General features: G+C 44.4%; 2 protein-coding genes across 3 annotated transcripts; both read right to left on the bottom strand.

Annotated features, from left to right (window-relative positions):
• Positions 1-2,770: 2,770 nt before the first annotated feature.
• Positions 2,771-4,728, bottom strand: RfC4 (replication factor C subunit RfC4). Its single transcript, XM_075694750.1, has one exon. It carries the CDS (start codon positions 4,619-4,621, stop codon positions 3,608-3,610), a length of 1,014 nt encoding a protein of 337 aa, XP_075550865.1. The 5' UTR covers positions 4,622-4,728; the 3' UTR covers positions 2,771-3,607.
• A 9,453-nt stretch (positions 4,729-14,181) lies between these two features.
• On the bottom strand, positions 14,182-95,921 carry LOC142584615 (uncharacterized). Of its 2 annotated transcripts, none has more exons than XM_075694755.1 (18): positions 95,661-95,921; positions 94,902-95,087; positions 90,430-90,557; positions 82,801-82,930; positions 63,963-64,031; positions 56,182-56,285; positions 52,472-52,556; positions 51,838-52,005; positions 45,683-45,769; positions 34,943-35,037; positions 32,911-33,027; positions 25,672-25,732; positions 24,767-24,877; positions 22,331-22,395; positions 22,167-22,238; positions 21,065-21,167; positions 17,119-17,185; positions 14,182-15,875 (listed from the first exon to the last, which is right to left on the bottom strand). In XM_075694755.1, the coding sequence occupies exons 1-18, from the start codon at positions 95,775-95,777 to the stop codon at positions 15,763-15,765; spliced, it is 1,878 nt and encodes a 625-aa protein (XP_075550870.1). In that variant the 5' UTR covers positions 95,778-95,921; the 3' UTR covers positions 14,182-15,762. The 2 variants fall into 2 exon arrangements, with proteins under 2 accessions (XP_075550870.1, XP_075550874.1); XM_075694759.1 differs by lacking the exon at positions 95,661-95,921 and adding an exon at positions 95,447-95,654.
• Between the last annotated feature and the right edge of the window lie 17,225 nt (positions 95,922-113,146).

Raw genomic sequence — 113,146 nt, forward strand, 5'->3', positions numbered from 1 at the left:
GGACGAAGGCCTCTCCCTGCCATCTCCAATTACCCCTGTCCTGCACCAACTGATTCCAACTGGTGCCCGTGAATTTCCTAATTTCATCGCCCCACCTAGTCTTCTGCTGTCCTTGCCTGCGCTTCCTTTCTCTTGGCACCTATTCTATAACCCTACTCATCCACCGATCATCTAACCTGCGCATTACATGACCCGGCCCAGCTCTGTTTTTTTCTCTTAATGTCAATTAGAATATCGGCTATACCCGTTTGCTCTCTGATCCAAACCGTATACGGCAGACATTGTCAGCTCTTGACTGGAAGCTTGCCATTATCATTGAAAAGGAAGGTGTAAAATCGGTGCATTTTAGCGGTGCTGACGTGGGGCAGAAACTTGGAGATTGACTCTTGTGAACAATTCAAGGACCATGCAAAGAGTGATGGAACAAAGAATGCTAGACACAACGTTGAGAGATGTTCTTGATTACAAGACATAAAAATAGGCAAAACAAGGGCTGGTATAACATAGAACTATTCCAATCTGTTTTTATTCCAAATCTTCCATTAGCCCTCCATGATAAGTCAGAATGGTTCATGTCCAGCCCGTATGGGCAGGTGCCACGCCAATATAGGCAGAGACCGAGCCATTTTGACCAAAGTCTAGCAATGAACATGGTTCCAAAACGGTCCATACCCAGACAACACAAAGGCATCCCCAGTAAATCTCTGGGATGTCGGCATCAGTACATTCGTACATCCTAAGGATGTCCTGCGGTAATCCCAAAAGGCTTCTGATCAGGTAGATACTGAGAACACAGTAGGCACATAATTGGAGGACCATTTTAAGGTGATGTCAGGACGTGTTCCAAGGCACTAGTATTTCACACTGTAATTAAATGGCAATTAATTATTTACAAATTGGGTTAATATATGCATGACGCAGCTTGGCGTATGAGAACCCATATTGTAAGGCTCTGTTTTGATATTTGTGCGCTTTCACTTGCTCAGAAATTTCTGAAATTTTGCGTCTGTTTCTTGCCACGATTGAAAAAGCAGTTCAGTATCAAACGAACAACCTCAGGTGCAGCACCCGCTATGCACTTACGGTGGCATAGCCTTTGAGATCTGCTTTTCTTACTTCAAGAGAGCCGTTGGTGGAAGGTGTGCTTCGGACACAAGTCCAATAATAATAATGATATTAGTACTACTACTACTACTACTGCTGCTAATAATAATAATGTCTAAAACAACATCTAAAAATCAATGTTTTTTTTTTTTCCTTTTGTTTCTTTTTTTTTCAGTGAGCCATTTGTATTTTGTTTTTGGTTATACTCACTTTCATTCGGACAAGCATGAAGTTCTCGGATAAACACACCTAGAAGCAATATGTCCTGAGAATATCCTGCTAGGGCTGTTGCTGACATATATGTCCAGTTAAGTTCGCAATAAGTCCAGCAGGAGATGTTGGGTTTAAAGTTCATTGTGGGCATGGTGCTGTGGACATCCTCAGTACGTCCCATAAAGAGGCAAGATGTTTGGATCTTTCTGGGACATCCATGGGATGCTTTGTGTTGTCTGGGTAGCAATGCAAATGTTAACTACACATTAAAGTTTCTTTAGCAGCAGATTATGGTGCAAAGTTGGTATCACAAGAAATAAAACAATAAAATTTTGTTAAGATTATGTTTCCAATTTAGATTCTACTCTTCACTAATGATTAAGCATGTACCGAGGATTGGATCAGCTTACCCGACAGCTGAATTTTACGCAGCATTCTTGTGAAACTCCACTTTTTTCAAAAAGCAAGCATATATGTTTTCATTTATTTGTTTCTTAACCACTGAAATCAAGGTTTATCTTGTTGAAAGGAAGACTTAGCATGGTGCCAATTCCGACTGCCCTATTCAAATTCATATGAAACACAGAAATACTCTGACAAATGCTGAACCAATTTGAAATTCTTTTGCATCTAAGAGAGCTAAACTCTACTCACTGTTGAAAACATAATTTTTTTTTTATGTCCTTTCAAAAACTTTGAAAAAATTAGTAAATAAAAAAAATTTTAGGCAACCTTAATCTTTGATTTGGGTATCTCTTAGTGGCGCTTGCACCTCGGTGTTGGTGTTCGTTAGGTTAAGTGAGCAAATGTCCTTCCCCTCACACGATATGCAGGCGTGGAGCGAGGGCGGGCGAGGAGGAAGCACAGCGCACGCTACCTGGGGGCGCAGCCCCCTAGCGAGCGACGCATGAAGCACACCTTACGTGCTCTCTCTTGTGCTGACGTTAGAGCATGTAACGAGTGCGCGCTTGCAGCTGTTGTGAGCAAACGAACAGGTGAGTGCCGGGAGAGGAGAAGTGAGTTGGAGGGAGTGACGTCGCATCCACTCTGCTAGGCAGATGTTCAGTCTATGCCAGGCAACTGCTTTCCATTAATTAGCCGGTTAAATATCATGCCACCTTCTTGTGTGTGACGTCATTACTGCTGCTTTTTACTTCCGGGTTTCCAGGAATTTCATCAAAGTCGTGCTCACGTGGCGGGTCTCTAAAGTCTACGATACTGTGCTTTGGTGTACGGTAATCAGTGATTTCTAATTTATTCTAATTGTTCCAGACACTTCAGTAACTCAACTCGCAACTAAACTTATGCTCTGATATATCTATAATGAAACCCATTAACTTTGTACTGTACTATTTTTTTTCTGACATATTTTGACTTTCATCCCCAGTCGTCTCAGGAGGTGAAACGAAAGTGCTGCACAAGAAACAAGAGTGTCACTTGATGCATTAAAAATTGAAACACGTATGTAACTTTATTTATGCACCAAGAATGGATATCATGATTCTGCAAACTGCATCACTTAAGCAGACAAACATGAGTTTACATATATGCCTTGCAGGGTTTACTGTCGTGACCCTGCTCTAAACGAGGATGGTAGGGAAAAATGTCACCCTTGTACTAGGCATGTACTAACGTTAGAGTGCTGAATGGCTGTTGTTACGCTCAGTTCAGGTATGATGCCTATGTTTTGAACGTGTAAGTGAACTGCACTACACAGCTTAAGGGCATTAAGCTTCTATTGATCATTAACATGGTAATGAAATTAGAGCTTCAAAACTGAACTTATCCTGGGACTAAATATTCTTTTTTAGCCTTCGAGACTACTGTGCTCAAATCGCCTGTAGAACATTTAGATGCAACACTGGCTCTTTATTGTTTCACATGAGCACTTTCTTTAGAACTGTTCTTGATTTAGTTCATTTACAATGTCAATGAAGACTTGCTCGGTTTAGTGTGTTGAGCATAAAGTGCATGAAATATATTTAGCTCATGCATACATTTAGTAGATTTAGAAACAAAGTACTGCAATTCTGGCTGCCATAGTTTCTAAAAAAGTTTTCATTGTGCATTCTATTTATTCATATATGAATTGGCTAGTAAGTTTCTGTGAATGGTAGTTTATTCAACGGTTTCACAATTTTAGTGCAAGTAGCATGATTGTAAGCATTTTCGTCAGCCGATTGCATGCCACGGCAAGAAAACGTCAACTAGGAGTTTTTGTTTTATATAATCATGTACTGCTGTATAAGACAGTACTGAGTACGGAAGGGAAATTACTAGCGCCAAAGTTTCAGTCGGATTTACACAGACGACTCTTCAAGCACAGCCGGGAAAGCAGGCCAGCCATCTGAAGCAAGGAGTGCACACCTTGCAATGTTCTCATTTGCGTGTAGCCTATTTCTTTGATGAACTCCAGCTTAATGTCTTCTCGAATGTCGTGGCTCTTGCAAACACGGAATATGTTCACAATGATGTCCTCGGCGGCATAGCCAAGCTTCCACATGTGCAACATGATCTTGTAGGCATTGTCTAGCTGACCGTCAACGCAGTACTGCAGCATGTCCTTGATCTGCTCTGGATGTGGTTCGTCACATACCTTGAAAACGTTCTGGCTGTTCACGTGTCCGAAACCCACAACCGTCGACTGGAGGTTGTTGATTGCCTGGCGCATGTCGCCCTGTGCAGTGAACACAAGGGCTTCCAAACCATCTTCTGAGTAGCTGGCATTTTCACGCTGGCATATGTCCAGAAGCTTAGCAAGCACCTGCGCATCCGTCAAGCGGCTGAAGCGTACAACGGCGCATCTGGACTGAATTGGCTCAATGATTTTGTCCGAAGTGTTGCAAGCAAGAGCAAATCGCGTGGTCTTTGAGTAGATCTCCATCGTGCGACGCAAGGCTTGCTGCGCTCCCTCAGTCATGCTGTCTGCTTCGTCGAGAATAATTACCTTGTGCTTCCCTGGTGGCAGCGTCACCTTCTTCTGAGCAAACATCTTGATCTTATTTCGGACAACATCGATGCCTCTATCGTTAGAGGCGTTTAGCTCCAGCACGGCCTCACGAAATGCGGGCCCGAGGAGGATACGCGCCAAGCAGAGGATTGTTGTTGTTTTGCCCACACCGGGAGGGCCGGACAAGATTACATTGGGTACGTTGCCTTCTCGTGAGAAAACTTCCAACCTTGCGATAGTCTCATCGTTGCCTACGATTTCGGTGAATTTCGCAGGCCGGTACTTTTCCACCCAGGGAATGCAGTCTTTCTTTTTCTGGCTGTCTCCCACGTCGATTTCCATGGTCTCTGCCATAACAACAAGGTTTTTCACGTAACAGGACTTTACAAGAACGCTGGAAGCGCGCACTGAAGCCTTTGAAACTGCTGCCACTCTTGACCGCGCAAAAAAAATAACGCGCTAAAACCAGGGTTGCCAGATCGCTCCAACCACAGGTAGGCAAATTGGCCTCCGCAGTAGCCCAAATCACGTGGCCCAAATGTAGCCAAAATCGAAACTTTTGGGTAGCCAAAAAGCTTTTTTTTTTGTGAAGTCATTTCTTAAGCATATTGAATTCATTTTCGGCAAGAATACCTACATATTAGTTTTTCCACGCATGAGCACGCACGACTTCCGCGCGCATCGTAACAGAGGCCATGCGGCACGGAAAACAGATGCTGCACAAGCGCAAGAAGTGCAGAAACGCAGACATGCAGGCAAATTCATGATAAGGCAAATGCGGTCTTCATTTCAAATGCACTGTTTTATTTTTCCCAGAGCACAAAGAAATCATGAAAACAACAACACAAAAATAGCACCGCGCAATAAACACGCTAAGGAATGGCATGCATTCAGGCGTTCAGTATTATTACTTACAGCTCATGATAATTTCGCTTAACACCACACAATGCACTAAACGGAAAACTACAAAAAATTTCAAGACAAAGTCGAACACAATACTGGAGGGCATTGTGCACAGTCGACGTGGTATGGTGACAAACGAGTTTCATGCGTCTCTCTTCTTCTCTGCCACGTTCCTTCCATGCATATACAAGCTCTGAACCACCCCCCGACTCAGTGTGCCAGACAACAGCAGCAGCAGCAGTGGGAAAGTCAAAGGAAGAGGCAAAGAAAGCTTCGCTTTGAAATATTCGTCACCTGGCTTAATTACTTTTTACAGCGAAGCTACAGTGTTTACCTCTGCCCCCGCATATTATTACATTCCCAGGGAGGGCACCTTGGCTAGCTTACGTCCGTATGGGCAATAGGAATGTGTGTGCTGATCCCGGAGATAGTGCAGTACCGGGCATGCGTTGCTGGGGGGGGGGGGGGGGGGGAGGAGGGGGTACCCCGGCCGGCTTACGTCCCTATCACGGCGCGTGAACAGGAATGTGTGGGCCGATCCCTGAGATAGTGCAATACCGGGCTGACTCGCAGTGGAGGTGAAGCAGGCTTTAAGCCCACTCCCCCAAATTCCAAAAATAAGTTTAATATCTTGGGTCCAAATAGAACCACATAAATTCGGCATTGTAATATATATTACAACGCCATATTACAATTCATACATATCATGAGAAGCCAACAAACACTGACACCAAGGACAACATTGGGGAAATTACTTGTGCTTAATAAATGAAATAAAGAAACGATAAATTAATGGAAATTAAAGTGGAGGAAAAACAACTTGCCGCAGGTGGGAACCGAACCCACAACCTTCGCATTTCGCGTGCGATGCTCTGGGTATTTATGTGTACTAGTAGAACCCTGGGATATGACTAATCTCACGATATGACTAATAAAAATCGGGCCCCTCGGTTAACCCCCTTTCTTCTCATTTATATATATATATATTAGAAAGAGCATTTATAGTGTAGGAAATAAGTTCGCCTTCATGCACTTTACTTGTTTTAAATCCTGTTTGACGAATAATGAGAGGGGGAAAGTGTGTGGCGACGGCATCTGTGCATGTTGCCTGGGCTTCCGTGCTCATATATAATGCCACGCGTTTCGGAGGTGCCGGCGCGGCAGCAACAGCGGTTGCGGCATATATGTATGGGAAGCGCGGTGACTGCGGTGGCGCTTGTGTCGGCGTAGAGTGGCGCTGCATAAAAAAAATGAATGATTTCATAATGTATATGCAGCCCATGTATGCAGCCTAACAGCTTTGCCGGTAATCCGTCGCCATATGAATGTTGCGGCCCCACAAATTTTTTGAAAACTCTGCGCTCACTAGTTTCCTGTCAAGAATGCTGGCTATGTCACGCTGATAACACGGATGCCGTTCGTGACCTAGAAAACATAAAAGTAATGACTGGGTGCACAGCATTAAAGAAAGGAAGTGCACACAAGGTGGATGAGAATTATCATTTTGTGGGACAAAGATATGCTCCAATGGGTGTAAACTGTATTTAGAGTGCAGTTTGGCTTCCATAATGAAAGGATGTAAAAGTCCTACTTGCGCCCTATGAAGGCAACTATAATAGAGAGTTTCAGGTCAGGGGAGGCAAGCCCCACCCAAACTTAGGGGGACGCAAATCGCCGGGTGTACAAAAGGACCCAAAGGGAGCACAATACCCTAATCTAAAGCTCTCTTACTGCAAAACCAGTTTACTGCAATCACGTGAGAGCGAACGTCATGTTGGATGTCCACAGTGCCACCATGCACACTTCCTCCACACCAGTGAGTTTCCTACAATAATTATTGTATGAAACTGCATGCTCAACACGTTGTTTGCACTTGTGCTATTTTGTGATTGGTGCTCAGGTCAGCTTGCTGCAGTGGTCGGCACACTGTACTGTATATATATGGCGATCATCGACAAGCTCTACGGGTAAAAACGTATTGTTAGGGTAATTCCTTCAGAGAGAGGGGCAGGATACTGGGTACCCTCCCCTCACCATCAGGGGTCAGCGCCACATCACCCGACATCACCCTCCCTTGGACATTAGACATTGATGGGGCACCTACTTTTCAGTATAACTGCAGAAGCATAAAGAACAATTAATAAGATGCCTGACGTTCAAGCGCTTGCTTCCTCTCGTCTGCTCCGCTTCACCATCATACTATCTGGGGCGTGGCTCGATGCGTCTGTGGCCAACAGCGAGGTATTGTCACTCGAGGCGTACTTCGTGTCCCGTAAGGACAGATGTGGCAGAGGCGGTGGTGTCCTGATTGCAATTCCTTCTGCTTGCATGTATGGCAACAGGCACCTTGATCTGGAGCACACTGATCTTCGTCGAGTTCTTCTTTCCACATGGAACAATCCTCGTAGGATGTGCCTACTGCTTGCCCACCTCACGCGAAAAAGCATATCGTCTACTCTATCAGACCTTGAATCTAGCTAGAGCGAAAACTTACATATACTACTATTTGAAGAATTTAGCGCCCTCATCAACTGGGACTCCCATGATGACCCTGTTGCTCGCGACAGTGCCGGCGACATTCTACAATTTTCTCATTGACACTTTCCATCTACTTATAATATTTGAGAAGTTCATCAATTGATTAAGACTAATTATGTAATCAGCAGAATGCAAACAATAATCAGAGTATCTCCAAGTGACGGCAAACAACATTATCTTGGTTGTCTGCAGCTACGTGGCATTTGCATATATTTAAAGTATGGCTAAAGTTACATGGGACAACCTGTACATTTACCTTTAGACAAAGCCCACAAGCAGCAGCAAACTTGGAACAGCAGAGACTGACAAACAACAAATTATTTTCAGATGCACTTCAGCGAATTTGCTGCATTGATTTTGCCTGCTTTAGAAGCTTGTAAGCAAGGCATGGAGAAAGGAAAAAAATATTTTTCCTTCCTTTTTTTTTCATTCCGTCTGGCATCCTTTCACTACCAGAAGACTTCCAACAGAAAGTTTGAAGACTGACAAGCAAAACACATCAATCGTAATAGCATAAAACGACTCCAAATTCGTAAACTTCTATGAAAAATTTGGCAGGGTTGGCAGGTATGCGCATGTGATTAGACCATTTAAAAAACAATGAAAACAACATCACTGAGTATGTTTGAAACAAGAACCCCATGGCTGCTATATGAGTGGGCACTCTAATACGAGTGTTACATGGAACACTCTGGATCATGATGTGGCCCTATCGGGACCTAACTTTTTAGTTGTGATTGGCTCCTTCACTTGAACTATTGGAGGGAGCCAATCGTGGTTGAGAATTTCGATTAGGCTCGATTGCAATCGAAAGTGGCCGCGTGACACAACTACACAAAATGTGCCAACCTTACTCTCATAGTTCACAAGATGGTTTTAATGTGCGAAATTAAAGGTAGCATCAAAAAATATAAAATCCCTTCTTTAGTAATTGAAGGTTTAAACGTACAGTGAAAATGGAATGAGCATCATTATGCAGAGCGCGCAGAAGAGTACTAGCCAATTCGATGACTTCCGAGATTCATGCCACCATGCTCTATAGTGTGCCTCGATGTGCATGCCCCCAACCTCCTACATACCTTATGCACAGAAACACAGTATGCCTTCAGTCAAGCTGAAGTCCCCATATGAAGTGGTTTTCGTGGTTGTCACCATCCCTGGCTGCGTATGTTGCATTGTCAAGGTGTATATCTTGGAGGGTTTGTTACTGACTTATGCATCTGGTACCCTCGAGAACTCATTTTACTATGCTATTGATAATTCGAACTGCCACTTCGTGGATTAATTTGCCCACTTGCAGAGCCAAAAAGTGTTCAAGCGAAGGATAATCTTGAGCAATGCATTTGTAAACATTTGATCGGTTATATGATTGGGGTTGGTAGGTCATGCGAAGAGGATTCATGGCATTGTGGCTGCTTAGTGCAGTCATTGAGTTGGGGCTGTGGAGTCTCAGGTTTTTGTTGTTGCTTATTGCGACCAGAGGTGGGCAAATGCCCTCATTTTTTGTTTTCTCCCCAAACCCCAAAACATGGGTCTCGTTCTCACCCTCACTTTTACATGTTACACGTATTACCTCACCCTCAGTGTATAGTATTCGTCGCCCCTCTCTCGCCCTCAGCATGTAATTTTTCTTCCATCCTCGCTTACAATCACTCTCAGCTCGCAAGGATGTGTTGTCCGCCCTCACATGCAACATTCAATTTCCAACTTTTAAATAATAGTTTACATGACCCATTACTGAAAACTGACCATATACATTGGCACTGCTGTGATAAAGTTGTACTGTATTTTGCCACTAATACTTGTATAAATGGGGCAAGGAAGCGTGCATACGAACAATCACAGAGTCCATGTCCATAGCAAGATATCTTACGTTCCACACACATAAAAACTGACAGAAATATGCTTACTTGTATGCTTTAACTACAATAAGTGCCACTGAACAAACATCCACAATACTAAACGAACAATACAAAATGATCAATCTGCATTTCCCATACAATTTGAGAGCCGTGCTCGCTTCGAAACAAATTTGCTCTTGGCTTATTAATGGTCATAGTGCCAACAGGAGACTTTTGCAGATGTGCCTTTATGCAAGTTGTTATTGAAGGTCATGTGCACGGATTATTGTGCTTTATTTACATGGCACTGCTCACTTGTACTCATTATTTAGATTTTAACAGTACATCACATATAGCTCACGCACTGCACATTGATACAGCATTCAAATATGGACAAACAGATGACATAAACTTTATTGACTTTACCTGTCAAAGCCACAACAAGAAGAGATTGAAACAATTCAAATGGCATTATTTTAGGCTGGCGGAGCTATTGGAATAGCAACTTGAAAAGCACTGCCTTACTAATCTTTCCATGCAGCACTTTGGGAGTTCTTTCTCCAAGGGCATGCAGTTTGAAACTTTCCTGCTTGCCAACATTGAAGAACTTGGCATCTAATAAAGTGAAAACTTAGTGTCTGCCACACAGAAGGGCAGGGGCAGAAAAAGCGCACAAGACGAAAAAGCTGCCTTGCCTGCCTCATTATCCCGATCTCAGTTTTTATGATGCACGAATAACATAACACATAGGCAGACGTTATGCGCTTCCTGGTCTTCCAGCCAGCATATTGAGATGAAAGAGAACTAGATAATTACACTCGCCTTTTTGACGGTGCAAGTGTAATGCAGATTATTTGCAAAAAAAACAACAACACACATAACAGGCAAACACACATCTTCTATTCTCCACAATTTATTGACACAAAATTTAAGTGCAGCTTCCAGTTAGCTAACAGCTACAATACTCCCAACTTTCATGTTATTCAGCTTCTCTACATGGCGCGATGCATGTAGAAAAGAAAGTTACAAAAAAGCAGAATCAAGTTTATTTACATACCTGCCAACCTGTGAACTTCAAAATTTATAAACATACTCATGGACATGACAAACAGAAAGCAGTGAGGGCGGTAAGAAAGGGAGCAGCACGCATTTTTGTTTACGTTTGCCTTAAGTGCACACATCTTGTGGGACACATATGCACTTACGATACTTACGTTTAGACACAGCACACAAGGAGCAGCAAGCTAGGCACAGCTGAGACATACAAGCAATACAGTTGCTTTTAAATATCAGTGACCTGTTCAGTGACTTTTCTTTTGCCAATTTAGCCTTCTTCAGGAAGTTGTCTGAATAAAACTTGCTCGAAACCAGTAGCCCTCTGTTTAGCACCTTTAATTGCCACAAAAGGGTAGTGCAGGTACCATCGTAAATTCTTTCTTGTAGGTCTTTTTTTCCTTCAATCTTGCTTGTCCCATCCTTCAACACCTTTAAAACATTTTCATGAACAGAATCAATCTTTGTAAAACTTGATGCAACATTTATAAAATTGTAAAGGAACCCAAATTCACAAGCTTTACGGCAAATACAGGAACTTTGGCCGATATATATATATATATGCATTTGATGAACGCATGACAGTGGGATGCATAAATTCAATAACTACAATTTACATACTGAGTGACATCATGATTTACTTGGGTGATGACATAAAAAAAACAAGCAGCAAGTGTATAAATCAGCGGCAACAGGCCGATTTATCACACAACACCAGTGTTGGTGTGGAGATACGGTTGTCGTGTTGTTGCAGTGTTACAACAAATGCTGGCTGTCTTCCGACAATTAGAATCTGCTGACACTGCTGTCAATGGACAGTCTGCATGAAGGCTGTTGCCATCAGTGCATTGTCACAGGAGCATGAACACAACAGAGACTGATGTTGCTAGAAGTCGGTGGGTTGCCATCCTAATGTTAACATGCCTTCACTATCAAATGCAAGGTTAAAATTTAAATTAAATTCTGGGGTTTTACATGCCAAAACTAAGTTATGATTATGAGGCATGCCATAGTAGGGGAGGGCCTAGGGTTCTTTAAGCACCCAATGCATGGTACGCAGCCATTTTAGCATTTTGGCCCCATTGAAATGCAGCCGCTGCGGTCAGGATTAAATCTTGTGCCTTTGGGCTTAGCAGCGCAATGTAAAAGGCATTATTCCACCACAGCGGGTTCGATAAAATGCAAGGTGAACTTGTAGCGCTGATGGACATGACCACGAGTGAGCCCCTTCCTGTGTCCGTGTCTGTCAGGACTAAAACAAGTTCACTATGAATAACCCCCAACTCACCCAAGTAACCACTTTGATCAAATGCAGGGAGCTTGCCGTTCCATGTAGCGGCTTGAATCACGACCTGCTTTAACCTCACTTCAATGGAATTGCCCTTCCTTGCCCTTATCTCATGACGTCCACGTTCCCTCACGCTCGGCCACAAAATTACCAACTAAGATCCTCACCCTTGCCTCACTCTGCCAGGGTGAGGATGTTCGTGTGAGGGTGCATCGGCATGAGGGTGTCCATGTCTGATTGTGACATGGCAAAAACATGATGCCTACTGGGTGTACTTCTTCAGTTATCACAAATAAGCAATGCTTCTGGCAGAATCAAAAACAGAAACCTTACGAGACTAACATGGTGGCAGAGGACAATACCACTGCACCCATACTATAGCCTCTGCGATCAGGTAGCGTGATGGACTGATTTTGTACGCCATGCCTATACCAAAGCTCAGTGCGATGATGGGAGGAATAACATGGGCACTGCTCCGCGTTGGCCCTGAAATAGAACTATGAGCACAGCAGGTATGATAAAAAGGAGAGTAAGGCCATGCAGCTGTGGCAGGGGCAGTGCTTGATTGCTAATGACTCGACTCCTTGAGGTGCATTAAAAAAACTTTTGTTTGATAAGATTCATAAGGTGACATCCTTTAATATGAGACATTCTACAAATTTCTTAACGTGTTGCAGGGTCCCTATAGCTGTTCTGTGGGACCCTTCATTATTGGTTATCTAGGCTGAAGTGGTAAGCAAAACACATCTACCAGCCCAGTGCCACCACTCCAGAGTGATAACAGCTTTGAAACAAAACAGTTCCTGCTACCCGAGGATATTTAATCTGTTTGTGATCAAAGCTGGCACTGTGATACAGTGTGTGTGCTGAAAGGAAGAAACATTTACTCATCCTTTGGTTTCACAAGGTCCTCCATGGCATAAGCCAACAATCATGAAATTAACATGCATCTATTTGCTGTAGCCTTGTTCCTGTAGCCATAGTTCCTGAAAGTAAATGACTCTCACAGCAGTGAAAAGGTTTCGGCGTCTTTCACCGATGCCTCATGTAAGTACAATGCCTAAAATGTCTAACAGGTTGTACCACATCATGACGATTATTACACCAAGAGGATATTAATAAAAAATAAACTATACACTAAAAGTTCAGTGATGAAGCATTTTAAAAGTTGCAGTATGGCAATAAATACCTTTACATAGCCTGCATATAAGCTGAAAAGTGGGCCCCGCTATGGGCAGCATGTGTAAGCAATGGAAAAACCTTGCTTCTTGTAGCTCTTCTTTGCCATATTTACTAATGAACAAACTATTCATGATGAAAGCCAGGACTCGTGAGCACAAGGCAAGTGACACGATCCGTAAGACACCACCATGTACATAGCAGTACCAGTAAGCATGGCAGTATGTGTACAATATTGACAAGAATTCAGTTTTATAGCTTGAGAGGAAGCTTTAGCTTGGCGGCTCCTATCTAAATACATGTAAAAGGAGAATTCTTTTTTTTTCTCGGCAACCACTGCACCAAATCTGATGAGGTTTTTTGCATTTGAAAGGAGAACTTAAAATCTAGTGACTGTTGGTTTCGAATTTTTGATTTAGGTCGTCAATTTTTTATTAAAAATTAGCAAAAATTGAAAATTTTTAGGAAACAGAAGTATCAAGTTTACAACTCTGTAACTCAGCAATGAAAAATGGTACCACAATTCTGTGAATTGTATATGATAGTACATCTAAAGAGGACAAAATTCATATGTTACACATGAATCTAAATATATTTTGTAAAATGGAAATATAGCTTTTGCAGAACCCTTCTACACAATGTAAAAAATTCACTTAACATAAAAATTGACATATCGAATTTGTCTGCTTTGAATGATCTAATGGATGCCGTTTACAGAACAGCGATATCTGTTCTTGATGCAGAGTTATTAATTTATAAACTTCGTGCTTCTATTTTTTTTCAAACTTTTTTAATTTTTGGAAATCATTGTAACAAAATTCAGGCCCTACATCGAAATTCTCCTTCTAACAGTCACTAGAATTTAACTTTCTCTCTCAAATACAACAAATTTCATTAAAATCGGTCCAGGGGTTGTTTTAGAAAAATGTTATTGCATTTTACATGCATTTGAATAGGCTGCATCGGAGTTAGGCCCGAGCTAACGCTTCCTCTTAATGACAGCGTCAAGGGCACAAACACATGCACAAGCGAACTATGGCGTATGCAAAAACGTGAAAGCCGATAAAGTGAAAGGCAGTACTTTATAGCTTCAAGGCACGTCACTGTGTATTCTGCAGCAACAGTTGTTTGAAGCTTTATTACTGAAGAAATTTGCAGTACAAAACAAATTAAAGGCATTCCCAGAGACACTCAACCTGACACCACAGCCTATGCTGCTTATTGCAACAGCAGTCGAGCAAGGGCAAACCAAACTCAATCTTACAGGCAATAAAGACAAAAATGAAAGCATAACATTGCAGACATAGCACATCCACTGTCTAGGAATTTGCTAACTAAAGTGTAGTTGCATTTCTGCATCAAGAAGAAATCGAGGAAGCACATGTACTCTAAGAAAAACACATGTATGGTTTTACATCAAGTACAATAAAAGCTCTTTAATTAGGATTTTATAGCAGTTAAAAAAAGTGTCAGAATGTCAAATTATTAAAAAATCATAATAACAAAAACCAATAAAATAAAAAGAAAACCAAAGCATCCTGTTATGCTTGAAATCTGTGGAAAAACAATTTTTGTCAACTTATCCAAACTATGTAGCGGGACTTTTTCAGAGAATTCACATAGAACACTGCCGAACACCGTGTGACAGCAGTAATGATAGTGTGCCATGGTCACCTTCATCTGAACTTTGCTTCACACAACCCCTCACCGCATCTCCCAATTACTTCATCATGAATGTGCTCGCCGCAAGGTCACATAACATGAAGTTAACACGGTGGCATTAATGGCAATGTAATCATCACATTGAATGATAGCGTGCAGCCCTTACTTGAAGCATCCATAACGCTTTTTATCGGAAGTTTCTGCCATGTCTGTCTGATTGTATGTGTTTTTCACATTACAGGAATGAAAGAATTGTTTGTCAAACCTGTCTTTGTGCGCAAGACCTGCGAGCAGGCGAGGCAAAATGCAAATGGAGGAGCTGGGTATAGCATCCGTGGTTCTTTTCAGAGTAACGATCTCGTCAATGCATACTCTGCTGCTTCAGGCTTCAATTTGGCAGCATCTGGTTCAGACTGTATGCTAGCGCCATTTTAATTTGGTCTGTTCACCATCACTGCCACTTCATCTGAATGCTTTGTGCAGGCTGCATTTCCATTTTTCATTAATTGACTGGCCTGCAAATGAACATGTCCGAAACTCTGACCTAACAAGTTTTCTGTGCCACAGAATAAGGCCAGGACTAAAAAGTGTGCCCTAACGATCCAATTTTCCAAATTGATGGTGGTATAATTACAAAATACATGATACTCAATATTACTGATGGTGAAAAAGTAAAAAGTCAGCTGCTTACAATATTTGTCTGTCACTATCTAAATTGTCTCTAACCCTGTAATTCGCAGTATATCGTGCAGGCTGCACCATATTCTAAGTTTAGATGTATACATTTTCAACAGTGGTGAAAGTCAGAGTAGGAAAGCGTGCCAACCCATTCCACCCACATTTCTGCTATTGTTTCCTAGTACAACTTACTAGATTTCAAAATTATTTAAGACAGGAATGAGGTAAGCCATGGATGGAGTAGTGTGCATTCCATGGCTCAAGAGCAAAATGAAACAAAATATGTAGTTTTATGGAGTCTTGTGCTTATGAGGTCTTGGAAATATCGCACCAGCCTGTTGCAGCTCCTGTCTTTAATGACCCTTTGTTTCCACAATGTACTTGTTGACTTGCTTTTCTAGGAAGGTCAGTGGGCCAGGATTGTCAAGGATGACCTTGTGGAATGCTCGGACATCAAATTTTGCACCTAGGAACAGAGTGATAAATAAATATAGGCAGTTAGTACTTGAAATTCAATAGATAATGCACAACCTTAACAACCTAAAGTCTCAAGGATTAAAAATAAGTCAAAGATTAACAAAATAAAATTACAAACGTAATATACTGCTCAAACTTTGCTCCACTGCAATGTTCAGGAACAGCCAAAGCGAAAACCAGAGTCACTGCTAATAACTTTATGCTGGGAGCGATTATTCGAGCGATTATTCTGACAAAGCCAGACATTTTGGAATTTAAACCACATAGTTACACACACATTTTATAGCTCTGAGCAGTGAACCAACAAATCCTTCCATCACAACACAGGCAGCAAAATGCTTCTGGCAATGCTGTCATTATCACGGGCCATGTACCCATCTCTTTTCAAGGCTCCATACAGGTATTTTTTACAAGGACTTCCAAAGCCCTCACAAAGCTCTGGACAACAGCCAAACAAGGACTGAAACAATCAAGGTCTCACTGTCACTTGTTCACAGCAATAATTTTCATGGAAGGGGGAAGCATACAGCAGGGCATAATTAAAGGGCTTGAAACACCTTTTCTTGAAACTGAGCAACATGCCGGAATAAGTGCAACACTTTTCAAGGAATAGATGATTTAAGGAATGCTTGAAAAGCATCTATAACGAACAGAGATATAATGAATGTAGCATTTATTTTTTACATTCACCCAAAACTCATTGGCTTCTCTTAGCTGGGGTGGCACCTATAGCAATGCCCTGCCTGTCGCTCTATATGTTCTCCTTTCCATGGTGAGCTTACGATAACACTTTGAGGCTGCCATCTTACAAAGGCACCTGAGGGCAAAAAAGGTAGCAGTGGTAGAACAGGTGGGAGCATTAGCCCCAATTGCTGCTTCCTTGTTTCCTATAAAACCTGGAAGGGTATGCATGCATGTGCCACATGACTGGCCACTATGGACATTCTCACTTTAGGTATATTTACCATTGCTGACATCGCTTAAAGTAGACAAAAAAGCAAGTTTTGGGAAAGCTGTAGGGGAGAGCAAGCAATCTATTATGCAAGATTGTAGGTTCTATGCTGTGGAATAATATCTGGCTCGCACGTACATGGCAGCAATGTCTACAGATTTTGAAGGTTTTCTTAACGTGTTGAAATAGTGCTTCAGTGCCTCTTTAAAAAAGCAGCTGTCCTTACATGAGAATCTCAGGTTGAAGGTGGCTGCTAGAAAAGCAATGGCAACATGCTCACCTAGTGAATCCTGTGCTTTCTGGCGCAACTGTTTGATCTTCAGCTCACCAACTTTGTAAGCACATGCCTGTAAAGAAAGTTATGACATCATTCATAAGTGAAAAAAACAAAACAAAACGGAAGCAAAAGCACAGACTAGAGAAGCTACTCTCAACTGAAGCTTAATAAAAAAAAATTGTATGTACACACACACACACACAAACACACAACATTCCACGTATGCTGCTTGGTAATTGCAAAAAAAAAAAAAAAAAAAAAACAAAGCACAACACTAAAAGCACATGGTACTGATGGCAAAAAAAGTCTGTATTGACATCATTGACACATTTCATTTTGGTTAGGGCCAAACCAAATGCGAAAGGTAATTTCTTTACATGTATGACTTAAGATACCATCACGATGCTGTTGAGAGAGATGACACATCTCACACAAAGAGTAATGCCTGGTGCTTGTGTAACGGTATTCTGATTATGTCAACAAATAATAATAATAATAATCTTTATTAATATTAATAAAATAAATAAATAAATAAATAAATAAACACAACTGAATTTGGTTTTCTTCTGGAATCATGAGGTCAGCCCTGCTCTGCAAGTTTTCTTCCCGTTTTTATAATTATTATTATCACTGAGGCTACCTTTAATTTCTGCTTGTTTATTGTCATGCCTTTTTCCTGCAGTGGACATAAAATAGGCTGATAATGATTGTCATGCATCTGGAAGTTTGCTGATATGTGCATATTTGCTCTTCCTCTGTATTAGCTTCAATAAAATATTGGAACAGCATTAACCCACAATGGACAGAGAAAGAAGTCACAACAAATGCTGAGTTGCCACTAAATTTTAGTTTGAAATTTTCGCTTGAGGTTTGGAGTTGCTCAGAAATTTCTGAAATAAGGTTTAGCTGTGAGTCAGTGTGTTGCATATTTTTCATTGTCAGTTGTGGTATGGTGCTATTCAAAGGAATAGAAAGTAGTACCCCTCTTGAGACATATGGTAGTGCGTACAGTAGAACCTCATTCATATGTTTTTGAAAAAGAAAAGTGCGAGAAAAACCATACTAATCGAAAAAACATGCAATCCGATGTGACTAAAAAATTTGACAGATTCAGCTGTAGTTGAACATCTACATAATACGAAGTGTTGCGCAAATCGTTGTGCACGAGGCACGAGACGCTGAAACGCGCCAAGCTGGTGGGGCTTGTGGCCCAAGGCATGTTTTGTTGTTTTCCTATTGCGCAGTGTTTTAAGATGGAGATGGGAAACCGAAATGAAATCGAGCTGGTGGGCGACACCGGATGCCACCGAGGCAAAATGTCACGCTCACATTGCGCTGCCTACAGCAGGGAACGGTGGCGCGTTTGGATTATCGCCTACTAAAAGCGTGCGGTATGCTACCAACAACACTACGTCCCATGCGCTGTAAAACAGATAGGTGAAGATGCTTATCGAAATAGGTTTGGTGGCGACAGGAGCGGATGCGGCGTGCGAAGAATCTGGAAGAGATTTGGTGGTACCGGAATAGGAAATAGAGTGCACGCTGGCGTTTTCACGTCAGACGGGCGGGCGGCTATATGATGTTCTCGATTGCCTGCGTCTCGCGCATTTTCTTGTTTACACGGGATCTAACAGGCGGAAAACGTGTCATAAGATTGCAGTTTGGCGATGTACCGAACGTTGGTACCGAAAAATCGTGTTTTCCGGGAATGTATGAACCGGTAAAAAATCATATATTGCATTCTCGATCGCGAACGTAGGCGCCAGGAAATCGTATGTAACGGTATCATATCAACAAGGTTCTGCTGTGCTTGTGGACTCTTTTCTGCATTCCTGTATTTATTTTTCTTAATTTCACCAGATGTACAGGAGGTGGGGTAGGGTTAACTCAGTTTCAACTTCTTTCACTTTGAAGATAAGACAGGAATTCTTTACACAGGGCTTACTTCAATATTTACGTAATACAGATCAAATGCAGTAGAGAGAACAGTTATCATGGAATAATAAGTTAATAAAGGGAAAATGAGGCATCCACCCAAACGCAGCTAATTGCTACAAAAGAAACCAATATGGGTTCCTCGAAAGAAAAAAAAAAAAGTAAGTGTATAATGTGAGAAATTTTCAATATCACAGAAGTGCCGCATCGATATTGCACTTAGTCACTCCAAGTGCAGGCTGCATGCCGCCACCAATAGCCAGGCTTAATTTTCCACTTGATGCAAGGCAGACAGATACAACTGCTGAGAAATCTTTGTACGTGAAGGGAACTACAAATTTATCTGAAAAATATGAACCCAAAAATAAATTTGAAAAGAAGAATTTAGCATAAAAATGATTTTATTGCATTTCTCGCTCCGCCAGAAGCTGGAAGGCTTAATGATGAACTTTCTGCTCGGTCTTGCATTTAAATGCAACAATATCTTCCTGAACCTTCGGTAACTCATGTATGTAGTGTTGCCAGATGTGCAGTTCGACATGCATCATCACGGTATGATGAAATGCAGAGGTCATGAGCAACCAAAGTGTGCAATGCTGGCAGTCTACAAATTCAGTCCGGAGCTTCTGATTATATGCGAGGTCTTTTGCCTATTCTAAAGGCATACTTACACGAAAGGCACTTTTGCGGGGGATATGGGTGGAGTTGAGTGACGTCAGCCGCTGCAAAAAATTCCCTGTAGATGTTCCCCCACTTACATGGGCGAGGCAACCGGGGAGGGAGATCAGTGTGAGCAGACTACTCTGGTGGCTTCTGCTCTTGGCAACATGCTTCATTTTTTTCATATTCACACTGTTGTGCGGTTCAGATGTAGTGTCTCAAAGGCATGAAAATTGTTGGACCAGCGGAAAAAATAAAGTAGCATTGTCCTTAATTTGGCCATCACAGTGGCATACATGCAACGCACCTCGCAAATGCGACAGGGCCACCAACTACAACAACAAAGTGATTGCGATACGATTGCCGCTCTCTAGAGCAGCAACTTGGTCAAGGGTCCAAGACACCAGCACAAAATTCCGCTGCTTCCTCTGCCAAGCGGAGATTGTATGTTCCATTTAGACAGAAGGTCTTCTCTACCTGGGAATGCACGGTGGCAGCGCACCATCTATGAAAACCACAGCGTTGTTGTCACGTTATGCGCACTCCCCGTGCCAACAGCTGGGATTTGACCCTCGTGTGAATACCCCTTAATAAGCAAACAAAACAAATTTGCTGCAAGCTGTTGGCTGCACACTGGCATGCCGTTTCTGATAAGCAGAGTGAAAAGTCGAGTGTGCGCGTGTAATCTCCAACTCTGTGATGCGACTGACAATGCAATATGCTAACAATTGGTAAGCTGTCACTGTCATATATGTTATACACTGTCATATATGTTATGACTAACAAATCTTGGACAAGCACTCTGAAAATTTTTTCGACATCTTGCTACTACAAATGGCATATTCAGTGATTCGAGACTTACTGTGCTTAGAATTGATTCAATCAATACTGGTCTGCTATTAGGCCTGGTGGCCATGCTGCACTAGGAATTGAAAAAAATTACTTTATCACAAGAAATGCAGCTAGTTCTATAGTTCACACCAGTGATGCTTGTAATGTGGTAAGCAAATTTTAAAAACGCGTTACATGGTGTCAGAATATTTAGCCACCATAATACATTTTGCCCAGTAGTAACACATGGTGGCTAGAGCAACAAATTTCTGATAATTGAGCGAGTCCGAAAACTAGAGTCAGTAAATCGGCCAGCTACTGTACAAGACGAGGTTTCAGTTCACACAAAGGTACATGGCCATCATTTAGCCACATAAAAGTGTATAGAACTTATTTTGGCACATGGAGCAACAATTCTGTTTTGTCCGAACTTCAATTATTTTCAGACAACACATGAGGGACGGTGGGGACAAAAATCTGCACTGAAGCTATTTAACTAGCTTTAGTAACACTTAGTACTTGCCTGTCCGGGCCAGGTGATGTAGCGGTCAATCTCGCTTTCCACTTCACCTTGGCTAGATGAAGTGTGCTCTAGTAAATACTGTACTGCTTTCTCCCTGGACCAACTGGAAATTGCAAAGCAAGTCAATGAGACCCATTTGTGTGAGTGTTCTTTGTCATGTGATAGAATGGAGTACATTCTCTTGAATATTGAAAAATGAAATCATAATTAAATGACACATTCCGCAACAGTTTTCTTGCTGGTAAGGATTATACTGTTTTCAATTATTTTTGTCAGCAAGAATTTCCGTGCAACACGACTGCTTCATGAGAGAGTAGTGCTAAATAAAGTGAAGTGTTGGTGGAAGAAAAAGTACTGCATTAATGTTTTTGTCATGAATGAACTGCTGCATAATGGTGATGAGGTTCCAAAATAAACTTTCTTTCAGTGTAGTACAGCCAATAAAGTGAAAGCTTGCCGTACAAGCTTGAAACATCCAGAAAAGCAACTAGACTTAAGGAAATATCGTAAAATAAAAACAATAATGTGGACAATACATTGAGTATTCCGAAGCAACCTTGAAGAACATGCACCAGCACGAGGGACAGGATTTTAGGAAAGTGAAGAACCTATTAAAATGCCCTTGTACTTGGTTCTTAGCTACTCTTTAAAATTCAGCTTATTATCCTTCGATCATATTGTTATCGTAGGTTATCTATTCTTCTCATACCTTTATTACTATTATTCTGAATGCATCAACTAGGTTCTACTTTACTGTCATTTTCACAATCCCACAAAGTGTGGTGACCTTTCCCATTTTGCTCATTTAGAAGCAGCCCAGATGAATGGACCTGCAAGGGGCAATGGATATATTTAAGGCCTATTTTCCTACTTAAAAAAAAAAAAAAAAGGAAGTGGCACTTGAATCTTGTACAATTTAAATGGAACATTTTACTAGTTGCGCAAAACCAATCACTTTGAAGGTCTTGTGTAAACACTGAGAAAGTGCAGCAAAATTAGCTTGCAAATTGTAGCAACATGCTCAAAAATTAGCAGCAGTGTCACTTTGCACCGTTTAAAAGTACAGGTGCCAAGAAAGGAAAGGCAGTTGGAAAGCGCTTACCCAAGTGCATGCATCCCTGTGTCAACCACAAGGCGACAGGCACGAAGCATTTCTTGGGACAGGTGTCCAAACCTGTAAATTTATGGAGTGAGCAGAGCAGCAGTTTTTAGTGATCCTGTGACAACGAAGGGCTAAAAAAATTTGCATTAAAAGATTCCACTCACTTGTCATAGAGGGTTTTGTAAACACCTAGCTCATAGCCAAGGTATTCACTGTACAAGCCCCAGCCCTGCAGGCCATAGAAAAGAGAGACTCTTATTTTTTTTTGTAGCACAGTGCTTTCTAATCTCGATTTCCGTGTTAGCCTGTCACCAAAATACTGGCCAGTAGCAATGGACTAGTTATGCATGCAGTGCTGGTTTTGTTGAAGCAAGAGCATATTCATTTGCAATTAAGTGATCAAGAATATGTAATATACTTTTGACAGCGAGTATAAGATTACGTTTTTAATAAAAAAGTTGTGAAGCACCTTGAGGTACCCTCAAGGTTCCTCAAGGATGCGAAGTTTGTGGGATCGTTTCCCACCTGTGGCAAGTTGTTTTTTTCATCTACTTTCACTTCCTATAATTTATTGTTTCTTTATTTCATTTTTTAAGCACAAGTAATTTCCCCTATGTTGTCCTCGGTGTCGGTGTTCGTTGGCTTCTTATGCTATGACTAATAAAAATCGGGCCCCTCGGTTAACCCCTTTTCTTGAGGAACCCTTGACATATAAATATAACATTATAGTCTTCTCCAAGCTTTGGATAAAACACGAAGGCGAGAAGCATGAAAGTTTAGCCGCTCACATATACAGTAAAAGAGCCCATACAGTGAGCATTACCAAGTATGGCTTTTATTTTAGCCATTAGTATATAAATTGGATGTTTACACCTATACTTTGCCCTCTAAATCTGTCTTTTAAATTTTAAACATCTTCATAGACCCCCTGTAATTAAGTTATTCATTATGTACCTTTTGTGGCATGCATAAATATCTGTTGAGCTACTTTAGCATTTTCTATAACCACGAAATGTGACAATCTACAAGTGAAGTTGTAGCCAACTGGTTGTCATTAATATTGCTCAAAATTAATTGATTTCCTTCTTAACAGGAAAGAAAGAAAAAAGAAAGAAAGAAATTCTGTCCAGAATTCCTGCTGAAATGAAACACATTTTTTTACTAGTGTCTACTGCACACAATCACATTACCATCCCTACTATGCATCCATACAGTTTCACTTTCTCCAATGAACACAAGTAGGTTACACTAATTCATCCGACCTCCTGCCCTGTAGAATCTGCCATTCCTAGATGCAGGTGTAGAAAACAGTTATTAGCTGGCAACTCACTTTTACATTGTTTGACATAATAGTTCTGTGGAATCCCACAAAGTGGAGAGAAGTAATTAATAAAGGGAAAATGCGACATCCACTCAATCATAGCAATTGCTACAAAGGAAACCTATATGGGTTCCTCAAAAGAAAAACCTTGCAGTTGAAGAAAAATCTGTCCTGGTCTGGGACTCAAACCCGGGACCGCCGCCTTTCCGGGGCAGCCACTCTACAATCTGAGCTAATCAGGTGGCTAGCACATGGCAGGGCAAAGCTGAACTCATCAAGAACTCGAAGCAAAGGCAAGAGTTTGACGTAATAGTTCTGCGGAAGCCCACAAAGTGGAGAGAAGCAATTAATGAAGGGAAAATGAGATATCCACCCAATCATAGCAATTGCTACAAAGGAAACCCATACGGGTTCCTCGAAAGAAAAGCCTTGAAGTTAAAGAAAAATTTGTCCTGGTCTGGGACTATAACCCAGAACCACTGCCTTTCCGGGGATGCCACTCTACCATCTGAGCTAATCAGGCGGCTAGCACATGGCAGGGAAAAGTTGAACTCATCAAGAACTCGAAGCAAAGGCAAGAGTTTGACGTAGTAGTTCTGCAGAAACCCGCAAGGTGGAGATAAGTAATTAATAAAGGTAATAAATGAAATAAATAAAGGTAATAAAGGTAGAAGTAATTGATAAATAAATTAACAAATAATAATTAATTAATACATAATGATAATAATGAATAAATTAGCAATAAATTATTAATAAGTAAATAAATTAATAATAAATTTATAATAATAATAAATAATAATGAATAACCCTATCACAGCAATTGCTACAAAGGAAATCCATACAGGTAAAGAAAAGCCTCGCAGTTAAAGAAAAATTCGTCCTGGTTCGGGACTCGAACCCGGGACCAATGATTTTCCGGGGCAGCAGCTCTACCATCTGAGCTAACCAGGTGGCTAGCAGATGGCAGGGCGAAGCCAAACTTATCAACAACTCGAACTAAAGGCAAGAGTTTTATGTAATAGTTCTGTGCAAACTTGCAAGGTGGAAAGAACTATTTCCGCAGAACTATTACTTCAACTCTTAATAGGTGCTAGTGAAGACGCAAGTATTTAGCATATGATACCAAATGGAAGTTTTGGAAGGGCAAATAACAGAGGTTTGTAAATTTAAATTGGGTATCTGGAATACAGCAACATGAATAGACTCATGGTAAATCTGAGAAAGCAGAATCTGTAGGAGAAGGTAACCAGGGCAGTACCACTATGATTCTGGAACTCACCTCAGCATAGGCAGTGTGGAGGGGGAAGTGCACAGGCCCATCATTGTAGCGCCGGTCTTCAATCTGGCTTCGAAAGTATGGCATGCCAGGCAGCTCCATGGCATAAGAGCCCTGTGAGCAGATTCACAACCCATAACAATATTGACTGCATAGTCAAGTGATACACACATTTGCAAGGTATGTCACTGTAGTTGCCACCCTCTCCACAGTGTCAACAACCTTTTTTGTATAAGCCATTATGTGTTAAGAGCACAAATGATTAATCATTCTGTATTATGTACTATCAAAGGCTGATGAATCAATACATGAGGCTACTAAACAAAGCTAACACTGTGACTGAAAAAAAAAAAAAAACAATATGGCTGAGGCGCACCACTTCGTGCTCGTCAGTCTTGATTGAATGCATATGCTCTGTACAGCCAAATGGCCGCATGTGATAGTGGCAGCTGCTGCACATCCAACAGTAAAACACTGATTTCTGTTGGTACTATTCATGATATAGGTTCGCAGGTAGGATCTATGCTGCCAATAAGAAATCACTTGATCCTTGCAGATTACTTGCTCAGTAACACAGCAGAGATTAGGAACATGCATGAATGAAAACTGCATAGGCACTGCTTGTAGAGCACTTTATTAATTGTAGATAAATTACATAAGGCCTGCCCTCGCTTCTCACCCATTCCACATCCTTCGAACATCATGTAACACATATTACAGCTGGAAATTTCTTTTAGATAGCCAGAAAAAGTAAAGACGACACTACAGCTTTAAAAATGCTTTGAATTGGTCATGGTGCTGAGTCAATCTGACGTATCTGCATATGAGATGCTTACGTGCACTTCATTATTGAATAAACAGCCTAAGCAAATGACAGTTACAAATTTAGTAGATACACTTTAACCTACCTGCAAATGGTGACCAGGGTTACCTTCATGCAATGCCAATGCAGCCATGAGGTACTTCGGCCTAAATGAGGACAAGTTGAAATTGAAGCCATGTACAGTGAGCACCTCTGGCCACACCAATATAAATGAGTGAAAATAATATTTGTCATTCTCTTGGTGGTACAGGTCATAAAAAATTGGTATTTGTTAATAAAATGTCATCACAGAAAGTCTTCAGAAAGTGCAGACACCAGATGAACTAAGATCAAATAGGATGCAGCTTAAAAACCATATGTAGTATTAACATGTGACCTTGTGGAATTGAAAATGCATGTGCTAGCACGTGGGTATGGCGGTGCTACAGTAGTGCATGAGCACATACTATCTACGAACTTCCACTAGGCCACTGCAGTTAGATCACATTTCTGTGCAACATCTATGTGGCAGAAGCCAGCCACAGAAGCACCTACAACCAGTGATGCTAAAATTTAGTTTACCTAGTAATTAATGTGTTGGGTATTGGTGAAAAATAAAAAAGTGGTTCTTTTCATGAGGTTACACAGAAGTTGCAGTCCTACAACACATACAATCTGCAATGTTAGAAATGATATTAAACATGGCAGTAGTTGAGCACTTACTAAAGACGAGGAAAAAAACAGGAGACACATGGACACACAGGCGCTAGTCACCACAATGAAGTTTAATTCCTTGACAGAGCCGAACAAAAGTGTGTTCGAATACACATCACCACGAGAACCTCACTGCCACTTGGGAGCAAGATGATGAGATAGAGTGTGCAAAAAAGAATTAAAATTTAGTTGCACATGCACAAAAATTTCAGTTCTTTATCGGACAATGCTAAGGAAGTATTGCTGATACAGGAACCACCATGATAGTCGATCTGCTCACTCTCAATCATTAAACAGGTGATTTCACACTTTCTGCTTCCTACTATCCCCGTTTTATCGAAGAGGGGGACACACACACAAGCATGTCAATGAATAGCTAGAAAAACATCTGAAGGCGTTTTATTGACTTTGTAGTTACGCTCCTTAAACCTTTCATTCACGCTTCGTCCGATTTTCCCAATGTAAAAACGGCTGCAGTGCAATGGTATGCAATAGATGGCTCCCTACTTGCATTCAACAAACTTATTTTTGTGCACCTTCTTACTACTTTACTTTCCCAGTTGCCCTACACAAACTACCCAGCTTGCTAGGTGCTCAGAACACAACCTGTACATTGTCTAGAGCAACTATTTTCTTTAGATTGTGCGAAACTTGATGAATATACAGAATGATGGCAACCCATTGCTTCTCAAAAGGAGGCCCAGTGTTCATGTTGGAAACGCCAAGACCAGTTTTTTTTCGTCATAGGACCCCTTCAGCGACTGATACTATAATGTCAGTTGAATAACTGGACTTTAAAGCAGTGAAACTTGCTAATTGAAGCTAGAGGGCACTAAATGGCAACACCACTTGTCAAGTGCGTTGTTAAAGCACATCTTAGTGATACTACATTTTACCAGTTTAGAATGGTTGTAATGAAATGCTAAAAGTGCTTTAGCGGTCCTGGGTGCACAACATCAACAGGTGCGGTGATGAGTGCACACTAATTTCCTGTCTAGGACACCCAATGGTTCCGTTAAGAGGCAGTTCGACGATCAGAACAAGGGAGGAAAGACAATTACGTATAACCAATACGATGTCATCACATTCTTTCTGGAAATGCTCAAAGGATCAATCTAAAAACACAATAAAATCGTCTACATATCTAAAGATTTGCATGCAATTACTAAAGGATCCAAGGCTAAGGGACAGGCCACTGTCAAACTTTGCTAGAAACAAATCGGTTAACATGGGAGCAAGACAGGAGCCAATACAGACTCCTTTCTTTTGTAACAGGGGAAGGTTATTCCATTGGATGAAGGTCGAACAAAGGTAAAGGTTAAGCATCTCTAGAAAACCACCGACGGAGACACTAGCCTCACAAGAAAATTTTACGGATCCATATTCATCAATGCATTTCTCGACACAACATAACATTTCATCATGTGGCAAGGAATAGTGCAGTTAAACCTCGATATAATGAAGTCGATAAAATTGGCAATTTGCTTTGTTATATCGAAATTTTGTTGCATGGAAATTTGACCTTTTATGCAAATAAGCAGTCGCCAATATTTTTCTTACATGGAAAAAGGTCGCAGAATTTTCCAAATTATTGGGCAATCAAAAAGAGCAAACTTGAATAAGAAAACAATTCATTTTGATAAATTTGGGAGTCGGCAACGAATAATACTGTTTTATGCCACGTATGTCGACCATCTCTTCACATCAGCAGTGCGATTAAGCAAAGCCAGCCACACTATCGCGTGCACTTCGCCCCCATGGCTGATAGCGTCGTCTGCACTACAACGACACTACCAGGAAAGGCGCAGGCAGTGGGGAGCGAATGCTTCATCTGCCTCTCACTCTAACGGGTCACCGAAACTTGAGATTAACGGGTCACCGAAACTTGAGATTACGCAACCTCCAATAATAAACGTGTGGGAAGACAGCTTACAAGGTGCCATGCCCTCTCAGCATGCGCACTCTTTGCACACGCAGCAGATTACCTCTAAAGCAGGGTGTGCGGCTGTGTATGCGCTCAGCCGCGCTTACAGCCATGTGCAGCCATGGCTGAGATGCGCGCCACCTTACCCCGTCACATGTGCTTGATTGAATTACCGCAAGCTCACTCCCCTCCCCCTCTTTGCCTTTGCTCGCGCGGGAAGGCAGCACTCATGAAGCCACCATCTTTCTTGTCTCACTCTCACGCACTTACACTCGCACCTAAAGCACACAGTGCACAGCGTGCGATAGGATATTATCGCACTTGGACTTTATAGAAACATGATGCGACTCCATTATGGCGATCACTGTTGTCATGCCGCACGCGATTTGAGAGGTGCGTTTGCAAGCAGCCGCTTGTAATTCGATCATTTGACCATCTGCATCCGCGGAAGTTTCTATTTATTGTCTCGGCATCCCTTTGTGGTGGCTGTGAAATTTCGTTATATTGAAATCACATACAAACACACTTCGTTATACTGAGGTTCTAAATGCATGGTGTTCTATAGACAAGATGTTATGAAAAGTTAAATACTTCATTATATTGAGAATTTCGTTATATTGAAGTTTGTTATGTGGAGGTTTAATTGTATTAGTCTATCACGTCAACTGAAAAGGCCTTTAGGCCAATGTCTGCATGGGCCTTTACAAGTTCAATCACTTGATCAGAATTATTTACAAGAAACGGGTCTTTGATTTCCCACCGTCTTAACATGTCATTAAGATACATCGCGACTTGCTTTTGCCAAGTGCCTTTCTCCAAAATGATGACCCTAAACGGGATCCCCTCCTTGTGCGTTTTGGCACTGTAAGATACATATAATGACATGCTTTCACAGTTTTCGATACTGTTGTGCAATTTATCAAGAGCCAGGTTGTTGCAAAGTTCCACCACGCGAGCTTTTACTTTAGGCTATGAAACCTTCCTACGCTCATTAAAGACAGCTGAAAGCCTCGTTAGACTTTCTAAAAATGTTTTAAAGTGAAGATAAAGCAAAACTGCCCTCTTTATCTATGGAAAGCACACAGAGAGAGTGATCATTAAGATGGGACGAAACACGCTTCACTGGAAGACCGTTGAAGCATGTGGGAAGCAGACTACGTGAGCCGCGTCCTTGAACTCAGACCAATGTTTGGGGTAGGCTCTAAGAGGCCAAATGCTGAGCTTCTTTCTCTTGTACGTCAAGTTTCAAAGCAAGTTCCTGAGAAGGAAACACACAAGCTAAATTCTGAGGGAGTGAATGTCCTGCATCGGTATAAGCCTCCGTCCTGCAGCCTTCCAGTGAAGCGTATTTCATCCTATCTTAATGATCACTCCCTCTTTGTCCTTTCTGCAAATAAAAAGGGCGGTTTTGCTCTATGTTCATGTAAAAGTTTTTTTAGAAAGGCTAACGAGGCTGTGTGAGCCATTTTCAATGAGCGTAGGTCAGTTTCGTTGCCTAAAGTAAAAGCTCACCCGGTGGAACTTTGGAATAACGCGGGTCTTGATAAATTGCACAAAAGTATTGAAAACTCTGAAAGCATGTCATTTGATGTATATTTCAGTGCCAAAATGCACAAAGAGGGGATCCCTTATAGGATCATGATTTCGGAGAAAGGCACATGGAAATAGCAAGTTGTGTCATATTTACCTATATGACATGTTAAGATGGTTGGAAATCAAAGACCCGTTTCTGGTAAAGAATTCTGATCAAGTGTTTGAATTTTTAAATACCCATGCAGACGTTGGCCTGAAGGCCTTTTCGGTTGCTGTGACCGACTTATACTATTCCTTGCCACATGATGAAATGTTGCATTGTGTTGAGGAATGCATTGGTGAATACAGATCCGTAAAATTTTCTTGTGAAGCTAATGTCTCCGTCGGTGGTTTTTTAGAGATGCTTAACTTTTACCTTTGTTCGACCTTCACCCAATAGAATAACATTCCTTTGTTACAAAAGAAAGGAGTCTGTATTGGCTCCTGTCTTGCTCCCGTTTTGACCAATTTGTTTCTAGCAAAGTTGGACTGCGGCCTGTCCCTTAGCCTTAGATCCTTTAGAATGCCCTTTGAGCATTTTCAGAAAGAATGTGATGACATTGTATTGGTTATACGTAATTGTCTTTCCTCCCTTGTTCTGACCGTCGAAGTGCCTCTTAACGGAACCACTGGGTTCCTAGACAGGAAATTAGTGTGCACTCATCACCTCACCTGTTGATGTTGTGTACCCAGGATCGCTAAAGCATTTTTAGCATTTCATTCCAACCATTCTAAACTGGTAAAATGTAGTATCACTAAGATGTGCTTTAACAACGCAATTGACAAGTCGTGTTGCCATTTAGTGCCATCTAGCTTCAACGAGCAAGTTGCACTGCTTTAAAGTCCGGTTATTCAACTGACATTATAGTATCAGTCGCAGAAGGGGTCCTCCGACGTAAAAAAAACCGGTCTCGGTGGTTCCAACACAAACGTTGGGCCGCCTTTTGAGAAGCGTAATGTAGCCATCATTCCGTATATTCACCAAGTTTCACAGAATCTAAAGAAAATAGTTGCTCTAGACAATGTACAGGTTGTGTTCTGAGCACCTAGCAAGCTGGGTAGTTTGTGTACGGCAACTGATCTGACTGAGAAAGCAAAGAAAAGTAGTAAAAAGATGCATAAAAATAAGTTTGTTGAATGAAAATAGGGAGCCGTCTATTGCATACCACTGCACTGCAACCATTGTTACATTGGGCAAATGGGATGGTGCGTGAATGAAAGGCTTAAGGAGCATAACTACAAAGTTAATAAAATGCCTTCAGATGTTTTTCTAGCTATTCATAGCCATGCTTGTGTGTGTAAGAATTGAGAGTGAGCAGATTGACTATCACGGTGGTTCCTGTATCAGCAATACTTCCTTAGCAATGTCAGATAAATAACTGAAATTTTCGCGCATGTGTAACTAAATTTTAATTCATGTTTGTACACTCTATCCTGTCATCTTGCTCTCCGGTGGCAACATGGTTCACGTGGTCGGTGACATGTATTCAAAGGCACTTTTGTTCGGCTCTGTCAAGGAATTAAACTTCATTGTTATGTGTAGCGCCCGCGTGTCCATGTGTCTCCATTTTTGTCCTCGTCTTTACTAAGAGCTCAACTACTGCCATTCAAGATAAACCAACAAGCCCATTTCGCATACGTGTCAGCTTTTAAACATACCTTTAAACAAAAAAACAAGGACAAAATTTAAGATGTCTCTTTCACATACTAGTTTAACAAAAAGCTTTTCACTCCACTGTGCACGACGAGGCATCTTTCTTATTTGTCTACTTTAGACCAAGAAATATTTTTATTCCTCTTTCTTCGTCATTTTGTGCATGCTGCACTGAGAAAATTAAGTGAAAGAATGAACCCAGTTGCATACAGCAGCATGACTGCCTATCAGTGCTACCAAAGCAACATTTAATATGTCTTGCCGCTTTCTGTCTGACAAATGTAATTTGATTTGATTATAGCGTACAAAGATGCACTTCAAATTCCAATAATCATTACTTTATCCTAAATTCTTGTTTAACACACTCGGTACAATTAAGCCACTGTTATGCTGCTGCACACCGTCTGCTTTTGGTCTCAATTACTATGGGTTTACTCAACACCCCCTCTAAACTTGTTAGGTGAGCACGGTGAGTGCAGCTTTTAAAAAGTGATGTTCCTCATTTCGTTTCAGTGTTTTTTTAACAGATCTTTAAGTATTGTTTAACCCTTTGTGGGTCGATTTTTTTTATTTTTGCCGATTCCAATTCTTCTGAGGGAGCTACTTCGAAAAAAATATTTGGTGTTGGTATATACGTATTGTTTATTCATGAATAACAATAAAAAAAGTAAAGAAACTTATAAGAATAAAAAATTTGACGCACTGTTATACACATAGTTCAAGGCTTAGAAAATGAGCACACAAGAATATTTCGCAACTCTCAAATGTTCCTGCTCTTACACTAATGTTTATGTACATAATGTAATCAAACTGCGTAGGTGAGCGCACTCAAGATAATTTTGTGGTAGTGTGCCCGTTAAAAAAGCAAAATGTGTGACAATCTTCTCCGAATCTTCATCTTATCAGCAACCAATGGCAATTAGTTTTCGGGCATCTCCAAAAAAGAAAGAAAGAAGAGAAAAGGAAACGCATGCAGGGCGGCATCCTTCCTATGCACACCCCTGTGAGCACTAAACGAGCGAGAAACAGGCGGTTGCCCTTTGAGCGATTAGTAACGAGATAGCCATCAGAATTGCGAGTGCAAGAAGCCGAAACTGCCCGTGGAACAAAACCCAAACCGCCGCCCACCTGCGCGCATGCCAACGCGCAAGTGGTAGTATATAGACATGCTGGAGCAAACTAGCTCTAAAACAAACCATGCAGCGAAAACCGAGAGAGGGAGGCACGAGGAAAAAATTCCCTGTATTCCCACATAGTGGCAGCACATGCTAGAAAAGAAAAAGTTAGGAAATAGGCATGATTTTTAAACGCACAGACGGCGCTGTAGATATACGGCATCGACCATTTTGGGCTTGTTCGCGGCGCCGTATATTTACGTCACTGACCCTCAAAGGGTTAACCATGTAAACCAACAGCTCACAAACATAACAGAATCAAAGTCCTCCTTAACATTATCTGCAAAGGATTAAAAAACTACTCACGATCGGGTCAGGTCGGCGGCATTGACGTAGAATATTCCAGGGCGAGAGAAATCGGGTGTGCCCTGAATGTACATGGCACATGGCCCACCAGACTTGGAGGCATCTTGAAGCTGAACTCTAGAAACAAGTAAATTAAACCAAAAGCAGAACTTCTTTTGATACTCTGTTTTTAGCTGATTGTCCTCTGTAAACATGCACATACCAGAGTACAGAAAAGTTCTCAGTCCAACCAAGAAACAAAGCCCATTGCGTCACGAAATTTTCAAACTTGTTTTAAATGTATGAAGCTGAGTGCACTTAATCACATCATTTGCAAAAATTTTAGGGCTATCTGAAGGGGTGGAAAAAAAAATATGTGGCCAATGGTAGCTGAAATATTCCTCTGCTGTATGAATCCTCACCCAAAATTATGTTAAAGATTATTGCCTCGTTTTGGCATGTAAGTTTGAGTCCTGGAAGTCTACCATCTGTCTTGATAGGAACTCTTGATTATGCATGAGGGTTTCTCTTTGAGCCAAGCAAGGAAGCTCTGTTGCCTACATTGGAGATATTCTTTTTGGAAATACTAAACTTTCGAAAGAAAAAAAAATCATAAGCTGCATGTTTGTTACTTTCAGCAGCACCATAAATTGCTGAATGGACATATATGTTGTTCCACTTGTACTCTTAATACAGCCCTGAAATGTAAGCTGCACACCTTCACTAAAGTTGTGCACCTTAAATTCGTTAAGTCTCTTATACATATTCATTGATGATTTAAAAATTATGCAGATCCCATGCACTGTGGCAATCGATGTAAGCGAAGCTTTCTGTGCTGGTTGCTTTGATTGGCGATAATTAGCGGTGATGTTGATGAGGAAAGCTTAATTTCGTCAACATTTAGTGTAACACGAAAGTGGTGAGTTGATGTTAAACGTTACCTTGCATGCACCACTGCTATTTGTCTGCGTAGTACACAGAGAACACACAGGGAGAGGTGTTTGCTTGAGGCGTTGTTGTGCACCATACTTCACAACCTTTGATGGGGTTGAGCATTGTCATTACCTCATATGGCACATTGCATCGTGGCAGAAGTATTAAACTTGAATTGGATTACGGGACTGTACATGCCAAAACCACAATCGGATTATGAGGCACGCTGCAGTGGCGATCTCTGGATTAATTTTGACACTGTGGTGTTCTTTAACGTGTCCCAAATTCTAAGTGCACGTGCATTTTCTGTTTCGGCCTCGTCAAAAGGCGGCTGTCGCGGTCAGGATCAAATCCACAACCTTGAGCAATGCCACTGCCGCAAAGCTACCGTGGCGGGCACAGAAGTGTTGATTTGATGGTCGACCGCTTCTGTAGTGTCGCCTGGACCCTGTGGTGCGCTTTATTATTAATGTGGCTTTGCTTTTGCACGCCCTGCATAATTTGTCCGCTTGACATATTTTCATGGTGTTTATTTTTCAGAAATATCAGGAATGTACCGTATCGTACCTTGAACTTAAGGTTATCCAGTTTCCCCGCAACCACTGTCGTATAGTATGTAGTAGGGTTCCCTTGCCTTCTCACGTCACTGCCCCTTGTATAGGAACTGCCTCTTCCCCTCCCGCCTCTCTACAGTTTTATATATGTCCCCTCTGGACTTGCACGTTAGTACAAAGGTAAAAGCTTGCGGGGGGTCACAGATAATTACACCTGTCAAGAGGCTAATGTGGCGACACCCAGGGAGCTCCAGAGGGCATTGTGCACATTTAACGTGGTGCGGTCCAAACGAATTTCTCGCATCTCTTTTCTTCTCTGCCATGCTCCTTCCATGTATATACACGCTCTGAACCACCCCCTGACGCAGTGTGCCAGACAGCAGCAGCCACAGCAGCAGCAGCAGCAGTGGGAAAGTCAAAGGAAGAGGCAAAGAAAGCTTCACTTTAAAAGGCTTCACAGACTACTAGAAATGCAGAGAGCTCTGTCTGCTAACCATCATATTGGGAAATGCTGCCTCAAAAAATGACACACTTACAGCTCATAAAGTTCAAATAAAGTAACAAACCTGAGAGGGGATTTTGGCACTGAAGGGAAAATAGTTAGCAGCTTTGGGTTGATTTCTTTTTCAAGCAACTGTTCATACGTCCTTACAACCTCCTCCTATAGAAAGAGAACAAATTCAGTAAGGTCAAAAAATGGCCAAACAAACCCTATGGCTAAAAGCAGTATCACATTTACATGTAAATGTCACACATTTGTACGCTATATGTAGTAAAAGGACAGGGAGAGAGGATAGCAGAGATGATAAAGGAGAATGATTTACATATTTACAACAGTGTGACTAGGTAAAAATATCCATAGTTTGCTTGTGGAGTGACATCCTCGAGACAGTTTGTCATCTGACCCCACATACCAGCACTGTTAGGTCACGTAGAGAATCCGGGTCGCAAAACCCTACTGCCCAAGGAAGTTGCACACTGTTTTATGAGCTGCCTTCTGCATGCACGGGGCACTGCGTGGCCATAATAGAGCCTTGGTGCAGCTGGCTGGCAGCCAGTGCGTGCGGTAGCAGCTCAGGAGTTCCTCCCACAGAGCCTTGAAAGCACTGCATCGCAGGAGCAAGTGTTGCTGCATAGGTTAAACAATACACTCCCATTCTAATATTTATAACATATAATATCCTAATCTGATGAAACATTTCATGCTTAAAGGGACACTAAACAGGAAGATTAGGTTAAGTTAAGCTTGATTAATAAATCACATTTCCAAATTACTGACAAAGACATGCTTACCAAGAGCAGAGGCTTATATGCATGCTCAATGTCAAAATACAGTCAATGAATGACTTTTCGGATGCCTGATTTTTCACAATTGGGACACCTTTGCTTCGACGCAATGTACCCCATACAGCCAATGTATTCGATTTTGTATTTGATGATTTTTCGGACTTGTTGACAAGACCGCAGGCATAGGCATCAACTACATTGGGGCACTGGGGCAAGCCCCCCCTGTAATGACTGACACCTGAACAATAACCAAGTTGGGGGTGCAGTAGCAAATATTAGCACAATTTACTAGGGACATTTGCAAGGTACATGATGAAAGCATGCCGCTAGCTGTAGGGATAGGTCATTGAGACCACACCCTTTTCTAGCAGCATCATAGTTGCATTGCAAGTTACGGCAATTTTCTTTGCTGAGCTGTGATCCCACTACTGTACCTCTCGCTCTTCAATCCATGTGAAGTGATCAAAAGTAGAGTCAAACAAGGGATGTCTCTAGAGCCAGCGTTTGAACAATGTGACTTGTATTTGTAAGGGCATTAACTATCAGGGCCTCTTGATGGAAACAAGTGGCCACGAAACTTCTTCCCCCTCCCCTTACACACACACACACGCAATAGGAAAATCAAATAAAGTTGACGCACGGAGGTGGTGGATGACAGAATCCAAATAATCAAATATAAGGGTGTTAGGTGTATTAGCAAGGGCAGAATGAGGGGGCGGGGGTCCTTTTGATCCTTTCAAGTGGGAGCAAAAATGGAAAATGAACTTCATGTGTGAGCACGTGTCGTTAATCCTGGAAGCCTCATTTTCCCAGTGTGCGACACTGGTGATATATAGGTGTGGCCTTTTCTTGAACCGAGTGGCTGGCAATGTAAGGAAGGAGTAGCGAATTTTCGGCTGTGCAGGCTGCCAAAGTTTGGCCAGTTGTTGGCGCAGATGGAAAAAAGCATCGTGGGCTTGCACTGGTGGCTGAAATCGATCGCAGTAGTGCAGCAAAGCACTTCATTGGGCCCAGTGTCTTCGACCCATCCTCACCCAGATTACCTTCATGAAGCCTAAAGTGGAAGAAGTGTCATGCATTCAAGTCGGATGCAGGAGCACATTGTTTACCACAGTAGTCCGTTTCCTCGGGCCCAACGTTGTCGACTGACATCACTGGATTGCCGTCAAGTAACACCGAATTGACTCGTCTGCATAAGAACTAACTAGCTGATGGATTATGTTATGGTCATTAAAGAGCTTTTTTCTTTCTTCTGTTTTCACGATTTTCCATTACTGTCATGTTCGAGGTAGCCCATTCGGCCCACTCTGCACATGGGGCGGGTAACACGGTAGCACTGTTACGACACTAATTTTGCAAGAATCGAATTAGTGCGGTGCGTAACTCATGCCTTGTGTATGTGGGAATGGCATAGCGCCTGCTGGCCTACCAGTTCCAACTGCAATATGGATTTCTGCAAGGTGTGTCCATTGTGTTTGGTGTGACATGGTGTGTGTTTGAATGCTGAGTCATGACATGGCCCATCTGCTAAGAACCTATCGAAGTCACATGGCCAGGAAGAAAGGACATTGTGTCGACAAGCTTACCTTCGGGGTTGACAGTTACAAGTTACAAGGTAGAAGAATGCACCCCTCTCTCAAGCATCATGGAAAACAGCAGTCACATGGAGCACTGATGACGTCGATCGCCCTCTGAGGGAACATTGAGAATATTATTTCTGTCTTGAGTTATCACAGCGGGGAAAGGTTTCTACACACCTGCATCAAGGGAATGACCTCTTCACTGAAAAAAGCATAAACTTGGTTCAGTGACTTGATGGCCAATGCGAAACAGTTGCGGATGCCACGTGACCGGCAGCCAATCAAAGGGAAAGCCACGCTTCTTTCCGCCTAGACCTTCATAGGCCCTGGGGTCATCTGACTGCATCCATTGTTACGTCGAGCCTACTTAAGGAGCCCACCATATATCTTATAATTCTATCTCTTCCACACTCAAACTTTCATCATGTTCTAAATAAATCATTGAAGCTTTTACAAAACGTCACCTTTGCCCAGTCGCCTGGTGTTGTGATGCCCATGGCACATTCAGCTCGGACCACTACCACTCATGTAATGTCGGACGGCAAGCCACGAGGAATGAGTATCCGGTGTCAAAATAGGGGTTGTAGAAGACTGTGTTTTTCTTTTGTATTGTTTGATTCCTTGTCTTCCCAACATATAGTTCTTTTCCCTTCTTTTCAACTTGCATAATCTATTTTGTTGAGCTCTTGTGTGCTCTTTGTTTACTGTTACGTATTTCGCTTTGTTTCTTTGCTCGCTGCCCTCTTAGAGTAGCTAGTTAGTTAAATGTGGTTTATTGGCGCAAAAGTGGCTAAGGCTATGCTGCGCCAAACACGAGGTGTTTTAAAATCCAGTTTAAGAAGGAAAAGGCTGTGTTAGTAATCTATACTTTATGTAAAAATCCTGTGTCGTCTAGAAATTTATGAACGTCAGATAGTGGGACTAGTGGATCATCACCTAAAATTAAAGCAGGGTGTAAAGGTATGTGTAGTTGATATAGGTTGTGCAAAAGGTTTTGTCTCTGTTTTTCAATGTGTGTACATGTCAGTAATATATGCATAACCGTTAGTGGTTCTTGGCATTTCTCGCATGTTGGTGTGTCTTCTTTCGTAATTAAATAATTGTGTGTGAGGTGTGAGTGCCCAATGTGTAATCGGCATAAAACTAATTCGAAGAACCATTCCTGATGATAACATGACTTCCTCTCATCAACTATGGGCTTAGTGAGATGTAGCTTGTTGTCGGCACAATGGTCCCATTCATTTTGCCATTTTGACGTTAAAGCTTTTATAATCGTACGGACGCTATCTTTATATGGAAGTGTTGTGTTTGTTATGTCTTTGTACGCTGCCATCAATGCACATCTATCAGCTGCTTCGTTACCCGGTATCCCAACATGGCTTGGAACCCAGCAGAAATGAATTGACCTCCCGTATTTGTTAAGCGCCACCATGTTTAAAATGTCTCTTCTATCAGGGGGGTTCACACTCAGGTTTCAGATGCAGAGCCTTCAGTGTGCTTAAAGAATCAGTGTATATGACTGCATTTTTGTGTTTATCAGTGATAATCTTTTTAACAACAACCCATATAGCGTATACTTCGGCCGCGAAAACAGAGGCGTGCTGTGGCAATCGAATACTTGTTTCCCAATTTTCCATTACAGCCCCCACACCCACGTGTTCTTTTGTTTTAGAGCCATAAATGTAATATTTCATGTCATTTTGATATTTGTCCTGAACAGCACGGAATTCTTGTATAAAGTGTTCTTGTGGGGTGTCTCTTTTCTTTAGATGTGTTAACGTCCAGTCAAATAACTGTGTGAAATCGTACCACGGGAGCAACCGTTGTGGTTTTTCAGCAATCTGGAGGACTTCATGAGGAATGTCATAATCCCAACAATATTGCTCATACTGCAGACAAGTGGCCTAATCGTGTTTGGTTTATTTGTATAGTGTAAGCGTGAGTTGCATTATGTGAGGATAGTGTAGCATATGTGTTGTGGTGATGACTGAATTCTGAGTACGTAAGAAAAAGTGAGTAATGCTCTGCGCTGCTGTAAGGAGGGTTCATTACACTCAATGTATAATCTTTGAATAGGTCATGTCCTATAGGCACCACTTGGCAGTCGCAGTCCAAGGTTGTGTACTGGATCAAGTCGTTGGATGTAGGACTATCTGGCTGAACCGTAAACCACGGAGCTGTAGTCTAAGAGGCTACGCATAAGAGACCGGTAAATATGTAAAAGACACGTTCGGTCAGAACCCCAGTGCTTATGAGATAAAACTTTGAGGATATTCAATGCTTTATTTGCCTTAATCTTTAGTGTTTTAATGTGGGCTAGGAAGTTTAGTTTTTTGTCAAAGATTACTCCCGAGAATTTATATTCTTGTTTTACTGGCAGAGTGACATCATTCAATTTTAAAACCGGGTCTAAGTACAATCCTCGTTTTTGCGAGAATAGCACTGTAACAGTTTTTTTAGTAGGAAAGTGGAAGCCATTTTTCTCAGCCCACTCCATTAGTTTATTTATTGTTATCTGGAGCTGCCTTTCACATGTTGGTAAGTTTGAGGTGCAGCATGCTTTTTGCAGATCATCGACGTATATGGAGTGCATAACAGAGGGGAGGATGACTTTGTTAACAGAGTTCATTTTTACTATAAAGAGTGTTGTGCTAAGTACACAACCTTGTGGCACGCCGTTTTCCTGGATAAATGTGTGCGAGAGCACAGTGCCTAGACGGATTTGGAATGTTCTGTTGGACATAAAATCAGCGAGACAGTTTAGCATTATGCCACAGATTCCTAACGCAGTGAGGTCATGTAAGATTCCAAATCTCCACGTGGTGTCATACGCATTTTCTAGATAGAAGAACACTGCCAGGCAGTGCTGTTTGTGTAAGAATGCTTCACATATTTCGCATTCAAGTTGGACGAGGTGGTCCGTCATTGAACACCCTTTTTTATACACGCATTGATGAAAATCAATAAAGTTCCGTATATCAAGTGTGAATGTTAATCACGCATTTACGACACTTTCATATGATTTCGCCAAACAGCTTGTCAGGGCAATGGGCCGAAAGCTGTTTGGGGATGTGGGGAATTTACCCGTTCTTAAGAAACAACTATTGCGTTTTTTCAACTTTTTCCAACTCAGAGTAATTAAATATTTTCTTGTTTGCATATGTAATAGCTCTGTCCACCTTCAGTCTCCGTCATTCTTCCACAACATCAACAAACGTGCACAATGCACGTGTCAATCGTCGAAATAAACAAATTTGTTTAGAACCACTCTGAGGATCAGTGTGTCGCAGGCAGAGATGGAAGCCTGTGCCATTGCAGACACTATAACCGGACAGCAGGCCCAGGGATTGTGACACTGGTTCAGAGCTCAAAGTAGCCGAGGAAAGACAGTATTCACTTTTCGTGACTGTGTTTACATGTGGCACCTTCCCCTTCGTTAGAAACAAGCTGGAACCTGTTTCAGGTGATTTGCGTAGTGCCAGTGAGTGGATCGGAGAGGACATGGCGGCAGCCTTCTTCCTCCCTCAATGCGATACGCCAGCGCCACACGAGACAACTCACCCTGTCTCAAACTACACTCCCCTACGGCATTAATGTGATTCGCCTTCCTAGTGCATTACCGTCGTTTACACAAATGCGATCGCTACGAATGTAACATGCAACTTGTATCATTCATGTAAACACCGCTAAATGAACAAGTTTGGAGTGTGGCCAAGAGTTTCTGAAGTTCTGCAGAGCTTTGCAAGGCAGACCACTTACAGGGATGTGAAAAAAAAAGGTCGTTTAATATTTTTTTGTGAGCTATTTGGCAAGACTGCAGCAGCAGCCACAGTCAGGAACGTTTGGGAAGGTTCACTAAGAATGCTTCGGTTTAAAGAAACGCTATGAGTCCGGAGCCAGTGCTAAGAATCACTGGCTCCGGACAGGCCGCCATTGGAATATGAACCTGGCAACGTTTAACGCTAGAACGTTATCTAGTGAGGCGAGTCTAGCAGTGCTATTGCAGGAATTAGAGGGCAGTAAATGGGATATAATAGGGCTCAGTGAAGTTAGGAGGCCAAAAGAAGCATATACAGTGCTAAATAGCGGGCACGTCCTGTGCTACCGGGGCTTAGCGGATAGAAGAGAACTAGGAGTCGGATTCCTGGTTAATAAGAATGTAGCTGGTAACATACAGGAATTCTATAGCATTAACGAGAGGGTGGCAGGTCTTGTTGTGAAACTTAATAAGAGGTACAAAATGAAGATTGTACAGGTCTACGCCCCTACATCCAGTCATGATGACCAGGAAGTCGAAAGCTTCTATGAAGACGTGGAATCGGCGGTGGGTAGAGTGAAAACTAAATACACTATACTAATGGGCGACTTTAATGCCAAGGTAGGCAAGAAGCAGGCTGGAGACAAGGCAGTGGGGGAATATGGCATAGGCACTAGGAATAGCAGGGGAGAGTTATTAGTAGAGTTTGCGGAACAGAATAATATGAGGATAATGAATACCTTCTTCCGCAAGCGGGATAGCCGAAAGTGGACGTGGAGGAGCCCGAACGGCGAGACTAGAAATTAAATAGACTTCATACTCTGCGCTAACCCTGGCATCATACAAGATGTGGACGTGCTCGGCAAGGTGCGCTGCAGTGACCACAGGATGGTAAGAACTCGAATTAGCCTAGACCTGAGGAGGGAACGGAAGAAACTGGTACATAAGAAGCCGATCAATGAGTTAGCGGTAAGAGGGAAAATAGAGGAATTCCAGATCAAGCTACAGAACAGGTATTCAGCTTTAACTCAGGAAGAGGACCTTAGTGTTGAAGCAATGAACGACAATCTTGTGGGCATCATTAAGGAGTGTGCAATGGAAGTCGGTGGTAACTCCGTTAGGCAGGATACCAGCAAACTATCCCAGGAGACGAAAGATCTGATCAAGAAACGCCAATGTATGAAAGCATCTAACCCTACAGCTAGAATAGAACTGGCAGAACTTTCGAAGTTAATCAACAAGCGTAAGACAGCTGACATAAGGAAGTATAATATGGATAGAATTGAACATGCTCTCAGGAACGAAGGAAGCCTAAAAACAGTGAAGAAGAAACTAGGAATTGGCAAGAATCAGATGTATGCGTTAAGAGACAAAGCCGGCAATATCATTACTAATATGGATGAGATAGTTCAAGTGGCTGAGGAGTTCTATAGAGATTTATACAGTACCAGTGGCACCCACAACGATAATGGAAGAGAAAATAGTCTAGAGGAATTCGAAATCCCGAAGGTAATGCCGGAAGAAGTAAAGAAAGCCTTAGGAGATATGCAAAGGGGGAAGGCAGCTGGGGAGGATCAGGTAACAGCAGATTTGTTGAAGGATGGTGGACAGATTGTTCTAGAGAAACTGGCCACCCTGTATACGCAATGCCTCATGACCTCGAGCGTACCGGAATCTTGGAAGAACGCTAACATAATCCTAATCCATAAGAAAGGGGACGCCAAAGACTTGAAAAATTATAGACCGATCAGCTTACTGTCTGTTGCCTACAAAGTATTTACTAAGGTAATTGCAAATAGAATCAGGAACACCTTAGACTTCTGTCAACCAAAGGACCAGGCAGGATTCCGTAAAGGCTACTCAACAATAGACCATATTCACACTATCAATCAAGTGATAGAGAAATGTGCAGAATATAAGCAACCGTTATATATAGCTTTCATTGATTACGAGAAAGCGTTTGATTCAGTCGAAACCTCAGCAGTCATGGAGGCATTACGGAATCAGGGTGTAGATGAGTCATATGTAAAAATACTGGAAGATATCTATAGTGGCTCCACAGCCACCGTAGTCCTCCATAAAGCAAGCAACAAAAAAATCCCAATAAAGAAAGGCGTCAGGCAGGGAGATACGATATCTCCAATGCTATTCACAGCGTGTTTACAGGAGGTATTCAGAGACCTGGATTGGGAAGAATTGGGGATAAAAGTTAATGGAGAATACCTTAGCAACTTGCGATTCGCTGATGACATTGCCTTGCTTAGTAACTCAGGAGGCCAATTGCAATGCATGCTCACTGACCTGGAGAGGCAAAGCAGAAGGGTGGGTCTGAAAATTAATCTGCAGAAAACTAAAGTAATGTTTAACAGTCTCGGAAGAGAACAGCCGTTTACGATAGGTAGCGAGGCACTGGTAGTGGTAAGGGAATACATCTACTTAGGGCAGGTAGTGACGGCGGATCCGGATCATGAGACGGAAATAATCAGAAGAATAAGAATGGGCTGGAGTGCGTTTGGCAGGCATTCCCAAATCATGAACAGCAGGTTGCCGTTATCCCTCAAGAGAAAAGTATATAATAGCTGTGTCTTACCAGTACTCACCTACGGGGCAGAAACCTGGAGGCTTACGAAAAGGGTTCTACTCAAATTGAGGACGACACAACGAGCTATGGAAAGAAGAATGATAGGTGTAACATTAAGGGATAAGAAAAGAGCAGATTGGGTGAGGGAACAAACGCGAGTTAATGACATCTTAGTTGAAATCAAGAAAAAGAAATGGGCATGGGCAGGACATGTAATGAGGAGGGAAGATAACCGATGGTCATTAAGGGTTACGGACTGGATCCCAAGGGAAGGGAAGCGTAGCAGGGGGCGGCAGAAAGTTAGGTGGGCGGATTAGATTAAGAAGTTTGCAGGGACGGCATTGCCACAATTAGTACATGACCGGGGTTGTTGGAGAAATATGGGAGAGGCCTTTGCCCTGCAGTGGGCGTAACCAGGCTGATGATGATGATGATGATGAGCACTTCAGCCGAGACACATACATGATATGCATAATTCTAGCAATGGACCTTTTCCACCATTCTGTAAGTTGGCTGCCCTGAAAAGCTCAAGTGACCAGAACAGCTATGGCTGTAGCATGTACGATTGTGTGTCGAGTAACTGTAAATTGTCAGTGTAACTCAATAGTCTGAATGAACAAATGTTTTCCTTGCCGAATCTGACTACCAATTAATCATGGCTCAAGAGCCAAAGAAAACAATTTGCTTTAACCAAGGTCTTCAGGTGGTGAAAATAAATCAGGTATGTGTCCCCCATTATGGCGTGCTGCATAATCAAATCATGGTTTTAGTTTGTAAAACAAATAAATTTAGTTTATATTTAATGTGACTTAATCACATGACTCTGAGCAAGCCATTGGGAAATTGAAGATGTTTGTGTACATGCATCATCTAAAACAATTTACACACACACACACACACATATGTATAAAGAGAGAGGAGGGGATGGGAAAAGCTTGGGCCCTTGCCTTCGCAGGGAAAATGAAAACTCAAATGAAAGCTGCCTATGACCACAGGTCCGAATCGGCATTAATTGGAACCGCCATTGCTACCATTTTGATTATCTTGCAGCCTCGAGCCGGCGCTCTTGCACGCCAATTCGCTGGCAATGCTAGGCCTAGCTGCTTCAACATTCACAACCAAGTTTCCTGCTGTTCGGTGCCGTCTTTTTCATTGAAAGAATTAGCCGCTGTCAGCAATGGCGCCGACTCCACCTTTGTAATCCTCACCGATGGCCTTGATGGGCAGAAAGCACGACGCCTTGCATAATGCCGGTTCCCAAAAGTCAGCTTCGCCAAAATGCAGCGGAGTTACGCGGTGAAGCACACGCGATTAACTGTGGTGAAGCATACCATGAATGAAAAGGGGGCCACTGTCACGGCACACAGTATGTATCCTCTAATTACACATGCATGCACCCGCCATCTCCTGTCACAGTACAAGCACGGATACGCCTATTAAGTATGCTGGTATGCCTTCAAAGCTATTTCTGACGTCCCTGTAGCGATTTGAGCCCTTGGGGGCAGTAAAAGACAAGCATTCATTTTTTCAGACTGCCTTATTTTTCAAAAATTACAAGTCTGAAAAATCGGACGTTGCTGGCATAGTAGGAAACCAGTACCAGGAATTGTTTATTGCAATAAATATATAGATGCTAAGGTGCATTCGCACTGCCTCCACTGCCATCATGCTGTCATGGTACTGACGCGCATGCACTGCCTGCCATTGGAGTGCTAGAATTCGGAAGGTCTCCAGTGATGCATAGCTGCCAATTTTCTTTTGCAGCACCTCGTATTTGGCTAACATAATCTTGAATACCAAAGAAACCTGAAACTAAAGGAACCTGAAACTGCATCTTCTGGACAAAGATCGCTATTACTTGTACGATGTCTCCTTAATAAAATTACTTGACAAAATGGAACTAGGTACAGGGCATTTAGGGTACAGTATCAGTACCTGAAATGGGGGTGCCGTATGGACTAAATGTGCCTTAGATGGACCTTTGTGCCATAGGTTGTGTTATGGTTGCATTCATGAAGGGTATGACAAACCACTTATTGAAGCAGCACCTATAGTAGGAAAACACTCGTAATATTTGATATTCAAGTTGCCAAAAACTCACACTTGATTTGCACAGGAAAGATGAATCATTGCGGATCATTGCAGAAAATTCTTTTGGGCTTGCATCAGAACCCAGGGACTTGATAATCTGAAAAATGTTAAGATCAACATAAATGTCTATGAATTTTCGACATACAATTTTGAGCTTGAATTATGCACTGCATGTTAAATTGGACCTGTCCCACAGTTCATTGGCAAAATCTGAGTGCATTTGGTGTGCTATAAATTTTGTATTTGAATTTTTTGTTTCACAGTTGAACAGTATGGCAGTCTAGCAACACTAATTAGTGACGAAATGAATCGTACCCTCAGCTGCGGCTCCCTCGAAGTAACTAAATAAAATCTTGGAGGCCCTGCTATACTGCAAGCACCGGAAGTGACTGTAGAAGCTGGAAATGTGTTGTGGTCGCTATGCATTATTTTGTGTTTGCATGTATGTCTCAACTATCAGCCCTAGGTAGTTTCTACAGGCGTTCTAGGGTTTCAGCTGGTTTTATTGCGCGAGTGAAAGAATTGTGGGCACAATTCAACTGTGACACCCTTGCTGCGCGCGCTGTTGGGTGCCAGAACATGGGCAGCAAGATGTTTGATGTGATTTCTGACTGTTTCGAAGCAGTCAACACAGCGGTGGTCCCATCTGACGTCACACAATGCAAGCCTACATGGCGGTTGCTCTTGGTGGGAGGGCTTAAATGCAGTGATTTCAACTTGAATTTTTCAGTTAGATGAGTGCTGAGAGCCTAGTTTTTTTGTGTGGGTGTATACAGTAAAACCTCGGTGATACGAATTTGAAGGGGTTGCGTAATATATTTGTATCAGCCAAAACTCGTATCCCTAAAAAACAAATAAAGTTAGCATGTTAGAGAGCCAGGAACTTATTTTTAGAAATTTATTCATGATAGTGGAAGCCCTGGATGTCCTTCTGGGTTTTCTTTGACAGGTCAACCAGCAGCGAATTCTGGAAGTTGTACGTGCACTTCACAAAACTGGCCCAGCAAGAACGTTAGATACAGCACAGTGTGAGCCTCATGAGCAGTGATACGTGGGAGAGACTGCCAGTGCTGTACAGTTTCCACTCCGTACAGTATGCGCAGTTGCCGTTGTTATTGGCTGCCTTCTGCCGGCCTCTCACCATGCTGCGAACATGGAAACGGTCTGCCTGCCGACCTTCCTTGGCGTGCTTGCTGCTGCCAAGCCCACGGCATGTGGCGTGTTTCGTGTCTAAGCCTTGGGGTGGCGGCACCATAGGAACGATGACAGCACACCACTGGCAGCGGTAATCGAAGCGTCAGCTAAGCCTTTATATTGTAAACTTTATTTGTAATGCTTCAAACCAGCATGTACAGAAAAACATTCCTCTTTTAAATTTTAAGTTGTTTGAAGCAAATTCAGCTTAAACGCTGAAAAGTCCTATATCGTAAAAACTTCCCGAATGGGTAATGGCAAGAGAGAGAGCAGGCAGTCTGGACCAAAAGATGAACAGTCGTGACAGAATTCGCCCTTGCGAAAGCTACGTGTTTATGTGAAAATCGAGCTGCAATTTGTTAGATATTGTGAACGAAGTGGTGTGACATCTTCAGCTACAAAAGTGGAGGAACTTTAGCAGCATACCAGCCTGTGATGGCTCTTTGAGATTGGAAGCATTTCTTCATTCAGTGGCGGACAGCTTGTGTTCACCAGAAATGTGTGGCAAGACTGTATATAGTATCTTTCTGTCCATAAACAATTATGCATGTTACACCTGTACCTGTTACACCAGTATAGCTTCTGAAACGCTATTCACATGCTTTTTATTTCATATACACATTGATGCCGATATACTAAAGCTGTTTATTTGCAGAAAGTTGGTGTGATTAGCGTCGTGATTTCGCTCGGCCTATGCAGCAGTGCCAACCTTCAAAGGTAAATGTACAAGCTAATTCTGAGTCGTAAATAAGAATATAGATATATATGATGACAAAAGGGAACTTCCCTTCTGTCATCACATCTTTAACGCATTTTCATCACAAGTGCTTGTTACATGCGTCTTGGTGTTTTTTATGTTGACCGGGTGGCTTTGGTCCACGGCATTTTATCTCAAGTGTTATATGCACTATAGGTGTGCTCTGTTGACTAGATCGCGCAGACCTGTGCGTATTTAAGCAGGAAGTTCTTCGAAAATAAAACCAGTTGTTAGAAAGCGCTCATCCTTGTGTTGCTCCTCTTCTTTGTCCCTGTTTGTTTGCGCACAAAAAACTTTTTAAAAAATGAATTCGACTGGAGGTATTATCAAAGTTAGCCTGCAGTGCTCTGAGCACTTCTTCCTTAAAAAAGATCCAAAATTTGAGCTTTGGTCGACTTGGCAGCATCACTTTTAAAGCACAGCAGCAGTGAAGACACAGAAGCTTCTCTCTGGTTGTTAATTTTCCAATCTGATGTATAGGCTGTTTTAACAATGTTTGAAACAATGGTAGATGCTCATGAGCGCATGTTAATTTGATAATTTTGTTCAACTTTATTTTCCCCATCATAGTTTGCTTTTATGCATCAGCGCTTCGACAATGTATGTACAAATTATTACACGCAATTCTCCCTGTTGTGTGGGGCTTTCACTCAAGAGCACACAGTCGATTTCAGACCTTGACCGAACCTTAACTAGCTGTCTATCTCTTACATTTTTAACACCGCCTGTGCAAGTGCCCTTATTCACTGTAAAATATTGCGCAACACTCCACATTGCTATACGGCACAGTACAGGAACTGAACAAAGCATGTGAAGGCTCCAGCGTCAGTTGAATGCACACTTGACCCCCTTGCTTGCACAGAGAATGTTGCACATGAGTGTGCCAAGGGAAAGAGCATGATGCACGAAAGCAAGGAGCTGTTGGTAATGAAATGCCACCATTATTCATTATGGAACTTGGCTGATGAATGGTGGAAGCTTTGGTGGTACTTCCATGAAATTTTGGCTTGCTTTGTGTGTAGCATGCATGGCAACTGCATGGGGAATAGCAGCAAACAGCTCAAAAAAAAAAAAAAAACTCAGAATATATCCAATGCTTTTTGAAAGTTGGGTTACGAATTGGGAGCAGCAAACAGTGCAACTGCCCACTGTGATTTGCAAAGAAACAGATCAATCGCAAGTTTATAACCAGAAAGCTGAAAAGAATAATGCTATGACAATAAAATGCTGGCTCATCTCCACTGCTCCTTAATATATTGAACATATTAGGGAATATATTGAACACCTTATGAAACGTTTTATGGGAAAAAAGGCTACAAGGGAGAACAGCTGAAATAACTATATGCCGAGTTACTATTTATCCCGCTGACTGAGCTACAGTGCACTTTGCAGACAGAAGTTTAATGAATGTATAAAAGCAGCCACGATCGGTTTGTTCATCCATGCTTGTACTGCTATTAATATCAAGCTACCTATATATGTTCTTTAATCGTAGGAAAGTTTGTGCAGTTTTGAAAACGACACCTCACATATCCTTTGGCAGATTCTGTCCCTATAGTGTTTTTTATAGGTGAGGAGGAACATACCATATTTACTTGAATATAATGTGCACTTTTCCTCCCGGTAAAACAGGTCTAAAAACTGCATGCGCGTTAGAATAGAGTATGATGCTAAATCTGCATTACCATATTGACATCGGCATTTCAAAATGGCCGCCTCGTACGGGCTTCGAGCCTAGCTGCCGTAGTTTCCTCTAATATTCTAGGGACCATAGTTTCTTCCATGTGCTGTAGTATGTGTGCTTAGGTTAGTCCACCGTCCATCTTCCCATTTTAAGCGTTTGCTCTATCAACATGGAAGCGCTGACTGTGAAGACACGATGAGTTCATCACGATGCCGCGATTAAAAGGAAAGTGATCATGTGTGCGGAGACGGATGGAAATTGGGCCGCATCACGGGTGTTCAGAGTTCTTGAAGCTTGCATGCGGGAACTGGCGCAAACAAGAGAGGAGTTCTACTCTGTCAGCTGGTGCTTACGGCGCTGCCCCTATCTTGAAAGTGATCTGCGATGGAGGCAGTCTATGCATCTAGGCACACCACACTGTGTTCTCGTCGCTTAGTTTGCGTTGAAGTGAGAGGCCACACAAAGGTCAATTCACTTGCTCCTGCTACCTTACTTCCTCACTCCAGCGTCATTTTCCCGCGGTCATTGAGTGAGATGTGTTCCTGTTTGCTTGTGCACGCATGACACCATGCTTGTTAGTTCAGTTAGCACACGAACGTTTAAAAGTTTATACTGCCAATAAAACTACTATCCTTACTTTTCGTACAGCTGTCAACTAATTTGCTATCGCAATCGATCCTTTGCCTTTCGGGCAAAACTGCAACTTTTTTTTATTTATCGCAACTTTAGTGCACTGGGAGTAAAGCATTGTTTTTCCAAATGAGAGACAGTTGTATTTTTGTATGAAAGAATGAGGCACGTGTTACTGTAAAGGACTTTTCTTTTCTTAGGTCATGGCAAACAGGTGTGCGTTAGAATCGAGTAAATATGGTAGCCTTGAACCAGCGCACCGCACCACTCTCCTTCTCACAATGGTATGTGCGAGGAGGTATGCGTGAGTTCTCAATGGCAGCTTGGAACGGTAGAGGTGTCAGTGCAAATTGGTGCGATGTCAAATGACTTAAGGTCAATGGGCTACCACTGCGCTGTATTCGGCTGCAAAAATAACTTTCGGAAACGAATGTGTAGTGCATCTTCAGCCACGGTGACTCTGTGGACTCTGCCACTGTGGCTGTACACAAGCGTCGGCTTTGCATTCCCAGCATAAACAGAAAGCATTTGATGCGACCAGCTTCATCGCGTGCATGTTCGGAAGATTTTGTTCACAGTGAGTGCACGGCGACAAACTCGGCACCCATGATAAAATTGGGATTTGAATGAAAGGTGCATATTCGAGTTGGTAAATTAGTGCGAATGGACGAAGTCAACTATTTCTTCGTGCACGCACATTAAAGTTATTCTGTTTGAATATGTTCTAAGATTATCATGCTTGGCAACCAATGTTCTGGTGGAAGTTGACTGCGAACATATTGTTGTTGTCGCTTTCAACATATGGCACTTACCCACGAGGGGGGATAGGCCATGGTTCTCAATGGAAAATATTATGAAAACAGTACCATACATTCCGATGAAGAAAATGAAGCTATGTTCTTTATCGTTTTGTGATCAAGCCATGCCTACCCTGTCCCAGCCTAGTTCACACGGGCTTTCTCGTGCTTGTGAATCTCGCCGCCAAGCTGTCTGGCCGATGACGTGCATCATGTGGTATATACTGAAAAAAATAATGTTGCTTAGAAGAGAGTAGTAGTTTGTTTTTCAGCTTTCTTGAGTCAGCAAGGTGCCCTTGCACAGGCACCACTTGAGACCTAAGAGTATGTGTATTTTTTTAAGGTGTCAGTGCATCTTGTTGATCGTGTAATATTCGTGGCCACTATCACCAGGTTGTTTCATCAAGTACTTCATTTTAATTGCCCGTCCGGCCGAGTGATATTACAATTGTTTATTTTGTTAAGCTCGATGCCCAGGTGCCAAATAAACAATGCTTAGAAAAACATACCCCAAAAATTTTAGGACCACGAAAGCTTGCAGAATGTGTTTCCTCGGAGCTTTGCTAGTTACGTGGACTGGGATCTACTCTGGCGCGGCACACCACACGGCACATGGCAACACCTTTGATTGTTGTCACTTGAGTGATACCTCAATAGAGTTCAAGGCTAGACAAGCAATTGAATAATAACACGTTGCACATATTTTACGTATCGACAATGTCTAGACGACTTGCCACTAATTCAATTGCGGGCAGAGCTGCAGCAGCGCCTCTAGGCCCATCACTATTCGATATTGCGGGTACATCAAAGCTCAAGGTTTAGTGATGACACGCGAAAAAGTTTCCTAATCACAAGAACTTGTTGAAACCTCTTGGAAGAACACAGAAACTTGCCACTCGTTGTCTACAGCATGTTCGCTGTGTTTCTTCTAGCGCGATCCCACATGCCATTATGGCTGTGGACGGTAAGCAGCGCTGCGTGATGGCAAAATGGCGACGCCCTCAATAAAGCAGTCTATAAAAAGCTTCCAATAAATGTCACTAACGCTTCTGGTCCTTAAATGTTTAGTTTCGGGGGTGCTTAAAGTATAAAGATACAGTTACCTGCTTCATGCTGCCAGATATCCTCTTCACTTCATCTAGGCCCAACTGATGCACCTCCTGAGGACTGAGGTCAAGCTCAAGGTGGTAGCGCAGACACTCCTTGTAGTAGGCTTCGCCAGCTGGTAGGGAGGTGGCTGCGATCTCTGGCCTTAGGTGAGGCCAATACTCCTAGAGATGGTACGGGCACATTGCATTTGTGTTCACACTTGCTACAACATGGAAAACTGCTCGTATAAAAACATCTGCCAGTAATAACTAGTGATAAGCACTCAAAGCAGCACCAAGAAATAAGTAGTAGTAAAAAAACACACAGGCAAAGCACAATATGGGTACTTCAAGGCTGGAAATCATCACTCTTTTGCATTGAGTGTAGTAATAAATGCAAATTTGCTGGATGATGAGCGCTAATGAGAGGTTGACTTCCAGTGCAGCAACTTTTATGTTGATAGCGTAGCGCATAAAAACGAGGTTGTTAAATCATGTATGCACTTGCCATATAAGCACTCTCAAGTACAAAAACCTTAGCAAAGAAGACTTGTAGGTCAGTGCAGCTGCACTACAGAGCAATCGCAAAATGGCACTTGAATAGGGTCACCTTAGAACAAAAATGGCATATACATTCAAGTGCACTTACCTCTTTAATGAACTTTCTTAGCTTACTGAAGGCAGGCTGCACTGATGTTTCTATTACTTTCACTGCGTCTTGCCTGAGAACTTTTCTGAAAGCGTGAGGAAATTAATGACATGAAGAAAAATAAAAAAAAACACACACACACAGTCAAACCTCGATATAACGAAATTCGTGATGTAACAAACTATTTTCATTTCTCAATCATAGTTATTTATTTTTCGTGATTTAGCAAATTAATTTTGTGACAGAGTTTCAATTTAATGAAGTTTTCGGCCATTTCAATCATGTACTTGTAGTATGGCTTGTAAATCTAGCCTTCTGCATGAAAAGTTTGAGCAACAAAACCGCCATCACAGTGCACATGCACTGGGACGCAGTAGGCAGGAAACACCGCTGTGCCATTTGTTGCGCCGCAGCTCGCAGTGCTTGGAGAAATATGAGAGCTACTATTCCTTTTGCGTTAGGGATGAGGAGGGAGTGAATGTGCAATAATGTCATCAAGCATGCGCTGGAAGGGGGGAGCCAAGTCCTCAAGCACGCGCCTATCTGCCTTCTCCTCTTCACGTGCATCCTTGCCCTGGCCATGCACCGTATTTTGGAGGTAATCTCTCTGTGCCAAATGCAAAGCCTGAGCCGAAATGGTTCACGGTTGTTCCCTTGCATCTAGTGTTGGTGGTCGCTTATGTAATCTCATGTTTCTGAGACACAGACTTACGGCACTGTACGACACAACGCCCAAAAATTTCGCATGCTGTGAGCTACGTCAATGTATTACTCTCAGCGCAATCAGCACTGCACGCGCTTACGCTTATAACCGTGCTATTATGGCCCGACCTTCTTCCAATTTGTTTATAACAGCTTACTAGAGATACTATCTCTAGTAAGATACTTGAGCTAGTATCTCTAGAGATACTACCCACCAGCAATGCTCTGGGAAGTTGTCAAGTTGTTTTTAATGTTGAAACTTTAAAAGATCTAATTAAAGAAATTTGCAATTTAACAAAGTTTCTCGCTGCAAGTACAACTTCGTTATATTAAAAGTAGTTTGACTCTCTCTCTGTGTGTGTGTGTGTTGTGTGTGTGTGTGTGTGTGTGCGTGTGTGTGTGTGTGTGTGTGCACGTGTGTGTTACAACCTGTTTCAGCACTCTAATGCAACTTAAGAAGCACCTCTGCTTCTTAGGCTGAAAGAGAAAAATGCACATAAGATGTTCACAGATTTTTTGATTATTTAAAGGAATCGGTACCATAGCTCGACTTAGTGCAGGTAGAACCCATTTATTGCTACATTTTTCTGGCTAACTTTGTTGTCTTCTTCTCTTTCTCATTAGCCCCCTGGCGATGTGGATCGCCACATTCAGTGAAACTAAAGTGACAGATCAGTGCTCTAAGGTGCCCAAAGCACCGCTTTTACCAAAAGCAGAGCCTCTGTAAGCAAGAAATGCTAAACTTCGGACTGCATTGGTGCCACTGCTGTGAAAATATGGCGCCAGATCCTATGATGCAAAGTCCCATCTATAATTTGCAAATTGTAGTCAATACACTGGCACATCCCAATACACTTTAACATGACAGAAAATGCAGGTTGGCAAATTTTATTGGCTTTTCTACCGAACGCACTGATGCTACCCTTCCAAAACACTCTTTGATGCTATTTGCGAGTGTATGGCATACTCTCCATGCGGCCTTCTTACTCAATGCAAACAGCACTGCTGGTGAAGTACAACCTCTAAGATGACGCATGCATTTTATTGACGCAATTCATGTAAGTTCAGTGAATAAGATGATTTTGGTGTCCTGGATGAATATATGTTGCCTTCAGATAGTCAGCAAACGTCCTCGGATGAGAGTGCTTTAAAAGACAGCGGCTATGAAGGCCCTACAGACCTACAGCACGAATCTTGGATTCCACACAGGAGCCTGCTTCGAGTGCTACTACACAATGCTCCAGTACTGTTGAGTGCCTCAGGAATAAGCAAATTTTCTGAAATAAATCACTTAACAGGTGCTCATTTACCTGTTTGCTTTTTCTGCATGGTGTCTCAATGCACGAAATAGCTCCTAACGGGGATGACCACAAATTGGGTAATTGCAATTGACTGCAAAGCGTTAATAAGCAAACATTCTTCTGCTCTGAGAGCTTCAAAATGCTTGTTGCTGTTTGGTAAACTATTGAACATTCCACCAAAACTACGAAGGTTCCTTTTTATTGCATGACACAGTGTTATGACCAGACCCTAACAGCTGGCATTTGAATTTTAAAATGCAACTAAAGGCAAAGATAAAATCACTCTGTATTGCATGTGTAAGCCTTGTAACCTTTGTTTTGTTCCAAAAGATTACTTATCTTCTGTTATTCAAACCACCCGCAATGAGCTGGGCGATCCTCATAGGAATATACTGGCCATTATTGCTGTCGTCACCTCACACCACAAATCATGCGAGAATCCCTTCAAACATGAAGGAGGGGAAAAAAATAAATAAAAGAAAAGGTTGGAGACATTGAGAAGCGCACTTACTACATGAAAAAGTTTGCAAAAGCTGGCGCTACTAACCCAAATAACTGGGGAACACGAGCATGTGTGTGTAGGGCGCTACCTGACCAGAACGGATACTTTCATGTGTCATGTGGGGCCCGACGCATGACCGCTAGAGAGTTAATTCCCTTTTACATTTACCTATATGTATTTAGCCACTGTAGATGACCACAGTGCATGAAATACATATTTAGTCTAAAGTTTCCATAGTTTAACAACAAACGTGATGACGCTAATACACTGTTTATTTTCTGTCACCTGAATCGCCATGGGCAGCAATGGCGTTACTAGCTGCAAGCATGGGTACAGTGCATGTGTGCAAGGAAGTTGTGGTAAGGCAGAAAGAGCAAACATGTCCTTCAGTCAAAAGTGTGCAGTATAGCAAGACCATTGCTGCTGCATAAGACTGTGCAGTGCTTTTGTGAGGCTTAGGCATGCCTGCTCTACAGAAGTTGCTAGTAAGCAGGAATGTCAAGTACACATGAACTAAGAAATTTTCCAACGCTACCGTGAATGCAAAGAACTGAACCAGTTTGAGGCATTTGCAATGTCGTTAACAAGCCCAATTTTCGCACATCTGCTGTCAATACATACATTGCTGAAATAACTGTACTAACCTAAACCTGGCGACACTTGCATATCTTGTTAAAAAATTGTTTTCTTTTTGTTCTCATTGTTATTCCATCTGTAGTTCCATCCCACAACACGGCCATGAGATATTGTTCTTGTGGCTGTTTGTAAGAACATCCTATACTGTCTCGTTCACACTTTCAGCGACTCCAACTACATAATTTTTGTAGACAAAGTGCTGCCAGGTCATCTGTCCTGCCTAGGATTTTTGCAAATTTCCACACTTTGCAGCTCACTGCAATTAGGCCTCTGGGCTGCATCTTTTGAGGTTGCCATACAAGGCCTGATACATACCTTAGGTGGAATGTGAATGGCCGTATAATAACTTGTGGTCATTCTCCCCACATTTATGATTACTAATTCAGAAATTTGATGTGCCATAAGCTCCCTACAATTAGTGGAATTTGTGACAGAAGGCTTTGATATATACTGCAAAAGACTTTACTGGAAACTTTTTTCTCCCGTGTGTCATCCACATGCGCAATACATGTTTGTTACTTGCCAAACAAAATTTGCACAAGAAATGGTTAGAGAAAAATAAAGCATACCTGTCTTGTTCACAAATGGTATCGGGATACTTTTCAAAACGTTGAAAGAACTCGGACTTCTCAGCTGGCCCTTCAAATGAGGCTAGCCTTTCCAGGACATGTTTCTAAGAAAAAGTTAAATAGAGTTACTTTTTCTTTAGCATTACTTTTAGTACTGCATAGTGCACAGGAACAGTCTGTCTGGGGGAGGGGGTTGAAAATTTGGTAAGAAATCATGATGGTTTTTAACAGGATATATATATGTATCAGAATGTCTACCAAGTTGACATTTCCAGATTCCCTGAGCATTCCAGGTTTTCCCCGAGTGCCTTTGCAAAATTTCCTGAGTGATGCAGAACTATGTTTTATGTCAAGACGAGCTGAAACCATATCGCCCGATGCTGTCACTCTCTAGTAAGCATATGAAAAAATTAAAAAAAAAAAAACGCCTAATCCAATTTGAATACTAAGGAGTAGTGTTCATGTTATTCAAAGAGAGAATAGAAGGGAGGGGTTAGTAAAATGCACAGCAAATAAAATGCCTTAAAAAAAAATTCAAATCGAGTCGGACATTCTCAAATACGAATAAAAAAGGAGATGCATACAAAAGCAAATATTTTCAAATATGAGCTATTTCTATCAACTGATAGCAAGCTCAGTGGTATGAGGCCCGAACTTTGTCACAATTGAGATTCTCTCCGATTCTCTCTCAACAGCTTGTAAGTCAACCTCAACTGTCCTGACATACTCTCAGCCTGCAGATGACGCCTCAGTGTTGTGTTTCACTGCTTTAAAGAGTTTATTTTGGTTTGGATGAGGGACACTTGCATCTTGGCATCAGCCAACACTTTGTTTTTTTGAACTCAAGCTCCTTCAAAATGGCGGCAGCATGCTTCCTTTCCTGTTCATTCCTCAATGCATAGGTCCTTTGTGGTCTTGTACTCCTTCCGCCACTCGTTCGTCCCACGGACCATTTGAAGCATTTCTTGGTCAGTTGCACAGTCCACGTCCGAGTTTTCGAACTCCTTAGGGGCCGCGAAAACATCCGAAAAATCGGCCAGTTGGAAAAAAATTAATGCATGTCACTTACTGCCCTTAAGGGCTAAAACCACCACAGGCACATTTGAAAACGTTCTGAAGGCCTGTCAGTACATGTATTAGGCATATTGGTGCTCGTACTGTGACAGGAAGTACCGGGTGCACGCGTGTATAGTTAAGGAATACATACTGTCCCGGGGCAATAGTGCCATCCCATGCTTGTTATGCTTCACTGCAATACTTTTGCGCATGCTTAACCAAGTAAAATTTATGTACAGAGGTTAAGCTGACTTTCGGGAACCGACATTATGCAACGCACCATGCTTTCCAAGCTTCTAAGCCAATCGCTAGGACCACAAAGGCGAAGTCCGTGTCATTGCTGACAGCAGCGAATTCTTTCAATAAAAAATATGGCGCCTAACGGCAAGAAGCTTTACAGCGAACGTCAAAGCAGCTAGGCCTAGCATTGCCGCAGTGCTGGCTACAGCTGCCAGCGGATCTGCGTGCAAGAGCGCCAGTTTCAAGCGGCGAGGTAATCAAAATGGCAGTAGTGGTGGCTTTGATTAATGCCGTTTCGGACCTGCAGTCCCGGCAAAACGTCTGGAAAATCAGACAGCGAAGAGTTCTTGCATCCGAAATTTAAGACGTTCTGATACATTGACTCTATGGGGTATGTGGTGGTGCTGCGAAGCCGTCCAAATTATCGGGAATCCGGAAAGTCGGTCGTTGACTGTACACTGGCAACTCCTCCAGCCGACGACAGAACGTCAAAGACGATTCATTACGATTCCTGTCTGTTACTCGAGCCAGCATTATCGCGACTTTCAACCCTTTCAATATCGAGCCAGCATTACCGCGACTTTCAACCCTTTCAATAAGATTACAGCTGATTTTCCCTGATAGAGGCACAAATTCCCTGAGTTTTTCAGACTACTCAAAATCCCTGAGAATTCTCAGTTTTCCCGGTTGGTAGACACCCTGATGTATACTATATTTTCCAAATTATAGTGTGGACTATACAAGCCTGAAAGTTGAAATGTGGCATAGTGCAGACTATACATGATTTTATTTTTTAAGACTGAAACATGCTTCGAAGCAACATGCTTGACTTGTTTTGTTTTGACAGAGAGGTGCCATTCCTCTGAACAGAGAGAACAACGCACCACGCATGGCGTGTGCATGCGCGCGCACACACACACACAATGTTCAATTGTCTCATATTAGTCCCAGCGAATTTCTTTACTACTGTTTTTTTATGAAATTATATTTATCTCCTCACGTGCTGCTTTCTGCTTAAAACATGAATAATAAATAACACTACTCATATGAGAGAAACTTGCGCTGCTGATCTCAGTGTCGAGAGTTTGATATCGCGCTGTGGCAGCTGCATTTTGATGGAGGCGATATGTGCAAATAACTGTGCAAAGAGCATTTGGAATTTCAGGCTAGTACACTCCTCTACCCAGGCAACGCAGCAAATTAGATACATGCAGGTATACATAACACAGGCACATTATTTTTTGGCTAATGACACATTTGTAGAGGTGGCGGCTTCGTTCATTCCTGCGTATTGAAAATGGGGCAATAACAATAAAATACATTATTATTATTATTATTTTATACTGAAGACCAAGAATCGGTCCACACAGGACAGGTACAAGAGGCATGATAAAAGCACAAACATAAAAGATACCATAGGAAAACATTTCATAAAATGGAAACATAACACCAATTAACAGTAGGTATTACCCATGAACAGTAGGTACCGAGGGAAAATACTATGCAAAATGGAAACAAACCACGGTGTTTTTGTACAAGTTGCACAAAGATAAACAGTTTTTTGTGTGTTTAGAGCCATACTGTGTTCATCACACAAGTTTAATATGTTATTAAGTCTTAAATTCAAGTTCTATTGACCATTAGTACAAGTAACTTGACAAAAGAGCACACAATCATCCATGAACAGTCTGATTTGAGTTCCTCAAAAGCAATGTCCTGGTAAACAATGTTAAAAATGTCATTTATATAAAGTAAGAACAAGAATGGCCCCAGAACACTGCCCTAGGGCACGCCTGATGTTACAGGAAGAAAGATTGAATTGTTCCCATCTACAGAAACAAACTGGGCACAATCTGTCAAGTAGTCTTCAATCCATGCAATAAATATATCTGGCAGATTAACTCTTTCTGTACCGCGGACATTGGGCATCGTTAGCCTGCTAACAATGATTTGAAATGCCGCTTTCAAGACGTTCCGGCCCGCTCACGGACACGCTGTGCTATTGAACGTAAAAGAGGAGAACTAAATTTTTGTTTTCTAAGCAGTTCGCTTTTTTTCCCCTTCAGGTGATGATTTTTGAACACACTCCAAAGTTTTCGCGATCGTCAAAGTAGAAAGCAAAAATGGCCTCCCGCTATTGATGGTTTGAACCGCTGCTTTCAAGACCTTCCGTGCCCCTCATGGACACCCTGCGCCATAGGACGTGAAGGAAAAGACCCATATTTTTGTTTTCTAAGCAGTTCGCCTTTTCCCCTACAGGCGTTAAATTTTTAATGCACTCCAATGTTTTGCAATCGTCAAAGTATAAAGCAAAATGGCTGCCTCTGGGAACGGCTCATGCATTTAGAAAGATTGTAGATTTTGCTATTCCGCTGAGTCTGCCGGTGATTTTATCGATGGATCAAGCAGCAGCGAGTCTGAGGATGCTGCCTTTTCGTCGGACTTTGACTCTGAGAGGTGCGACGACGCAAACCAGCCCGGAAGATTGGCGGCTGCAGTCTGGCATGTCAAACTGTAGTGCTTGCACTTAAATTTTTGTAGCAGAATACCTGCTGAATGAAAAATTTAGATTTTTTCGGAGATAGTGCCTATTAGATGGCAATACATTTTGTATATCTCATAATTTTTGCTACATTTTTTTCTTAGTAGATGTCTTTACAAACTTTGTTCAATTTTATCCCACAATCTTGATTCTCGCACTATATATATACTTTTTATGACATATATCTCGTTAATAACATTTCTATGCATGAAAAGTGCATTCATTCTGCTTTTTGTTTATGTATTACGTAAAATATTGAGTGCAGTAGTTCGTTCAGAAAAAGAAAATCTAGCTTAACCTGCAAAAAACACCTATTTTCCCCATGATACGGAAAGAGTTATTGTTCTTAAGTTTTGTAATTAGTTTGTGATGAATAACTCTGTCAAACGCCTTGCTAAAATGAAGGAATATGACGTCCATTTGACCATTCTTATCCAGAGTTCCTGCAAATGAATGAACCACTGCGACTAACTGAATTACGTTTGAATAACTCTTTCTAAAACCATGCTGAAAGTTAGTAAGTATAGAGTTTTGTTCAAGAAATTCCGCAATGCGTTTAGATATTACATGTTCAAGCATTTTAGAAATTGATGATACTAATGAGATAGGACGGTAATTTTCTAAGAGTAAATGGTTGCCTTTTTTAAGGATGGGAAAAACACGAGCCCTCTTCCAACCCCTAGGTAATTTTGCAGTTACCCGGGAACATTGAAACAGCACAATGACAGAATGAGCGATAATTTCTGCATAACGGCGAAGAAATGTTCAGTGGGTACGGCGGACCAGACTGCAGCAAGTTGTCACGGAATCCCCTTTTCTACTTCGTGCAGGCTCTTCTGCTGGGTTTTGCCGGAAGGCTTGATCCAGAATCTTGCCTTGTCACTAACATGTGTCTCTGTGCTGACACGTGTACACATCTCAGCTAGTTCACAGTGCAACTCCTTTCTTCCGTTGAAGCCAGCACGATAGCACCATTTACTGCGACTGCGTCATCAGACCTGCCTATAAAGATCGTCCACAGAACTACACCTTCAGTGGGTACGGCGGATCCGACTGTGGCGTGTTGTCATGAAATCCCCTTTTCTACTTCGTGCAGGTTAGTCCTAGCTACAGCAGCTTTTGTAGTGATTATCGTGGCCTTCTGGTCCTGCGGTGCCCACAAAGGTGTATTATGATTGCATATGATATACTCTCTGTATGTGTGCTACTTCTTTGTGGTGATGTAGAGACTAATTCAGGCCCTTGGACAGCAGAAATGCTGAAGGAATTGTTGACAGGGCAAAATAAATTAGCTGAAGAAGTGGCTACCATAAGGGAACAGCAAAAGAGCATGGAAAAGTAATGTCTGATCTTAGTTTGCGCTTTCTTGAAATAGAAAAATGAACTGCCCAGGTCGAATCCCTCGAAAAATTAATTAAGGTCTTGAAATTTAAACTAACCTATCTGGAAGACCGCGGTGTACATTCAAATTTAGTTATTTTTGGAATACAGAAAGATCCTAATGAGAAATACTCAGATTTAAAGCAAGAAGTTCTAAACAACTTCTTAGCATCAAAACTACAGGTATCATGCGTATTTATTGGTAGAATTAACCGCTTAGGCAGACATGGCAATCCTAGACCAATTATAGTTCATATTCAGGAATATAATGGGAAGCAAGCAGTGTTTAAGAATGCACAAAAGCTTAAAGGGACAAAAATATCTATCCAAAATGATTACTCGCGTGAGACACTGCAGAAAAGAAAGCTGTTATGGGCAAGTGCTAAGGATAAAAAACGACAAGGAAAGAATGTTTCACTCATTAGCGACAAGCTGCGAGCAAACGGGGAGCTCTTCGTTTGGGATGAAGATATCGAAACAAGAATAAAGGTTCCTTTCTTTCATGCTAATTCTAAAATAGTGTGACCTGTATGATCTTCTAATAATCAACATAAAATTATTAACATAAATGTGCATAGCACTGTTAACAAATGAACAGAAATGGAAGCCATCTTGCTAGATTACGATCCTGCTGCCCCCGCAAGGCAGTTATGGTCCGGCCAGCAGAACCCTCTCCTTTTTGTTCTCATAACCACAAATAAAATCCTTTGCTCATCCTTTGCTTGTGGCAGGTGCATTGTGGTGGTCAGGAATGCAACCCTAAAGATGGGGATAGGAGGAGATGAACACAGTGGTCTGCTCTGGGCGTTTCTGATTGTCGTGGCTGCACTCTGGATGGATGGGGAAAAGGGCTTTTGTTTTGTATGCTGTTCCCTCGTGCTACTTTTGCTACAAAATAGGCACTAATTGATGAAGGCAACCAGTAGTGTGAGCTTCAAGGTGAGAAGGAACTGGTCATGCCACTGTTCAGTTGTACTCCTATTGACACTGCGTGAGCAACAAAATGATGATAGCGGGCCAAGGCAGCACTCATCGCTCATGAAACATGAGGAGTTGGGTGGGGTGGCGGAGATGCTTTTTTTAACCAAAGCAGATCTCCTGCTGAATTGGCAAATCAAAATTTTTTTTTTCGATCATGAGTGAGTGTTGTCGCCTGCTGATGAAATCTGAACTACTTGCAAGATGGCGGCTATGGTATCCCACCTTAAAACAACTTAATCTGCCATGAATGTATGTTATAAGAACATATAATACAAACATGGCAACCAAGGTGTGGCAAAAGCCCTGTGGCACTACAATTGTGATATTGAATACTACACCTTCTTTCAGGATAGACTGGTACAGCTTTCACAGCAATTTGCTTGTACTCTTGTAGTTTCCTGGGCTTAATGGTTAACTGAATCAGGGTGTCTACCAAGTTGATATTTCCGAATTTCCCGAGTTTCCCAGGTTTTGCCTGAGTGCCTTTGCAAAATTCACGAGTGACACAGAACTTTGTTTTATGCTAAGGTGGGCTGTTAAAAAGCATGTTAAAAAAATTAAAAAAAAGGACTTAATCCAGTTTGAATACCAAGGAGTAGTGTTTACTCTATTCAAAAAGAAAACGGAAGGGACAGGTTAGTAAAATGCACAGCAAATAAGATATCTTCAAAAAAAGAATGCTAAAGCCCACTGCAAATCGAGTCGAACATTTTCAAATACGAATAAAAAGAGATGCACACAGAGTAAACATTTTCGAATATGAGTTATTTCTATTAACTGATAGCAAGCTCATTGGTATGAGGCCCGAACTTTGACACATGTGAGATTCTCTCTCGGCAGTTGGAAAGTCAACCTCAACTGCCCTGACATACTCTCAGACTGCGCACAACGCCTCAGTGTTGCATTTCACTTCTTTAAAGAATTTATTTTGGTTTGGGTGAGGACACTTGCACCTCGGCATCAGCCAACACTTTGTTTTTTGAGTTCAAGCTCCTCCACAGAAGCGGCGGCACACCTCCTTTCCTGTTCATTCCTCAATACGTCGGTCCTTTGTGTTGTCCTCCTTCCGTCACGCGTTCGCCCCACGGACCATTTGAAGCATCCTCTTGGTCTGTTGTACAGTCAACGTCCTATTTTTTGGACTTCCCAGGGGCCGCGAAAACGTCCAAAAAAGCAGGCAGTACAAAAAAGTGAATGCCTGTCTTTTACAACCCTTAAGGGCTCAAATCGCCATAGACACGTCTGGAAATGCTCTGAAAGCCTGCCAGTACACTTATTAGGCATATCGATGCTCGTAATGTGACAGGAGACTGCGTGTGCACACATGTATAATTAAGGAATACATACTGCATCCCGTGACAGTTGCCCCTCTACACACTAAGCTTCACCGCAATACTTTGCGTATGCTTCACCACGTAACACTACTGTATTAAGGCGAAGTTGACTTTCGGGAACCGGCTTTATGCAATGCGTAGATTTCCCGGTTTTCCCGGTTGGTAGACACCCTGTGAATATGTTAACTGAATATTTGTTACAAACATGCATAATACAAACAAGGTAATGTAAAAAAAGACAAGCTTACCATAGACACAGCATGCGCAGTTTTCTTAAGTTTGATGCCTTCCTTCATCAGTTCTGTGATTTCTTCAAGCTATAAAAGAAAGAAAACAGTAGGCTTTCTTTGAAGGGTATACCTTATTTATATATGTCTCAACACTGTGAACAAGTTAAATGGTTTTGTGCCAACAAACAAATTTAATGCTTGTTACCATCATCCGCAGCCTGTTCTATGTACACTGCAGGACGAAGGGCTCTCCCTGCGATCTCCAATTACCCCTGTCCTGCGCCAACCGATTCCAACTAGCGCCTGCGAATTTCCTAATTTCATCGCACCACCTAATCTTCTGTCGTCCTCAATTGCGTTTCCCTTCTCTTGGTACCCATTCTGTAACCCTAATGGTCCAACGGTTATTTAAGCGGTGCATTGCATGACCTGCCCAGCTCCATTTTTTTTCTCTTGATGTCAATTATAATATCGTCTACACCCATTTGCTCTCTGATCCAAACCACTCTCTTTCTGTCTCTTAACGTTATGCCTAGCAATCTTCGTTCCATCGCTCTTTGCGCGGTCCTTAACTTGTTCTCATTCAATTGCTTTTTAACTAGAGTCATATAAGTATCTAAAATATCTAAAAAAGTTATTTCTTGTTTACTGCTATGAGTACAGATGCTAGATATGATTCACGATCGGTTTTATGAAATTTTTTCTCAAGCTAACAAATAAAGGATGGCAACATGAACTGCTGGTCGCATACAATGTTGTCACATATAATGAGATATCTATCACTTTTCACAACCAGCTACCTTAGCTTTGTCAAGTTATACAGGGTGTTTCAGTGAACACGAGAGAAAAAGAAAACCTCTTCAGAAGGAAACTGCTAGCTGTGGCGGACGCCAGGAGGTATCAAGGGCAGACTAATTAGTTAGCTGACTAATTAAACTTGACTATTAATTTCTTAATTAGCAAAATTTTGTGGTTATTGTCAATGGCGAGTTTGCAGCCCCGGAGAAGATGATGTCATATCAGTTTTTAAAACAAAGTCGTCTAAATCTCTGCAGCGTGAGAAAACCCGACATTTTTTTCCGCTCAAAAACAATACTCAGCACTTGAGGAGTGCCGGAAGTCTCGAGCAAATGCAACGTCTGCTGGTGACTTGTTGCAATGACTGTGGTGGCCAATTCGCAATGTAAGTGCTATTTTTCCTAGCTAGGAAGCCTCGACGCTCAGCATAGGGAGCAGCCAGCGTTATCTTTTGCTTACTCACTCAGCGGAAGGCAGAGGCTAGTCATCACCAACTACGCAGCTGTCGATTTTAAGCTGCTGTTGGGTGCTGGTGTGGCGCTCTGCCAGTGCAGTTGCCTCTGGAAGCAGTCCTTTAATTTCCATTCACATTACGCTAGCTTCGTTGAAAGAATAAAGCCACGCTTTTGTGACAGTGCAGAGTTTTTTTTAGCAGTGCCAGTATCGTGACATGCAACTCTCAGGAGTTATTTTTACGTGGTATGGGCTTGACAGCTAAAGTAAACGAGGGATCCGTAGCTCACAACTTCTTGGCATTGTAGCACAACATTGTTTCGTACCAGCTGCTGTCTCATTTGTTGTATGTGCTGGCCTAGGATTAGGAAATCTTGACTTCATACTATGTTTAGCAGTTTTGAGTCATGTAACAAACATCAATGAACAAAAATGGTTTATTTTTCAATCTTCCATTTGTTTGTAGGTCTATTTGGGCACTCCACAAGAGTAATATAATTTTGGACGACAACACAGAATAATTATATGATGTGCTCAAATTGCTTTCTGTCCATTGCGATGCATAGACAAAGGTGCTCTTTCATGGAGTTCATAGTAGATAAAAGCATCTGTCTGGGAATGTTGTCGAGGGAGATTCTCACACGTTGCTTCATATCCTCGAGGTTGGCTGGTTCCGTCTTGAAAACCTAATTTTTAACATATCTCCAGAGAAAGAAGTCTAAGGGTGACAAATCGGGTGACCTAGGCGGCCAGGGTGTGTTTCCACCACGCCCAATCCACTGGTTGGGAAAGGACTCGTCAATGAATTTACGAGCCGGTGAAGAAAAATGCGGCGGGGCTCCATCGTGCTGGAACCACATTTTTTTCAGCGCAGCCGGTGGTAACTTTGAGGCGAACTCGGAGACAACGCCCTTTAATACGCACTCTATGTACTTCTTTCCAGTATAGTTTCCGCTGATGACACGGACCAACAATACGGCCGTTATAAATGCCCCACCATACATTCACTGAAAGCCTTATCCTGGTGCTTATGCTCACGAAGCCAGTGAGGATTCTGATCGCACCAATAATGTGCGTTGTGCAAATTGACATTCGAATCCCTACAAAATTGAGCCTCATCGATCCAAAGCACTCTGTTGAGAAATTCCGGATGTTTATTGCATTGAATAAGGCACTAGTTGCAAAAATCGAGCCAATTTTGAAAGTCACTTGGTCTCAGCTCTTGGTGAAGACATACATGATATGGGTGGTAGATGCGTCTTGAAAGTGACCTCCAAACTGAAGCTGGGCTCGCTCCATATGCACTGGCAATTTCCCTGATGCTTGCTTCCGGCCTGACAGTGACGTATGCCAGTATATCGGTGTCAAAATCATCGGTTGCACTGGCTGGTCACTTCCTTTTCTACGCATGGACTGATACACTGGTCCTAAACTGATTAAATATTGATATGAATATGGGGTGAGCTGGCACACGGCAGTCAGGATGTTGGGCAGCATACAGCATCGATGCCAGCTCTGCGTCCTTTTGCACGCTCACATAAGCCAGCACAATGTCCACTTTCTCGGCAACGGAATACTGGAGTTGCGCTGGTGCGGCCATTTGCACAATATTAACACTGCGGCGTTGAAACCGTGATCTTCAAATGGACGAGGTCACACCAGTGGTAATGAAATCGCTATGTCGCACACGCACCCCAAAAACAAGCACTTTAAAGGGAAATGTCAACACGTTTGTAAAACTGGTGCTACAAGCCACAAGAACTAACAGCATGCAGCCACTGCTGTGAAAGTCCTCCTCGATCTGCAAACAAACTTTTTTTGTTTCATGCGCTCCTAACATGCAACGATTATAAACGAACAGCGCATGAACCTAATGAATAAATGAACGGGTGGTCACGCCTCACATCTAGCTCGTCAGAAGTGGTTGAGATAAAGAAAAAAAGAAAAGCAAACCTGTTGGCAACGTCTACCAACAGGTGACCATGTAGTGGGAGATGGCTAGCCTCTTGCACCTACCAACAAAAGAAAAGATAACACCAGCCATGGTCTAAGCTGAGCATTGATGCTCCCTAGCCTGGGGTATCACCACAGACATTTCAAATTGGGCATTGTCACCGCAACGCATCATCAGCGGACGTTACGTTTGCACTAGATTTCTGGTGCACCATGTTCGCCGTGTTTCGGTTTCATACAGGAAAAATACTTGATTTTCGCGGGCTGCAGGGCTTTACAGAGTGACTTTTCCTTTGCTTTAAAAACTGATGCGGCATTGTCTTCTCCGTGGCTACAAACTCGCCACTGGCAATAACCGCCAAACGTTGCTAATTAAAAAGTTTGTTAGACAATTTTAGTTATTTAACTATGTAATTTGCATGTTTCTCATAATTTGTGACATCCACCGAACCTGAAAGCTTGCTCCTGAAGAGAATTCATATTTTTCTCGAAAAACCTACCTTTAGGATTTTTTTGAAAGTGTTTGCTGAAACACACTGTATATTGGCATTAGAAAAATGAATCACACATAATGACGCAATTATGATTCCATATTAGATTAGAATGATCCAAGTCCTGTCTTTGTAAAGCTGTTTTCTGGGTAAACCAGGCATAGACAGAAAAATTATGCAGATAGCACACATTGGAATCTACGTTAAAGAAAAGCATTTGCTGCATAACACATGTGATGAAATATTCTAATATATTGATTTTTGTGAGCTCCACCCCTGCTGTTGGGACTTGCTTAGGAGCCATCAGAGGTAGCCTGACCCTCTAAGCGGCCGGTTTTATAACCATCCCTATTGTGACGTGAGCCTTCTCAATACCATGCACTGGGGAGGTTCACGTCATCTGAATACTCAAGATGGCTATGCTATCTTGAGTACAATGCATGTCTCACACCAGTACAATGAGAACCAGGAAACTTGCACACGCGCTCGCATGGAGCTCAACTAGATGCATCACTTGATGTGCATGAGAAATAAAAAGGGAGAAAATGCTTGACATCACTTTGAAACACATGCCTACAACTGGCTTTGCAGGTGCAGTACAGAGGCTGCAATTGAGGGAATACCTAACGCCATCTGGCTACCAGCTTCATTTATTTTCTTTAAATGGCAATTATTTATAAACCAAATATTAATGCCTGTTGAGGCGTACATTACCTTAAAGGGACAATAAAAAACAATTTCTTCTGTATCAGTAAGTCGACCTTCTGCAATATCAAAAACATCACTCGTGCCAAGATAAGATGCTTGGTAAGCCAGAAAAGGCACAATAACAAAATATGGGTGGTGATGCCTCTTGAAGTTCCCACACTAGCTTGCTGTGTCATCATGGATTTTCACAGAGTCTTCTAGGGCCTAGTTAATTTTTTAGCTGTAAACATAGACTATATTTTGTCCTAAAAGAGCCAAAGATTGACCATGGCAAGTTTAGGGAACTTTTGCTAAGGCAACACGACTTAAACATAAAATATACATGGAACTCCGTGACGTCACAGTGACGAAATGGTGTTGGGGATTTGGCACGTAATTCAAAAATTGGAACTCCGACCTTCATTTTCCCTTCTAATAATCAACCTACTATATTGAAGTACACGACCACAGAGTTTTCAAAGAATGCTTTATCTGTCTAAACTGATTTAATGTTTTGCTTAAGCGGTCCTCTTAAAGGGGCCCTGAAACACTTTTTATTTTGAAGTCGAGAAATGCATTTGAAGTTAAATTTACTATTTCAGAAATAATTTGCAGCAAAAAGTACTTCAATGCGTTCAGCAGAAGTGGTGTTATTGGCAATCAAAGATCACCTTTGCTCACCTTCGCAGTGCTCCTGCTCCTTCTTCAACACCTTGCACTGCTAAGGCTACGGCAGAGCAGGGAGTGTCCACAATGCTCTGCTTATTGAATGTCACCACTGTGCATTTTATTTTGGATGTTCACATATACGCCACTATTCCCAATTTTAGCACTTACGATTCGCCAAACATGAAACGCAGTTGTCCTCAACAGGCTACAGTGAGCTCAATGAGCTAAGGTGCCTGCATGCTCTCTCTCTCCCCAAGGAGGAGAGCATTCAGGCAACCTACAATGACCAGGCTCGTGGTGGCACCCTACAGAGAGAGAGTAAAACATCTTTATTAATAATATTTGAATGGCGAGAGCAGTGTGGGAGGAACCCTCAGTCCAGGGTCCCTAAGATGATTCCGGCGACGTTTCGAGCCCGTTCTATCACAGCTCGGAGGACCTCGGGAGGTCCGTCACGGAGGGCATCGTCCCACAGCTCTTTGTTGCGTAGGGGGTAAAGGAGAGTTGGCAAGGGAGGAAAGAGGTTTGCAGAGCACTCAATCGTGACGTGGAAGATTGTGGGCGAGCTGCCACAGCCAGGGCAACGATCTGCATAACAGTGTGGGTAGAATTTATTTAGAGAGACAAGACTTGGAAAAGTTGCGGTTTGTAACTGGTGCAATGCCACTGCTTCCTCCCGCGAGAAGGACAGCGGTGGTGCGGCGTGGGTGTGACGAATGCGTGTATAATGACGGAGTATGTCTTTGTAATAGAGCAAGGGATCCCCCCACTCTGAACTAGTCGCCTCACCACGCCGAGTCGCCCGGAGGGAAATTTCTCGGGCAACCACATGTGCGCGTTCGTTACCCAGCAGCGAGGTGTGACCAGGGGTCCAGAGTAAGTGGATGCGGGGAGGTGTGGTTGGTGTATTTTGCGGGATCTGTTTGAGAATTTGGTGCGCCACTCTCGGGATGCCATGTCCTGATAGGAATGCCCGGCATGCCTGTTGCGAGTCCGTCAATATATACACTTCCTCAGGAACGCGGATGGTGTATCGAATTGCAAGAGCAACACTGAGAATTTCTCCTTAAGCGGCATTCGTTCCGCGCATTGCAGCAGAGTCTCTCAGCGATTCGGTGCCATCCAAAACTACCGAGGTATAGCCCTCTTGAGTGCATGATGTGTCCGTGTATAAAGTATGTGTTTCCGGGATGTTTGCAAGCATGCGGCCAATGTATCGTACATGGGCTTTGCGCCACCCTTTGTCATGCTTGGGGTGCATATTACGTGGCAATGGATGAATACTTAGTGCTTGGCGTATCGCTGACGACAAGATCGTTGGACGGGTTTCAGACTCAAGGGGTGGGACGAAGTATCCTAGCCGTGTGAGAAGATGGCGGCCAGTAGGAGTGAGTAGGAGGCGCTGGCGCTGGCTGACCCAATGTGCCTCTAGCAGCTCGCCTAGTGTGTTATGTGTCCCTAAGTTAAGGAGACGGCATGTGGAAGTATAGTTCGGGAGGCCATGGGCCAGCTTCGTCGCTTTGCAAATCATTGCGTCTATGCGAAGTTGTTGCGCTCGGGTCAACCGCTGAAATGGGAGATGGTATGTAAGGCGGCTGATCACGCATGCCTCCACCAAGCACAGCAGGTCCTCTTCTCGAAGGCCCGAGCGCCTGTTGGAGACCCTCCGGATCATGGCCAGAATTTGCTCAATCTGTCTGGATAGAAGGGAAACAGTATAGTTTGACCTGCCATCCGCTTGGACGTGTAGGCCGAGGATACGAGCACGATTAACCTGTGGTATCGGTGTGCCATCCACGTACACAGTGATGGGGGAGTAGAGGAACGGCTCCGGGGGCGAATGATTATGAGCTCCGACTTTTCCGGAGCACATCTTAAGCCGCATTTTCTCGCGTACTCGGAAACTGTATCGACTGCTTGCTGCAGTCGGTCCTGGATGGCTCCGTCAGAACCCCGTGTCGACCAGATAGTAATGTCGTCCGCATAAATAGCGTGGGCGACATCAGGGATCTGGTCAAGTAGCAGGGGGAGCCCTGCGAGCGTGATATTGAATAGAGTAGGGGAAAGAACTGAGCCCTGGGGTGTCCCACGTCCTACAAGGCGAATCGTACCGGATCGATGCGGTCCCATTCCTACCGTGGCTGTGCGATCTCGAAGAAATGCGTGGATATAGTTGTACATACGAATTCCACAGTGTGAATGTGCAACATTGCGAAGGATGAGGTCATGTTCAACATTATCGAATGCCCCTTTTAGGTCTAAGGCGATGAGTGCTCTCGTTTGGGTGGACGACGGAGATGACTTCCTCCCGCAATTGTAAAAGCACATCTTTGGCAGACAGATGAGCCCGATATCCGAATTGAGAGTTAGAAAAGAATGATTTTTCTTCGAGGAAGGGCTGCAGACGCCGCAAGAGTACATACTCCATGAGCTTACCAATGCAGGATGTTAGGGAGATGGGTCGTAAGTTTTAAAATTTAACAGGCTTGCCCGGTTTGGGAATCAGTGTGATGTCAGCGTGTTGCCATGCTTGGGGAAGCATGCCCTTGCACCAGCAATCATTGAAGATATGGGTGAGGTGGTTACTATCCGCGTCACTGAGGTTACGAAGGGTGGCGAATCGGATGTGGTCGGCTCCCGGTGCCGTGTTGCGGCATAGGTCTTGTAGGACTACCCGCACCTCGTCAGATGTGATGTCTGCATCGAGCAATTCGTTCGCCTCGCCTACATAAGGATAGTCAGGGTACTGCGGCGGCAGGCCTATGGGTATGAAATGCTTCTCTAGCTCTCTGAGGAGTGTCGAGACATCGTCCCTGTACTTGTGCATTAGGACGTGCAGCTGTTGAAATGTTTTTCCCTTTGTTGTGGTGGGATCTGTAAGTGAGCGAAGAATCGACCACGTTTTTGCAGTGCTCAATGTGCCTGAGAGGCGATCGCAAAATCCTCGCCAGTTATTCCTCGTAAGGATCTCTGCATACTCCTGAGATTCCCGTGTAATTTGATCTATACGTTTCCTAAGTTTGCGGTTGAGGCGTTGTCGTTTCCATCGTCATGTCAACCCTCTGCTGGCGTTCCAAAGACGAAGTAAATGCGGGTCTATGTCTGGTGTCTCGGTTGTGGTGCGCAGTGTGCTCGTGGTGGCCTCTAGATCTTGTGCGAGAGAGTCAAGCCAGCGTTCGTACCCTTGGCGCTCAGGTGGGTCCTGGCGACGCTCCCTGAATTTCGCCCAATCTGTTATACGCACATTTCGCTCGGGCCTGCGTGCACCCCGTAATGACAAGGTGGTCACCACAATGTAGTGGTCACTACCAAGATGCTCCTCTAAAGGCCCGTGCGCAATGACTGGGCCAGTATTGTGCACGAAGGTAAGGTCAGGGCAGGTGTCATGAGATACGCTGTTGCCCAACCGAGTGGGGTGCTCTGGGTCGGTAAGCAGTGTGTATCTCATGTTACAGATGGCATTCCATAAGCGGGTCTCTTTAGCCTGCGATTTAACGTAACCCCTGTTAGGAATGGCCGTACGGGGTGACAACGTGCCAACTTTTTCAGCCAGCTGCATGTGTTCCAATCCAACCGGACGGGGCGCACTTCAGAGAACTGCGAATAACCGGCAGCCACGTGGCGCGGGGTCAGCTCAGGAATGTGCTACCCGGCGTGCCACCCGGGACGGAGCAGAGTTCTACGAAGCCCCTTTGACGTCGGCTCCGGATCTTTACACCTGTGTGCGTGTGCGGCACTGAAACCTGTGCAACACGTGTATGTGAGCCCGCCTCCTCCAAAAGGGCGGGTCATCTTCGGTGACGTCGAACGATGACTGGACGAACGTTTCCGTTCGCTTGGAATCAAGGGGGGACCAAGTGCTTATAAGCAGCGATTGTCGGCTGCTAGGGTGTGCTCGTCGTCGTGAGCTGAGTGCTTGTTGTCATGCTCGAAATTTACTCATGAGCTGTGTGCTCGTAAGCTGTTTGCTGTAATGTTAGTCTTGCGGGCTTCATCTGGGAGTCACGCTAGGCTGTCAATGTATGTCTTGTCCAAGATGTAAATAATGTACATAAATCCTGCTCGCCTAAGTCCTGACGAAGAATCAAGTTCATCCCTACGACTACGGCCGCCAAATCCGACACCCCATGCAGTATGCGGAGCATTAAAGTCGCCGGCCACAACACAAATCCGTCCAAAGCTACCAAATTCTGTTAGTAGGTGCTGAAAACAGTGCGTTCGCGAACAGGGGAAACTGTATGCATTAAGTATAAACACTCTCGCTGCGTTTACCTTGCGTAATTATTTCCAATATTTGGTGAGGAATATCAATGTTAGTGGTATGCATGCGACATGTAACATGTTTCGAAACTAAGGCTCCCGCAAGGGGAGAGACACCCGAGAGCGTGCTGTAGCCGGATAAACAAGGGGTGCAATTGACTTCCTGTAAAAGGATGACATCGGGAGGGTTCGTGGATGCGGCGATATACTGCTGTAGGGAACCTCGTTTTCGGCGGAATCCCCTACAATTCCACTGCCACACCACTAGTTGCTCCGCGTTACGAGGTGCCATCATCATCGCGAGAGGAAGCAGGCGGTCGTGCATAGGGATGCGGGCGCCGGGTGCCAACATTTGAAGGTTGCGGCCGAGAGCCTTAGTCGGAAAGCGCGCTTTCGTTGTTACTGCTAAGCTCAAGAACTTGCATGCGTGCGAAAGTGCACTCTATACATGATTTCACTTGCTCGGTAATCCCTATTTGAAGGGCTTCCATTTGGCGTTCTATCCTGTCCAGAGCCGCCTGCATACTAGTGCTCATGTCTGCCACCAGCGCGTCCATTTGTTTTTGCAGGCGCTCCCAGCGTGCCTCCATGTCACGACGTAGGCGGGCTATTTCTATTAGAGGATCGGGATTTGATAACGAATTTGTAATAGGGGAAGGGGTAGGGAGAGATTTACGGGGCGGAGCGAGCTGTGGGGGACCCTCCGCCTGACTTACCTCCCGAGGCGCCTCCATTGCTGCTTTCTTCTCAGGGGTCTGCTGCACCCCTGAAGGGACCAGGGTCACCTTGGCTGGGGCGTTGGTCTGCAGGGCCTTCTTGTAGGGTTGTTGGGAAGATGGGGAAGGAGGGCGCTTCTCTGGGAGGCGCACCGATACCTCACGGGATCGGGACCGAGACTTGGAGCGGGTCCGGAACTTGCGACGGGATCTCGAACGGGTCTCCGACCGGTCTTGTCTGGTCTCCTTCGTTGGGGCGCGCGACGTTCGGGTCTCCGCCGTATCTGTGGTAGTGGTCGGGTCGCTGGAGCGTTGAAGTTCACGCTGCTCTTTCTCGAGAGCTTTCCGCACCCAAGCTTTGTTCAGTGTCTGCCTAGCACGCCGTGGGCAGTTTGGATCCGCTGTAGGGTGGGCCCTGTCACAGGATCTGCAGTGTGGGATGCACGGATGTGACGGGGTGGGTTTGTCAGTCCCGCACGTCGTGCAAATGACCACGTGCGGCATAAGACAGTAATCAGCCCAATGGCTGAGCTTGTGACATATCTTGCAACCAAGTTGGCGGGGTCGATGAGGGTAGCAGCGGAGTTTTGCACCATAGAAACGCACGTAGCAAGGCACTTTAAGTCCTTCAAATGTTACCAACGTAACGTTGGTTTGACCCATCATTCGTGCTTGAAGTATTTGAGTTCCAGGAGCCAAAAGCTCATCCACTAGCTTGGAAGACGGTGTACCGGGAAAAAGGCCAGGAACAATTTCCTTGCATGAGTTGCCTGGGGCCGCAAAATATGTCGTGATGGGATAGACCCACCGACCAAGGTTCAGCTCCCTCACCTTGTACAATGCGTCGGCTACGTGTGACTGGGGTGTGCTGATGACTGCCAAGTTCTGCTGAGGTAGCAGTCGGAATATGATGTCCTGACGATCCTCGGTGGTCAAGCCGGCTGCACTCTGTAGTATAGTGTCGCCCCCTGTCAGATCTCTGTGTCATCGTACATGTGTGTTTTGTAGTTGTTTAGCTAGATGGCGCACCCCCCTTCTGTCATGTGACGAGCTTGGGCCAATCTGGAGGTGTCATCTAGCGTGTGAAGCCTTTATAAGTAATAAACGGCCGTGGGTCGGCCGAGTCTTCGTTCCGGTTTTCATCGGGAGCAGTTTGCTCCGTGTCTCCTTCCTGCGCCGGCGCTTGCCACGCGTTCGCCCGGTCGGGGCCCCCCGCTTGCCTGCCGCTGCCGACACAACATCTTTTGGCGACGAGGATGGGATTCCCGCAGCGGTTCCGACCGAAGCCCCGGAAAACCAGCGAGCTTCGCCCACCTCGAAGCGGCCGGCGGTGGCGACTGGACGGACGCGCGACGAGCGTCCGCGCTCGTCAGCGCTCTCGGGCGTGAGGGACAATGGAAGTACTTTGCAGACGAGGAGCAGGAAGCAGCAAGGCAGTTAACCAGCGCAGCGTCAGCTTCAAGCGAAGCAGCAAGGCAGTCGACCGGCGCAGCGTCAACGTCAAGTGATGCGGTCCCGCCAGCGTCAGAGTTTCCGAGACTCTTGCAGCGGCTTGACCGGCTGTTCGCCGCGTCAACAAATGTCCTGGCGGAAAGGCACGAATTCACCAGTCGAAAGCAGTTCGAGGGAGAAGGATTCCTGGAATTCGTGACCGCATTGAAGGAGAAGGCGGTACAGTGCAACTTCGGCACAACCTACGACGAGCGCGTCCGAGACCAAATAATACATGGGGTAGCGAACGTCGGCGTTCGCGAAAAGTTGCTGGCTCATGGCGAAACCCTGTCCCTGGACAAGGCAGAAGAAATTGGACGCTCGTTAGAAGCCCTGCATCGAGCGAACCGCGCGTTCGACTCCGAAAATGTACGAAGAATCGAGGCATCTCAACTTGGCGTTCCGTCGACGCGCCAAGATGGCCGACGTAGTCCGGGAGGCCGCCAAGATGGCCGACTTCTTCCGAGAAGCCGCCAAGAGGGCCGACATTTCGCACATGGCTCCTCCGGGAACCGTGGTGCATGCGACCGGTGTGGCAGCACGAAGCATATTGCAACGTACAAGAATTGTCCAGCAAGAAACCGGCGGTGCAACGCCTGCCACACGTTGGGCCATTTTGCATCAGTATGCCGGAAAACCCGTACTGTTCAACACGTCTCTTCCGCAGAGACGCTGTCTTCAACTTCCGCAAGGCAGCCGTCCGCGTCTGTCTTGACGGTAAGCGCTTTTGAAACTAAAAAAGATTTGGAAGTTCCGGTCGTAGTGAACGGCGTCTCCATGCGACTGCCAGTGGATACGGGAGCGTCTGTGTCATGCATGACGGCCGAAGATTTTAGAAATAACTTTGGTCGACAGCACAGGCTGTCACAACCAACAGTGGACTTGAGAAATTTCTCCAAGCAACGCATCATCATTCAAGGCCTGTTTCAAGCCACTGTCCAGTTTTTCCAAAGGTCTTGCTCCGTCACGTTCCACGTAACGACTACAGGAACATCACTGCTGGGTTTAGACGCTATCCAACGCTTGGGCATACAGATTGACGGTACGTCGCTGACATGTCTACCATCGCTTCCTTCAGTACAGAGCCCCACAGGTGTGCCTCCGGGTTTTGATCACCTCTCCAGTGACGAGTTCAGTCTCAACTCTGTGCACCGAATTCATCGGCAGCAAGATGCGAAACCAGTATCTGCAAAGTTGCGCAGACTACCCCTGGCTCTCCGTGACCAGGTCCCAAATGAATTGCGACGTCTCGAGGACTGCGACGTCATCAAGCGTGTCGAGGCTTCTGAGTGGGTGTTTCCACTCATGGTGGTGCGCAAGAAGGATGGAACCATGCAGCTCTGTGTAGATCTAAGGGAACATGACAGTCTTGTGCCTCACGTTCAAGAAAGGGTCTTGCAGAAACAGTGGCAGACTAAACAGTACGTAGACAAACGTAGAGGTGCTCAGGCAACTCGTATCAAGGTGGGAGACACCGTCAGAATAAGATTTAAGAGGAAACTATTTTTTAAGTACAGTAAACCTCGTAAAGTCAAGGCCCAGATAGGACCATCTACTTTTTTACTCAGTGATGGGAAGACGTGGCATGTGTCTAAGTTAACCCTAGTGATAAAGGATTCAGCAGGTAGTACATTGTGTACAAGTGACAAAGATTTTTTGTACTCGTATTCAAACTTGGATAGTCATTCCGATGACTCGTCTGTAGCAACAGCGTCTTCTCAGAGTCATAAGCTTCAGTTGAGTAGTCCGTCTGACTGTATCACTTCCGAGTTTACACAGTCAGCAGTCGTCTCTGATTCCGTAGGAGAATCGGTAGCCTCCCAGGACTTGTTGGGACGTCGAGAGGAGCTTCCTGGGCAACCCTCTCCAGCTTTGAGCGACAACCACATTCAATTGTCCAACCGGGGGGAAGGAAATAGTGGGACGACTGGGTCTTTAAAGTCGACCGATACGCATCGCAACCCCCAAAGTTCTGAGGTACGCACGCGTCCTCATCGTGACAGAAAACGGCCTCCGTGGCTCGATGATTTTGTTTTTGTAGTGTAGAGCGTATTGCCGTCTTCGAAATGCCACGGCTAGGGGCCTCGCTGTGATATTTAGGAGACAGTCCACATGTTTCATTAACACAGGAAAAAAGTGCTTCTTGTTGCGGTGCAGTGAGTTTTGTGCCGTGTTCCTTGTCAGACTTTGTTCGAGTGACTGCCTGTGTTATGGTGCCCAAGACTGGTGCGCGTGTATGTGAACTTGGGGAGGGACGGATTGAATTTGTTGTGGACTTAAGTGCGTGCTTTGTGTGCGACTGGTGCGCGTGTGTGCACATGGGGGGGAACGAACTGAAATTGCCTTTGGACTTAAGTGCGCGTGTTGTGTGCGCGTCTCACTGTATGCTTACTTTGTTTCCAGGGGGGGGATGATGTAGTATAGTGTCGCCCCCTGTCAGATCTCTGTGTCATCGTACATGTGTGTTTTGTAGTTGTTTAGCTAGATGGCGCACCCCCCTTCTGTCATGTGACGAGCTTGGGCCAATCTGGAGGTGTCATCTAGTGTGTGAAGCCTTTATAAGTAATAAACGGCCGTGGGTCGGCCGAGTCTTCGTTCCGGTTTTCATCGGGAGCAGTTTGCTCCGTGTCTCCTTCCTGCGCCGGCGCTAGCCGCGCGTTCGCCCGGTCGGGGCCCCCCGCTTGCCTGCCGCTGCCGACACAACACACTCCATAGAGCACTGGTAAGTTCTGGGTGCATCCACTTATCGAGACAAAGTCCTCCGTGAGGCCGCAGAATTATCTTTTCATCGTGCAAAGGAAGTTGAGGCAGGTTCTGATTCCGACTGTGCTCGCGTACGGTAGGCTGGGAGGCGTCCGGAATGCCCAAGATGTTCTCGGAGGGTTGCGTCTTAGCGCGCGTTTGATGGATGCGTCGCTTATGTATGACTGTCTTTCAACAACCACCTAAGTCGTCGTCAGTTTTGTCATCGTAAATGTTCGGGGCAGCATCTTCCTCCATCCTTTCCCCGGTCGGAGTGTCCACCTCTCGCTGTTGGGAGGGAAAATTGGTGACGATGGGATCGGCAGCCACTCCCGCGGTATACACCTCAGGCGCCTTCGTTATTGTTGAGGAATGCGCGGCGGCGTTCTCCGTCACCGATTGCGTCTTCTGCTCGTTGGAAAATGATGTTGCGGTAGATAAATGCTCCATCGAAACAGAGCGGTGAATTGGCCGAAGGCCCTTTGCAGCCCGTTTAGACCATGGGCCTCGGAAGAGCTGGTCGCTTGGCGCTCTTCGTTCATGGTGTCGTAAACACACCAAGGCAGCTATGGCCCCGGCAGGGGCAGCCGCGTTGGAACTGCTTCAGAGCTGTAGAGGCGCGGGGAGCGGCAAAAAAGTGGCGGGAAGAAAAGGTGGTCGGTGGGAAACGGCGAGAAAGCCGCTTCCCATATGACTCCCGGCAAAAGTGGCCCGGGCAAGGGCGGTCGGTGAAGGTCGCGCAGTCTCGGTGGTTGCGGAGCGTGCCGACGATACATCCGTTCACTTCGGCCGGCTCCGCCAAGTCACCCCGCAGTGGCCATGGTGCAGTAAACATCTGCTAATACAACTCCCGCTTATGAGATTTTTTTCTGATAATTCGATCCTGACTGAAGGTCCCATTTGGATCCTGACTGAAGGTCCCGATCCTGACTGAAGGTCCCTATGGGCATAAACTTTCGTTATTTCGATTCTAAAATTGGCCCTCGCCAGATAATTTGAGCTGAGGCCAGTGAGCACGCATGTGCCTAACTCCTATGGTGACCCCAATAGTGACCCCTTTAGTGGCGGCGTCTGTCCCGGCACAGCTTAGAGCACAGCAAATGCACTGAACACACATAAAAAAAATCTCCTGTCGAAAATCTCCCGCCTATTTTTGGACTGCCCTAGGAATATTTTCAAGGAATAACCGAAGCCCACAATGTATGATTATCGTAGATACCCGATTCCCTAATGCATGCCTTAATTCCTTTTTAAGAAAATCGGGCTGAAAACTGCCTGCGCATATGACATGAAACCAAAACAGCCTGCTTGGCGTTTGTGTGCTTTACCGCATAACACGTATGTATTGAGGCAAAGATTAGAAAGCTGGCTGTCATTATGCAACACATATTTCTCTTGAAAAAAATCCGGTCCACATTAGATTTCGACTTTGGTTAGGAGCTTTAATATCGTTTCTATGCTAGTTGTCTACTTTGGAGACATAGAAAGAGGGCACCTGTTTCATTGGGGGGCGGGTTAAAATCGGGCAAATACTGGTAAAAGAATCAGTGGTGTGTTTTGGCATTTTTTTCTTTCTGTGTCTTGTGCAGTTCGACCTGCCAGATAATTCTATCAATTTCATCGGTCCCACTTGGGTCAAATTAACAGAAGTCAACTGTATCTACGATACATAGCAAACGCAGCAAAATGCAACTGCAGTGCTTACGCACAGCATTTGCTATGTGCATAACAGGGCTGGAGTGCGTGCTCTCATGTGCTCCAGTCTGGCCATGCCCCGTGGTGCGGACTGGCTTTCTTCTGCACCAGCTTGACCGACAGATAGTGGCTACATCCAATTTGTGCATTTTGAAGTGCTGTCAATAGCTGAATACGAAGCGATGTCTGCTAAGGCGTTTAGACAGGACTGAGCGTGCACTGGCAAGCGGATGTGTGGTCTGACCTTAAGTTTCATATGGTTAGAGGTCAGTCGAGTGCTCAAAGCTAATTACAATTAGCAAAACCCAGTAGCTATGACGCCAATAAGCAGTATAGCCGAAGTTTAGTTCCTACACAGGCGGTCGAGCATGAGCAGACGATAATTGCCTCCTTCAGGAGGTACGTAATTTTTATCTTCGAAATGCAGATCTTTGCCTGCTTCAGCTTGTTTATTAAACTGTGTCAATAAACATGGACAGTAACAGTAGGAAGAAGCACACTAATCAAAACATCTTTCTTAACTGACGTCAGCTATCAGCCAATAGCAGCCGTCTATGGGAATCTTGCATATGACGACATATGCAAGCCACTAGCAGCCTTGAAAAAGATGAGAAGGCCTCGTTTGAAAACAGTGTTTGAGAAAATGGTGACTTTGTGCTCCACTTGTGAGCTTCACATGCTGTGCATGACTGAAAAATTTGGCTGTGCTGTTGCTATCCACAGACTGTGCTTTTTCATCAAAACCAAGAGGTGGCTCAGGACCCCTTCAAAGAATTCACTGTATGCCACTTTTTACTCTTTTCATGACTTGTACAGCCAAAATAACTAGCTGAACCTGACATGCCACTGTACATATTCTTTCCTACTTCTCATTCTCATGTTAGTACAATAAATGAGAAGAAAGGAGGTTAACCGAGGGGCACGATTTTTATTAGTCATAGCATAAGAAGCCAACAAATACTGACACCAAGGACAACATAGGGGAAATTACCTGTGCTTAATAAATGGAATAAAGAAACGATAAATTAATGGAAATGAAAGTGGATGAAAAAACAACTTGCCGCAGGTGGGGAACGATCCCACAGCCTTCGCATGATTCCATTAATTTATTGTTTCTTTATTTCATTTATTAAGCACAAGTAATTTCCCCTATGTTGTCCTTGGTGTCAGTGTTTGTTGGCTTCTTATGTCATGTTAGTGCAAGTCACATGTCTGCATGAGTGTAAGTTCATGTAGACACTAGTGCCAGTTTTCTCTCTCGTAATTTGTGTATGAAGCTCTATGGCACAGCCGAAAATAGGCCCCAGATTGTGTCTGTATACTTAACGGCCATCTAGCCATTCCACTTCAATGATATATACACATTAAAGGTACTCATTTTTCACAGTTTGATTTAGAGAATGCAGGTTTTTGTACAGATCCTAGAGTACAGTTTGTGGGGATAGTCATGGGACCAAACTGTCTTTAAAAGCTCACTGTTTTAATGCTGCAAGCAGCCAACATTGTTAGAAGAAGCGTTGCTGTCAAAGAAGTGCATAGAGTCGTAAGGACAGCTTCTAAAGTCATTCTAGATACGATAATAATTATAGAGTTCTTGGTTTTGTGGGTGCAAACATGGTGGAAGAATAGACTACTTGTCAGAACAATGCTGTTGCGCTGACCATTTTTTTTTTATTGTGGTTTATATCTCTCTCAGCAGATGGCACGGATAATTGGGGGGTCAACCACAGCAGCTAACACGGTGTGCAAGGGCTTCTTAAACATGTGCGCACATAAAAGAATCGCTAGTAAATTGTCCCATGTATGCCTGCATACTAGTTTAAGTGTCTGGCAAACCTTTGGCAAGCAAGCCTAGGTAGCAATATCTAAGCTTAGTAGCAATATCCAGACCTTCTATGTTTCGCAACTCATGGAAGTCCACTGTAAAGACTTGTGATTACTGGGCAGCCACATATAAATAATTTCTGGGGCTAATAGGCCACAGTTTCAGAGCTTTTTGATACAGCTTCACGAGCGCACATGGGATGAAGCATATAAAAGTGGTTTCAGAGTGATTCATGGTCACGCTGGCAAATTGGCTCTTCAAACTGCACTTTTCATTGTTATTAACATTGTACTTGTGCTTTTTTTTTTTTCACTAAGAAACTTTTTGCAATGCTCAATAGTAAGAGAGCATACCCGACCACTAAGTATATACTAAAATTATTAAATTGCGCAGATTCTTCGAAATGCATGCACTGGAGGAATAAAATGGCAAGTGCAAAGTTCTTTAAGTTGTGCTCATAGGGCGAGAAATCACAGCTTGCCGAGTGCAGCGATGTTTGTGGTTAGCATGCATGCCAGCCACTAAGACGTACGATGATGGATGACCGCACTGCAGATTAAGATCAAAGAGGTTAGGTGGTTTCTTGTTGCGTATTCAATTTTTCTTCGCAAACAGCATGGGAAGCAGTAATACAGAATAGGCAAGAGCTAGTAGTGCCTCAGAAAAAGTAACATAGTGTGTTATAAGGCCGTTTTGCAGTGAACTATGTGAGTGCGAGGCCTCACACCACTAGGAAACGACAGAAAAAGATGACCCCGCAACACTGTAGCGCTCCTGCCGGCAAAGAGAAGAAGCCCGAACAGAACTGTGATCAGCTCGCTCTGCAGACAGACAGCATCGTTGAGACACCTGTCTAGTCTTCCACCGTGGATGCAACCATAAATACTAAATTGGACTGCACAGGGCAGGTATCAAGATAAAAAAAAAATTGGCATAATATTTGTAAATGTAAATTGTATTGCTCATGGATGGCACAAACCAGCAACTTCAACACAATAAGTTCTGGCTGCTGGCAGTGCTGCAGCTACTGTGTTAACAAAACATTTGAAAGAGAAGTACAAATGCCTGTGGCCAACCTGCTTAGGAAGTTTCTCATATCTGGATAATAATTTCTTGAAGTCCTCCACAGAATTGAACACCATGTAGTCAATGGTCTGGAAGATGTCCACATGGACTCCTTCAATGAAGGTGATTGGATAAAGGTGGCTGTTGGGAGAGGATCAACACAAATTTCAAGATTAATGACAGAAATGAACTGAAAATTGTGCTGTTAACTAATAATTAACAGCACAATGTGATTTTCAGTATGGCATTGATGATTGCTGTTAACTAACGTTGTCACATGTTCAGAACATTTCAAAGCATGGCAAAGGTTAATTTAGGAAGTCTGAAGAATAATGCACTGAAGTTTGGCCATGATTTGCATTGAAGTTGGAAGTTAGCTGAACTGAAAAATATTGGGAGTATCCTGTATTTACACATGCCACAAGCAATTTTGCCACTGTCTTGAAATGCGCAAAATACTACAGTCAAGCCTCAATATGATGAAGCCTCATCCATAGCCGCCAACTTGTGAACTTCAAGATTAATAACTCCTGTAGATGTAACAGCAGAAGCAGAGGGCGGAAATAGCAAGTGTATTTTTTTAAATGTTTGCTTAGAGCACACACTTCTTGTGTGATACATACACACTTTACTAATGATAATTTACATTTAGGCACACACACCCTTAGCAGCAAAAGTGAAACAGCATATACTGACAAGCAACAGATCGTTCCTTAGATCACCAAGGCTTTTTCAGCAACATTGTTGTTGCTGATTTTACCTGTTCTAGAAACCTGTCTGGAGTTACCCATTAGCATTCTTTCATGATCAGAAGACTTCCAAGGCTGTGGTTGGAGGCCGACGAGAGAAACATTTTCACAAGGAGAACTAATTTTTCGTAAAACTTGACGAAACATTCATAAAATCATAGAAGGATCCCTAATTGGTGAAGTTTATGACAATTCGGGAGAGTTGCCTGGTATGTGCATCCTATATAACAATAGCTTACTTACTGTATTTGCATGATTATAACTTTTCTTTAATAAAAGGTGTGTTGAAATTGGCCGGTGTGTTATAATTGTAACTAATTCTACTCAAACTAAAAAATGAAACCGTTTCTTACAAAAAAAAAAAAAAGCTCCATGCAAGGTAGCTAGCCACACTGCCATCGAGCCGTCTCAAGAAAGCGACACTCGTAGACATCGCAAAGTGGGCCAATGGTGCATGGAATACTCTTGCACAGAGGATGGTTGCGTGAGCCTCCAGAAGTGTGACATTTCTAGTGCATTAAATTGAACTGATGACTCTCTGTGGCCAGTAGACAGCGAAAAGGAGGTGTTGTCAGACTCTGATAGCCACTAGCTGCTAAGATTCTGCTGTGTGCATGTCTGTGTGCCTTTGTATGTTTCATAATATTATTTCAACACTGTATGCATCGACTCAGGTTTCGTAAATTGATGTGCGTGGCAGAATAGGCACTGTTGTGTTGTCAGTTTCGGTTTTGATACCCCATATGGAAACTCTGTGAATGACTGTGGCATTGTTGTCCCCATGTATATCATTGAGTGTCAAAAAACAAAGGGTGTCATTCATTGCGCTATGGCTGGTTGCCTCTCTTCTTCGTCAGCCCGTAGGCCACGATACCACGTTGGCGGCGAGGGTTCTAGTTCGTTCTAATTTTTTTTCTGAAGGCGCTATCTCCTCTGCAGCCATGCCGGCCACGTCATCAGTTTCTCCGGCCTTGTTCCATCGCCACCGTTTTTGCCTGCACAGGGCTGCCCACCAGTTCCATTGCCGCAATGGTTTCGCATGTTTGAGACCTTTCTTTTGGCATCCTGAGCATCTGCCTTTCACCCCGAATGATGCAAAGCCCTCCTGTTACACAGCCTGGGAATTGAAGGTAAGCATATTTTCTTCACTCTGCCATCCCAAGTCTCCGAAACCGCCCCACCGGCTTCCACTGTGACAGCTTCCGATGAGGCCAAAAAGTCGCCCACTGCCCCATCATCATACAACCAAGCCGTCGCTGCGTTAACACAGCATTGTGCCTCGGCAAGCAAAGTCGTCGTGGAACACCATCGCTTCTGCCGCCGTACCCAGCAACCAGGCAAGGACATACACGAGTACATCGCCACTTTACGAGAGCATGCCGCTTTGTGTCCTTTCATTGCCCTTGACGACTCCCTCCGTGACCAGTTCTTAGAAGGCATTACATCACAAAACACCTTCGTGGACAGTTGCTTCTAGAAGGTTCATCGCTCTCCTTTTCGCACGCCGTGCTTCTAGCAGAGCAACTGGAGCAGGCTGCTCAGAAAGTTTGCGAGCTTGCACCCGGCCACATTCAGCAGGTAACTTCACGAGGCGTTCGGCGTTCAGGGGGTACAACGCGGCCGTGCTCGTCTTTCTGTCGGTCTACTTTCCCTGAGTGCTCTCGCAACTCGAACAAGGTGTCACTGGACTGTTTTCGTTGTGGTTTCTGCCAGCACTGCCCCTCGTCATACCTGTCCAGCACAAGGTCAGCGCTGTTTTCACTGCGGTCGCCTTGGGCACTTCTGCCCAGTCTGTAACAAGCGACAGCGTCATTCCGCCATTGCTGTCCATGAAGTCGACTGGCAGGACTCGTCTGATGATGCTGAATGTTTGTGCGTTCTTACCATGGTTGGCCCTGCTCGAGCTGGCATTTTCGTTGACATTTTCGTCCCCGGCAAGTCCTTTAAGTTTCTCGTCGACTCTGGATCGTCATTTTCCGTCCTGGAAGAGAACCTTTTCCAGCAGTATTTTGTTGATGAGTCACTTCTTTCCGCTTTGCGAGTGAAGCTTATCGATTACTCTAAGTGCTCCATTTCCATATGTGGTTGCTTCTTCACGGAAGTAATGTTCAAGGGACGCACGGCCTACCTCCGGTTCTATGCTGTGCCTTAAGGCACATCCATCCTTGGAATTGATGCAATCAAGGCTTTGGACCTGCACATTGAAGGGTCGTCTCTGCATTGCTTCGAAACATCGACCATGCCAGCGACACTTGACGTAGCCCAGCTCTCAGGCTTGTGCCAAGTTTCACCACCCAACCCTCTTCTGAAGACCCTGTCTAGTGAGTTTGGCTCCCTCTTTGTCCCAGGCCTTGGTCTCGCCAAGGGTTTCGTCCAACGGATCAAGATACGACTCGCGGTGCCTCTTGTGGCATCGAAACTTCGGCGCCTCCCACTGACATTCCGACCTCAAGTTTCGGAAGAGCTCTGTCAGTTGGAAGAACTAGATATCATCGAGTGCATTAATGTCTCGGAATGGGTATCCCCATCATCGTGGTAAGGAAGGAGGGTGGCATTCGACTCTGTGTTGACCTCCGGGAACCTGACAGAGCAATCATCGTTGACAGCTTCCCACTTCCTCACACTGAAGAGCTCCTGAATAGCCTCGTCGGTGCCACTACCTTCTTCAAGCTGGATCTTGCATCCACCTACCACCCGGTTCTGCTGCATACTGAGAACTACTTGACTGCATTCGTGACTCATGACGGACTGCTCCGTTTCAAGCGGGTACGCTTTGGGCTGGCGTCTGCCCCTGCAGCCTTCAGCGACTGATGTCACAGATTCTCAAAGGGTGCTCCGGCGTTCTGTTTTACATTGACAATATCATTATGTTCAGCAAGACCGAACAAGAGCACCTAACAAACTTGACTGCTGTTCTGCACCGCATCAAGGCAGTTGGACTCAAGCTCAATCCCAAGTACACCTTTTGCATTGAAGAATTGTCTTTCTTGGACCACAGGGCCACTGCCCAAGGCATTTCACCGCTGCCAGAGAAAGTTCATTCTATTCTGAACACTCCCGCTCCCACTGATGGCGCTGGTTTGCATTCGTTTCTCGGCCTAGCCGAGTACTATGCCAAGTTTGTTCCCTGCCTTGCTGGAGTCGTGTACCTGATGTGCGCTCTGCTCCAGAAGAATCAACCTTTCATCTGGAGTGATGCCGTCGACGCTAGTTTTCAAAAGGTCAAGTTCCTGTTGTCATCCCGCAAAGTACTTCAGACATTTTATCTCACTCTTCCGGTGGTTGTCTCCACGGATGCTTCTGACTGTGGCCTTGGCGCCGTTCTCCAACAAATGAATGGACGCCAGCTACGCACAGTCGCCTTCGTACCTTACACACTCTCCCCAGAAGAGAGGAAGTATGCAGTTGGCGAACGAGAAGCACTTGCATGCATCTGGGCCTGTGAGTGTTGGCACACATACCTCTGGGGACGGTGCTTCACACTTCATACAGACCACCAAGCCTTGGTCTCCCTTCGGTTGTCTCAGGGCTCGGGAAGACCCCCCCTTTGCATCGCGCGCTGGTCAGAGTGTCTTCTGCGCTACAACTATACGTTGGAATACCGCAAGGGGTGGGGGAATCAAGTTGCGGATGCACTGCCCCGCCTTCCAGCGTCTGTTTCGCAGCAAGATGCTTCGTTTAACGCAGAGGTCGTATCTCTCATTGGTCCACTCTGCCTCATCAAAGAACAGTTCCAGCCGGCCCTGCCTGAAGATGCTACCTGGGAACAAGTCGAGGCTTACATCACATCATCTTGGCCTCCTCACAAGTCCATCCTGGGTGAACTTCAGCCATTCTTGGCCGTGCGTGAAGAACTGTCTGTGGTCAACGACCTGATTTTGCATGGGGAATGGCTCGTAGTTCCTCCTTCCCTTACCCCACAGGTCATTTCCACCACACAGGAAGCCCACCCTGGGATAGTTTGCACCAAGGCGAGACTACGAAAGCAGTTTTGGTAGCCTGGCATGGACAAGCAAGTGGAAATTGCCGTTCACAATGGGTTAGTCTGCTGGGCTGCAGACAAGAGTGCCAACACTGCAGTAATTCCGCTGCAACCTGTGCGCCTGCCAGAGTGTCCATGGCAGGAGGTCGCCATCGACATCAGTCCCATGGAAAGAGCGCCGCACGATTGCAGATTTGTTATTACCTTCATAGACTACTTTTCCAACTGGCCTGAAGTAAAGTTTTGCAGCGAGGTGTCAACGCGCACAGTGACGATCTTTCTGCTCTCAGTATTTTCTCGAGAGGGCTACCTCAACGAGATTGTGTGTGACAATGGGCCTCAGTTTTGTTCCTGAGAATTCAACCAGTTCCTGAAGGATCGTGCCATTTGCCTCTCGCACTCTTCGGTGTACTAAGCCTAAGCGAATGGACTTGTAGAACGATTCAACCATGTTTTCAAGAAGTTTGTGCAGACAGCTTTGCTGGAACATCGACCACTCCGCCCAGCAGTCATTGAATACCTTGGCATCTACCTGTGCACACCACATGCGACCACAGGAGTCGCCCCAGCTCTGTTGCTGCATAGAAATCTGCCGAGAACATGCCTGGATGTCATCGGGCACCCGTCATTTTCCTTCTTCAAGCACCCAGCTACCGAGCTCTGTCAGGTGCGTCGTCAGGTGAAACACAAGCAAGAGAGCAGCAAGAAGTGGACAGATTTTCATCGAGCTGCGAAGAAGACTAACATCGCAGTTGGTGACTTTGTCTGGGTGAGGAACATTCTGTCACATTCAAGGGAGACTCCTCATTTGGCAGTCACCGAAAAGTGCTGGAGCAGCACGGACAGTCCTTTTTCCGCCTCGCTGATGGCAGGACCTGGAATGCATCCAAGCTTGCCAAAGTCCCTTCAGGTATCTGTACTCTGCGTCCAGAGGAGACCTGGAATGTGCAATAGGCTGCTAGCACACCGAGGTTCCTGTAACCAGGGAACCCTGGGCTACCAGTTGCTCATGAGGCATCTCAAGCAGAGGCTGCGACTCTACCTGCTCCTGTGGCCACTCGTGCTGCTCTCGACCCAGACGTGCCTTAGCCACAAGCAGGTGAGCTTTTTCCTGCTGTTGTGGCCTATCGGGCTACTCCTGACCCAGAACACCCTGAACTGCAACCGGGTCCAGCTCCTGTTCGTGTCCAACCACCACGGGCAAGACAACCTCCAAAACGTTACGGCGACTAGGTGTGATAACTCTATTAGTTGTTTTTTTTTGGTCTTCTCGTATAGTTTATGTTGTTTCGAACATTTTGTCGAGATAATGTTTTTTTTGTAGGAAGAGAATGGAGTTTTCATGGGTTTTGTATATAAAATTTGTAGTTGCTGCTGAGTGTACTTGCGTTAAATGATGTTCCTTTGTTGTTGGCCAGTTACCCTTTTTCATTGCCTTATATTTCCCTTGTGAGCGTGAGTTGTTAATGTACAAAGCACCTTGCAGTATTAACCGACTAACAGCTTACTAAACCACTGAAACTTTCAAGGGAGGAATATGCAGTGTTGTTAGTTTTGGTTTCAATAACCTGTCTGCAAACACTGCGAATGACTGTGGCGCTGCTGTTCCGATGTATATAATTGGGTCTCAGAAAATAAAGGGGATCATTCGTTGGGTTATGGCTGGTTGGCTCTCTTCTTCGCTGGCCGCTAGGCCGCGATACCACAGGCACCAAGTTATTTTTTATATATATTTGGGTGGTAATATAACTGCGCATTACAATCGGTGGCGCGGTAAAATCATTCAAATGTGGTATATCCAGTACTGATTATTTGAGCATACGTGCTGATGCCAGCAAAAAAAAAAAAAAAAAAAAGGAACAGCAATTGGGTCAATGCAAGAGAAATGTAGAAGTGTGATGCCTCCATCAGGCCAGCAAAGTATTTCTTGTATATTTTGATGGCTTGTTGGTCACTTGCCGTGCTGATACATTGCACGTGAGCAATGCCAAATTACAAACACACACTTTGAATTGTTAATGTGGATCACACGAAGCTGGATTGCCACCTGTGGGCCAGCCAAGCCAAATCAATGGCCATGACAAGCACATCCAGAATGTGTTGTTTGAAGCAGCGCTTGCTGAGTGTTTGGCATTTTTACTACTAGAATACACATTTTGAGCAGTGAGAAAATATATGCGTTGCTGGAAGCAATATTGTCTCGAATCTTGCCTTTTCAGCTTTATTATAGCAGTAAAAAATTGCTGAAATAAAGCACGACAAGCCAAATCTGAGATTCCCTTTGTTATATCTAATAATTCATTATTTCAATGCTCATTAAATTTTTGAGGCTCAACTGTACTGAAATACGTGCTGATGTAGGATCAAAGAGGAAGCACACTGCAGGATAACATTTGGTTTCAAACTGATACACCATGAACAGATTTTAACACAACAAAATTGCTGCTAAAGACTTTTTAGAGCGCAGCTCTTAGGTGCCCATTCCTGGGTTGAGCATTGCCATCCCTCTCTAGTACCACTGCTTGTGTGTTCATCGTCGTCTTCTTCCATAGCTGGCTCCGATGCTGATCATCATTCCAGCGTTCCCATACTGCCCCTTGCACTCGTCCCACTGCTCACACCTTCGTTGTCATCTTATTCCATAGCTGGCTTCGATGTCACTCATCATGTCAGCATTCCCATACGGCCTCTCCCTCTGCGAAGGCACTGACAGCACTGGCCTACTGCCAGTCGGTATGGTGATTTTGGTCTCAAATTGTTTGCCTCAACATATTGTGAAATGAAAACATGAATACAGCTGTGCTCAAATTTCGCATTAAGGAGTACCGTAATCGGACACTTTTTTTGCACATAAAAAAGAGGAACAGACACACACACAGAAAAAAAGAAGACAGAAGCATTTACAGCACCCGTGTGTGTCAAGACCACGAAGGTAGCCATCCAGCTCATCAATCAGTATGTTCAGGCTTGATATGGACCACTGGTCCTTCAACTTGGGCAGCTCTTCTGCCTTTCTGAGGAAATACTGCACTTTCTCCTGCACAATAAAAGTACCTGTTAGACAACTGAAACTTTGGAATTAATTACCTTTAAAATCTACAAAACGTTGAAACAAGCAACGGAAGTGGCCATTTTTGGCAAGTGACACAGTAAATTGACTTTTTCTTTAAGATTTTTTTGTTTCTGATGGCACTGAAGATGCAAAATCTTTCTTGATTACAAAATTTACCATCAATGAAGCTAAATAATTTTGGTGGTACTCAACAATACAGCCACACAGTTGCACTTCCTGACTTAAAAGCACCATCTTAATTAATGCTTTGTCTATTCCAGCACCTAAAAATGACACAATTATCTAATAAGAATTTAAGCGTGTCGGGTGATCAGGACAAAAAGATACAGAAGAGGATGCAGGCAGTGCTGTGTACATAATCTTGTTTTGTCCTTGTCCTGTGTTGTGCACTTCAAAATGCAATATTATTTCAATACAGTTAAAGGAAGTATTTCACTGACTATATCCACTCCTCTTCATAAAATTACCATTGCTTAACTTGCAATGTGCATTCTTTCATCTGAAAATTATTGTTCTGGTTTACTGGCAGCTGCTTCAATTGTGTGCTAAACAGCTAAACCAAGCTACTTAAAAACATATGCTGATACCACGCACTGTGGGAATCGATGTAAGCGAAGCTTTCTGTGCTGGTTGCTTTGATTGACGATAATTAGCACCAATATGGATGGTGAAAGCTTAATTTTCTCAATGTTTAGTCTAACATGAAAGTGGCGAGTTGATATTAAACGTTACCTTGCATGCACCACTGCAGTTTGTCTGTGTAGTACACAGAACCCATGGGGAGAGGTGCTTGCTTGAGGTGGTGTTGTGCGCCATATTTCATAACCTCTGAGCAGGTCGAGCATTGTCACTGCCTCACATGGCGCATCGCATTGTGGCAAAAGTATTGAACTTGAATTGGATGATGGGGCTGTACATGCCAAAACCACAATCAGATTATGAGGCAGGCCGTAGTGGCATGCCTCATAATTTTGGCACCGTGATGTTCCTTAACGTCTCCCAAAATCGAAGTGCACATGCATTTTCTATTTCGCCCCCGCTGAAATGCGGCTGCCACGGTCGGAATCAGATCCGCAACCTCTAGCAATGCCATAGCCACAAAGCTACTGTGGCGGGCACAGAAGTGTTGATTTGATGGTCGACCGCTTTCGTAGTGCTGCCTGGACCCTGCCGTGTGCTTTAATTAATGTGGCTCTGATTCTGCACACCCAGCGTAATTTGTCCACTTGACATATTTGCATGGTGTTTATTTTTTCAGAAATAGCAGGAACATACTGTACCGTACCTTAAACTTAAGCTTATCCAATTTCCCTGCAACCGCTGTCATATAGCAGTAGGGTTTCCTTGCCTTCTCAGGTCACCTCTGCCCTCCCCCTTGTATGGGAACTGTCTCTTCTCCTCCCTCCTCTCTATAGTTCTATCTATGTTCCCTCTGGACTCGCACGTTAGTAGAAAGGGAAGCGCTGCAGTTTCTGCAATGCTTTTGAGGGGGGGTCACAGATAATTACAGCTGTCACGAGGCTAATGTGGCAACACCCAAGGAGTGCCAGAAGGCATTGTCCAAATTTGACGCGGTGAGGTCCAAGAGTCTCTCACATCACCTTTCCTTTTTGCCGTGCACCTGTCATGTATACACATGCTCTGAACCACCCCCCGACACGATGTGGTGCAGGAAATTCAAAGGAACAGGCAAAGAAAGCTTTGCTTTAAAAAATCCAAGATAGAAATCATGAAGCTTTTTCTCTGGAAAGCAGACACCGTTATTTTTTAAATTACATATACAACCATTTATTTCTTTTACCATGTTATTTTGCAATAATGCATATGTAGTTAATTTCTTTCTTTTACCCCACTGGTTTCATTAGAAAAAAAAAAATGTGGGAAGTGTTAGCAGCTGCCTCGTTTTTTAAATTTCTTCAGGACATGAATGTACAGTCATAAGAAAGACTGTGACATAGGAAGGATGAAGTGGCACTGCTGTCTCTGCCTAGTGGTTTCAGCGCTATGTAGCACCAGCCCAACCAAAGTGTATGCATACAAAAACTGTCAAAGAAATTAAGCGTATGTCTACAATGGTTTTCCTCTATTATCAGCTTTCTGGTACATCTCAAATTTGCATGTGAAACCCAGAAACATTTCTTTCTTTGTTGATATACCAAGGTGAGTAAAAAAATTATCCATAGTTCTGCTTTCCAAAACTTCTATTCACCACACTATCTTAAACAGCACTTTCCTTACGGGGTCATTATCTCACCAGTAACTTTTGTGCTAGGTTGCATGTGATATACTGGTTCAGTTTTGAATATGGTGTGAGAAAGGTCAGCTGCCCCACTTGTCACATGCACCAAAGAACACCATGCAGTGATAGGACAAGCTTGGAGTCTGGAAAGTGCTCTTTCACAAATAACTGTTGTAACTCCCAACAGTGCTATCGCACTGTACTGCCTTATTCTGTTTTAGTAAACACGTTGATACTCAGTGCCCCTTCTGTTTATTTCATATAGTGTTCCATCTTTAGTGCTGCAAATATCTCGCACACCTTAGGCTAATTCCTATTTTACCATTTGTGGCATTATGTAAGGCATTATTGTGCAGTTATTCTGACTGTGATGTTCTCTCGTTAAACACATAAATATAGGTCAGTGGCTAGCACATTTCAAATGCTGAGCCTAGTATTATCTAACGTGAGTCAGATACTGAGTTCTAATTTGAATATCTCTCAGTAATCAAAGGCAGTGTTCAATGCTTAGAATAAAGGTTTTGCAATGATAACTCCTGTGAGCAAGTGGAATAACTGATGCATGCCAAATGTCACTGAGAAGTCATCAAAATTAAGCTCAGACCACTTGAGTAACATGCACCAAGTAGGCTACAAAGCCATGTGAGGAATTGAAGTTGTGATTTCATAAGCACTTGGGATTCTATACCAACTAGGTTTGATAACCAAATGGTAGGAATTTACGGTTGCTGTAAAGTTCCGAATAGTGGTGAAAAAAGTATTACATTTTCCAAAGCTTTTTCTTTTTTTTTTTTCACTGCGATGCTGGACCACTTAATAGCTTTACTACAAAATTTACCAGTAGATCTTCTTAGCAGTTTTCACTGGTTCTCAATTCAAGGCAATTCTGCAGTTACATGAATTATGGCTTGCTGGACCGCCTTGCGTGGCACCCAGGCCACGCCAGCTGTGCAATGGTACTATACACAAGCTGGGCATGTATGTGGAACAAATGCTTGCTTGTTTGTACTTTGATATGCATTCATCATCTGGGTTCTTGAGCAGCAGCCATCATGACTTTACATTAATAGGTTTCATTTGATCACATATGGTAAAACCTGAAACAGATCATATGTACATAAACATAGAACCTCTTGGGTGCAGATTAAATCTGCTCTGCTTTCTATTAAATCGCATGCATGCTGACCGACCATTGAATTGGTGCAGTTATGAGAAAAGTACAATCTAAAAAGGGAAACAGAAGAAAGGTGTTCAATTTTGTGCAGAACAGCCATCAGGGAAGATGCTGCTAAAGGCGGGGTGACCTCAGGATCAGAATGGTTGTTTCACTACAAATAAATATGTAGTAACGGCTCAGTAGTGCAAGCTGCTGGTCATTTTGTAAACAAATCTTGGTCCTAAAGAAAAATTGTGTGGTTTAATGTGTCAAACCTACACAGAAGCTATGAAGAATCTTGTGGTGGGGAATTTTCGATTAATTTCGAGCACCTGGGGTTCTTTAACATGCATCCAAAGTATGCTACGCAAACAATTTTCTATTCTGCCTCCAACAGAATGTCGCGGCCGCGGCCAGAAATTTAACCCGCAACCTCGTGCTCAGCAGCAGTACAGCACTGCTGCTGAGCAATGCTGCACCATACTGAGCTATCATGGCTTTCAACATAATACACCCAGCTAGAGAACAGAGTTTCATGGAAGACAACTGCTTGTTTGCGCTTATTTAACCTTTCCGTGCCATTATTGTTTTGTGCATAGCTGTTAAAAACAGCAATTCTGCCTAAATTCACATTCCTTCTGCGAGTGGGAGAACTCGCTTTTGTATAAACCGGGATGTTGAATGTGGCATACCTGGCTGAGAGATGTCGCAAGGTATTGCTTCTGAACAAATTGACAAATCGTTCAGTCACGTTCAAATTGTTCAGATCAAGACTGTAATATACCGTTCTTCTTGCCCTTCAGTGGCAGTTCTTACAGCTCAGATCGGAGATCGGTGAACCAACCGACAAAGTACACATAGACGCACTGCCAGGAAGCGAAAAAAAAAAAGAAGAAGAAGAAGCAACACTCACTTTCCTGTCTTGAAACGACTTGATCGAGTATGACTCCAACAGGTGGTCGTAACCGTGAAAGCCGACCATGGTGGCAAACTCGGGGCTATCCTTCAGCCTCCACTGCCAAAACTCTTCAAACAGCTCGGTTGCCATTGCCTCCGGATCACTGGAGTAGTGCCAATGTTGATAGTACCCGACAAAGGCCTGGATAGCAGATAGCGAGCGAAGTTGTAAGCAAAGTCGCAGTGCCGCATGGGACAGGTAGCACTGTGAATCGTGTCACTTCCCGCATAAACAATGACGTTGGTTCAGTGAACTAGAACGCGGGCACTCAGCGCTAGCGGTAAGCCAGCCGTCAGGATACAGGAAATGCTTTATATGACGTAGTGGTGCTAGCCCGCTTTCAAGCGAAACTGATGAGCGCGCATACAATCAGTCACTTCGCCTCTGGCGATCAACACCCCCGTGAAAGAAATCAAGAATGAAAACAACTAGTCTTGAAGCAAGCCCGGGTATGTTCACGCAGTAAATGAAGCAAGAGTTCAGTCATGAGTAAAGGCTACCTCACGCTTTCGATTTTCGTAGTCTTCAGAGGGCCAGTGCCGCAAAGCTTGCCCGATTTTATCCCCAGCCCCTGCGCTATTTCTTAGCAATCCACGTGCGACTGTAGCAACACACGTAATACTGGTAAAACCGCTTTAGTGTTGCAAAGCAGCAAAGGCAGTCACGTTCAGTGGGCTTGGTTTCATGCACAAACGCACGTGCCGAGCGACGCACCTCGTAAGCATATGGAGAAATTGTGGCCAGCAGAAGTCCGCAGGCCGCCGCAAACGCCACCGGAAGCATGGCCTTCGAGATTGCGCGCGCTGGCACGTTTTGCTTCGGCCGTCTCATCCCATACAGCACGCTCCCCAGCAGAAAGTTCGCGCCTGCTCTAGAAGCTGCGGAGGCTGCTGTAGAAGGCAGACCGAGCAATGGGACGGGCGGAGCCGCTGGAGCATAACCTGCCAGGGCGCGCAATCTTGGAGGACATACCGGAAGAAATCCGCGGCACCAGGCTGCCGTCCTAAGGCGCTAGCAGCGCACCATAGCAAATCCGAGCCGCCAACGGCAGCAGCATGGGCAGCAACGAAAGCAGTGAGCGATGGCATGTGATGCAGGCGATGGGGGCGAACATACGCGTAAATTGGAGGAGTAGCACAGGGCGTATCCAGTGAATTTAACGCGCCAGTGTAACATCCAGCGTCGGACTTCGCTTAGTGAAAAATCATTCCGAACCACAACCGCGCAGGCACTCCATGGTACTCCGCGTGGTGCAAAAGCGTTGCTGCGCCAGAAAAATCGCGCAGTACAACCTAAACACAACCTACAGACGTGATAGCGTCGGAGTGTAATTTGAATATACCAGAAAACATAATTCTGTTACACGGAAACTCGACCGTAAAACACACATTTCCAGCGTTTCTACCATTCATAGAGCGGCGTGCTGCGCTCGGTTCGTTGCAACACCACCATCCAGATGGCGCTTGCTTCCGCGCATCCGCGCAGAAATAGGCTAAAATGGGAGGAAATCGAAGAGCAACTAAGGCAGGAGGACTTAATGGTTTATGGGTTTGTAGAGACACATCTTAGGGACATGGAACAACCCCCCTGTAACCCTGATTATGCATGGGAATACTGCAACAGAGTGTAGGGTGGAGCACTCATTCATAAATACATTGGAACACTCATTCATAAAAATACAAATTGGCAAAGGGTCAAATAGGAATGCAAGGAGCATTTATGGCTAAAAGGAAAAGTAGCAGGGCGAAAACACTTCTAGGCTTTGTATACCTTTGGACAGGATCAAATGCTAAAGAGGAAAACAAAAAAATGTTGGCCTGTATAGCAGCGGACATCAATGAGCTAGGAAAAGGATGTGAGATAATTGTATTAGGAGACATGAATGCGCATGTTGAAGGTATGGATGGGTACACAGACTCCACAAGTAACATGCTTCTGGATATGTGTGAGAGGCATAACTTAGTTGCCTGTAACTCTACTGAGAAGTGTGACGGGATCATAACATGGGAGGTAGGGGGTCGACACTCGACAATAGATTATGTGTTATTGTCACATAGGATGTACGATAGATTAGGAGCCATGGTTATAGATGAACAGGGCTCCAGAAGTATAGGTAGCGACCACAAACGAATCAAGTTGAGCTTTAAGAGGGAAACTAAGGCACGAACGACGCGTGAGGAAATGCCAGATGGGATTTTTTACTCAGAAGACCAAGTGGAAATAGCGGCCAAACAAATTGAAGAGGAAATATCAGAGGGTACGGAAACCGATTGAACTTACCCAAAGTTAATGAGACTATTTGAGCGTGAGCTAGGTAAGGCGCGAGGCAGGAAAACAAGGCAATGGATACGAAAACTCAAGAGCTGGTGGGATAAAGAGGTTAAGAAAGCCATAAAGAAACGTCAGGAAGCCTCCAGGGAACACGGGTATTTCAAAAGTAAGGGAGAACCTGAAGCAGAAGTAGAGAGGAAATGGGTAAACTACATAAAATGCAGAAGGGAAGCATCCTATTTGATCAACGAGAAAATCAAGACAAAAGGGTCCCAATGGCTGTCAGAAATCAGCAATAAAAAGATAAACAGGCAGCTAGGAAATTCTGGCAACATCTGAACTCCTTGGGTAATAGGACAAGCCTAGAGCAGAGGTATATAGTAACAGCTCAAGGTACTCGGTTAGAAGGAGAGGAGGCAATGGAGCATATAGGAACCATGATGAGGGGAAAATTTACAGAACAGAGAAATGGTACATGCAGTATGTCGGAGAGGGATAGCCCGGTCAATCCACTGCTTTCGCTTGGACAAAGAGAGTGGAAAAGGGCCGAGAAGAGGGTACCAAGTAGCACATCGGCAGGCCCGGATGGTATTCCAATTATGTTAATAAAGAAATTGGGCCCGAAATCTAAGAAAGCATTAAGGGAGGTGGTGAGCAAAATGCTAATGGATGGCAAAGTACCTGACGAATGGAGGCTAAGTAGGATGAGAATGATATATAAGGGAAAGGGGGGCAAAGCTGACATAAATAACTACCGGCCTATAACAGTGACGTCAGTGGTTTACAGGGTGGTTATGCAGATTATAAAGGACAGACTGCAGACATGGGTAGAGAACGAGGGGGTGCTTGGAGAGCTACAAAATGGGTTCCGGAAGCATAGGAGGCTAGAAGACAATCTGTTCTCACTAACACAGTGCATTGAAATAGCTGAAAAGGAACACAGACCATATGGCTGGCTTTTTTTGGATATCAAGGGAGCCTACGACAGTGTACTTAAATATTAATGGCTGACAATACAGAAGATCTAGATGGATTGATGAACATATATGGTACAGAAGGAGACCCCCAGATTAGGCTTGAAGTTTAGCAAAGAAAAATCAGCAGTCATGATTTTTAATGATAACATTTGCGGCGAGCATAAGATACAGGAGGTCACGCTGGAGATAGTCGATAAATACAAGTACCTTGGGGTGTGGATAAATAATGGCATTGAGTATCTGACAGAGTACGAAAAATATGTAACGACTAAAGGTAACATAAGTGCAGCGATTATGAAGAGTAGGGCACTGTGGAACTACAATATGTACGAGGTAGTACGAGAGATATGGAAGGGGGTAATGGTTCCAGGCCTGACTTTACGCTATAATTAACTAATTAACTATAATTAACGTAACTATCCGAAGCATGCCGGCAACTTCCGCGTTTACAAACCAGGTAAGCGGGCGCGAGAAAACAACGATCCGCCAGTACTGACTTGGCCAGCTGCTTCCCATACTTTACCGCGCTGGCAACTCGACCCCACTCCCCAATGCTAGCACGCCTAGGGACAAACGCTTACAACACAGGCTAAGATACCTCCTCTGTACTATCGGCGTCAAATGAAAGTTGAACAGCGGAGCGCGTGGCCCAAGCACAAGTTAAGATATAGTGCGCGCCGTCCAGTCATCACCATTGACAGGCGCGCACATCCGATTTGGCCGCACTGCGCGATCCCCCTCTAGTGAGATAATTTCGCATCTGTCCTGGTTCTTACATTTGAAAGGGAGGATATAAAAAAATAAAAACGGAGTTAAAATATTGCAGTTTTTAGGCGAGTCTTGTCGCACAGATCGCCGAAGCCACAAGTGCTGTCAGCGCGAATAGCGGTGCGCGTGGTGCAGTTTGCACCGTCATCGCCCGCACCGTGCACCGTCATCGCAAGGTAGATTCGCCCGCGCGGTGCAGGCGATGACGGTGCAAACTGCGCCACGCGCACCGCTATTCGCGCTGACAGCCCTTGTGGCTTCGGCGATCTGTGCGACAAGAGTCGCCGTAAACTGCAATATTCTAGCTTCGTTTTTATTTTTTATATCCTCCTTTTCATATGTAAGAACCAGGACAGATGCGAAATTATCTCACTAGAGGGGGATCGCGCAGTGCGGCCAAATCGGATGTGCGCGCCTGTCAATGGTGGTGATTGGACGGCGCGCACTATGTCTTAACTTGTGCTTGGGCCACGTGCTCCGCTGTTCAACTTTCATTTGACGCCGATAGTACTACCTAGACGAAGTCATATAAGGAATAAAAGCCCCCAGATTTTTTCTCACGCGCCTTCTCTCGCGCCTTCGCACAAACGACTGGCGATCCCTCAAATGAACGTCTCGACATCCCCTAGCGTAGGCGGCGCAGGCGTAGTAGCGCATGCGTAGTGGTCCGAAGCCCACGCCAGCGCTTTGTTTCCGCACTCCCCGCATGCCTGGTCATCATCATCATCATCAGCCTGGTTACGCCCACTGCAGGGCAAAGGCCTCTCCCATACTTCTCCAACAACCCCTGTCATGTACTAGTTGTGGCCATGTCGTCCCTGTAAACTTCTTAATCTCATCCGCCCACCTAACTTTCTGCCGCCCCCTGCTACGCTTCCCTTCCCTTGGAATCTAGTCCGTAACCCTTAATGACCATCGGTTATCTTCCCTCCTCATTACATGTCCCAAAACCTGAGAAATCAGCATACCGAGGCACAGATCACCGGTCGACATAAAGTATGAAGGCCTTCGTGCAATCCATCGCCGCGCGGAACGGCGATACAGAAGAACAAAGTCACCGTCAGATCTTTCGAACAGTCGCCGAGCTCAACGACATGTTCTTCGGCATCTGGAGAAGCTTGATAGACAGCGTTGGAGGGCATTCTGCGGATCCCTAGATCCACGACAGCCTCTATCTAAGATCTGGCGGGTCATACGAAGTCTCCAGGCAACTCCACAACAAAGATACCCATTCCGTGCGGTGGCTCTACATCAACGCCGGACCGAATTGGAGGTAGCAGAGGACTACTGTAAACTCATTGTGGACGCATCTAATGCAGTGACTTCATCCCTTGTCACCATCGCGCCCCCGCTCACTCGAAGTACCGTTTACGATGCAAGAGCTTGACGCTGCGATTTCGGTTTCTCGACGCTCATCGGCATCAGGACCAGACGGAATCACATACGCTGCACTCTGCCATCTTGGCACCGAATCACGACGTTTTCTTCTATCTTATAATAATACGACGTGGGAGACAGGAAATGTTCCAGATTGTTGGAAATGCAGTCGCGTTGTAGCGCTGCTTAAACCGGGGAAATACCCTAACGAGCTTTCCTCCTACAGACCGATCGCCTTAGCCAGTTGCGTCGGCAAAGTAATGGAAAGAATGGTCTTGTCAAGGCGGGAATGGTTTCTAGAGAGAAATAATTGCTTTCCTGATTTTATGCATGGGTTTAGAAGAGGCCGTGCTTCCATTGACGGTGTTATCGACTTGGTCTCCACTGTTGAACAAGAAAGAAGTCGCCGTCGGTTAGTTGGAGCTGTTTTTCTGGATATTAAGGGTGCATACGACAATGTACTCCATTATGCAATCCTTGATGCACTGGAAGATTTAGATGTTGGTGGCCGGCTATATGCATAAATTGTTAGCTACCTCAGTGGCCGCACGGTGTATATGTCGACAAGTGATGGCGACACCGGGCAGTACCATATACATCGAGGTGTTCCACAAGGAGGAGTTCTCAGTCCAACTCTTTTCAACGTTGCATTGATTGTCCTTGCATCCGAACTTCCTAGCACGGTGAAGATTAGCACATATGCGGACGACATATGCATATGGACATCTGTAGCCACCCGTCCCCTAATGCATGCTAGGCTTCAACGTGCAGTGACAATCACAGCTAAGTATCTGCGGCGTCAAGGCCTCCAACTCTCAACAGAAAAATGTTCCGTGATTACATTCACGCGAAAACAAATGACCAGGTATCCGATAATCGTTAACGGAGTAGCGACACCTACGGTTACACACCACAGATTCCTTGGCTTAGTCCTTCGCGTCATTGCAGGAACAAGATGGGGTCCCTCGGAGTCGTCATTACTCCAATTGTACCAACCACTATTCGTACGGTATATACGGTACAGCATTCCGGCGCTCACAAGCATGGGACTTAGCTGTGTGCGCGCTGGAGAGCATTCAAGCTCTAGCATTGCGGACATGTTTAGGCCTCCCACGATGCCCGTCAACCAATGGAACAATAGCGGAAGCTCGTGCTTGTCCTATTGAGGTATACTTGCTCTGCGAGCCTCTTCGAATGTACCTTCGCGTGTTGACCCGACACAGGCACCATCCTCTGTCATCGCTCCCTGCCACCCACCCAGGTTCCAGCTTTTCAAGGACTATATCGCGCCATCAAAGCATTTTGCCGTCTAGATTTTCTCCCGCCTGTATTCCAGAATACCCCCGTGGGTTCTGCCTAAACCTGTCGTTACATTGCAGATACCTGGAATTACTAAAAAGTCATCCGTTGCATCTATTGGCCTCAGGCAACTCACCCTGTGGCACATTTCTGCATAGTACGGAGATACTGTACACGTGTATACCGATGGCTCTGTCACACCATAAGCCTCCACTGCAGCCTTCGTCATTCCACATATGATCATCGCTCGGCGGTTTAAACTAGACCATAGCTCAACATCAACTGCCGCAGAACTTGTTGCTATCCGGGAGGCACTTCGATTTCTCTCCGAGGAGCCTCCTCACGCATGGACAATATTCTGCGATTGCAAGCCAGCTTTTCAAACGATTGTGTGTGTCCTCAGACGGGGCCCGTATTATTCCATGGCTATAGAAATTACTGAACGCCTCTATCACGCAACTAGAAATGGCCACAATGTCACCTTTCAGTGGATACCCTCACATTGATCGGGAACGAACAGGCAGACGTTGAAGCGAAAACTGCTTTAGATAATGCTTGTGAAGTACGCATTCCGTTCTCACGTACAGACACAAACGCCCTACTTCGTCGCGTAAACCGCAACTTTACGTTAGAACACTGGACCCAACCAGATCGACGACACAAGCGATTACACAAACGGGACCAAGAAGTGAAATTTCGTATGCCTCACAAGCTCAAAAGAAGCCACACGAGCATGGTGCACCGGATTCGCCTTGGTGTCGCATTCATCAACCGTTATAGACATATAATAGGTGCCAGTGATGCTAGCCCAAACTGTGAATGCTGTGAGGTGCCAGAAACACTTGAACATATATTTTGTGAGTGTCCCACCTATGCGCAAGAACGACAGCAACTTGTCTCTTCCATTGCAAAGATCCATGAGAGACCGCTATCGGACGAGTTTCTTTTAGGTCCTTGGCCTAATGCAAACAGCGCAGCCCTGGTAACAAGAGCCGCTATAGCTTTTCTCCAAGCCACTGAGCTGGACGCACGGCTTTAGAGAGGCCACAACTCTTTGAATTTGTATATACGCATCTCTTCCTTATACCATGAACATTCATCAGCCCTTTCCCTCCCCATCCCTCTTCCCCAGTGTAGAGTAGCAAGCCAGAGCAAGTTATAGCTCAGGCCAACCTCTCTACCTTTCTGTAAATAAATCTCTCTCTCTCATTACATGTCCTGCCCATGCCCATTTCTTTTTCTTGATTTCAACTAAGATATCATTAACTCGTGTTTGTGCCCTCACCCAATCTGCTCTTTTCTTATCTCTTAACGTTACACCCATCATTCTTCTTTCCATATCTCGTTGCGTCGTCCTCAATTCAAGTAGAACCCTTTTCGTAAGCCTCTAGGTTTCTGCCCCATACGTGAGTACTGGTACGACAAAGCTGTTATAAACTTTTCTCTTGAGAGATAATGGCAACCTGCAGTTCATGATCTGAGTATGCCTGCCGAACGCACCCCATCCCATTCTTATTCTTCTAAATATTTCCGTCTCATGATCCGGATCCGCCGTCACTACCTGCCCTAAGTAGATGGGGCACTTACAGTGCCTCGATACCTATTGTAAATTGCTGTTCTCTTCCGAGACTGTTAAACATTACTTTAGTTTACTGCAGATCAATTTTTAGACCCACTCTTCTGCTTTGCCTCTCCAGGTCAGTGAGCATGCATTGCAATTGGTCCTCTGAGTTACTAAGCAAGCCAATATCATCAGCGAATCGCAAGTTACTAAGGTATTCTCCATTAACTTTTATCCCCAATTCTTCCCAATCCAGGTCTCTGAATACCTCCTGTAAGCACACTGTGAATAGCATTGGAGAGATCGTATCTCCCTGCCTGAGGCCTTTCTTTATTGGGATTTTGTTGCTTTCTTTATGGAGGACTACGGTGGCTGTGGAGCCGCTATAGATATCTTTCTGTATTTTTGCATACGCCTCGTCTACACCCTGATTCCGTAATGCCCACATGACTGCTGAGGTTTCGACAGAATCAAACGCTTTGTCGTAATCAATGAAAGCTATATATAAGGGTTGGTTATATTCCGGATATTTCTCTATCACCTGATTGATGGTGTAAATATGGTCTATTGTTGAGTACCCTTTACGGAATCGTGCCTGGTCCTTTGCTTGACAGAAGTCTAAGGTGTTCCTGATTCTATTTGCGATTACCTTTGTAAATAGTTTGTAGGCAACTGACAGTAAGCTGATCGGTCTATAATTTTTCAAGTCTTTGGCGTCCCCTTTCCTATACATTAGGATTATGTTAGCGTTCTTCCAAGATTCCAGTACGCTCGAGGTCATGAGGCATTGCGTATACAGGGTTGCCAGTTGCTCTAGAACAATCTTCCTACCATCCTTCAACAAATCTGCTGTAACCTGATCCCCTCCCAGCTGCCTTCCTCCTTTGCATAGCTCCCAAGGCTTTCTTTACTTCTTCCGGCGTTACCCGTGCGATTTCGAATTCCTCTAGACTATTCTCTCTTCCATTATCGTAGTGGGTGCCACTGCTACTGTATAAATCTCTATAGAACTCCTCAGTCACTTGAACTATCTCATCCATATTAGTAATGATATTGCCGGCTTTGTCTTTTAACGCATACATCTGATTCTTGCCAATTCGTAGTTACTTCTTCACTGCTTTTAGGCTTCCTCCGTTCCTGAGAGCATGTTCAATTCTATCCATATTATACTTCCTTATGTCAGCTGTCTTACGCTTGTTGATTAACTTCGAAAGTTCTGCCAGTTCTATTCTAGCTGTAGGTTTAGAGGCTTTCATACATTGGCGTTTCTTGATCAGATCTTTCGTCTCCTGCGATAGCTTACTGGTATCCTGTCTAACGGAGTTACCACCGACTTCTATTGCACACTCCTTAATGATGCCCACAAGATTGTCGTTCATTGCTTCAACACTAAGGTCCTCTTGCTGAGTTAAAGCAGAATACCTGTTCTGTAGCTTGATCCGGAATTCCTCTATTTTACCTCTTACCGCTAACTCATTGATCGTCTTCTTATGTACCAGTTTCTTCCGTTCCCTCCTCAGGCCTAGGCTAATTCGAGTTCTTACCATCCTATGGTCACTGCAGCGTATCTTGCTGAGCACGTCGACATCTTGTATGATGCCAGGGTTAGCGCAGAGTATGAGGTCTATTTCATTTCTAGTCTCGCCGTTCGGGCTCCTCCACGTCCAGTTTCGGCTATCCCGCTTGCGGAAGAAGGTGCTCATTATCCTCATATTATTCTGTTCTGCAAACTCTACTAATAACTCTCCCCTGCAATTCCTAGAGCCAATGTCATATTCCCCCACTGACTTGTCTCCAGCCTGCTTCTTGCCTACTGTGGCATTGAAGTTGCCCATCAGTACAGTGTATTTTGTTTTGACTTTACCCATCGCCAATCCCACGTCTTCATAGAAGCTTTCGACTTCCTGGTCATGGCTGGATGTAGTGGCGTAGACCTGTACGACCTTCAATTTGTACCTCTTATTAAGTTTCACAACAAGACCTGCCACCCTCTCGTTAATGCTATAGAATTACTGTATGTTACCAGCTATGATCTTATTAATCAGGAATCCGACTCCTAGTTCTCGTCTCTCCGCTAAGCCCCGGTAGCACAGGACGTGCCCGCTTTTAAGCACTGTATATGCTTCTTTTGGCCTCCTAACTTCACTGAGCCCTATTATATCCCATTTACTGCCCTCTAATTCCACCATTAGCACTGCTAGACTCGCCTCACTAGATAACGTTCTTGCATTAAACGTTGCCAGGTTCATATTCCAATGGCGGCCTTTCCGGAGCCAGGGATTCTTAGCACCCTCTGTTGCGTCGCAGGTCTGACCGCCGCCGTAGTCAGTTGCTTCGCAGCTGCTGGGGACTCAGGGCCGGGGTTTTTATTGTTGTGTTTATATAGGAGGTTGTGGCCAAGTACTGCACCAGGATGTCCAATCCTGCTCTGGTGAGGGAGTGCGTTACCGGTTCTGGTCACCGGGATCAGGCCACACTCCAGGCCTGTTTATGCAATTTAAATTTCTCAACACACGTTTTTTTGTATTTTCCGGTGGAGAATTGCGCGGCACCGGGATTCGAACCACGGACCTCTTGCACGCGAGGCGGGTGTTCTACCTCTACGCCACCACTGCACTCTGGTACTCCACCTCTGCATGCCTGGTACCATAGAGTTAATATAACTCTATGCCTGGTACAGCGGGGCGTGGTACTTTCGGAGGCGCCCGAGCCCGACGTTTCTGCGCAGGCGCAGCGGGTGCGAGTGAAAAAATCCGGGTGCTTGAAGATCATTCTGTATAAAGGTTACAAACAGAGAAAGGTGAGGCACCTTATCCCTGTTTATAACCTTTATACCACAGTGTGCTATTCCATCTGTCAGCCCCTTTCTTGATTTTGATTTTCTCTATAGGCACTACGTAGGAATAGTTTCTGTGCTCGTGTTGTATGCGTTTGTCCCCTAGGCGTGCCGGCGTTGCGGAGTGGGGTTGAGTTTGTTTACACTCCGACGCTGGCTGCCCGCGCGGTGAGGCAATGGGCACGGATGCCCCATTTGGTGGTCGCTGTGTCTGAAGCACGGTGTAAGAATATTATATTCTTACACCGTGCTTTAAGAAAGGTTTAATCCGACATGAGTGACTGAGTCAGTCATGTGGGATTAAACCTTTCTTGCCCCTTACGGCGCTCTATACCTTCAAAAAAAAAAGTATCATTGATTTTTCCGGGGGAGCAGTAGGGGCCATAGTAGAGGCCCGGCCTGCTCTCCTGGTGCAGTATATTCGCTCTTCGCAGGCTTTTCGTATGCTGCTGTGCGCGACTTTTCAGGAGCATATTTAAGTGTTGCCCTTTGAGTGAAAAAAACGCACAGCGCCTTAGCAACCGCGGTTGAACGCCACTGCCTGATGTCATGCCGTGAGGATTATTGGCTTTGCGTCTCGCCCACATTAGGTTAGGTTTAGGATACCTTAGGTTAGGTTAGCGTAAAAGGCATTAGGTTGGCGCGGCGTATTCTCACAGCGGTTACGCCGTAAGGATTATTCTCGTTTCGTCTCGGACGTTCCTCTCGGAAATTACGGACAAAGAAAAGCGTTCGTTGATCGTTGATTGGTCATGTGTCAGTACGGCCATGTATTTCTCTGTGGTACGGCTATATCCGTTTTCTTCCCCCCCCCTCTCTCTCTCTCTTTGCGATGCTTTACCGATCTTAATGTCTTAGCAACTAGGCCAATTATCAGTATATTTCACGCAGCTTGGCGACACGAGAACCGGCGGCGGCGGTCGGTGCACGTCGTTGACGGCGACTGTTATACATACACGCTGTTGCGTTAGTGTTCGCCGTTGATGCAGCGCACAAAGTCGTGCACAAGCCGTGGCCAGAGCTGGGGAGCGCGTGTGAAGGAAATATATCCCAAAAGGCAAAATCACTACTACAAATCCGCTTGTTCACATTCGGCGCCCAAGCTCCGGAGCCGGCACACCTGCGGAGGCGAAGATCGCGCACCCACAGTTTTGGTCATCGTCTTCACGACACTGGGAAACTCGATGTGATCAGCGTAATTATCAGTTTATAAAGCTGGATTCCTTGAGGTAAGCTTCGCTTTCAGGCGAGAGACGAACGACCCGTCGACGTTCGATTGAATTGAATTCCGGGGTTTTACGTGTAAAAACCACGATTTGATTATGAGGCACGCCGTAGTGGGAGACTCCGGATTAATTTTGACCACCAGGGGATATTTAGCATGGCCCCAATGCACAGGACACGGGTGTTCTTGCATTTCGCCCCCAACGACGTTCGATTGAAGGTGGCGAGATGAGTGACGGAGTGGCACTGAAAGACGAGCTTCAAGAGCGGTACGACGTCACAGAATCAGAACATAATGACGTCGAGGGCAGATTATTTGCATTGCGATAACGCTCAAGAAATGGGACGCCTTCTTGAATTGTCCAAGGCTCACAGAGCAGCCTAAAAAGAAAAATCAGTGCAGCTGGTTACATTATTCAAGAGCAAAAGGCCTTTTTAATTCAGAGTCGTTTGACGATCTTTAGTTTCTGTGCAAAAGTATTTTGACTTTTGGCAGCAGTGAATAATGAACCGCCTTACGATGACTTAATTACTATGATCATTTTAATGCGATAACATAAATGAAACAAATTTTGAACGTTTCCTTAGAGAAATGAAATATTTCATTGCCGTAGCTGCAAATTAATTATCCATGGAACATCGTTCACAAATTATGCTGAGTGCTGAGGCGTAGTGCCAACTAGCTACTGGTTTCCTTTCATTCTTCTCAATAATTGTTCAAGCAAGCTGAACTATGTGCCGTAGTGTACGCACAATTACTCCAACATAATTGAATTCATAAAGTTTTTTTTGATAAATACTTCTAACGCGGATGATGCAAGATCTTGCAATTGCGTTTGTGAAAGGGACGGGAAAAATAAAACAACACACAAAAATTGAATCTCTCGATGCATCGTAAGGTGAAGCTTTCTTTGCCTCTTCCCTCGACTTTTCCACTGCTGCTGCTGCTGCTGTTGCTGCTGTCTTGCACGCCGCGTCGGGGGGTGATTCATAGCACGTATGAGGCATATAGGGACGCGGAAGAGGCGTCTGTGAGCCCTTTCCAATAAGAACTTCATGGGCGTCGCCACACTGCCATCTGGAGCTCTCTGGTTGTTGTCACAATGCCCTCTGGAACTCCCTAGCCATCGACACAATGTCCGTCTGGACGGCTGTAATTACGCGTTAGCCCCTGCACTAGCATTGCAGAAGCTGCCGCGCTTGCTTTTGTACTCACGTGCAGCAGCCCAGATGGGAGGTAGTGTGGTAGAAAGGGTAGACAGAGAATGCGTAAAGCCAACGCCCTGACGAAACGGGTAAATGATAGTCACTCTTTGCTCGTACGTGGCAGCTTGCATACATGGGATGATCGCGGCAGAAGGTAAAGACGCTGTCAAAAAGCATGCTTCGTTTGGGGTCTCTTCAGTAAAAGAAACGCTATTACTAGACATGACAGCAGTTGCGGACAAACTGTACAAAAATTAATTAAAGGTATATGGCACGTGTCTGGTATTTCTGAAGAATAAACACCGTGCAAGTTTGTACATGCGGGCAACTGACGCAGGGCGTGCAGACTAAAGCCCCTCAGCGTCAAGACAACACGTAAGCGGCTGTCCAACAAATCAACACTTCAGCGACGATGCGATGCGCCCGTGTGAGGGAAGTACAGCGCTGTATCCCAGGCTACAAACAATGGCGCACAACAATGCCTCGAGCAAACACGCCTCGCTGTGTGTTCTGCGTACTATGTAGACAAACACAAGTGGTGTACGCAAGGTAACATTTAACGCCACATTATGGCTGTCGTAGGCTGTCAGCATCACCGCGAAATATCGTGAATGAACGCAAGCAGTGCAGAAAGCTTCGCTCACATCGACTCCTGCAGTGCATGGGATCTACATATTTTTTTGAACATAATGTTGAGACATGAAATGTCCGTTGCCCTGAACTCGTTTTTTTTGGCACTACGTGGGTTCGCTGGGAATTGGCGTGAATGAAGAAGTGTGACATCTTTCTCCTCCAGATACATGAAAATATCACCAAACATCCCAAAAACTCCCAAGTTAAAGCAATCTTAGCCATAGCTTTGAAGAAAGCCTTCGACAGCGTGGTCCACGATGCCGTGCTTGCGGAGCTCTCTTCCACCAACTGTGGCAACAAGACATACAACTACGTGCGGGACTTCTTGCAACACCGTACGTACACACTCAAAATTGGCGATATGACATCTAACCTCTATCCACAGCTGCATAGGGGCATACCGCAAGGAGCAGCGCTCTCCTCAACACTGTTCAACTTAGCGATGTGTGGCATATACAGAGTTCTGCTCCCCATACCAGACATACGTTACTCTATACGCCGATGACATAAACATATGGATCAACATAGGCGCTCCGGAGAAAATACAGGACACCTTGCAACGCGCACTAGATGCGCAGCCCAAGCGGCAGCTGCCAGCGTTGGCTTGTAGTGCTCCCCGGAGAAGTCAGAGCTGCTTCTTGTGCACACCACGCGCCGGAGACCCTCACCCATCCTACAGAACAAAGGAGAATACATTCCACAAAGACATAATATCAAAGTACTATAGGCCTCCGCAAGCAGCGAGCTGGAGGCTGTGCAGCGACTGTTCAGCCCTTGCTAAAGCAGGGTGAGCAGGTCTTGAACATGATGCAGCGCATTTCCAATCGCCGCTGAGGGCTTCATGAGACAGACATGCTGCAGCTGCGTGACGCCTTACTCTTGTCTCGCCTCCGCTATCACGCCACGCACCATACATTAACCTCATAAAGGCACAGCACAAGCTCGACACCCTCCTTCGTAAAGCCACCAAACTTGCAATGGGAGTGCCGATCAACCAAAGTACGGAGCTAGACAAGGCAGGTGACAATAATAATCTAAAAGAGCTAATCAGCACACACAAGTGCAGGCAGGAAATTAGACTGAACAGTACCACATCAGACAGAAGCATCCTGCAAACGCTGGGTTTCAAACCCAACCCCAACAACACCCCACTGCCTGCTACAAGCAGGCTCGGCAAAAATGCCCGAGCACTGCTCACAGTAGCCCCCGCACCAAGGCACATGGACCCCCACGAAACAAAGAACGCGGATAACAGGGCATCACATACTGCTGCAAGTACAGTCAACGAGCCAACACCCACACATACCTGCACACCGATGCTGCCATCAACAACGGCGCAGCAGCCATAGCCGTTACCGATCACCACCGTACGATCACTCACGCGCAAACCATCAAGAAGACGGAACCACAGTGGGCTGAGCTTTCTACCATCATCAATGCAATTGAGCTCACCCCTATCACCGCGAAGGAATGTATCATGACAGATTCAACGAAAGCCTGCTGGATACGTCAGAGCGGACAACTTCCCCTAGATTACTGTGAGACCATTCACAAACACCTGCAGCTGCCCACTAAGGAGATCTGGATACCGGGGCAATCGGGAATGGAGGGAAATGAAGGGGCTAACCTGCTCGCCCGAGAAGCACCACGCCGGGCCACCTCCATCCCCTGCTCAGGTCGATCCCCTCACAAGGCTGCCACAATGCCCACACTGGCACCATACAGAGAAGACAAGATAATTTTCAACTTTCAGCACACACCTCACTAGACGACAGGGCACACTCGTTCGACAAACAAACACCCTGAATACACCAGCTAGACAACACCTTATACGGGGACAAGTAACAGCGCATCCGCCACAGTGGGGGATATGTGGCGGTCACCCAAACATTTCGCACATACTATGCAAGGGGGCCCGTTCCGAATAGTTCCAAACGGCTCCACCTTCATCTACCCTCTACGGCCGAGTGGCTGACTGCAGCCACCACACGCGACGACCAAGCGATCCTGGCTGCCTACATCGACTCAGCATTGGTGCAAGCAACCTGCGGGTTCCTGGACTGAGAGGCCCAGTTCACCGCACAATTTTTTTCTCTAAATAAAGTTTCCTCCTTCTCCTCCGCCTCCTCCTCCTCCTACTACTACTAATACTACTAATGCTTCTACTACTACTACTACTACTACTACTACTACTACTACTACTACTACTACTACTACTACTACTACTACTGACACTGTGACATCTTAATTCACTGTGAAAAAAAGAAAAGGAACTGCGTTGTCCTCACCGTATTAATGCAATGTGCTTAGGGTAATAAAAGTAGGCACAGCCAATATTCCTTCGTATTACAAAACACGGATACTTGACTTGCGGACAGAGAAAATAAGAACGTTAAATTGAAGCCGAATAAAGTAATAAGAATTCCTTCTTCCACGTGAGAATATGGTCGTACATGAGCGTTATCTTCGCGTGTCACCTGTTTATAAATAATGAATCTAAGATAGCTCTAGCAGCAGAGTGTTACAGTCACAGAATTCCGAAAGCCAACAGACCAACGTAATTAAATCTATATTTCAATCAATTTTATTTTCTCGAATTCTAGAATTGTACGTAGGAATGGTTCTTCGAGATTTAAGGTTTAGATGAAATGATTAGCTGTGTGTACAAGAGTATACGTCGCCTATTTTTGCCGTACAGCTATTTGACAAATGTGTACAGTATGAGCGTTCATGCATGTCATACAGTAGCGTCGTACGAGCAGAATAAACAGAGTGTAATTTTTAAAGCGAAAGCTTTACTGACCGCGAACTTGCGATTTCGCCGTGGCGGTGCTCCGAGGAGGCACATAACGTCACAACGCGGATATTTATCTCTCTCTCGCTCCCTAGTCACTACTTTGCATGCGCCACTAGTAGCACCGAGCCAGAGGTGTTCCACCGCTGCGCAGCATCGCGCCTTTGCGCCGCCGCCGTTTGGTATGACGTCACACCGCGTTCCTCGTCGTTGCGCTCGCCTCCGCTCGCTTCGCCAGCTGCGTCGCATGCCTGATAACATGTCGGAGGATTGAAAAGGAGAGCTCGTGTGCGCCGCAACTACAGTTGAGGCGGCAATATGCACGGCGACAATTCTGACAAGCAGGAGGAGGCCTGGAATCGACATCGGAACGAGATGAAGAGGAAACGAATCGCCCAGGAAACAGACGAACAGTGTGCCGAACGACTGGCTAAACGCCGCAACATAGCTAGACAACCAGACAAACCTGGACTTGCAATCAAGATTAACCAAGGCTAACCATGCTATGCCTTAGCTTTCGCTACCTGGCATAGCCGAGCTAAGCCACCGCCAATTTTTTCCCTCTTTTATGTCTGCTTATTTGTCAGCCACAAATCCAGTAGAAAGACTGACACAGTCAAATCTGAAATTAGCAAAGAATCTTTTTAATGCTGGTGTCTTACATATAACCGAAAACTGGACCTTTCTTCCTTTGTGCTAAGCACACACACACACACACACACACACACACACACACACACACACACACACACACACACACACACACACACACACACACACACACACACACACACACACACACACACACACACACACACACACACACACACACACACACACACACACACACACACACACACACACGCACGCACACACACACATCATGGTTTCAGAGGCAGCATGCGAATACGTACGTAGCGCAATTAGAATCCACTCTATCCGCAAGAAGCGCTCTTACTTCCTCATTACTGTGCAGCCGAAGATGCGAAGGCGAGCTTTCTGGGCCTGTTTTGTCTATCCCCCGCACGGCCGGGGCCGCCGCTGCTGCGGATGGCTGGATGGATGCTATGGTGGGTTTCGCCACCAAACTCTTGTTATTATATTGGTTAATGTCTTACCTACCTTAAAAAAAACAGAAAAGAAAACACGAAGAGTTCCCATCACCAAACTTTCTGAATCCCTATTCGGAACTTTGTTTTTGTACGCCTCCGTTGTTTGTCGTGTCCCTACTTCTCTTCTATCAACATTCCAATC

The sequence above is a fragment of the Dermacentor variabilis genome, chromosome 1 (genome assembly GCF_050947875.1).
Source record: "Dermacentor variabilis isolate Ectoservices chromosome 1, ASM5094787v1, whole genome shotgun sequence".
Taxonomy (NCBI): Eukaryota; Metazoa; Arthropoda; class Arachnida; order Ixodida; family Ixodidae; genus Dermacentor; species Dermacentor variabilis.

Bases quoted from the DNA above. Each gene is read 5' to 3' on its own strand.
- RfC4 (XM_075694750.1), bottom strand. From the start codon at position 4,621: ATGGCAGAGACCATGGAAATCGACGTGGGAGACAGCCAGAAAAAGAAA.
- LOC142584615 (XM_075694755.1), bottom strand. From the start codon at position 95,777: ATGAGACGGCCGAAGCAAAACGTGCCAGCGCGCGCAATCTCGAAGGCC. The intron at 25,733-32,910 runs GTGAGTAGTTTT...GTCCTCATTTAG, and splicing joins GCCGCCGACCTGACCCGATC to GCCGAAGTACCTCATGGCTG. The intron at 17,186-21,064 runs GCAAGTACTAAG...CTTTCTTTACAG, and splicing joins ACATCACCTGGCCCGGACAG to GCATGTGCTTACAAAGTTGG.